This window comes from Callithrix jacchus, chromosome 3 (genome assembly GCF_049354715.1).
Source record: "Callithrix jacchus isolate 240 chromosome 3, calJac240_pri, whole genome shotgun sequence".
NCBI classification, from domain to species: domain Eukaryota; kingdom Metazoa; phylum Chordata; class Mammalia; order Primates; family Cebidae; genus Callithrix; species Callithrix jacchus.
Genome location: NC_133504.1, coordinates 115357383 through 115477500, shown reverse-complemented (window position 1 = coordinate 115477500; position 120118 = coordinate 115357383). Strand labels below are relative to the sequence as shown.

Below are 120118 nucleotides of genomic sequence, written 5' to 3'. Positions count from 1 at the left end.
GTTTTGACTGGGGCCTGCAGCACATTAATAGGTTCACTAAAGTCAGAAGATCAGCAAAGATCTTTACTTCAGGATAATTAAAAAGCAGAAAAGCTTAAGACAGAGTAAACTTAGGCTCTAGCTTACCACCACCTCTTCCACGAGCTCTTCCTGCAAATCCTCCTCTAGATCCCCACTGTTGCTGTTGCTGATACTGTTCCTTCGACATGGCTACTTTTATTTCACACTAAAAGAGAAAAATTACATTATTAAATTGACTCAAGAAAATAAAAGTTGCTCAACAAGTTTCTAATAACCAGGATAGCCAATGTGTTTAAATAGAGTACGCTAATTTGAAACTTTTCCTCAGTTTATTAATTAAATCGATCTTTACTACCTAAGAGTAATCACTTATGAGTACTTGGCTAGAGATGTTACTTTATTCTACTTGTTAAGTCCTAAAAAATATTTTTGTAAAAGCCCAGACAAAAACACTAAAAATAACAAATGTACCCGTCCTGCTCCCCACAAAAAGCTGCTCAATGATAAGTAACCAAAGAGAAGTTTTTAAAGCATGCAAAGAACTTAAGCCTTTATAGAGAAAGATAAATTATTAAATTCTTTATAACAGCTAGTTTTCTCTACAAGTAAAGATGCTTAACTTACTTTACTAAGACCAACATTGTGGTATTTCTTTTCCATTATCTTCTTCACTGGTTCTTCTTCCTTAAAGGTAATAAAGCAGAAGCCACGCCTCTTATTGGTCTTGTTGTCCATGGGGAGCTCTATGGATTCCACCTGATATTAAAAAGCAAATTTTAACATGCTAGCTCGCATTTTATTGATCTTAAAACACACACACACATTTAGAGGGGGGGAAATGCACATAGAAAACATGTATTTCGCACTGAAGCTATTCATCTCCTGTTTCTTCCTGTTTATTCTAATCCTTTTAAGGAATTCTTTAAATTAGAAGATCCATTCCATCTAAGGTCTTCACAACTATTTACCAACACCAGGTTACTGACATTTCCTACCTAAACTCAAGGGTCACAAACTCAAATGGTGACAACGAACAAGAAGAAAACAGTCAAATTTAAGAAAAACGAAATAAAAATGTATTTGAGAGAAAACAGAAAGTAGTAGAGTGGTGAGGACTACTAAAAACTGGAGAGTTACATCCCCAAACCAATGTGGAAGCTACTACTCAGTTTTAGAGATGCTACTGTGTAGAAGGGCAGTGTTAGTTCCAATGCTGCATGCTCTTGCAAATATTTAAGAAAAGCTGGATACTGCATTTTGTGTGCAATATCTCAAATCCTCAGTAATAAAAAAACATGTATTGTTTGAACCAAGCAATAAATATCTGCAGGTTGTATCTGGAGCCCAAGCCCACAAATTTCTCAACTTGGCTTTAAATCATTAATTCATTTAAAAAAACCTCTATTATCTATTTCACTAATGAGTCTAAGTTTGTTTTAATTGAGACGGTTCTCACTATGTTGCCCAGGATGGTCTTCAACTCCTGGTCTCCTCAGCCTCCCAAGTGCTGGGATTATTACAGACATGAGCCATCGCGTCCAGTCTTACTAATGAGTCTATAGTTACTACTCTCATTAAATGGGCACTTATAAATGTGTTTCAATTAATAAGGCGCTACACCCTATTCTTAATTCCTTTCCTATTCTGAACAAGTGAATTTCTTCCTCTTGTGTCTGTTTTTACTTCTTCTAATCTGATAAATTTCTCAAGAAAATTTATTTCTTCTATTTCATCTTTGTATACTCTACCCCAGAAATACTTTCCACAGAATAGGTGCTCAATGGAAATAAAAAACCACATCATCCAACCTTCAAAGACCTGCTAATAAAGTATTTACAACATACTCATTCAAAAACAAATCACACAATCTGCCCTAACAGCTTTGAAAAGCCCAGTGACTTTGAGTCCACTTAATGGGACAATCACATTCACACTAATTTTGACATAAACTGGGTCAAAACAGTTATAACATACCTCACCAAAACCACCAAAGTACTCCCTTATTTTCTCTTCAGGTGTATCTGGAGAAAGGCCACCAACAAAAATTTTTTTAACCGGCTCTTTTGTTTTCATGGCTTTGGCCCTTTTAGGATCAATCACCTTCCCATTCAATTTATGTTCTTTCTGATCCATAACCTAAGGAAATTGAAGTTTTCATTTAAAAAAAATGTATCTTAACTAAAGTTCAGAGAATATTAACTTACTTAAAAGTAGCTATAGTTAAATACAGGTAATGCCAGGTATATGTTGACTTGCTCAAGATTAAACTGTCAAGTCATGGTGGTGATGTCATATCAACCAACACATATTAGTGTTTACATCTTAAGGATGGTAGGAAATACACAAATGTAACCAATTACTAAATAACCATTACCTTTTAACTGTCAGCAATATATACAAACATGACTGCTACGTCCCTTTAGCCAGGATCAAAATAATGATTCAGTTAAAAGTTGCTGGCCTAACAAAATTTCAAAATACGTATTTCTGTGAACTGTTAAAACACATCCTTTTAATCAGGCATCTATAAGTCTATGGTATCTTTAAAGTTAATTTTAAAAGTTAGTAGCGCCTGCAACACAAATTATTCAGAAAACAATTCCTAAACCTGCCTCTATCTGCATAAAATGTATTAGCAAGAACTATTATCTTCCTTCCTATACTATCAAAAGGGGAAACCAAAAATAGGCAAACTCATTGTATCAAACTATCCATGTTAATATTTTATATTATTAACTGATCAGAACACATAACACACTACCTTATCTACACTCTCCGATTCTTTAAATAGCACAAAGCCAAAACCCCTTGATCGCCCTGTGATAGGATCTAACTTCAGAGTGCAGTCTACAACTTCACCAAATTTGGAAAAGTAGTCCTTCAGATCTTTCTTTGTAGTGTCCCAGCTAAGGCCTCCTATAAACATTTTCCTGTAAAGACAAAAAGCAGTATTAAAATGCTAAAAAAAAAAAATTGCCTTAAATATTATCCACATAAATAACACACCTTTTCCAAACTGCACCAGTTTACTGGGCAGTATATTAAAACATCATTGCTCCTACGTAACCACACATCAGGAACATCCTATTCCAAAAAGCTAGCTTATTACTGCTGCTCCTGAATAGTTACAAAATAGTGAGCAAGCAGCAAATTAAGTCTTCCAACTTCCTAAAAGATAAATGTATACCCAAAGTAAAAATACTGTACTTAAAAATTTTTCTTAGATTAAATTAAATAGATAACAGCAAGACAGAACCTTAGCTTCTTTGCTTCAAGTTTCTCTTCCAAATGTTCATTAAAACTTGTCAAAAGGCTATGCAGTTCCCCACTGATCTCAGCAACCAGCATTGGTGTCTATGCTGAAGCTCCTTTTCTAACAGTTCTCTTCATTAACAAAACTCTCAGCACATAAAATGGAAAATTCTACATCTCACAATTAAGTTGTGAACCAATTATTTTGATGTGCTAAGAGTCCTTAAGACAAAAGTAATGTGCAGTGTAAACAATTTAGTGAAAATTATCCATTGAAGTACAATCCACTAATTAACTTAGATCATTCATTTACAGTAGAACCTCAGTTAACCAGCAATAAAGTATTTAAGCCTTTAAAACGCAAAAAGTGACGGGTGGTAATCAAAAACCACCAAGACCCTCTAAGACCAAAGGTATATATACTCAAAATGAAAGATTTTAAGATGAAATATTACTAAACATTACAGCAAAACACCAGAAAGTTCAGATCTGGCAGTTTTACATATGCTCCCTTTGTGCAAATAAGTAAATAAATAAAGGCTACCCTATACCTACCTTCTACCCTTTAAAAAGACAGGACTGGAGATTTTTAATTTTAAGGGTAAACTGTCAGAATTTGTTATGTTATGGCTAAAAATTTTACCATGGGAATCAAATCAGACTTGCTCAACATTTTCTCATGTTTTTTTACTGGGGAGGGGTCATGCGTGGGGCCAGGATGTGACACTAACTCAGCTCCATAAAGAAATTAAAGGCCTTTCATAAGGAAACATCTCCATCTTGTGGGCTTTCAAGATATTGCCAGCTAAGGCCCATTCTTGGAATAAAAGGCCAATTATCCTTTGAGAAGCAGGGTTTTTCTTCACTTCCTTGAAGACACCTGATTAACTGAGGTGTTACTGATCTTACAATCTTACCACAGACTTTTTTTTTTAATACAAACGAAGTTTTGCTCTTGTTGCCCAGGCTGGAGCGCAATGGCGCAATCTCGGCTCACTGCAACCTCCACCTCCTGCCTCCTGCCTCAGCCTCCGAGGCTGATTTTTTTATTTTTACTAGAGGTGGGGTTTCTCCATGTTGGTCAGTCCTGACCTCAGGTGATCCCCCCACCTCAGCCTCCCAAAGTGCTGGGATTACAGGCGTGTGCCACCGCGCCAGACAGACTTGTTTTACTTCTACTGACAAAGCAAACTTTTAGTGCAAAAGAAGTGTGATGTATATACTGCACTTCCCACTTCAGGTTAGTTTTTCAAAATTTATTCTAGAACTGGACCATTTATATGCTTAATATTTAGGACTTCCTCAAAGTTTCCAGGTTTGAAGTAGCATGTATAAAACAACTCTGGTATTTTATAATCAAATGAACATAACAAAGACAACCATCATGTTTTGTGTATTTGAAATGTTTACTTCTTGCCAATTCCATGGAAGAAATTTGAGTTATTTTCTCAATATATATTTTAATTTGAATAGTGTACCTTCTAATGTACAATCTTTATTTATATAATTTGCTAAAAACACCGTATTTTTAAGTTACAGGTCCAGAATACTTCCTTTAGACATAAGTTATTAACCCACATTCACCCATAAAGGTGAGGATACTATCTTTGTAATGAGAAAAAGAAATGACTATAAAGCAATGATCTCTTGCTAAGATGTCCAATGCAAGTTCCACAACAGAAACAACTTCGATTAAGTTGAGATTTAACTATTAAATTACCCTTTCAGTGATTACAGAAAGTTCTCAATAATAACAAAGTTTGAAAGTATTTCAGCCTGAACACAACAGTTTTAAGAAAAACATTTTTTAAGCTAAAGTTGAAAGGCAAGAAAATTCTCTAGTCTATTCAGATATGGAGACAGAACTAGTTTTGATTTTATTTAACCAAAAAGCAATGTTTATATCGGGAAAATATCCTTAATTTAAAATTATTAAGAAACAGAAAACAATTACAAATGAATAAATTAAAATACCATGAGGCATGTTGTACTATTATTCTGAAGCCCCAAATGTTTTTCAGACAATAAGCAGATTTTCTTAAATATTACATAAGCATATCATCAGCTGGCCCAGCAAAGTGCTTTCCAAATGTACTCCCCACATTTAGTATGGTAGTTGTTTAAACATGCCTACCTTAGAGCTACAAGGTTCACTGAAGATACTAATCCCTCCTAAATAATCAAGTATCACTTATCCAGAATATTTAAAACCACTTATCCAGCACTTTTGGAGAATAAGGAGCCAAGTATTCCACCTTCCTTAAAGCAGTGCCTGCCCTCTCTAATCCTTTCCCAATTGTTTTTAACCTTCAACCATTTGAAATGAAATTTTCTTCTAACACCATCACACTTTTCTGCCTTCTTATACTTCAAATAATCATGATTTAACACTTTACGGCTCAGTCACCACTATTACACTGATTTAGACTACCCACAAGGTCTTCTAAAGTTAGGTATTCATACACCAAGTGCATCTCATTTTTTCACAAGTTCTACTTTTCATTTTTGCCAGATCAATCACCAGCTGCTATTCTAAAATGTTTCCCTTTCATTTTGCAAAGTAGCCAGCTCTCAAACTTTACAAATTCTGTATAAAGTCAGAAGTCTCTAAGCAACAAGTGGCTCTTCTTCGAGATAAATTAATATTTTGGCAGTCCAAAAGCACTCTGGCTTTTTCTTCTGCTCTAATTAAGAAAGGCTGTTCTCAAGTTACGCTTAGCCTTTAAAAAAAAAAATGTTGCTCAAAAGGTGAGTATGCTACGATGAACATAAATTGTACCAAATCCATCCCATCTTTACTAAATGGAACATATTCCATTCCATCTTTTTTTTTTTTTTTTTTTTTTTTTGAGACAGAGTCTCACTTTGTCACCTAGGCTGGAGTGTAATGGCTCGTTCTCAGCTCACTGAGTTCAAGCGATTCTCCTGCCTCAGCCACCCAAGTAGCTGGGACTACAGGCGTGTGTCACCACACCCAGCTAATTTTTTTTTTTTTTTTTTTAGTAGAGATAGGGGTTCACTGTGTTAGCCAGGAGGATGGTCTCGATCTCCTGACCTCGTGATCTGCCCGCCTTGGCCTCCCAAAGTGCTGGGATTACAGGCATGAGCCACCACACCCAGCTATTTTTATTTTTTATTTTATTTTTGGAACAGTCTCACTCTTTGGCCCAGGCTGGAGTACAGTGGCACGATCTTGGCTCACTGCAACTTCTACCTCCCAGATTCAAATGATTCTCGTTCCTCAGCCTCCCTGGGAGGGATTACAGGCTGCGTCACCACGCCTGACTAATTATTGTATTTTAGTAGAGACGGGGTTTCCCCACGTTCAGCTAGCCTTTAACTCCTGGCCTCAAGTGATCTGCCCACCTCAGCCTCCCAAAGGGTTGGGATTAAAGGTGTAAGGTTACCACCCCAGCCCCAAATTCTAACTTTATAGTACAGTGGGGAAGCTTGCTTATCTTAATTATGGATAAATGAGCACTTAGTCTCCACAATGTTGGGATACATGCTCTCCCTCAAACTGATGGCATGAGGTAATAATTTAAATTATCTATATATATTGTATAACTGTATCTTGCTTTTCCACATATATTATCCATCCAGCTTACCTCTGCTGCCTTGAATACAAACAAAGAGTTTCATATTGCTGTCACTCTTGTGTACATGCAAACACTTTCCAATGAAGTAGAACCTCAGAAAAAACCCTAAGCAGCCACATTAAAAACGACTAAGACTTGTTCAACCAGCAACAAGGATAGCCCCTAATGCTGCAATGTAAGTTTAAACTTTGATCCTTAGCTGTAAGTGAATTGATCTCAATTAAAACGCAGGACTTCATCCACAGTATTTTATTAACATAGGTGAATTTCTTAATCCTAGCTATGAACTAAATATTCAGCACCCCAAGGCTGAATATGGTGTTCAGTTTACAACACCTACTCAACAATAGTCTCCTTACTTTCACATTGGCTTATACCAAATTGTAAAATTAAATGACAAGCATAAAGTTACACAATTCAACATAGATGACTATCCAAATGTTACGTAGTATCATTCAAGAATTTAGGCTGCTTACTGGGACATTTTATCATCTTTTAATGCAAGCAAGTTTAGAGGCAATAAAGAAAAACTGCCTGGGTTTTAACCCTATCCCTGCCTTTTTTTTAAGACAGGGTCTCGCTCTCCCCCAGGCTGGAGTACAGTGGCTCCATGACAGCTCACTGCAGCCATGACCTCCTGGGTTCAGTCAGTCCTCCCACCTCGGCCTCCCCAGTAGCTCAGACTTACTGGCACCCACCACCGTGCCCGGCTAATATTTTTGCATTTTTTTTGGAGAGATCAGGTTTTACTATGTTGCCCAGACTGGTCTTGAACTCCTGGGCTCAAGCTGCCCACCTCGGCCTCCCAAAGTGCTGGAGTTACAGGCATCAACCACTGCACCTGGCCCCCTGCCTCTTACTGTGTAACATTAAGAAAAAATATAAAAGTCCAAGATTGTTTCCCCATCTGTAAAAAGAGCCTACCTCAGATATTTGCAGAGGGTTAAACTAGTTAACACTTAAAGGAGATAGAACAGTCTGACACAGATTGCAAGTGATAGATAAAAGTTACTATTTTGAAGGGGTACAGCACTATAAGCACTATCTAAACATAATGTAATGAAGCAAACTTTATTTACTCAATGGCTTTTTTTAACTGCATATGCTTTGTAAACTTTCCAATACTAAAAGGAAAAGGCCACAATGAGTTTTCTAATATTTTCAATGCTGCTGACTTGAAGTAACCCAGACATTTTTAAATGGTCCATATAAAAAATATATAAACTAAAAATTAGGTGGTATTTCAAAAATCACCTTGATGACTGTCTACATTTATGCCAGTAATTTTAGTAAAGAATAATTTAAAATATAAAAGACTAAATATGGAGCAATCCTGGCTGGTGGAAAATGTTCCAATTAAATAATCCTGGCTTTCCCCCGTCAATAAACTTATTCTCTGGACGATTTAGGCCACTAGGTTTTTAACACTCCCAAGTCAATACTAAGTATTTTATTCCAAGATACCTCCCCCTAACAAGTCTTTATTGTGAAACACCTTATTCAAGGTAAAATGTTAGCCATTATACTCACTCCCAATTTTGGAACAGTATTCTTTTTGTGTGTTCTCTAACTTCACTTTTTTTTTTTTTAAGAGACGAAGTATTGCTGTGTTGCCCAAGCTAGTCTTGACTTACTGGACATAAGTGACCGGCCTCTCAAAGTGCAGGGATTACAAGCATGAGCCACCACACCCAGCCAACCCTTTAACTTTTAATCACTTCCTAACAACGTATGATCTTACATATGTGGCTTTATAACAAGTTCTGACAGTTTAAAAAAATACAACAGAATGTCAACCTGATAGGCATTTCAGGTATATAATATAACTGACCAATCACTGTCACCTTTTAAAGTAATGTTACTCAAGCGCACCATTAATCCTTACTGAATTTTTCCAGTATTTTATCCATCATAATTATTCTTCTAAAACCCTAAAATGACAAACTAAAGCTAAGTCACTAGTTATCTAAGGGGAAGGGAGGAGGTTACAATGCAGCTAGATAATATTGGTAGTTATTTTAGAAGCTGTATAAAAACTACCCTGGGAGAGAGCTTGACAAGCTTTAAGTGAGTTCAAATACTAACCAGGCTTTTTAGATCTGATTTGATATATAATTCATGAAAACCACTTTTTTGAGATAGTCTCTGGCTCTACTGCTGGGCTGTGGTGCAGTGGTGCAATCCTGGCTCACTTCAACCTCTGCCTCCCAGGTTTAGGCAATCCTCCCACCTCAGGCTCCTGGGTAGCTGAGACAACAGGTGCACACCACCAGGCCTGGCTAATTTTTTATTTATTTATTTATTTTTGTAGAGACAGGGTCTCACCATGTTGCCCAGGTTGGTCCAGAACTCCTAGGCTCAAGCAATCTGCCCACCCCAGCCTCCCAAAGTGCTATATTAAAAGCCTGAGCCACCACACTTACCCTTTTTTTTTTTTTAACTATTTAAAACTAATGAGACATTAAGGTCAATAAACAAATTTTCCCCCAAAAAACACTTTAGTCAATAAAAATATAAATTTTGGTATTATTTCCCCATTATTAAAGAATAGGTATTCCTCTTCCCCAGCTTTTTCTACATGACATTTTCAAGGTAAGATGAAAAGGAATCTTATTTTTATTCAAGACTAATATACAATGGACCAAACATTTTCAAAGCAAGATTAATTTCTCTGTATTAAATCTCATTCCTTCAGATTTTAGAATGAACTAAATGACTATTAAAAAATGAAGTTGAAAACATAAATATCTAATAAATGAAATATGACAGTTTTTGGGGGGGAGGATGGAGTCCAGGCTGCTGCCCAGGCTGGCGTGCAATGGCGCAATTTCAGCTCACTGCAACCTCTGCTTCCCAGGTTCAAGCTATTCTCCTGCCTCAGCCTCCCAAGGAGCTGGATTATAGATGCCCACGACACGCCCAGCTAATTTTCACATTTTTAATAGAGATGGGATTTTGCCATGTTGGCCAGGTTAGTCTCAAACTCTTGACCTAAGGTGATCCATCTCAGCCTCCCAAAGTGCTGGGATTAAGGCGTGAGCCACCATGCCCAGTCAACATTACAGTTTTTTAAATAAACTTTTTTTTTTTTGGAGACAGAGTCTTGCTGTGCCACCCAGGCAGGAATGCAGTCGCACAATCTTGTCTCACTGCAACCTCTGCCTTCAGGGTTCAAGCGATTCTCCCATCTCAGCCTCCTGAGTAATGGGAACTACAGAATGTGCCACCACGTTCGGCTAACTTTTGTATTTTTAGTAGAGATGGTTTCGCCATGTTGGCCAGGCTGGTCTCTAACTCCTGACCTCAGGTGATCCACCCACCTTGGCCTCCCAAAGGGCTGAGATTACAGGCGCAAGCCACCACAGCTGGCCTAAAAATAGTAAACATTTGTTTTAACAGAACAGGTCTCACTATCAGAGCACCCTGGCTCCATCATAGCTTCCTGCATCCCTGAGCTCCTTCCTGGGCTCAACAGATTCTCCCACCTCCACTTCCTGAGTAGCTACTAAAACTACAGGCACACCCCGCCCCCAGAACACGCTCAGCTAATTTTTCTTTTTAAGAGACAGGGGTCTTATTATGTTGCCTAGCGGGTCTAGAAATCCTGGCCTGAAATGATCCTCACACCTCCGACTTCTAATAGTGATTAAAGGCATGAGCCACTATGTTTTTTAATGACCTTTAAATGCTTAATCCAACATCTCCCTTTTTTCATTTCATTACAAGGAACAAATGACATCTTGTATGTTTATGTTTTAAGTAAGCTCTCAATCAGCTTTGTAAGGTAAACTCCCATTTACCTAGAGATTAAGGAATAAGTATTTTCCTTAACCTAAAGGTTAAAGTTCTGGTTAACTGAGATTACTACATATTCACAATTCTATAAAATCTATTGGAAATCAATTTAGGTATCAATGCTCAAGTCAGAAAATAACTTTTCCCTTGATGAATTTTTAGAATTTTCCAATGTTTTAAAATCACGTTACTTTTCAAAAGTTTAAGGAAAAATCTGGAGGAGATTCATTCCATGACATTGTCTGTTGGTTGCTTTTTAAATGTATTTTCTCACGGCTTCATCCATCTTTCTCGTAAGACTAAATGGGGAGACAGAATTCCTGGCTGTGTGGGCTCTGTAGTAGTCTGAAGTCTAGATAAGCAGGAGTTTACAGTGCACGACCCAATACTTAAACACCTTGATTACTGGCCAAATAGCACCAGTAAATAGGAGTCTTCCCTCCCCACCCCCAAATAGTCTTAAATACCTAGCTCCAAAGTACAATAAAATACTCCAGAAACTAAAACATGCTTACCTTTACTCCACAGGAGTAAATCACTGGCAGTATCAACTATTAGGGCACTGGATAAATACACACAAGCTATGAAAGCAGGCTATGTAGTCAATCTTCCTGTGGTGAACATTGTTTCCAACACACAGATCAGCAAACCAAATAACAAACATGTTGTATTACCTGAAACCACACTGTTGAAAATGAAGCAACAGAAAGAGATCCCAGGCTTTCAGCATCCAGTTCAGTGCCCCTATCTACTAAAACGTTGAAGCAGAACTGAAGTCAAATCAAGCTTGGACTAACAGAAGTTATGTTTCACTCCATTTTAAATGTGCACACATTTGAAGTGCACAGCTTCAAGCGGAATGGGAAAAAAGTTATTACTCTATTCCTTTTTAAATGCTTTCAAGCATGGTACGTATTATCACTTGAAGGCTAAAACTAATCACATCCTTCATGTTTGCCATAAATCACACACCGAACAGTAGCCTCAAATGTTCTTGTATTAGAGCAGCCTTACCCTAATATTATGTTTTAGGACAGATGGCAGAGTACCCAGGAATATTAAAAAGATACACTGAGTTTCTGGAAGGGGTCACATGGAAAAGCCCCAGATAAGCAAAGTACGTGTATCTCAAAAACAAGCACTGAAAAACTTCAATGACATTCTCCAATTCCAAACTTAAAAGTTACCAGATTTTTAGTATCTTTCATAAAAAAATTTACAATAAAAAGTATTTAACTCTTCTCCCTTAATGTTCATCTCAAGATCTGGGGGCATCAATTTTTGGAATTTTTAACTGAGAAAATTTGTCAAAGGCTTCCAAGAATGCTAACGCTGAGTGAGACCAATCTACTCAGGGTCTCAACTTTACTACATACAGTAAACCCAACTGTACTGAATCAAGGCTAGTAAATTTGGCATGAGACTACTCTAAAAGTAATTATTTTACAAACGACATTCAGATCGCCCCAGAAACACTAAGGTATAAAACCATAATCTCAAACATTTAAAGCAAAAACATGAGCCTAGTCTTTTATCATTAGACAGGAGGCGAAGTACAGCAGGATTCACAAATTCCCAAATAGGAAGAATCACACTTGAGCTCATTTTACATTAACCATTAAAAGGACCAGATCTACTGTCCTGCTATTAAAGAAGTATTGCTAGACTTAGGCGTAGTGAATGGGGGACTATTTTGCTTCCTACCCAATCCAATGCAGGAAAGTCATTGTACCTACCTTATAAAACTATCTCAAAGTTAACGCAACACTGCAGTTTCCACTAATTTTTAGATTTTAAAAACTCTGCCCCCAGATAGCTTGCTACACGGTATGTATATTTTGCCAGACACTAAGCAATTTTAAAGTACCTACCCCAAATGAACTGCAGCACTGCAGAGAAGGGAATGTGTCCACACCACAAAGTAAAATGAGAAATTCCAATGCTTTTAAGTAAAAACTACGGATGTTAATGTTGGAAAGAGTAACTCAAGAAGTCATACTATGGAAATAATTACTTATTCTATTAAGTCCCATAGTAAACTATAGAAACAGCCACTAGAGGTATAACAGGCATGCCTTCCTAAAATCAGCTGTCCATTCTTACATGCAAAAGGAAAAATATCGATTCTAAAACCAATTGATTTTTTAAGTATTTTAGGATGAAATCATAATCACTTTATTCTCAGATTTGTAGAAGAAAATGCACACAAAACTGTGTTTAAGAAATTCAATTTAGATACTGTATCTATTGACCAGTCTTATACCCACTACTAAGACTATAAATCTGTCACCATATATTATCCCTCAAAATGGGACAAAGAAAGGGACAGATAGAGTGGCAAGTAGAGAGAGAGAGAGAGAGACACACACACACACACACACACACACACACACACACACACATTTAGGTCTGGAGGTTTTTCATTCAAAAAGAAAGGCTTTCTGTCTAGAACAGGATGGGGCTGCATGATTAGACAGTTAAGTCAAATGTTAGACCCCTAAAAATGAGACTTACATTATTTTAATGTGTAATTTTAAAGTCAACCTGGGTAAAATTTTATTTTCAGTAAATGACAACTGGTGACTATCTAAAATGTTTACTATTAATATATTGTCCATTTTTCCTAATCATTCAAAAAAGTTGTAATATTTTACATCGTTTTAGGTAACAGGGCAAGAGCAATTATCTTTAAAGAGTGAAAACACTGATCTTCAAATCTGTTTATCATCATTTCAGATTACTGGAAACAATTACATACATGAGATTCAAAATATTTAATGGAGTAATATCAAAAAAATACAGTTATAGTTTAATTTGCCATTATTAGCTAGCAGTGAAATTGAGCTGTTAAGTGCTCACCGCTCACCAAATATGGGAATAACGTTCATCTAAACTGTGACTCCAGTGTCTTTTTTTTTCCTTTTTGCTTTTCCCCTTGCCTACTGTTTCCAGTCTGCTTTTTCTCCAACATAAAGCTGGACTGATTTCAGTGGATAAGAATACAGTAATAAGCAAATCTTTAGATATTACCCTAAGTGGACTCTTAGAATGTAGCTTATAAAGATATAAGACAACTGCCTGCAAGTTAGTGACCCTCTCATCTCCAGTGGTGGTGTTTAAACCCCTGAAAATTCAAATATAATCCTAAAGGCAGAAAGACTGACATTTAGGGAAGGGGGAAGGGGGAAGGGTGGATAAAAAGAACAATACTCAACCTACCAGCCTCCAAAGAGAAGTCATGCAATTGTGAATACATGTCAACCAACTGTAATTAATATTCCAGCCAAATCACACTGAAAATAAAAAATCTGGTAAGAGCTGTAGTGGAAAGCCACATTAGCCCACCTTTGAATGGTGTGTGTGTATACACACACACACACACACACAATTTTTATTAAAGGTCTACTTACAAATATGGTAGGTAATAAAAGACAAGCATTTTTGCATAATACACAGTGCTGCTTAAAGAACTGCTTAAAGAACTGCTTCAGACATCTCCAGAATATTTCAGTATAACATGCATGACATTTTAAACACAACATTTTATATCAAGTAGTCTTCACATTTAGCATTAAACTTAGAATTCCAACAAAAATATTTTTCATCTTAAAATAAATCAAATGTGGAGATTACAGTAATATTTTTTCTTGCTCAGATATAAAAATATCGTTACTAATTATGTTTAGCTTAAATTGCCAAACTGCAACTACATGCATTACCACAGACCAAATACCATGTAACGGCATCAATTTTGCCCAAAGATTACATATGATGCCTAAAAAGATATATATCCCAGGTACAAGCCTACTGTACTATCATCTAGAATTTCCTGGGGATCAGTGGGCAACTAACCAATACACAACCTCTGCATGTTATGATTACTGAAACCTTTATAATACAGAAATAAAATTTAAAAGTTTTACCATTCTTCCCGCTGTGCCGTCGCTGCTTCAGTGTGTCGTGGGGAGGAGTTTGAATGGCTAGGGAATTAACAACCGGTACAGCAACCAATCAAAATTCTAGTTTTAGTTTTCGACACTGTTAGGGTTAAAAACTTTAATTCATTTACACTTCAACAGTAGGTAAACTACAATGTCAGCTGCTTTGTGATTTATCAGGGCTAACACAAAGCCTGCCCCAAACAGCAAGTTATACATTTAATCATTTTGGTGCCTCTGTCCAAAGAACAGTTCAGCAAACGAAAACCAAAATGTTAAAGGCTTTAAATTTACAAGTATCTAACATCTTCCTTTCCCAAATAAGCTATATACAATTCAAGTCAGTTCTATTTAATTTTAAAAGTCTGTTTCCCTTCCCACCACCACTCCCCCAAAACCAGCACTATCATCAGCCTGACAAGAATCTGCCTAGGCTGGGTTTAATAAATCTTATATTCCAAAGTGCTTCTCCCCTCCCCACTCTCCCTCCAAACCTTGTGCTCTTTCTCAGTAAAGGAAATCGTGTTTACTAATACTGGGTTAAAGCGACATCTTACTGTTATATCCACCAACAACTTTCTCCTTACAGTTAAAAAAAAAAAAATTCACACACACACACACCCCTCCCCATTACAAAAAGGAATGGAAGCATGAACCCACGATCATCAGTCAGTAATCGGAGCTAAGAAAACCCAACCAAGAACCCCGATTTAGCCCCTCCTACTAACTCCCATATTATGTTCCCAATCCCAAATGCAGCATTTTAATGCACTAAATGCAGATTTAGGTCGGATACACAACTGTTACTCCACTTAAAAGAACCAAGTTAATACTAAGAAATCTGCACCAAAAAGGAAAAAAAACAGTATCCTACAACACAAAACAGGATTTGTTTCTCTTAAGAGGACTATAGGCCTCCCTTAGTGGGCGGGAAACAGAAATTAAGACACCAAAATAGGATCCTGGGCACCGAAAAAAAAGGGGGCTGTAAAAAATTCAGTTGCACATAAAAAGTAAAGTACAATCTGCACTAACAGTTCGGGAACCCAATAACTGAGGGCGCGAAAGGGTGCGCGGTTAGAATAACTCAGGGGGGTGGGGGAAGGGTAGACACTAGGCCGGAGATAGGAACGGCTCCAGTCAAGTGCAGGCCCCATCGACTAGGAACTTAAGCGGGGCCCGCGGAGCAAAACCAACGTACCAACAAGAAACTCGGAGCATTTCACCAGACCCAATTTGGTCTGCATGTCAAATTGTAGGGCCTATATAAGAATGCCATTGTACGACAGCGTACGGTGGAGAAAATGAGGAGAGTCATAAGGCGAAACTTATTCAAAATCCCAAGAAAACATTCGGCCTGAAGCCGACACAGGAGAGGCAGAGGTAGATAGCCTACGCGTTCCCCAAAACATGTGCTTATAAACAATCGCATCGTCTCTGGATGGCGGAGAAGCACCAAATAAACCTTAGTAATACAAACAGGGAAGCTTTTTGTCTCTACCTGCGTTTTCATGCCCAAGACTTTAGAAAAAGGAAAAAAGAGGGGACAGCGCGAAAAGAAAAAAGGTACCCCTCGACAGGCGGGAAAAAAATCCTGGCGGCTAAGTCAGTGGGAGGAGACCCATGGCGAGGAAGGGAGGGCGGGCCAAGGAGCAGCATGGTGACGGCTAAAGGTGGAAACGTGTGTGATGGGGGAGGGGGCGATAAGCAGGCAGAGGAAGGAGGAAATGAAGGTCCGGGGAACCCAACATAGACAAGGGGAGACCGGTGCAAGGAAGCTGCATGGGGGCCCAGAGGATGGGCTGAGAGCGGGAACCAGGCCTAATGGCGGGGGAATAAGGAGGGGGAGGGGACTAGTTGGGCCTGACTATCCCGGGCTGCCCCTTACTCACCCTTCATCTTCCTCGTTCTTACTGGCGTCGATCTTCGCCCCCTCCGACTCAGCGCTGCCCCCTTCGGTGCCCCCAGACGCGGTTCCGCCTCCGGTCCCGGCTCCGCTTCCCGCCGCCGCCGCTGCCCCCTGTGCCGGCGCCACCATGGCTCCCTCCTGCTCGCCCGCCGAGCCGCCTACCGCCGCCGTTGCTGCCGCCGCCGCCCCGTCCCCGCCGAACTGCTCCTCCGACATAGTGCTAGTGTCTCCGCCGCTGCCGCCGAGACTACACCCGCCGCTGCCGCGAACCGAAACTAGCAGCAAAGTAATCCCCGCCGCTGCCGCGCGCCCGCTCTACCTCGCGAAACACACAAGACAGGGAAGGCGCGCGCGTGGCTGCAAAGGCTCCTGCGCCTCTCCCTGGCCTGCCCCCTTCGCCTCCCACTCTCGCACGGCGCACACTCTCGCTCACTCCCGCTGCACTGAAAAAGAATAAGCACCAGCGGCGGCCGCTCTTGCCTCCTCCTCGCTTTAATGGCGCCGCCGCGGACCACCTAAAATGGCCGACGGAAGAACGGCGCGTCCCGGTCACGTGACGCGAGAGCGCGCCCTTCGCGCCTCCCCCCCGCCCCCTTCCACTTGGTTTTTTTCCCTTCCTCCTCGGTCCGGCCCTCTCGCTCCCCTTTATACCTTCCTCTCAAGCTCCGCTTCGTGCAGCGGGGGGCCTTTAAAAGGAACCGGAAGTGTCGTGCTCTAAGACGGTCGCGCGGGGACCATCGAGAACAAGGAGTGCTGTTTCGAAGTCTCGGCTAGAGGGGCTCGGTGCCTCCGCCTCCGCCCCCGCCCTTCCGAGGATTCCTGGAGTCCACTCACCCCTCCCCACCACTCCAGTAGCGGGCGAGAGCCGCCGCGTCAGGCTGGGGTGTGGCTGCACGTCCCCAAAGGCGGCGGTGCCCCGTGCTTCTGCGGCGTTCGGACAGGGGAGGGGACGCTCACACCCTGCGGCAGCTTAAGCCTGGATGTTTGCGCTCGAGGAGGGAATTAGCTCTGAGGTGTCAGCCCTGTGCCCCTGGCTCTGTCCACCCGGACGCCCGCGGAGCTAGGAGCCAGGCGCCGCAGCTGGCCGCGCGCTCAGTGATAGCCGCAACTCCTCTCCCTGCCGTCGCCACCCGGGACCGGGTGACATTGAGGTTTTCGCCTTTCGTCGCTGCGCCGATAGGGCTTCTTTTTAAGATGTGGCTTTCCAAGTAAGATTTTTGTTTGCCTGCTTTTCTCCTGAAAAAAAATTTTTTTTTGGTCGAAAGAAGCAGGTAATTTGCATATCTTAATGAAAACATTGTTTTTGCTTTGATTTTGTTGTTTAAAGATTCTAAAATGTACCGTGATTCGTTTACTAATAGTTGGGGTGTTCTCCAGTCCTTGCACATAGAACATACAAATGCCGTGAGTCGTCTTGACGAGGTTTATGAGTTTGGGGTTTTGTTGGTTTGTTTTTTGTTGTGGTTGTTTGTAACACCGTTAGGCGTTTCATTCAGGGTAACAGTAAAATTACTTTTTATAAACTTGTTAAATATTCCCTATGCCTTGGCTGCAGACTGGATTATTCGGACTTTGGGATTTACTGCTTCCAGCAGTATCTTTAGAAGAAATTGAAGCTTCTAGGTACCTCTGTAGTCAACAAATAATTATTTGCCTGTTGACTAAGTGTTCGGGCACGGGGAAAACAAAGACGAGTTTGCAGAATCCAGCAAAAACCTTAAGAGTTTAAGTATTTGTTTTCCACTGTAGTTAAACGAATTTGTATTAATTGAACACTATCCAAAAATCTCAAAGGAAGATTATAAATTAGTTTTATGAATCAAGTTAGTAGAATTTACATTACAGAATAATTAAGAATACAGGTCAAATTCTGAAAACGTCCTAAAAATATAATCTTACCAAACTCCTGTTATAAGCAACTGACATAAAGGTGATACCAAGAATGTTTATCTTAAAGTGGTAGTGATTGCACATTTGTCTCCACAATATTAGCAAAGCAAAAGTGGGTATGGTGCTCAAACCATATATTCCTGGTTAGAAACAACTAGAATGATTGACTAAAGGGAAGTCTATTTAATCATTTCTGGTTTCAAGCGAGGGTAATTATCATTTATTTTTGTCTTAAGATATCCTTAGACATGCCCACCTTTTGGTAATAGTGACTTTTCCAAAAGGTTCATTTTTATTCTCATGGAGCTCAGGAGCTCCTGGAATTCTTAGAATTTATGTCAAAAATTCCAGACAACCTAAGACTGATTTTTTTTTTTTTTTATCTAAACATGCTAATCTTCTCTGTATTGTTCCAGTTTTAGTATATGTGCTGCGGAAGCGAGCACAAGACTGATTTTAAAGCTAGCATCTTTACAATATGCTTTATGAGTATATGTGATGTCCATATCACGAGTAGCCCTTCATATTATGGTCAAGATCTCTGCGTCCAGAATGTGCTCCTGTATCCGCGAAATATTACTTAAGCTTAGAGCTTATAATTTCAGGCAGGCGCGGTGACTCACGCCTGTAATCCCAGCGCTTTGAGAGGCCAAGCAGGGAGGATTCCTTGCCTCAAGGAGTTAGAGATCAGCCTGGTCAACACAGTGAGACCTTGCCTCTACAAAAAATTAGCCTGGTGTGGTGGTGGTTCCTGTTGTTCAGGTACTCCTGAGGCTGAAGTGGGAGGATCACTTGAGGCTGGGAGGTGGAGACTGCAGTGAGAAAGGCAGAGTGAGACCCTGTATCAGAAACATACAAACGTTACTATTTATTTGAAGTCTTCTCAGGCTTCCTGAGGCAGAATTACCGCTTTTCACCGTCCTTTATCTTTTCCTCTGTTACTCATAGTTTTCTACTAAACCATGAGTTCTTGGAAAATAAACAGTATCTTCTAGGTATCCCTCCCTCCCTAACACACACACATACGCGTACACACAGTATATATCCACACTATAGAATTGCCAGTTGAATTACAGAATGACAAAGAAAATGGTATGTCCAACTTCCTAGGTTAAGGGGCTTTCAAGCAAACTAGGTATTCTTCCAGGGACTTTAAAGTCTATTCTCCACACCATCTCATTTCATCTCTGGCATTTTTGTTTAACCCATTTCTTTTGCCAGGTGCAGTGGCTCATGCCTGTAATCCCAACACTGAGAGACCACGGTGGGTGGATCACTTCAGGCTGGGAGTTTGAGAGCAGCCTGGGCAACATGGTGGAACCCCATCTCTACTAAAAATACAAAAAAGAGCTGGAGGTGATGCCGCGCCCCTGTAATTCTGGCTACTCAGGAGGCTGAGGCAGGAGAATTGCATGAAGCCAGGAGGCAGAGGTTGCAGTGAACCAAGATTGCACCACTGCACTCCAGCTGGGCAACAGAGTGAGACTTTGTCTCAAAAAAAAAAACCAAAAAAAAAATTAGCCAGGTGTGGTAGCATGAGCCTCTGGTCCCAGCTACCCAGGATGCTGAGGTAGGAAGATTGCTCGAGTCCAAAAGGTCAAGGCTAAAGTGAGCAGTGATCATGCCACCGACTGCACTCCAGCCTGGACAACAGAGCAAGAGTTTGTCTCAAAAACAGAAAAACAAAAAACCACTTCTTCAAATAACCTCCTGATTGATGTATGAAATTTCTTGAAGAGGATGAAACAAAACTTTTTGTTGCACATTCATAGGTAATGATTAATTAAGTGGCTGGAGATGCTGTATTGGACTTGCCCCCAAACACTAGAAGGAAGCAATATCCCCTGTCAATGTATAGGACATGAACTATTCCATTGCTTTAGGAGATTCCCAGTGTGTTTCAGATAACATGCTAAAATGCTAGATTGTCATTGAATTTAGCCTTTAAAAGCAATAATTCTCTGCGGCAAAAACTAGAGCACTTGTAAAAGGCCAAAAATGAAGCCCATTTGAGAGTTAAATGGAATCACTTTTACCTAGAACAAGATGCATACACCTAAGCCAAGGAAGTCACAGTGTTAATCTGCTGGATGCATTCTACAAATGCACATGGAGGTTCCCTGTGTTCAAATTTTTAAAGAATTAATAGGATATGTATGCCAGTTGGCAACCTAGAATAAACTGTGGAAGAAACAGCCAGAAGAACCCTTTTTTGTCTTGCTCTGTCATCTAGGCTGGAGTGCAGTGGCAGGATTTCAGCTCACTGCAACCTCCACCTCCTGGGTTCAAGTGATTCTTCTGCCTCAGCCTCCTGAGTAGCTGCAACTACAGGCGCATGCCAGCACACCCAGCTAATTTTTGTATTTTTAGTACAGACAGGGTTTCACCATACTAGCCAGGCTGGTCTTAAACTCCTGACTTTGTGATCTGCCTGCCTCAGCCTCCCAAAGTGCTGGGATTACAGGTATGAGCCACCATGCCCAGCCAAGAACCCATTTTTTTATACAAGGTACACATACCTGACCTGCTTCTACAACCATGTTAAACAGCCTATAACCTATCTGGACCTATTTGCAGAACACCATCAGTAGGAATTAAGCATTTTGTTAGAGAGTTAACTTGTGATTTTATGTGAAGTGACCAATTGCCCATGCAGTGAACATTCTCTGTCATTTCCTTTGGTTATAAGGAAGCTTCACTTTACTCAAAAAAAAGAAAAAAAGCCCTATCAAGTCTGAAAAGTCAGATTTTACTTCAGCAACAAAGTCTAATACTGTAGAGTCAGTTCTACTTACTCATGAGGTTGTCAATAGTCTGCTTTTAGATACAGTTTTTTAAAACCTAGCCCAAAAAAGAATTCAGACAAAGCTGATCACATGCCTGTAGTCCCAGCTACTCAGAAGGCTGAGGGAGGAGATTCCTTTGATCTCAGTAGTTCAAGCTCAGCCTGGGCAATATAGTGAAATCTTCCCCCCCGCCACCACCAACCACCTCTTTAAAAAAGAAAAAGAAATAATAAGGAAATATACTTCTCTCATTCCAGACCTACATATCCAGCTGCCTATTTGACATCCCCACTTGAATGTTCACAGGCATCTCAAGCATAAAATGTCCAAAACTAAACTCTACCTTTCCTATAAATCTGCTTCTTTGGTTTTCCTCTTCTCAGCAAATGACACCTCCACCCACCCATTTGTTCCTGTCAAAAACCAGGGAATCATCTTTGATATCACCCCTCGTTCACCCTCTGTTAGAATGCTTGTTCCTAGGTACCACAAGGAAAACTTAGTATTCAGACAAAAAGTTTTCTCAGCAAGGCAATTTTACTTTCTGTAGAAAGGGTACTGCTCATCAGCCATCTTGCACAAGAGTACAATGAACAAAGGAAAGGCAGGCATATTTATTCCTTATGCATTGGGTCCTTACTGCTGTGTCCGATCTTTGTTGGTTGGAGCCAGACTTCACAATATAAACTGAACCCGATTGGCTAACAACTTAAAAACTTTTCTAAATAGGTAAAGGCAATGGAGAACAAAAGGAAAAGAGGAAGTCCAAATAAGGAAGGCAGAGGAAGTTACTTTTGAAAGGACTTAGAAAAGTAATAACATAAATATCTTGATTAAAGTACAAGGACACTGAATGTATTATGTACTTAAATATCTTGGTTAAAGTACAAGGACATAGAGTGTACTTACTCCCTTATATCTAACAGCTGTATAGGATAGGGCTTAACAAAGTTATTCGCAAAAATCAAGAAGGCTTTGAAGAAAGTTAGTCTGACATATATTATTAGTATTCTTTAACAAGAAGGGAAACTTTGAAGAACTTTTTACTTTGTACAGTTTCCTCCTCTTAACTTTATACTTTTTCCTCTTCAGACTTTCTTAACATGTCTTGGCTTAGTTGTTCTGCCTGAGTCTCGAAAAGAAAAAGCTTCTCTTGTTTTATGATGTCATGTTTTTTATTTTTCCGTTTGATGAAATGTCAGGGTAAAAGGGATAGCCAGTTGAATTAGAGCACAAGTACCACTCCAATTATTTGGCAGAGTGTCCAGGAACGGTTTTCCACAATATCACCATACATCTGCTCAGGGATGAATAAGGGTGGACTGATGAGTCAGCTCATGGAAGTGACTGACCTCATTACATCCTGTTAAGTTTCCAAGGAACACCACATTTTCCCCTTGTCATTGGATAAAATTGTTCTTGGAAGATGGAGGGTAGATGGCCCTTGGGGCTGACCTGCAGGGTGCTACATTTCCGGAAATAGTAGAGAGAGAGTTTGGTACAGTTCATTATTGTAGGCTATAGGATTTTGCAAAAGAGCTACCACACAGTCCATGTCCTGTCGATTAGAGGACCATGTGAGTGGAAAGGGAACAGCCTGGGCCTCTGGCCTGCCATGCACACAAACGTTAACAATTGCTTTTATTAAGCATGGAGGCTAGATGGAAAAAACAATTGCTTTTATTTAGAGTGCAGATGGAATATTTAATCCATTATGGCTAGGCATTTATATCCTGATACCCTGTCTCATTTGCTATGGTTTGCCTTAGGTCTTTTACTTTTACTACAGAGACTTTGATTTTATCATTATATCTGGGAGGAGTGATTGATAAGAGTGGATTTTAAAAATTCCTTTAGGATCCTTTCCTGAAATGTTGGCTCCTATACCATAAATACAACTTAATGAAAGGGAAGAGTTTTTAGATGTTGCAATAGTAATAGCTGTATAGAATTATATTGACAGTTAGAAGGAGTAATTCCTTTGGTGAAATGGATATATGATTATAAGGACTGAGACAAAGACCTGTGGAAGCAGTCCATCTTAAACCATTAGTGTTCTATAATACATTAAACTAAGCAGAACATAGAGATTTTGTTTTACAGGGACAAGAGTCTGATTCCTACAGCTACTATTATCTGGATTACTAGTATCTTTACAGGAACTCATGTCTTCCTAATCTGAGGAAATCCAAGAGGGACAGAGATATTTTTCTGAAGTAGCAAGCTGTGTTTGGTTATGTAAATCTCCACAAGGTATAGCTAAACAGGCATCAAAAGGAATAACTTGAAGTGAGTTAGACCTAATTACATTAATAATAAGATAGGGAGTAGTTAAAGGAAAGAAAAGATAGCGTAAGGAAAAATTAGCGTTCAAAAAGTTTTCTCAGCAAGGCAATTTTACTTTCTGTAGAAAGGGTATTGCTCATCAGCCATCTTGCCACAAGAGTACAATGAACAAAGGAAAGGCAGGCATATTTATTCCTTATGCATTGGGTCCTTACTGCTGTGTCCGATCTTTGTTGGTTGGAGCCAGACCTCACAATCTAAACTGAACCTGACTAGCTAATAACTTAAAAACTTTTCTAAATAGGTAAAGACAGTGGAGAACAAAAGGAAAAGACGAAGTGCAAACAAGGAAATCAGAGAAAGTTACTTTTGAAAGAATTTAGAAAAGTAATAACATAAATGTCTTGGTTAATGTACAAGGACATAGAATGTACTATGTGCCTATGAGCAGGTCCAGCACAAATATCTTGGTTAAAGTACAAGGACATAAAATGTACTTACTCCCTTATATCTAAAAGCTATATAGGATAGGGCTTAACAAGGAGTTATTAGCAAAAAGCAAGAAGGCTTTGAAGAAAATCTTTTTTTTTTTTTTTGGGAGGAAGGAAGGCAGGAAGGGAGGGGGAGAGGGAGGGAGGGAGGGAGGGAAGGAAGGAAGGAAGGGAAAGAAGGAAATCAGGCAATGAGAAAGACATTGATGACCTGGATCTAGAGGTCTACAAGTTGATTGCTTTTTTTCTTTTTTTGAGAGAAGGAAAGAAAAAAAAGGAGTGAAAGAGAGGAAGAAGAAGAGGGAGAGAGAACGGAAATATTGCTTTATTCTAAAAAAAAATGGGTATTAATAATGGCCAATCAATATTTCATTTAAACGTATGAGTAGGTGTGATGTGGTATTGACAAGAATGTATATTTTGTGCATTTAAAGTGGAGAGCTCTATAAATGTTTATTAAGTTTACTTGTTCCAGATCTGAGTTTGAGACCTTGATATCCTTATTACTTTTCTGTCTCATTGAGTCTAAGTCTCTATGTATCTGGGTGTTAGGATCATTAGCTCTTGTTGTTGCATTGATCCTTTTACCACTATATCTTTGTTGCTTTAAAATCTATTTTATCAGATACGTGAATTGCAACTCCTGCTTTTTATTTATTTATTTATTTTTGCTCTCCATTTGGTTGGTAAATCTTTCTCCATCCCTTTGTTTTGAGTCTTTGTGTATCCTTGCATGTTAAATGGGTCTGGATGTAGCATACCGTTGGGTTTTGGCTGTATCTTTTGATTGGGAGATTTAGTAGATTTAAATTTAGGATTACTGCTGTTTGATGTTAACTGGCTGTTTTCTCCATTTGTTGATGTAAATTCTTCTTTATGTTGATGCTCTTTACTTTTGGGTATATTTTTAGAAAGGCTAATACTGGTTGTTTCTTTCTACGTGTAATGCTTCTTTCAGAAGCTCTTGTAAAGCAGGCCTGGTGGTAATAAAATCTCTGAGTACTTGCTTGTTCATAAAAGATTTTATTTTTCCTTCAGTTGTGAAGCTTAGTTTGGCTGGATATGAAATTCTGGGCTGAAAGTTCTGTTCTTTAAGGATGTTGATTATTGGCCCCCACTCTCTTCTGGCTTGTAGAGTTTCTGCTGAGAGATCTGCTGTAAGTCTGATAGGCTTGCCTTTGTGGGTAACCTGACCTTTCTCTCTGGCTGCCCTTAGTATTTTCTCCTTCATTTCAACCCTGGTGAATCTCACGATTATGTGCCTTGGGGTTGCTCTTCTTGAGGAATATCTTTGTGGTGTTCTCTGTATTACCTGGGGTTGAATATTGTCCTGCTTTGCTAGTTTAAGAAAATTTTCCTGGATAATATCCTGAAGAATATTTTGCAGCTTGGATTCATTCTCTCTGTCGCATTCAGGTACACCTATCAAACGTAAATTTGGTCTTTTCACATAGTCCCACATTTCTTGGAGACTATGCTCATTCCTTTTTATCCTTTTTTCTCTAATCTAGTCTTCTCGTTTTATTTCATTAAGTTGGAATTTGACCTCTGATATCTTTTCTTCTGCTTGAACAATTCGAGTGTTTAAACCTGTGTGAAGAAAATCTTTTAAACAAACTACTGTTTCTAACATTATCATTATTCTTTAACAAGAAGGGAAACTTTGAAGAGGAACTTTTTACTTTCTACACCCCCGACATCCAATCAATCACCAACTCCTCTTGCCTCCAAAATATATCTTGATTTATCTAAATGCTTCTTAGAACATAAATACTGGGGTACTTTCTAGGTAGATTTATTCACATTCAGCCAGGCAACATGTTAATGGCACATGTACATTTCTAGTGCTGGGAAATACAACCGTGATCAAAATAGGCAAAATCAGCCAGGCATGGTGATTCATGCCTGTAATTCCAGCACTTTGGGAGGCTGAGGTGGGTGGATCACCTGAGGTCAGGAGTTCAAGACCATCCTGACCAACATGGTGAAACCCCATCTCTACTAAATACAAAAAAAAATTAGCCAGGTGTGGTGGTGCACGCCAGTAGTCCCAGCTATTTGGGAGGCTGAGACAGGAGAATTGCTTGAATACATGAGGCAGCGGTTGCAGTGAGCCAAGATCACTCCATTGCACTCCAGCCTGGGCAGCAAGAGCAAAACTCTTTCTCAAAAAACAAACTAACAAAAATAGGCAAGGTCTCTGTTCTCTTAGAGCTGACATTCTAGTGGCAGAGACAAAGGACAGATGAAATAAATAGATATGCAATATATTGTTACGAAGTGATAGGAAGAAAAAAATAAAAGTGCTAGGCATAAAATATGTGCTATAAGGCAGTCAGAGAAAACTCTTCAAGAAAATAACTTTCTGAGTAGCATCCTGAAGAAAGTAAGGGAGAAAGCCGTATACTTAGCTTAGGGAAGACTTTACAAGGCAAAGGGTACACCTGAGGCAGGAGTTTGATTTGTGCTTACAATGAACAATGAAGTCAAATGTGGCTAGATAAAGTGAAGGAAAGCAAATATAATAGATCATACCTGAGAGGTATCCAGTAATGAGGTTACTCAGGGCCTTGTAAACTGTAGTTAGCTTTTATTATCACTCTGCTTTTATTATCAAAGTCATGAGAAACCATGGAAAGGTTTTGAGCAGAGGAAGAACGTGACGTGACTTTAAGTGGAACATTATGGATACTGTGTGGACAGTGGACTGTGGGAGGACATCAGGGAGATGAGTTAAAAGGCCACTGTCATGAATGGCTTTTTTTTTTTTTTTGAGACGGAGTTTTGCTCTTGTTACCCAGGCTGGAGTGCAATGGCGCGATCTCAGTTCACCACAACCTCCGCCTCCTGGGTTCAAGCAATTCTCCTGCCTCAGCCTCCTGAGTAGCTGGGATACAGGTGCTTGCCACCATGCCCAGCTAATTTTTGTATTTTTAGTAGAGACGATGTTTCACCTTGTTGACCAGGATGGTCTCAATCTCTTGACCTTGTGATCCACCCGCCTCAGCCTCCCAAAATGCTGGGATTATAGGTGTGAGCCACCATGCCCAGCCAAATGGACTTTTTTTTTTTTGAGATAGGATCTTGTTCTCTTGTCCAGGCTACATAGAGTACAGTGGTGCAGTCATGACTGACTGCAGCCTTAATCTCCTAGGCTCAAGTGATCCTCCAACCTTCAGCCTCCCAAGTAGTTGGGACCACAGGTGTGCACCACCACACCTGGCTAATTTCTGTATTTTTTGTAGAGGTGGGGTTTCACCATGTTGCCCAAGCTGGTCTTGAACTCCTGAGCTCAAGTAATCTGCCTGCCTCGGCCTCCCAAAGTGCTGGGATTGCAGGCATGAACCACTGAGCCAGGCCATAAATTGACTATTTTTTAGCCTTTTTTCATTAATTTCTTCTGACGAGGCAAATCTACAAAGAGGGTATTATTTAAATATGGTCGTGTGACTTTGCTTATTTTTCCTAGAAGGGTATTTTCTCCAAAGAAAAAAACATGTTCTAAAGACAATAAGGGATCATTCAAAATTAAGATTTGAATTAATATTAGTGATAATATTTCCAATAAAGTCTCAGACTAGCATTTTCATCCAATGCAATATTTTTTTTTCTTATTTTTCTACCCCTTTTTGAAGTTCTGCAATGAGATTTTGATTACCTACTGCAGGTAGGGTTTGTCCATAATGTCACAGGATTACCAGCCGGAAACCTCTGCGGTTGGTGGCACCTCTGCTTGAGTTTTGCTTATGCCCTCTGGGCTTGTTCCACCCACTTGGCCCATCAGGCTGCACTCCATTTGATTTATCAGCTGAGATCTCATATCTGCCAAGGGTGAGCCAGGAGCAGAGCAGCGAGGGCTGTGTGAGTGAGTGAGCATGGAGTCCGGCCACTGTGTATAGCTGGGCATGCTGGCTGCTGCAGCAGGGTGGGCAGCTCCAGCCACCAGCATAGGCACCGGCTACATGCAAGGCTGCACCTGGACAAGACATACTGCCCGTGGCTTCCACTGCAGGCACCAGCTTCTGGACAAGGGAAACACAGTGGCGCCTGAATGCTCAGAGATGCCAGGAATTGCTGATCCCCAAGAGGGCGTTACAGCATGTCATGGCCCCGGCTCAAAACCCTGAAGTCTGGGCTCCTAGAAGGGCAACAGCAGTTCTCTCCTTCTTGTCACCCACAGCACGGGGAGTGAGGGGACATGTTTTGGGGGACATGTTTCAGCCCATTTGTATTACAGCTCTTTCAGTCCTGCCACCCTGCTCAGGCCCACAGCTCCTGGGCTGGCCCAGCCCAGCCCGGCTGGCCACTGCTTCCCCTTGTGTGGGGCAGCCACCCAGTTCCAGCAGAAGGCAGGAAGGCTATAGGGTTACAGCTCTGGCATGGGGAATCCTGAGGTCTGGGCTCACAGAGGGGTTGTCACTTTTCACTCCTACAGTCTGGGAGAGTGTCACTGCCCACAGCTTGGTGAGCCAACCAAGAAAGTGTTACAACCCCTTTACCTTCCACCCACAGCAACAGCTCCTTTTGCTCCCAGCATTTGGCGATCCCAAGATCTTGTCCCACGTGCAGGAAGAATGAGGCTATGTGGACAGCTGGAAGGTGAGCAAGGTGAAGAGCTTTACTGAGTGACCAAACTGCTCTCAGTGGAGCTGGAGACCTGAAGTGGGTATCTCTTACCCGCAGGCAGGCAGTCCTGACCTGAGTCTGAGTCTTGCTAAGTCCAGGGCTCAGAATGGAGTAAGTGCATGCTGATTGGTCCATGGGCAGGAGGAAGTACATGCTGATTGATCAATGGGCAGGCCTGGAAAAAGGCCCCTGGCCTATCCCAGCCACTTCTAAGGTTCTTTTAGCTGCTAAGTTTATAATTGTCCTACTTAGTTTCTAGGAGTTGCAGTTCAAGAGAATAATTACTGTAAGAGAATACAGAAGAGTCAGGGGTTTCAGACTAAGGTTCAATTTACAAATATTGAAAACCTGAAAAAAAAGTTTAGGAAAGTGTAACTGTCTTGTGGCTCTTTGGGGCCTTTTCCTTTGTTGAAGTGGCTCTCAGTTATTTGATATTCCTTACCTCATAAGAGCTGCCTCAGAATAATCATTTTCTCATGCCAGGGCTGAGAGTTCTCAAGCTCTCAGACTCAGTACAATTGCTTAGAAGTCATACTTCAAAAATAGCAACATAATTAGATAGTACCTCTGTAGGAGGGATTTTTCTGTTTAATTTATATCCCTGATGTTTTGGCTACTGTAATAGACTGGCTATTTGGGGCTCCCCAACAACAATATTTTGCCTTCTCTCTTTTTTTTTTTTTGAAACTTAGTTTTGCTGTTGTTACCCAGACTGGAGTGCAATGGCACGATCTCAGCTCACCACAACCTCCGCCTCCTGGGTTCAAGCAATTCTCCTGCCTCAGCCTCCCGAGTAGCTGGGACTACAGGCACGCACCACCATGCCCAGCTAATTTTTGTATTTTTAGTAGAGACGGGGTTTCACCATGTTGACCAGAATGGTCTCGATCTCTTGACCTCGTGATCCACCCGCCTCGGCTTCCCAAAGTGCTGGGATTATAGGTGTGAGCCACTGTGCCGGGCCTGCCTTCTCTTAGTAATAAATAGCATAGGAGAAACATGGAACCGGAGGAGGGAATAAAAAACAGCAAGCCAGCTCATCAGAATGAACTCATCACCACTGGTAACATTATTTCTGGCAATGCACAGCCCCTAAGTCAGCCAAGCCAGTCACATTTGAAGAACTTCCCTTTGATTTTTTTTCTTTTTTTTTTCTTTTATTTGGACAGAGTATAGTTTTGTCCCCTAGGCTGGAGTGCAGTGGTGTGATTTTGGCTTATGCAGCCTTCACCTTCTGGTTTCAAGCAATTTTCATACCCCTACCTCCCGAGTAGCTGGAATTACAGATGTGCACCACCACACCTGGCTACTTTTTGTATTTTTAGTAGAGGCAGGGTTTTGCCATGTTGACCAGGCAGATCTTGAACTCCTGGCCTCAAGTGATCCACCCACCTTGGCCTCCCAAAGTGTTGGGGTTACAGACGTGAGCCACTACACCCAGCCTCTTTGTTTTTTGTTTGTTTGTTTGTTTGTTTATTTGTTTGTTTTTGAGATGGAGTCTCACTCTGTCACCCAGGCTGGAGTGCAATGGCCCGATCTCGGCACACTGCAACCTCCATATCCCAGGTGATTCTCCTGACTCAGCCTTCTGAATAGCTGGGATTACAGGTGTATGCCACCACAGCTGGCTAATTTTTGTATTTTTAGTAGAGACAGGGTTTCACCATGTTGGCCAGGCTGGTCTCAAACTCCTGACCTCAAGTGATCTGTCAGCCTTGGCCTCCCAAAGTGGTGGGATTACAGATGTGGGCCACTGCACCTGGCCCGCCTTTGATATTTGAGTGAAGAAATATTCTCCTACCTATTGGTCATAAAGCATGTAGCTAAGGGAACCACTGTCAGTCATTTCGCAACAGAAAGATCCCTATGAAGACAGGAATCAAACAGCAAAGAAGAGTTACTGCGATGTGGTAGACAGGATACCAGGTCATTGTCACGTTCTTTGAACTACTAGATCAACTTATGCCTTTAGACTTAGTCACATGACTCAATAAATTCCCTTTATCATTTAAGCTAGTTTGACTTGCCAGTTTATTTCTCTAAATCAAAGGAATTCTAACTGATTTGTTGGTTGTCAACTTTGCATTATACTACCCACTTGTAACATCTCTGCCTTGAAGAGGAGAAACCAGGAACATTTTCTGGAATCCCCTTCCCTTTATAGTTCCAAGTTAGGATGTGCCAGTGAGAGGTGCTATGTTAGTCTTTTGCCTGCTATAACAAAATGGCACAGATTGAGTAGCTTATAAACAACAGAAATTTATTTCTCACACTTCTAGAGGCTGGGAAGTCCAAGGTCAAGGTACTGGTAGATTCTTTGTCTGGTGAGGGCTCATTTTTCTGATTCAGAAAGCCTGGCCAAGGTTTTTTTGTTTTTGTTTTTAGAGATGAAGTTTCACTCTTGTTGCCTAGGCTGGAGTGCGTGCAATGGCACGATCTCAGCTCACTGCAACCTCCGCCTCCTGGGTTCAAGCAATTCTCCTGCTTCAGCCTCCCAATTAGCTGGGATTACAGGCATTTGCCACCACTCCCGGCTAATATTGTATTTTTAGTAGAGATGGGGTTTCTCCATGTTGCTCGGTCTGGTCCCGAACTCCTGACCTCAGGTGATCCGCCTGCCTTAGAGTACCAAAGTGCTGGGATTACAGGTGTGAGCTACCACACCCAGCCTGGGATCTCTTTTATAAGGGCACTAACCCCATTCATGAGGGTTCTGCCTTCATAATCTAATCCCTTATCAAAGGGCCCAATTCCTAATACCATTACCTTAGGGGTTAGATTTCAATATATGACTTCTGGGGAGACACATTCAGTCCGTAGTAGGTACGCACAACAGAATAAAAAGGCAAAGCAAGGAAGCTTTTATTCTCAGGCTGTGGAATACCCATGGACTTCTCCCAGTAAGTTGTGGCCATTTTCAGTTTCTCAGTTTTTCCACCAGCTCCCACTTTGCAGTTGTGTCAGCCAGTCACAACTTCTCAGACTTCCGTGCAAGCTCCTGCTTTGAGGCCAAGGTGGCCATAAATGGCAGCTTCTCAGGCTCCTCCACAATCTCTGGTTTCTTATATTTCTCCATAAGTTCAACTTTTTCATCAATTCCAATGCTTCAAGCCAAAGTCATTAGTGAATGTTCCATAATCTTTCAGCTGCAGCTCCAGACCTTCACTCCTCCAGCTTCTCCTACACCCATCTAACCCTCAATTCCTACATTAAATCTCTTTATTCCCGAATACGTGCCATGACTTTGTTTTCTCATTATACCCAGTTATTAGTAAGAGAAGCAGTTTCCAGGAAGCTCAAATTACAGGATAAAAATTTTCATTGGATTTAAAGGTATTAATGACCTCATTGCCAGTGATAACAGCATTGGTGGTCCATGGCATACAGTGGTAAAATAGTCATTACCTTGGATGACAGAGAAGTTGCTGCAATAAGATTATATAGTGGAAATAAAAGGTACAAGGATTTGTGCAGTGGGATGACAATTTCAATGTACGCTGGAGAACTTAAAAAGGTAAGCTCAAGGCTTTAAATTCCTATTTCAAGGCCTGGATAAGAAACCAGAATTGTTTCTTATCTGCCTGGAAAAAAAAACCTTGGCCAGGCACAGTGTCTCACACTTGTAATCCCAGAACTTGGGGGCCAAGTTGGGCAGATCACAAAGTCAAGAGATCGAGACCATCCTGCCCAACATGGTGAAACCCCATCTCTACTCAAAATACCGAAATTAGCTGGGTGTGGTGGCGCGTGCCTGTAGTCCCAGCTACTTGGGAGGCTGAGGCAGGAGAATCGCTTGAACCCGGGAGGTTGCAGTGAGCTGAGATTGTACCACTATACTCCAGCCTAGTGACAGCAAGACTTCATCTCAAAAAAAAGAAAAAAAAAAAATAGAAAAAAATATATTGCCTTATGTAGCTACATGGTCAAGATTTTTGAAAACTGAACCTAAATTCTGATCATACAAATGGCCGAATTACAAAGCAAATGGAATTAACTTGCATAATCTCCTAGGTTAAAGTCAAGATATTGATCAGGAAAGAATGAAACTTTGGAAATTAGAGTTTGAACAAATTCTAGTGAAGCAGAGGACCTTCGACCCCAAAATTCTGCCAAGCCTTCTTTGTAAACAAACATTCTTCCTCTACTGTAATAGACGGAATAATGGCTTCCGAAGATGTTCATGTTCAAATCCATAGTCTGTGAATATGTTTCTTTACATGGGATGAAGGACATTGTAGGTTGTTCAGATGGAAAGATTATCCTAGATTATCCAAGTGAACCCAAGGTAATCATAAGGGTTCTTGTAAGAGGGAGACAGGAGGGTCAGGGTCAGATTACTTAGAGAAATTGAAGGTGCTGCACTACTGGCTTTGAAGATGAAGGGAGGAGGCCACGTGCCAAGGAATGAGGGTGACCTCTGGAAGCTGGAGAAAGCAAGGAAAGAAATTCTCCCTAAAATCTCCAGAAGAACACAGCCCTGTTGATACCTTAATTTAGTCCAGTGAGACCTTCAGAGTTGCAAAATAATAAGTGGGTTATTAGCCACTAAATTTGTGGTTACTTGTTATAGCAGCAGTAGAAATCTGGTCCATGTATTGCTGTAGAGATTAGTCTTACCTTGCCTAAATAACCTGTAATGACCACTCCTGAAGTAGTTGCTTTGCAGAGAAGCACTGATGCTCCTTAAGACCCACACCTATCACCTTTCATGTCATTGCTTCTAGATGAATAACTAGACTCGAGACTACACTCAAATTCTTTATGACCCCAGCAGAACAAGAAATTACATAATATTCTACAATGTTGACCACAGGTGAACACATTCAGAAAACTATTTGTAAAGATTGCTGAAATATATTTTTTTCAATGGGGACACAGTATTCACGTGGACTAGAACATGAGAAGTAGCTTTTGGGTCTGCTGGTAGCTTCACTTTATGGCTAACTGGCAGTCTAGGTGACATATAGCTCTATTTGTGGGGGCTGATATTTTTTTCTTCATATTACACCATCGTTGTAAGATGATGATAATGTTCCAGTAGAAAGAGAAAAACTGGTGATGTAGAGGCGGAAATAGGGGGATAATTGCAGAAGCCACATTTTTAAAAAGCTGAGAGGAGATGGAATCCAGTACACAATGTGAAAGTAGAGACAGTTCCTGTGTTCTATAGGAAAGAAGGAAGCTTATGTGAACTGATGTAACTCTGTTAGTAGGTTTGGTGTTAAACATAATCAGTCTTGATTCCTTTCATTTTTCTCAGTCAGTTAAGAAATCTGTCATTAGCTAAGGGTTTAGGCGGTAGGAGATTTAAGGATATTAGAGAAAGTGGAAGAGCAAATTCACTAGCTCCAAGGAGTTTAAGTCTAATAAAAATGAAAGAAAAAGGACAGAACCTACACAGAGTCTTGCTGAATACTATTAGAGATCTATCTCTAAGATCTGAGAACCACTCCCTCCAGAAACCTCCAGGAGGGTATCATTGATTTATCTTTTTAGGGTGTGGTCACTTAAGCAGTTAGATCTATCTTCTGGTCTCTTCAGCCCACTCTTATTTCTCCACCTTGAGAAATAAGAGTCCTCTCAGGAGGACTCCTGAGAAACCAAGGAAGTCAAATCTCTTGCGTTGTGTACCAAAGCATGACTCCCTTCTCTGAACTCTTCGAACCAGATGTGGTCCCTTGCAGCCAATTTTACATGATCCCACCCCCACCTTCCTTGCCATCGCCAAGTCCAGCAGTGGAAACCTGACTCAAACTGGTCAATTGTATTTTATGTTCTGGAGTTGAAATTGGGATACTGGGTTTCTAAGCAGTTGGCCAGAGGTGCTGGAGGTAGGAAGAAATTTTACTATAGGACTGAGCAGCATTTTTGCACCATGTGGATGAAAGACACTGAGAACATAGATTTGAGGGTGAAGGGGAGAGACAGAAAGAGTGAAGCGGATGTGTAGAAGAACCAGGGACAAGAGGCCACATGATCCTGACAAGATGCAGATGGTATCTGCCTTGATTCTCGATGACATTTCAGTCACTGATTTCTGTCCTCAGCTGAACTTCCTCCTTTGGATTATATGCAGTGCTCTTAGTTTTCTTGAATTCACTTTTATACATGAGCAAATCTGAGTACATTTCTGTAACTTGTAATCCAAAGAACCTGATGAAGACATTTATTAAATGCTGTGCTAAAATCAGGATATACTCTGTCTACAGCATTTTGTTAATCTACTAGTCTAATAACCAGTTCTGTCAGAAAAAAAAAAGGAAGTGACATGAGGCTGGACAATTATTTAGTGACTCAATGAATACTCTTGGGAGACTTGAAAAGAAAAAAAATAGCCACTACATTCTTACAATACAGCTTATTTTTTTAAATCATTGAAAATCTTATTTAATTTGAAAAACATAAAAATATGGCTAGGCATGGTGGCTCATGCTGTAATCTCAGCACTTTGGGAGGCTGAAGTGGGCAGGTTGCCTGAGCTCAGGAGTTTGAGACCAGTCTAGCCAACATGGTGAAATTCTGTCTCTACTAAAAATATAAAAAATTACGTGGGCTTGACGGCACATGCCTGTAGTCCCAGCTACTTGGGAGACTGAGGCACGAGAACTGCTTGAACCAAGGAGGCAACACAGTGAGACTCTGTCTCCAAAAGAAAGAAAAAGGAAAAACATTAAAATATAAACAAATCACTCATAAGATCATAAGACTAGCTTCTGAATATAACTACTCTGAGCAGTTTTATGTATTTCACACCAGTTTTTTTCCTTATGTGTTTGGTTTAAACAATGAAATTAGAGTACAAAATACAATTGCATTTCCTGCTTTTCTCATTAGATAGTATGCCATATGTATTTCCTATATTCCTTGCTTCATAGTCTTCATAGCTAAAATTATAATGGATGCCTAAAATTCTATTGAATATGCTATAAAAATAACACTGCAGTGGTTATCTAGCACTCACCAGTTTGAAATTCTAAACTTAAGGAATATGTCTATTTTTGTCACTAGAGAAGTTCTCTTTGGTAGGGTTAGAAATAGTTAATCATATTACCATTTCATGCTTCCTTCAAGATTGATGTTCATCATCTTTGTGTGTGTGTGTGTGTGTGTGTGTATCACTCTTTGATGAACAATTCAACCTCCTATTTACTCTCATACAAGGAAGGCATCACCCTTTATGGCAGCTATAAAGGTCAGGCCATTGGAAAGAAAGCCTTCTTTTGTCCTTACAATTGTACATTACTAAATGAATGGATTGGCGTTTTGGATTTTGTAGTGGTGCCTTATGAGTTTGATTGTGTGGTCACACGGTCTGAAAATTAGACTTTGGTCTATAAGTATACTAAGATATTGCCACCCTGTGGCCCTTCTGGGGAGGCTGGCCAGCCCCCTTCATTCCCACTGCTGTCTTCTGATCTTTGTCCTTGCTGACTATGGAAGACCTCAAAACTGAAACCGACAGAAGACAGCCAAACAATTGAAGAACAATTTGCAGAATGTAGCAGAGAAGAGGATAGAGTAACCTCATCTGTACTCAGAGCTTCAAATATTTTCTTATAATAATAACTTTTAAGGTGTCAGATTTCTGTTCATTGTTACTCTCTGTCATTTCAGGTGTCTTCTAAACATACATATTTGGCATTATCCTGATTTTCCTCCTCTCCTTCAACATTTTACTTAAAACCCTCTTGATCAGTTTGGCATGCATAGTCCTTTAGGGATGCACTCTGTTCCTAGCCAAGATTATCCAAAGATGTGATTCAGGAAACCAAACTCTATGCAGCTATACATCTACATGTCATACCCCTCTTCTTCCCTCCCATTGCCAATCTTCTACAGAAAACAGTTGAGAATGTTGTTTGTATTTCCCAGTACATCATATTCTGGCCCAGCACCTCAAAATCTTTAATATACATCCTAGATTTCTTCCCTCAAAATCAGTGAAAGCAGATAGTGAACATCGCATTTGATAAGACTGTAGACCAGGGGTCCCCAACCCGTGGGCCACAAACTGGTACTGATCCGTGCCTGTTAGGAACGGGGCCACACAGCAGGAGGTGGGCAGCGGGCGAGTGAGCACTACAGCCTGAGCTCCACCTCCTGTCAGATCAGCAGTGGCATTAGATTCTCAGAGGAGCTCAGACCCTACTGTGAACTGCTTAGGTGAAGGATCTAGGTTGGGCACTATTTATACGAATCTAATGCCTGATGATCTGAGGTGGAGCTGAGGCAGTGATGCTAGCGCTGGAGAGTGGCTTCAAATACAGATTAACATTAGCATAGAGGGTTGACTGCACAGAAATAATAAGTCAGTTGCTTGCAGATTCATATCAAAACCTTATCAGCAAGTGACAATTAAGCTGCATCTGGTAGCAGGCTTTAAAGTGGCTGGCGAGTCAACGTACTTCAGTTGTACAGCTGCCTCTGGTGGCAGGCTTTAAGTCAGAATCTGACATTTTATTTTAGTCCATATGTGGCCTGCCCTTTATTTGATTTACCACTCTGTCTGTGCCTCTTTCCATCACTGTGCACTTGTCTCAGTCACAGTTTTGGTAAGCCCACAAGCTAGCCCTAGCCAAAACGAGAAAAAGCAAATGTCACTGAAGAGAGTTTCTTTAAAAAGGGGGAAAGACCCAGGCTGGAAGTAGTGACTCACGCCTGTAATCCCAGCACTTTGGGAGGCTGAGGCAGGCGCTCACAAGGTCAAGAGATCGTGACCATCCTTGCCAACATGGTGAAACCCCATCTCTACTAAAAATACAAAAATTAGCTGGGCGTGGTGGTGCACACCTGTAGTCCCAGCTACTCAGCAGGCTGAGGCAGGAGAATTGCTTGAACCTGGGAGGTGGAGGTTTCATTGAGCCAAGATCACACCACTACACTCCAGCCTGGCAACAAAGTGAAACTCCATCTCAAAAAAAAAAGCATGGGGTAAGACCCAATAATGAGATAGTAGAAGACTCCAAGACTGCCAAAAAAAAAAAAAAAGGTACATTTAAAAGAAAATGCCGGCCAGGCGCGGTGGCTCGCGCCTGTAATCCCAGCACTTTGGGAGGCCGAGGCGGGTGGATCGCGAGGTCGGGAGATCGAGACCATCCTGGTCAGCATGGTGAAACCCCGTCTCTACTAAAAATACAAAAAATTAGCTGGGCATGGTGGCGCGTGCCTGTAATCCCAGCTACTCAGGAGGCTGAGGCAGGAGAATTGCCTGAACCCAGGAGGTGGAGGTTGCGGTGAGCCGAGATCTCGCCATTGCGCTCCAGCCTGGGTAACAAGAGCGAAACTCCATCTCAAAAAAATAAATAAATAAAAGAAAATGCCAAGAGTCCTACTTAAATTATGGGCTCATTGCAACAGGTGATTCACATTCTCCAAGCCTGCCTTGTATAATATGTGGCAACCGGCTAACCAACAAAGCCTCAAAACTTCTTTGCCACATGGAGACCAAGCACCCTGTGCTAAAAGACAAGCTTTGGAGTTTTCCAAAAGAAAAAAACGTGAACACAAAGAACAAAAGCAATTGTTGAAGGCTGCCACTTCATCAAATGTGTCTGCACTGAGAGCATCATTCTTAGTGGCTAACCACATTGCAAAAGCTAAGAAGCCCTTTACAATTGGTAAGGAGGTGACCCTGCCTCTGGCTAAAGACATTTGCCATGAGCTCTTAGGAGAGGCTGCAGTTCAAAAGGTGGCACCATAACTAGATTAACTGATGAAAGAGCAGAGGATATTGAGGCACGATTAGTAAGTCACCATGGTATGCCAACCAGGTTGATGAGTCTACTGATGTTGACAGCAAGGCACAATGCTTGTTTTTGTGTGATATATTTTTTCTGGAGGATGTGCATGAGGATATGCAGTTTTGTTGCCAGCCAACGCCACAGCTGCAGAACTATTCAAGTATTTGAATAATTACATATAAGAAAAAGTGAATCAGTCATCTTGTGTTGGCATATTCATGGACAGAGTAGCTGCCATGACTGGACAGCTTTCTGGTTTCACTGCTTGGGTGAAAGAGGTCAATTCTTTTTATTTATTTTTATTTTTGAGATGGAGTTTGTTGTTGCCCAGGCTGGAGTACAATGGCACAATCTCGGCTCACCACGAACTCTGCCTCCCAGGTTCAAGCTATTCTCCTGCCTCAGCCTCCTGAGTAGCTGGGATTACAGGCTTCTGCCACCATGCCTGGCTAATTTTGTATTTTTAGTAGTGACAGGGTTTCTCCATGTTGGTCAGGCTGGTCTTGAACTCGTGACCTTAGGTGATCCACTCACCTCAGCCTCCCAAAAAAATGTCACCTGAACTTAACAACATTTTGCAGGTTGTGATTAAAATTATCAACCACATTAAAGCACATGCCCTTAACTTACCTCTTCACACAGCTCCGCGAGGAGATGGACGTAGAGCACACATGTCTTCTCTTATGCCCAGAAATGAGATGGCTTTCTTTTTTTTTTGAGACGGAGTTTCGCTCTTGTTACCCAGGCTGGAGTGCAATGGCGCAATCTCGGCTCACCGCAACCTCCGCCTCCTGGGTTCAGGCAATTCTGCCTCAGCCTCCTGAGTAGCTGGGATTACAGGCACGCGCCACCACGCCCAGCTAATTTTTTTGTATTTTTAGTAGAGATGGTGTTTCACCATGTTGACCAGGATGGTCTCAATCTCTTGACCTCGTGATCCACCCGCCTCGGCCTCCCAAAGTGCTGGGATTACAGGCTTGAGCCACCGTGCCTGGCCAACATGGCTTTCTAAAGGTAGGTCACTGACCAGAGTTTCTGGGTTATGAGAGCCGCTTCAGAGATTTCTTTCAGAAAAATGATCACCACTGATGGCACATTTCAGTGACACAGAATGGCTCACAAAACTTGCTTACTTGTGTGACATATTTAACCTGGTCAATGAACTCAATCTGTCATTTCAGCAGAGAACAACAACTGTGTTCAAGACAGCAGATAAGGTGGCTGCATTCAAAGCCAGACTGGAATTATGGGGCCAACAAGTGAACATTGGGATTTCTGACGTGTTTCCAATATTAGTGGAGATGTTGAAAGAGACTGAGCTAGGGCTTTCTTTCTCCCAACTGGTGCATGATCACCTCTCTCGGCTTTCAAAAGAGTTTGAGGCCAGGTGCGGTGGCTAACACCTATAATGCCTGTACTTTGGGAGGCCGAGGCATCCGGATCACTTGTGGTCAGGAGTTCGAGGCCAGCCTGGCCAACATGGTGAAACCTTGTCTCTACTAAAAATACAAAAATTAGCCAGGCATGGTGGCATGCACCTGTAATCCCAGATACTCAGGAGGCTGAGGCAGGAGAATCACTTGAACCAGGGGAGGCAGAGATTGCAGTGAGCTGAGATCATACCACTGCACTGCAGCCTGGGCAACAGAGCAAGACTCCATCTCAATCAATCAAAGAGTTCGGGCACTACTTCCCAACCTTAGAAGATCCCCCAAACTGGGAAGGAATGGATTCTCAACCCATTTGTGTAGCCAGATGAATCGGCTTTGTCCATGCTTGAAGAGAATTAACTGCTTGAGATGGCAAGTGATAGTGGCCTTAAAAGTATATTCGAAGTTGGGCACAGTGGCTCACACCTGTAATCCCAACACTTTTGGAGGCTGAGGCAGTCGGATCACTTGAGGTCAGGAGTTTGAGACCAACTTGACCAACATGGTGAAATCCTATCTCTACTAAAAATACAAAAATTGGCATGTGCCTGTAGGCCCAGCTATTCAGGAGGCTGAGGCAGGAGAATCACTTGAACACAGGAGGCAGAAGTTGCAGTGAGCTGAGATCACGCCACTGCACTCCAGCCTGGGTGACAGAATGAGATTCTATCTCAAAAAACAAACAAACAAAAAACGGTTGGCTGCCTGTAATCCCAGCACTTTGGGAGGCCAAGATGGGCAGATCATGAGGTCAAGAGATCAAGACCATCCTGGCCAACATGGTGAAACCCCATCTCTACTAAAAATACAAAAATTAACTGGGCATGGTGGTACACGCCTGTAGTCCCAGATTCTCAGGAGGCTGAATCAGAAGAATCGCTTGAACACAGAGGCAGAGGTTGCAGTGAGCCAAGATTGTGCCACTGCCCTCCAGCCTGGTGAGAGAGTGAGACTCTATTGAAAGGAAAAAAAGGTATGTTTGAGTCAACTTCGAATTGCCATACATTCTGGGTTAAAGTCAAGGTGAATGTCCTGAGTTTGCCACAAACACACTGAAAAGCCTGCTTCCATTTCCAACATCCTCTTTGTGAAGCAGGGTTTTCTTCAGTGACAGCAACGAAAACCAGATTACGGAGTAAACTGGACGTATGCAACACACTTCCAGTGTCACTGTCCCTGATGCCAAAAAGGTTGGGGATCAATACTTTAGAGCATAGATCACCTTCTAGCCAATGCTCAGGAAGTTAGTTAGTGGGCCACAGCAGAGACCAGCGCTGCCTTCATGCTCTTCCTCAGGAAGTTGCCAACATCATTACATTATTCAGTCACAAACAGTTCATTGTGGCCTCTTGTGTGTGGCAAACAGCATGATAGGCCTAGCACATAGTATAGCCCACCTCTTCTTCCTGGGTCTAAGTCAGTCTCCTTCTACTGTCTACCACTGTGCTATTTTATTTTGTACTATATATATATATATTTGAGACTGAATCTTGTTATGTTACCCAGGCTTGTCTTGAACTCTTGGGCTCAAGGAGTCCTCCTGCTTTCGGTCCCAAGTACCTCAGATAAGACGACCCTGCCCAGTTTATATATTCTCATTTTCACTTTAAATTAATTTTGTTTATATTTTATTTTATTTTTGATACAGAGCCACTCTTATCGCCCAGGCTGGAGTGCAGTGGCTGAATCACATTTCACTGAAGCTTCAACTTCCCAGGCTCAGGTAACCCTCCCACCTCAGCCTACTGAGTAGCTGGGGTTACAGGTGTGCGCCACCATGCCAGGATAATTTTTGTAGAAGCAGAGTCCCACTATGTTGCCCAGGCTGGTCTTGAATTCCTAGGCTCAAGCAGTCCTCCCACCTTGGCCTCCCAAAGTGTTGGGATATAGGTGTCAGCCACCACACCCAACCTAAAATAATTTTAAAGCACACAAGTACAATATGAACACAGTTTAATTCTAAAAATCTGACACATAGAAGTACATAGAGTAAAAAAACAGAGGCCTCTTCACTCCAACCCCAACCCACTTTTACTCTGAAAATAAGCATATAAAGAGTGGTACCACCATTCCTGATTCTTCTGGTCATCTTTCTTTGTTATCTCTCTCTCTCTCTCAGAGACAGTCTCACTCCCTAGCCTCAGCTGTGGTGCAATCATGGCTCATGTAGTCTTGACCTTCATGGGCTCCAGCAATCCTCCCACCTCAGCCTCCTGAGTAGTTGAGATTACAGATGTGTACTGTCACAACCAGATAACTTTCTTTTTTTTTGGTAGAGACAGGTTCCCTACCTTGGCTGGTCTTGAACTCCTGGCCTCAGGCAATCCTCCTGTCTCAGCCTCACAAAATGTTGGAATTACAACTGTAAACCACCACACCTGGCCACATGTTTTGGTTTTTAAGAAACTGCCAAACTGTTTTCCAAAGTGGTTATACTATTCTACACTCTCACCAGCAATGTGTGATTGATGTGGTTTCTCTACATCCTCACCAGCAACTGATTGTTTGTTGTTTTTGAAGATAGGGTCTCCCTCTGTCACCCAGTCTGGAGTGCAGTTCAGTGTTATCATGGCTCACAGCAGCCTTGAACTCCTGGGCTCAAGTACTGTCTGGTGTAATTGATCTCTTACTGTGCAGCAGGCGTATGAACCTGTTGGTCTTATAACAAGCTTAAGAAAGAAGAAAATTGGATCCAGAAAGAAGAAATGGGGTATAAGAAGCAAAGAGCTATCTGAAGCAAAAATTTAAAACTTAAGAAAATAAAGTAGAAAGTCTTCAATGCACAAATGTGCTAGAGGTCCTGCAACATAAAGCAGCAAAAACTGTGAGAGTGGAAGAAATATTAGAGATCATCTAATCTGAACCACAGATTTTGCAGATGCAAGAAATGAGGGTGGGAAGCTAAATGCCTTGTTCAGGATTATTCACCACGTATCAGAGCTTGGACTACAACCCATAGCTCCTAATATCTAATACAGTGCTCTTTGTAGAACATTTGTCACTCATTTGGTGATCATGAATTGGATGTGTTTTATACATACCCAAAGATTTACCTCATCACCACTTTGGTCATAGACAACACTTTTGGAAACTAATGGCTAGACTGGGCGCAGTGGCTCACGCCTGTAATCCTAGCAATTTGGGAGGCCAAGGCCAGTGGATCACTTGAGTCCAGGAGTTTGAGACCAGCCTGGGCAACATGGCAAAACTTTGCCTCTATAAAAAAAAAAAAAAATACCAAAAAAATTAGCCAGGTATGGTGGCACATGCCTGTAGTTCCAGCTACTTCGGAGGCTGAGGTGGGAGGATCACTTGAACCTGGGAGGCAGAGGTTGCAGTGAACCAAGATCATACCACTGCACTCCAGCCTGGGTATCAGTGTCAGACCCCATCTCAAGGAAGGAGGAAGGAGGGGGAGGGAGGGAAAGGAAGAAAAGAAAGAGAGTAATGGCTTTGTCTGAGTGTTTTCATTAGGAAGGAGACCCCCATCTCAGAAAGAAAACTAATGGCTTTGTGTGAATGTATTCACTATGAGTTAAGAACAGACGAAGCCCATTATGTTGAGTTTCACAGTTGGTAGCGGGTACAGAAGGTTCAGGTAGCAAAAGACTGTTTTTGCATTCTGGATATATGCTATTTCTGAAGATCAAAGAAATCTCTGACACTCTGTAATCACAGGTTTCGTGTGTTCGTGACCAGCCCATCTCACACACACCCTTCTCCCCACATACATACCCAACACTTTAAACAACTCTCTTTTTATATTTTTTATTATTTAATTAATGTACTTTCCATAAAGTTTTGTAACTGTAGACCCAGGTGTGAGACAGGTGCAGTGACTCCCGCCTGTAAGCCCAGCACTTTGGGATGCCAAGGTGGGCAGATTGCCTGAGCCCAGAAGTTGGAGAATAGCCTGGACAATATAGTGAGACCCTGTCTCTACCAAAATAATAATAATAATAATAAAATATGTAGACCCAAGTTTATCCCTGGAAATTTGTCACTTTATTTCTCTATGCCCTGTTTTTATTTTTTTCATCTGTCAAGTAAGAAGTAGGAATAGCTGGCCCAAATTTTTTAATATGCATATTTCTTACTACATTTATTTAAGTTCCATTGTTGCTTGGAAAATAGTAATAAAACTTAGTGAGAACTCTGTTTTTTTTTTTTTTTGGTAGATATGGGGTTTTGACATGTATTTCAAGCTGATCTGGAATTCCTGGACTCAAGGGATCCACCTACCTCGGCCCCCCAAAATGCTGGAATTACAGCAGGAGCCACCTTGCCCACCATGAGAACACTTCTTACCTGCCAATCAGAAGCACAGCTTTGCTTTCATACATTTAAATGTTCCTGGATCTTGTTTCTCTCATCTGCCTTGTTTCTCTCATCTGAAAAAGTGAGGGTCGGAATTGTTTTTATCTGGAGTCTCTAAAGAGAAGGAAAAAAAAATGTTTAAAGTATATTCCAGGAGGAACGATTCAAGATGGCTGATCGCTAACATCTTGGGATTGCAGCTCCCAGTCAAAGCGCAGAGAATGAGAGGACGCCACACTTTCAGACAAATTTTGGTCTCACGGAGCAGAAGATTCTAAGTGGAGGAGCCGCAGGGGTCGCCTGTGCGACTCTTGTGGCCGGTGCAGCGGTTTTGCCGGCACCTCGGCACGGCAGCTCTTGGTGCAGAGTAAACAGGACTGGTTCCCCTTCTGACCGAGGTTTGGAGGAGCCGCACGGGTCGTCAGCACGGCTCTTGTGGCCGGCGCAGCGGTTTTGCCAGCACCTCGGCACAGCAGCTCTTGGTGCAGAGTAAATGGGATTGGTTCCCCTTCTGACCAAGGTCTGGAGCTCCGGGAAGGCAGAGTCGTCTATTACGGACTCAAGAAGGAAGCCAGATTGGAGATTCCCGGACAGAAAAGCACCATCAGTCTTAATGCTGCTGTTTTGGCCAGTGCAGTGAGTTGCTCATATTTCGGCCCTGGAAATTAACAACTTGGACGTCCACCCAGAGACCTAATCTGAAAGTTGGTAATTACAAAGACGACAGGTGGATAAATTTACAATGATGGGAAAAAATCAGCTTAAAAAGGCTGAGAATACTTGAAACCAGAATGTCTCTCCCTCTAAAGAGGATCACAGTTCCTCATCAACAAGGGAACAAGGCTTGATGGAGAACGAGCACATCTCATGAACAGAATCAGGCTTCAGAACGTGGATAATAAGAAACTTCTGTGAGTTAGAAGAACATGTTGTAGCCCAATGTAAAGAAACTAAGAACTTCGAAAAAAGGTTTGACAAAACCCTAATGAGAATAGACAACTTAGAGAGGAATATAAGTGAATTAATGGAACTGAAGAATACAATACAGGAACTCTGAGAAGTATGCACAGGTTTAAACACTCGAATTGTTCAAGCAGAAGAAAGGATATCAGAGGTCGAAGTCCAACTTAATGAAATAAAACAAGAAGATAAGATTAGAGAAAAAAGGATAAAAAGGAATGAGGAAAGTCTCCAAGAAATGTGGGACTATGTGAAAAGACCAAATTTACGTTTGATAGGTGTACCTGAATGCGACGGAGAGAATGAATCCAAGCTGCAAAATATTCTTCAGGATATTATCCAGGAAAATTTTCTTAAACTAGCAAAGCAGGACAATATTCAACCCCAGGTAATACAGAGAACACCACAAAGATATTCCTCAAGAAGAGCAACCCCAAGGCACATAATCGTGAGATTCACCAGGGTTGAAACAAAGGAGAAAATACTAAGGGCAGCCAGAGAGAAAGGTCAGGTTACCCACAAAGGCAAGCCTATCAGACTTACAGCAGATCTCTCAGCAGAAACTCTACAAGCCAGAAGAGAGTGGGGGCCAATAATCAACATCCTTAAAGAACAGAACTTTCAGCCCAGAATTTCATATCCAGCCAAACTAAGCTTCACAACTGAAGGAAAAATAAAATCTTTTATGAACAATCTCTAAAACTCAGAGATTTTATTACCACCAGGCCTGCTTAACAAGAGCTTCTGAAAGAAGCGTTACACATAGAAAGAAACAACCAGTATTAGCCTTTCTAAAAATATACCCAAAAGTAAAGAGCATCAACATAAAGAAGAATTTACATCAACAAATGGAGAAAACAGCCAGTTAACATCAAATGGCAGTAATCCTAAATTTAAATCTACTAAATCTCCCAATCAAAAGATACAGCCAAAACCCAACGGTATGCTACATCCAGACCCATTTCACATGCAAGGATACACAAAGACTCAAAACAAAGGGATGGAGAAAGATTTACCAACCAAATGGAGAGCAAAAATAAATAAATAAACAAAAAGCAGGCATTGCAATTCTCGTATCTGATAAATTAGCTATTAAAGCAACGAAGATACAGTGGTAAAAGGATCAATGCAACAACAAGAGCTAACGATCCTAACACGCAGGTACATAGAGACTTAGACTCAATGAGACAGAAAATTAATAAGGATATCAAGGACTCGAACTTAGATCCGGAACAAGTAAACTTAATAAATATTTACAGAGCTCTCCACTTTAAATACACAAAATATACATTCTTGTCAATACCACATCACACCTACTCATACGTTTAAATGAAATATTGATTGACCATTATTAATACCCGTTTTTTTTAGAATAAAGCAATATTTTCATTCTCTCCCTCTTTTTCTTCCTCTCCTTCACTCCTTTTTTTTCTTTCCTTCTCTCAAAAAAAGAAGAAAAGAAATCAACTTGTAGACTTCTAGATCCAGGTCAACAATGTCTCTCTCATTGCCTGATTTCCTTCCTTCCCTTCTCTCCCTCCCACCCTCCCTCCCTCCCTCTCTTCCTCCTTTCCTCCCTTCCTGCCTTCCTCCCTTCCTCCCTTCAAATAAAAAAGTATATTCCAAAAAGTAACATTCAAAATTGATTTTTGAATATTAAAATCAATTTGATTTGAAAAGTAACATATCAAAATACTTTTGGCTGGGAAAAAATAAATACAAAATGAATAGAAATCATATGACCCAGTAATTTCACTGTTTGGTATCTACCTCATGTACTACAATACAATATCATGCTAGAGTTGGCATTATCCTCTACACAATAAAGACACGGCCCACAACAAGACTGTCCTTACTTCAGACACCAGCAAGTTTGGGGTCCTTAGGCCACCTACACTTCTGACCTACTGGCTATAAGTTTGGTAGTTCCCACATCCTCTTAAGGTTTGATTATTCACTAGAGTGACACAGAACTCAGGAAAGCTCTATATTTGTGACTATAATTTTATTATAAAGAATATATATCAGAAGCAGCCAGATGAAGAGACACATTGGCAGAGGTCTGGGAGGGTCCCAAACACAGAGCTGCTATACTGTCTCTGGGTGTGTCACCCTCCTGACACACTGATGTGTTCACAAACCAGTAAACTCCACTGAGTTTGAGTATTAGGTATTGGGGTTCCATTATGCAGCCATGATTAATTGAATCAACAGCCACAGAAATGGACTCAGACTCTAGCTCTCCTCCCCTCTCTTCCCTTCCCAGGACACTGGGTGATTATCATATGCCTCAAAGCCCCACATCTCTAGTCACATGATCAGTCCCCATCCTGAAGCTTTCTAAGGTGCCCACCATGATTCACCTCATTAGTATAAACTCAGGTGTGATCTGAGAGTCTCATGAAAAACAAAGAAACTCCTATTACTTTGGAAATTACAAGGATTTAGAGTCTCTCTCTGGGAACCAGGGACAGGGCCAAATTCTCTATTATACAACAATAACCAAGAATGAAAGTCTACACAAAAGTCTGTGCATGAATGTTCATAGTAGCATTATTCATAATAGCCGAGAAGTGGAAATAACACACATGTCCATCAACTAATGAATGGATAAGTAAAATGAGCTATATTCATATGTCTCAGAGGCCTCCAAGCTCACCCCTACATTTGATGAGAGGACCCACAGGATGTAGTCATACTCATGGTTAAGATTTATTACAGCAAAAGGATACAAAGCAAAATCAACTAAGGGCAAAGTCAAGAGGAAACCAGGCACAGGCTTCCAAGAGTCCTCTCCCAGTGGAGTCACACAGGATGAGATTAAATCTCCCAGCAATGAATTGTGATAATGTGTGAAATGATATCTGCCAGGGAAACTCATTAGTGACTCAATATGCCTAAGGTTTTTATTGGGAGTTGATCACGTGGGCACCCTCTGCCTAGCATGTACCAAGATTGCAGACTCCAGGAGGAAAACAGGTGAATTGCATAAACCACAGAGTTCATACAACTAGTTAAGGCAGAGTAAACCATATCAGTTAGGGATTGGTGGAAATCTCCCCAAATTCAAAGTCCCAGACACCAGTCAAGGGCCGATCTTGTAAGCAGGCTTTTCTAAGGATAGCAGTCTCCAGCTTGCTGCATTCATGCTTTTTTTTTTTTCACACCATAGGATAGAATATTATGTGCTCCAACATGGATGAAGCTGAGAACATCATGCTAAGTGAAAAAGCCAGTAATACAAGGCCACATACCGTATGATTCCATGTATATGAAATGCCCAGAAGCAAATCTATAAAGACAGAACAGAGTAATGGTTGCCTAGAGCTAGGAAGCCAGAGGAAAATAAGAAGCAATTGCTAATGGGTAAAGAATTTCTTTTTGGGGCGATACAAATGTTTTGAAGTTGATTGTAGTAATGGGTACACAGCTTTGTGAATATACTAAAAGTCATAGAATTGTACTCTTTAAATAAAAGATTGTATGAAATGTGAATTATAGCTCAAAAGAGCTGTTAAAAATAAAGAATGGGGCCAGGTGTAGTGGTTCATCCCAGCACTTAGGGAGGGAGTGTTATCCTAGCACTTAGGGAGGCTGAGGCAGGTGGATTACCTGAGGTCAGGAGTTTGGGACTAGCCTGGACAACATGGCAAAAAGCTGTCTCTATCAGAAAATACAAAAATTAGCTGGGCATGATGGCATGTGCCTGTGGCCCCAGCTACTTGGGAGGTTGAGGCAAGAGAATCGCTTGAACCCAGGAGGCAGAGGTTCAAGCGAGATCATACCACTGCACTGCAGCCTGGGCAACAGAGCAAGACACTGCCCCCTGCCAAAAAAAAATTAAAGAAAGAAGAGGGCTGGGCGCGGTGGCTCACGCCTGTAATCCCAGCACTTTGGGAGGCCGAGGTGGGTGGATCACGAGGTCAAGAGATCGAGACCATCCTGGTCAACAAGGTGAAACCCCGTCTCTACTAAAAATACAAAAATTAGCTGGGCATGGTGGTGCGTGCCTGTAGTCCCAGCTACTTGGGAGGCTGAGGCAGGAGAATTGCTTGAATCCAGGAGGCGGAGGTTGTGGTGAGCCGAGATCGTGTCATTGCACTCCAGTCTGGGTAACAACAGCGAAACTCTGTCTCAAAAAAAAAAAAAAAGAAAGAAAGAAAGAAGAGAAACAGTTGCTTATTTTAGTATAAGTTCCCTTTTTTTTTTTTTTTTTTTTTGCCTTTAGGAATATAAATTCAAAAATATTTGTGAGCAAAAAGAAAGAATAAAATCCCAAAGGAGAAACAAAAAATACCAAAGGAGAATATAGTTAGCTGAAGTATCCTTCCTAAATGAGCTTATAGAAATCAATTTATTTTATAATTTTTATCTATAAAGTTCATATTTCCAATTATTGAATCAGCTGTTGATTTTAAGCAATGTGTGTCACAACTGCTAATTGACAGGAGTCATATCTGTGCTAGAAGAGAAAAATTTGTGCTAATAGTTGTTATGCATGCCTCTATCCTTTTTTCTGTACAATATACTGTACTACTAGCTAATATCAAAGGTCCTCCTTTAGAATAAAATATAGTAAATTAAGAAGTCCTCAGAGGCCGGGCATGGTAACTCACATCTGTAATCCTAGCACTTTGGGAGGCTGAGGCGGGCGGATCACTTTAGCTCAGGATTCAAGACCAGCCTGGCCAACATAGCAAACCCCCATCTCTGCTAAAAATATAAAAATTAGACAGGCATGGTTGTGGACACCTGTAATCCCAACTACTTGGGAGGCCGAGGTGGGAGAATCGCTTGAACCAGAAAAGCAGAGGTTATATTGAGCTGAGATCACGCCACTGCACTTCAGCCTGGACAACAGAGCAAGACTCTGTCTCAAGAAAAAAAAAAAAAGGTCCCCAGACACTTCAGCCGTCTTAGCAGATCACCCTTCTGAACTCAAAAGGACAGTGGAAATGTGAGTTCTGAGTAGGTAAATTGATCTGCTGACATTACCAGCCCAGAATTCTCCCGACTCTTCATTTCATGAAGAAAGACCTGGCCTTCCCTCTCGATATTCACAGCAGAACTGCTGGGAAAGTTCTCCTATACACAAACTTCTGGCCATTCCTTTCTTGCCTTTTGTTTCAGAAGTACTATTATGTATCCTTCACTGGCTCTGTACTGTATCCAAAGCAGTTTTTTCAGTTTAATTTTCCTGTGAAAAAAATTAAATTTCCTGTTTTTTATTCTTTCTAACATCCCCCTTCTACAACATCTCTTTATGACTCCAGAATCCCACAGCCCTTATTAAAATCCCAGCTATTTCTCCACATATCCAAAAATTATTTCTACCAACAGCTGCCCATTTTTTTAGTGCATGTCTCTGAACTGTTGGCTTACTATCAGGTTTAGACAGAGTAATTTACATTAAGTGTGCATAAGATTGATATGTTCTTTAACTTTTTAATTGAAAAAGGCATATCTGTTTTTAAGTTACTTATTTTTTGAAATAAAAATGTGTCCACATGGTAGAAAATTCATAAAATATGGGTTTTTTTCCTTTTCCTTTTTCATGTTTTTTTTTAAAGTCCTCGCAATTGTTTAAGTTTGAAAAATGTCCACATTTATTTATTTATTTGTTTGTTTGTTTGAGTTGGGGTCACCCAGGCTGGTGTGCAGTGGCATGATCTCTGCTCACTGTAACCTCTGCTTCCTGGGCTCAAGCAATTCTCCAACCTCAGCCTTTGGAGTAGCTGGGACCAGAGGCGCACACGCCATGCCCAGCTAATTTTTTGTATTTTTTGATTTTTCGCAGAGATGGTTTCACTGTGTTGCCCAGGCTGGCCTTGAACTCCTGGGCTCAAGTGATCTGCCTGCCTTGGCCTCCCAAAGTGCTGGGATTATAGGCATGAGCCACCACTCAAGGCCATTTATTTCAATTATCCTTCTCATAGAAGATGAAGGAGCAAATATTTTAAGTATAAAAGACATCTTAACATTTTTATTATTCTGAATTTAGGGCCTAATATAAAGGCAGAGTCAAGAAGAATTGTCAGAAGATACAAGGTATGAACAGAAATTATAATTTTTTTTTTATATACGGAATTTCGCTCATTAACCAGGCTGGAGCACAATGGCGCAATCTCGGCTCACCGCAACCTCAGCCTCCTGGGTTCAGGCAATTCTCCTGCCTCAGCCTCCTAAGTAGCTGGGATTACAGGCATGCACCACTATGCCCAGCTAATTTTTTGTATTTTTGGTAGAGACAGGGTTTCACTATGTTGACCAGGATGGTCTCGATCTCTTGACCTCGTGATCCACCCGCCTCGGCCTCCCAAAGTGCTGGGATTACAGGCTTGAGCCACCTGGCCCGGCTCAGAAATTATAATTTTCAAAACCCAAGACCTCCATGCATGGTGGCTAACACCTGTAATCCCAGCACTTTGGGAGGCCAAGGCAGGCACATCAGTTGAGGTCAGGAGTTGGAGACCAGCCTGCCAACATGGTGAAACCCCATCTCTACTTAAAATACAAAACTTAGCTGGGCTTGGTGGCACACACCTGTAATCCCAGCTACTCGGGAGGCTGAGGCAGGAGAATCGCTTGAACCTGGGAGGAACAGGTTGCAATGAATCCAGATTGCGCCACTGCACTCCAGCTTGGGCAAGATTCTGTCTCAAAAAAACAAATCAAAACAAAAAAACAATTATCTGGGCATGGTGTCACATGCCTGTAGCCTCAGCTACTGGGGAGGCTGAGGTGGGAGGATGGCTTGAGCATAGGAGGTCAAGGCTGCAGTGAGTGGAGACTGTACCACTGCACTCCAGCCTGGGTGACAGAGTGAGACTCTATCAAAACAAACAAAAACTCCAAACCATAGTTATAGTTATTATACATATTTAAAAACCACATCAGTAGGGAACAGTTATTACTAGAAACTTAACTGAAAAGTGAGGAATTTTTGGTCAGAATTGTTCTAGAGTGTGCCAAGTAGTCTAGAGAATACATAGACTATTTTGGTGATTAAAAAGAATAGCTATAATGTAGTCACAGACTAACTTGGTCATTTTCCAAAAAGAAAATCCAAATTCTAATTTGACTTTTGTTATTTTAGAATATCATACAGCTAACAATTTTTAGTCAATGATTTATCTGTTTTTAATGAATAAATCTATTAACATTGGATTTCACCTTAATTTTTTTTATTATTTACAGATGATTCTTCAATCGGTCTTAATATCTATTTATGTGTGTGTGTTTAGACATACGTATGTAAGTACATGGTTATGTAAAAGTTACAAAATTAAAGCTTTTAAGATAAAATTAATCTGATCAATATATTAAATAAATCAATTGTATTGATACTTGAAATTACAATGTAAATATATAAACTAGTAAATAAACTATCTATTATCTTATGTATATATTCATGTTTCTCTGTAATGATTATGAGTATAGTATTTATTATTTTATTATCACCTTTAACCAAAGCAACCAACTTTTGTTTTTTGCACAGAAGTCTAGAAGACAGTAAACCAAGAAATATCTACCTAATTTTTTGGGTACACATTTTAAACTATCTTCATAAATGTTAACCTGACAAAACAAACCCATATATGATATCATTCAAAGCATTTGCGCAGTTTATTTTTGCTTGTTTGCTTATTTTACTTTTTGTCAAATCCCCTATTCTGAAAAGAACATTTGCACATCCGGTTTATAGTCATTTTATAACCTTCTAAGAATAGAAAAACATCTGTATTTAGTGACCAGAAGTTTTTTGTTTTTTGTTTTTTTTTACTTTTTTTTCCTTTAAATTATAAAATTTCCACACATACATCAGTGGCTTCTTTGAAAACATGGCTCCTTTGAAAACATCACAAGTCTCAGGAGATTAAGATTTTTCTTTTTTTTTTTTTTTCTTTTTCTTTTTTCTTTTATTTTGAGACGGAGTTTCGCAGTTGTTACCCAGACTGGAGTGCAATGACGCAATCTCGGCTCACCACAACCTCCGCCTCCTGGGTTCAGGCAATTCTCCTGCCTCAGCCTCCCGAGTAACTGGAACTACAGGTGCGCACCACCATGCCCAGCTAATTTTTGTATTTTTAGTAGAGACTGGGTTTCACCTTGTTGACCAGGATGGTCTCGATCTCTTGATCTCGTGATCCACCCACCTCGGCCTCCCAAAGTGCTGGGATTATAGGCGTGAGCTACCGCTCCCGGCCAAGATTTTTCTATCATATACTATGACCAGAGTTTTGTATCATTTTTTAACTTAAAATTGTTCAAGTATCCAAAGATCTTATATCAATTAATTTGTTTAATAAGTTCTTAAAAATTTAAGAACTTGGAAATTATAATGTTAATTAACACATTTGATAGTATTACAGGAATTTCACATAATCAAAACCTTTTAAAAGACATCTGTAATTATATTTTTATTTAATTAAACACCATATTATATTTTCAATGTTAAACAATTTTTGGAAATAAGAAGTTATTTCACTCATAAGTCCAACATAAAAATTTAGAAAGTTTAAAGCATTAGGAATTTAGCTTTGGGTATTATGAAAATTAAAATATAGTGTTAGCATTTTTATATAATAAAATACCATTTTTAACTTTTTCTTTTTAGAATTTTTTTATTATTTATGTGGACTAGATATTTCTAGAGTGCACATCTGACAACAAAATGATTTTTTAGTCAATTTACCTTTAAAATTTCTTGAGAGAGGATAGGAGGGAGAAAACAGAAGAAGAAAGTGAGAAGAAGCCAGGCACAGTGGTATGCACCCATAGTCCCAGCTACTCAGGAGACTGAGGCAGGAGGATCCCTTAAGCCCAGGGGTTCATGGCTGGAGTGTACCGTAATCACATCTGTGGATAGCCACTGTACTCCAGTCTAGGTAACATAGTGCAACTCTGTTGCTTTAAAAGAAAGAAATAAGGCCGGGTACGGTGGCTCAAGCCTGTAATCCCAGCAGTTTGAGAGGCTGAGGCAGGTGGATCACGAGGTCAGGAGTTCAAGACCGGCCTGACCAACATAGTGAAACCCCGTCTCTACTAAAAATACAAAAAAAAAATAGCGCGGTGTGGTGGTGCATGCCTGTAATCCCAGCTACTCGGGAGGCTGAGGCAGAAGAATTGCTTGAACCCAGGAGGCGGAGGTTGCAGTGAGCCAAGATTGCGCCATTGCACTCCTGCCTGGGCAACAAGAGCAAAACTTCGTCTCAAAAAATAAAAAAGAAAATAAAAAGCAGGAGCCAGCTATAGATACATATACAATCACTGGAGAAAAGCCAATAATCTTTCTGCTCTAAGGAGAGGGAAAAAGTTTAGATATAGAAAAACCCATTTCAGGATACACATGCACACATGAGTTGTTACACCTGGTTTAAACAGTAACTGGGGCCCTTTACAATTTTACCAGCTCATAGAATAAAACAGCCAATATTTATTAAACCCCTAAGAATGGAAATGAAGGATGTTTGGAGAGGGAGGGAGTCATTCATTAAACTAAATGATCTCTCTTTTAGAAAGACAAGACAAAAAAGAAAAAAAACATTTTAAAAGGAGAAAAAACAATTTAATAAAAAAGAAAAAGAATAGAGAAGATAGTCCCCTCACGAGAGCTGGGTTTTTTTCCTTTTTCATTCTAAGATATGCCTAAAATGAACAATCTGTTTGAGCCAAAGTTCTCCAGAGTAGCCTCTACAATTCACTGTCCTCTGTGAAGTTATGCCAGGAAGTAGTGCAAGTATCTTGGAGGCGAACCACAAGAGGTTGGGTGGTGGTCAAAAATAAAAATATTACTTTTATAAGTAATACAAAAGAAACTGTTTTTAAATAAATTATCTCTCTTTTTAAAATACAAAATAGAAAAGAAACACTCATGAATTTAGGCCCTAACCCAAAGGATACATTGCTCTGCCTGCTGATTCAAGAAATCAGCATGACTCTGAAGGGTCAAAGAGATAATAAAAGTCCAGATTCAATGCAAAACCCATGTAATCAAGGACAGAGAGGCTAATGCTGGAGAGACTCAAGAAGTCTCAGATGTGTATATTATTACCGAGGGTTCTGTTCTCTGGTTCATGGCAGCGAGGATCTTGGCCATACCTCCATGGTATTGTTCCAGCTCAATCAGCCTCAGATCATCAGGGACAAACCTGTAGCTGAAAGAAGTGAGGTTTACTGACTGGCTGCAACAAAAGAGACTGCACATCAGAGAAACTATGAGATGTCTCACCAAACAAAAGAAAAGGTAAAATGGGGGCTGGGTACAGTGGCGCAAGCCTGTAATCTCAGCATTTGGGAGGCCAAGGAGGGCTGATCACTTGAGCCCAGGAGTTTTGAGACCCGCCTAAGAAACGTGGTGAAACCTTGTCTCTACAGAAAATACAAAAATATTAGCCTGGCATGGTGGCAAGCGCCTGTGGTCCCAGCTACCCTGGAGGCTGAGGTGGGATCACTTGAGCCCAGGAGGTAGAGGCTACAGTGAGTTGTGATTGAGCTACTGCACTCCAGCTTGGGCAACAGTGAGACCCTATGTCAAAAAAAAAAAAAAAAAAAAAGATAATTTGGGGAAGAGAGACATTAGGCCTTTTTTTTTTTTTTTGAGAAAGGATCTTGCTCTGTCACTCAGGCTGGAGTGCAGTGGCATGATCATGGCTCACACTACAGCCTCGACCTCCTGAGCTCAAGTGATCCTCCCATCTCAGCCTCCAAAGTAGCTGGGGAGGATCCACCTTGCCCTGAAATTTTTATTTTTATTTATTTATTTATTTGAGATGGAGTCTCGCTCTGTCACCAGGCTGGAGTGCAGTGGCAAGATCTCCACTCACTGCAGCCTCCGCCTCCCGGGTTCACGCAATTCTCCTGCCCCAGTCTCCCGAGTAGTTGGGACTATAGGCATGCACCACCATACCCAGCTAACTTTTTGTATTTTTAGTAGAGATGGGGTTTTACCATGTTGGCCAGGATGGTTTTAATCTCTTGACCTCGTGATCTGCCCACCTTGACCTCTCAAAGCACTGGGATTACAGGCGTGAGCCACTGCACCCAGCCTTTTTTTTTTTTTTTTTTTTAAGTAGAGATGAGGTCTCCCTATGTTGCCCAGGCTGATATTGAACTCCTGGGCTCAAGCAATCCTCCCACTTTGGCCTCCCAAAGTGCTGAGAGCCACTGCACCCAGCCAGTTGTGGGGCTTTTTTAGATAGTTTTTATCAGATTGGGGAAGTTCCTTCTGCATTAGTCTGCTTGGGCTACCATAAGAAAATACCAGAAACTGGGTGACCTAAACAGACATTTATTTCCCATAGTTCTAGAAACTAAATTTCCAAGATCAAAATCCCATTGATTAGGTTCTGTTGAAGCCGCTTTTCCTGGATTGTAGATGGCTGCATTCTCACTTTGTCCTCGAATGCCTTTTGTGTTTGTGTTGGTGGAGGAGAGCTGATGTCTCTTCCTTTTCTTATAAGGACAGTAGTCCCCCTCAGATTAGGGACACACCCAAATGACCTCATTTAACCTTTTTTTTTTTTAAAGATGGAGTCTCACTGTGTCGCTCAGGCTGGACTGCAGTGGTGCGATCTCGGCTCACTGCAACCTCTGCCTCCTGGGTTCAAGTGATTCTCCTGCCTCAGCCTTGCAAGTAGCTGGGATTACAGGCATGCACCACCACATCCAGATACTTTTTGTATTTTTAGTAGAGATTAAGCTTCACCATGTTAGCCAGGCTGATCTCGAATTCCTTACCTCAAGTGATCCGCCCACTTTGGCCTCCCAAACTGCTGGGATTACAGGCGTGAGCCACTATGCCTGGACTCATTTAACCTTAATTACCTCCTTAAAGGTCCTGCCTCCAAATACAACCTCATTGGAGGTTAGGGGTCCAACATAAGAATTTGAAGGGGGAACACAATTCACTTCCTAACACCTTCTATTTCTAGTTCGTTGCGTGTATTTGTTTTTATCATGGAAGAGTATTGTATTTTGTCAAGTGCTTTTTTCTGTATCTGTAAAGGTTAGCATGTGTTTTTTCTTTATATTAATATGATGTGATATATTGGTTTTCAGACATTAAACAAATTTTGCATTCCTGGGATTAATACCATCTGGTCATGGTGTGTAATCCTTTTCATATATTGCTGGATTCAGTTTCCTAAGTTTTAGGGTTTTTTGCTTTTGTTTTTGTTGAGACAGAGTCTCACTCTGTCACCTAGACTGGAGGGCAGTGGCACGATTTTGACTCACTGCAACCTCCACTTCCCGGGTTTAAGCAATTCTGTCTCAGCCTCCGGAGTAGCTGGGATTACAGGCATGCACCAACATGCCTGGCTAACTTTTGTATATTTAGTAAAGACGGGGGTTTCATCATTGCTGGCCAGGCTGGTCTTGAACTCCTGACCTCAAGTAATCCACCTGCCTCAGCCTCCCAAAGTGCCCAGGATTACAAGCATAAGCCACAGTGCCCAGGCCTAAGGTTTGTTTTGAGAATTTTTATATACATATTCATAAGAGATATTGGTCTGTAGTTTTCTTGTTATGTCTATGTCATTCTTTAATATCAGAGTAATACTAGCCTTATAGAAAGAACTGCAAAGTGTTCCCTCTTGTTTTTTGGAAGAATTTGTGAAAAATTGGTGTTAATTCTTCATTTTGGTAAAATTCACCTGGGAAGCATCTAGTTCTGGGCTTTTCTTCATGGAAAGTTTTTCTTTTTAAATTATTATTTTTTAATTATTAATTCAATCTCATTACTTGTTATATATCCATTCAGATTTTCTTTTCATTTTAGTTTTTATTTTACTTTATTTTTTTTAGACCAGGGTCTTGCTCTGTCACCCAGACTGGAGTTATTTAGGTTTTCTATTTCTTCTTGAGTCAATTTCAATAGTTTTTGCTTTCTAGGAATTTACCTGTTTCATTTTGGTTATCCAATTTGTTGATGTACAATTGTTCATCGTATTTTCTTACATTCCTTTTTATTTCTGTAAGGTCTGTATCAGTGTCTCCTCTCTTATTCCTGATTTTAGTTAAGTCTTCTCTATTGTTATTGGTCAATATAACTACTGGTTTGTCAATTTTGTTGATTTTTTCCAAAACCAATTTTTGGTTTTGTTGATTTTTCTCTATTGTTTTTATACCCTCTATTTCATTAATTTTTACTTAAATTCTTGTTAGTTCATTTATCCTGCTGGCTTTGCATTTAATTTTTCTTTTCCTGGTTTCTTACAGTAGAAAATTAGTTATTGATCTGACATCTTACTTTTTATTTTATTATTATTATTTTGAGACAGGGTCTCACTCTGTTGCCCAGGCCAGAGTGCAGTGGTGCTACCTTGTCTCACTGCAACCTTTGCTTCCCTGGTTAAGGTGATCCTCCCACCTCAGCCTCCTGAATAGCTGGGACTATAGGCACAAGCCACTAAGGCTCTGCTAATTTTTGGTATTTTTTGTAGAGACCAGATTTCACCATGTTGCCCAGGCTGGTCTCGAACTCCTGGCCTCAAGCAATCCACTTGCCTTGGCCTCCCAAAATGTTGGGATTACTGGGATTACAGGTGTGAGCCACTGTGCCCAGTCCCAATATTTTATTTAAAAAGCAAGATGTCAGGCAGGTGCAAATAAATTAATTTAATTAAATACAAGCATTTACACCTATAAATTTTTCTCCATAAACTAACTTAGCTGGATCTCATAGTTTCATATGCTCTTTTAATTTTTATCCATCTCATGGCCAGGCGAGGTGGCTTATGCCTGTAATCCAAGCACTTTGGAGGCCAAGGCGGGTGGATCACCTGAGGTCAGGAGTTCAAGACCAGCCTGACCAACATGGTGAAACCCCATCTTTATATTAAAAAAATTTTTATCCATCTCAAATTACTTCTTAGTTTCTGCTGTATTTTTTACTCGACTTATTGGCTATTTTGGAGTTTGTTGTTTAATTTCTACATACTTGTGAATTTCTCAAATTTCCTTTTGTTAAGTCCTGATTTGATTTCATCGTGGTCACAGAAAATACTTTGTATGACTTCAATCTTTCTAAATTTTTTGAGGTGTTTTAAAATGAGGTAGCATACAGCTTATGCTGGAGAATATTCCATGTGCATTTGAAAAGGATGTGTGTTCTGCTATTAATGGAGAAGTGTTCTATATGTCTATTAGGTTTGATCATTTTGATTTTGTTTTCTTTTTGCTTTTGAGGCAGAGTCTTGCTCTGTTGCCCAGGCTGTAGTGCTGTGGCACAATCTCAGCTCACTGAAACCTCTGTCTCCTGGGTTCAAGCAATTCTCCTGCTTCAGCCTCCTGAGTTGCTGGGATTACAGGAGTCTGCCACCATGCCTGGCTAATTTTTGTATTTTTAGTAGAGATGGGGGTTTCACCATGTTGGTCAGGCTAGTGTCGAACTCCTGACCTCGTGATCCACCCACCTTGGCCTCCCAAAGTGCTGGGATTACAGGTGTGAGCCACCATGCCCAGCCAGGTATGGTCGTTTTATAGAGTTGTTTGAGTCTTCCGTTTTCTTGCTGACTTTCTGCCTGGTCGTTCTATCCCTTATTGAAAATGAAGTTTCGGGCCGGGTGCGGTGGCTCACGCCTGTAATCCCAGCACTTTGGGAGGCCGAGGCGGGTGGATCACGAGGTCAAGAGATCGAGACCATCCTGGTCAACATGGTGAAACCCCATCTCTACTAAAAATACAAAAAATTAGCTGGGCATGGTGGCGCGTGCCTGTAATCCCAGCGACTCAGGAGGCTGAGGCGGGAGAATTGCCTGAACCCAGGAGGTGGAGGTTGCGGTGAGCCGAGATCGCGCCACTGCACTCCAGCCTGGGTAACAAGAGCGAAACTCCATCTCAAAAAAAAAAAAAGAAAATGAAGTTTCATTTTTTACAACTGTTGTTCTTGAATTCTGTCCATTTCACTTAATGTGTTTTCCTTAAGTGCTTTGAAACAATAAAACTCCAAGTCTTTGCTTAGGGTCTCTCTGAGTGTATTGGGGCATGACTTTGATATTCCAGCAGTCTGGTAATGATGCTGCCTTAGCTTTCCCTTCCAGCTTGTGTAGACAGACCCTCAAGGTCAGGCAGCAGTGAGAGACTAGCCTGTTCTCAGCTGTTTCCTGGCCATGTGCCCAGCTCTGCCCATGAGTGTGGCCTACTAGAGTCCCAGGAATGTGTTGGAGATTTTTAAAGCCCTCAATGGATAGTGTATTCCCCAGTTTGATTGATTGATTGATTGATGTCAGTCTCTAATTTAGCCCTAACTTGTACTGCCACCTCAGATGGGTGTGATGTTAAACAGCTGCCACCAAATGTTTTTGAGAATCAATCTAGGGCTACGGCTTTTTGCAGAGTGAGCTCTGAGTCAGGTGAGATAAGGACAAATTTGAGCATACAGCTTGTTTCACGGAATTACCAGATAAGTCAAATTGCTGCAATACTACAGAAACTGATTATTGTGGAGTGCTCTAAATCTGTTGTGTCCCAATGGTTCCTAAGCATCTGGTTTTTGTACTCACTGTAGTTGTAGAGATACTGGTTTTCAAGACTACCGTGGAGTTGGAGAGAGGAGTATGAGAATACACCAAGTTCCCTATTCTTATTGAAATAAAACCCTTTGTGAGGGGTGGTGGTGGTGGATAGTCTCACTCCGTAGTCAAGGCAGGCTGGAGTGCAATGACACAATCATTGCTCACTGCAGCCTCTAACTTCTGGTCTTAAGCGATCCTCCCACCTCAGCCTCCTGAGTAGCTGAGACTACAGGCATGTGCCACCATGCCCAGCTAATTTTCTTTTTTTAGACAGAGTCTCACTGTGTTGCCCAGGCTGGAGTGCAGTGGCATGATCTCAGCTCACTGCAACCTCTGCCTCCCAGGTTCAAGTGATTCTCCTGCCTCAGCCTCCCAAATAGCTGGGACTACAGGCATGTGCCACCATGCTTGGCTAATTTGTTGTATTCTTAGTAGAGACGGGGTTTCACTGTGTTAGCCAGGATGGTCTCCATCTCCTTACGTAATCTGCCCGCCTTGGCCTCCCAAAGTGCTGGAATTACCACCCAGCGTGAGCCACCGTGCATGGCCAATTTTCTTTTTTTTTAATTTGTTGTAGAGACAGAGTCTCCCTATGTTGCCCAGGCTACTCTCAAACTCCTGGCTTCAAGCAATCCTCCTGCCTCAGCCTCCCAAAATGCTGAGACTGAAAGGCATGAGCTATGATACCTGGCCTTGAAATAAGTACTCCTTGGATTGTTGCAAGACTATTATCCAGAGTTCTGAAAATGTTGATTTTGACCTTTTTCGCCACTTGTCTTCATTGCTTTCACAGAGCATATTTTTGGATGTTTTTACTTTGCTATTGTGGAAATGCTTCTGATTAATATGTTTGTTAAATATCCATTCTTTTTTTTTTTTTTTTTTTTTTTTGTTTTTTGAGACGGAGTTTCGCTGTTGTTACCCAGGCTGGAGTGCAATGGCGCGATCTCGGCTCACCGCAACCTCCACCTCCTGGGTTCAGGCAATTCTCCTGCCTCAGCCTCCTGAGTCGCTGGGATTACAGGCATGCGCCACCGTGCCCAGCTAATTTTTTGTATTTTTAGTAGAGACAGCTTTCACCATGTTGACCAGGATGGTCTCGATCTCTTGACCTCGTGATCCACCCGCCTCGGCCTCCCAAAGTGCTGGGATTACAGACGTGAGCCACTGCGCCCGGCCTAAATATTCATTCTTAATTCCCCTGGATTTTTTTGTCTTTGTTTGAGCCAAGAGTAATTTTAATAATGACTATTTTGTTATCTCAGGCTCTGCAGTGTGGTTGGAAAAACACACTTGGAAACTCTCATCCACAAAATAGTTCCAAAATCACACCAGAACTGGATTTACAAAGACACCTGTTTCTGCTGCTGCTGCTCTTGCTACACGCAGATGCTGCTGCTTTCAACAGTACCAATGCTAGATACTGGATGTTGTTGGTAGAACCACTGCTCCTTCTGAAAAGTTACTGCCACCATGGCTGCCCCCTGTCCCAGCACTGATTCCACAAAATTCCTATTTCTTTTGATTCACCAGCTTCAGGCTCAACGTCCAATGCAGGAGAACTCTAATCGATAGAGCTGAGGTAACATGTCTATGCTCTGGGAAAGTGATTTTTAAATTTCTGTATTGGGCGGTACTCTTGGTGCACAACTCATAGGATGGGAATTCTTCAAACATGGCAAATAACTCTATTTTCCTTAAAACCTGTATAATATCATAATAAAAATGATTTGTACTTAATTTAAAAAATTATTTAATTGGCACACAATAATTGTACATATTTATTGGATACACTACAATGTTTCAATACCTGTATACATTGTGTAGGGATCAAATCAAGGTAATTAGCATATCCATCACCTCAAACATTTATCATTTCTTTGTGGTGGGAACATATGAAATCTTTTCTTCTAGCTATTTTGAGATATACCTTGTTGTTGACTGTGGTCACCCTACTGTAAAATAGGATACGGGCACTTATTCTTCCTTTCTAATTGCAACTTTGTACCCATTGTCCATCCTCTCCCCATCCTCCTCTCCTTCCTACCCTCCCCAGTCTCTGGTAACTGCTGTTCCATTAACTATTTCTGTGAAATCAACTTTTTTAGATTCTACATGTAAATGAGAACATGTGATATTCATCTTTCTGTGTCTGGTTTATTTCACTTAACATAATATCTTTCAGGTTCATCCACGTTGTCACAGATTTCAGGATTTTCTTCTTTTTATCTTTTGTTTATTTTTTTTGAGATGGAGTTTCACTCTTGTTGCCCAGGCTGGAATACAGTGGCATGATCTTGGCTCACTGCAACCTGTGCCTCCTGGTTCAAGTGATTCTCCTGCCTCAGCCTCCCGAGTAGCTGGGACTACAGGCACGCACCACTGCACCGGGCTAATTCGGGGTTTCACCATGTTGGCCAGACTGGTCTCAAACTTCTGACCTCAGGTGATCCACTCCCCTTAGCCTCCAAAGTGCTGGGATTATGGTTGTGAGCCACCACCCAGCCCTACCAAATTTTCTTTATCCATTCTTCTGACTATGGACACTTAGGTTGATTCTGTATCTTGACTATTGGGAATAACGTTGCAATAAACATGAGAGTGCAGATAATCTGTTCAACATATTGATTTCATTTCCTTTGGATATAAACTCAATAATGGGATTGCTGGATCATATGGTAGCTCTGTTTTTAATTTTTTGAAGAGCCTCTATACTGTTTTCCATATGGTTATACTAATTAACATTATCTCCAACAATGTGAAAAGATTCCCTTTTCTCCACATCCTTGCCCACACTTATCCTTTGTCTTTTTTTTTTTGTTTTTAAATACAAAGTCTGGCTCTATTGCCCAGGCTGGATCCTTTGCCTTTCTGATCGTTAATCTGCACTTTATATTCTTGCTTACTATAATAAATGTTGCTTACCATAAGTCTCTTTTAATCTTAGATCCGCCTACATGTCCCACTTCTTTTCATGTCAATTACTTGTTGAAGAAATGGGACAGTCTTATGAATTTTCCACATTTTAGATTTGGATGGTTGTGTCTTCATGGTAGTTTAACATGTACCTTTATTTCTTTCCTGATTACTGATATTTGTTTATTGGTTGTTTTTTTTGGTTTTACCATAGTGCATCTTCATGGAGATTTTTCTTAGTTTTCCTAATTGCAGTTTGTAGGGTATATTTGATTTGTAAATTGTCTTTTGTCACTTCTGGAAATTTTTATCTATCTATTTATCTATCTATCTATCTATCTATTTATTTATTTGAGACAGAGTTTCGCTCTTGTTACCCAAGCTGGAGTGCAATGGTGCGATCTTGCCTCACGGCAACCTCCACCTCCTGGGTTCAGGCAATTCTCCTGCCTCAGCCTCCTGAGTCGCTGGGATTACAGGCATGCACCACCATGCCCAGCTAATTTTTTGTATTTTTAGTAGAGATGGGGTTTCACCATGTTGAACGGGATGGTCTCAATCTCTCGACCTCGTGATCCACCCGCCTCAGCCTCCCAAAGTGCTGGGATTACAGGCGTGAGCCATTGCGCCCGGCCGCAAATTTTATTTATTTATTATTTATTTATTTATTTTTGGAGATGAAGTTTCGCTCTTGTTACCCAGGCTGGAGTGCAATGGCGCAATCTCGGCTCACCGCAACCTCCGCCTCCTGGGTTCAAGCAATTCTCCTGCCTCAGTCTCCTGAGTAGCTGGGATTACAGGCCCGCACCACCATGCCCAGCTAATTTTTTGTATTTTTAGTAGAGATGGGGTTTCACCATGTTGACCAGGATGGGCTCAATTTCTTGACCTCGTGATCCATTCACCTCGGCCTCCCAAAGTGCTGGGATTACAGGCGTGAGCCACCGCGCCCGGCACTTCTGGAAAATTTTAAGCCTCTTGAAATGTTGCTGCTTATTCTCACTCTGTTGTGTGTGTGTGTGTGTGTTTTTTGAGATGGAGTCTTGCTCTGTCGCCCAGGATGGAGTGCAGTGGCACAATCTTGGCTCACTGCAACCTCTGCTTCCCACTGCAACCTTCGTTCAAGCGATTCTCTTGACTCAGCCTCCCGACTAGCTGGGATTACAGGTGTGCACTATCATGCCTGACTAATTTTTGTATTTTTAGTAGAGACAGGGTTTCACCATGATGGCCAGGCTGATCTTGAACTCCTGGCCTCAAATAATCTGCCTGCCTTGGCCTCCCAAAGTACTGGAATTACAGGCGTGAGCCACCATGCCCAGCCAGCATTTTTGATATTTTAAAAGCCCATTAGACATTACATATCACTTAAAAAATGTATACAATAAAAATATTCTTGATTTGGCTGCCACTACATCAACTTGGTATGATGTTGATTATACCTTTGATTAATAGAAATGTTATTATTATATAATGAGAGCAATATATTTGACAAGTAAAGCCATTCAAAACGCATTGTCTATGGGGAGAAGATATTTAAAGGGTTTCCTGGTGATGAAATATTGAAATTTCTATGATACGTCTTAACCCGCACTAATCACATCCTCCTTTCATTCCTCTGCTTCCAGTGTCTAAGAAAAACATTTATGCCCCCCAGATGTTTCATGGTTCAAGGGCCATCTAAATAATGTGTCAATTTCATAGGCCATGTCTTTTATGGGAAGAGCAGTTGCTCCAGATTATCCAGGCTCAAATTCCTTTAGAGGAACAAGAATGGATCAACTGTAATACAATCTTACTTTGCTACAATTAATCTCAACACTGAGAAACCAAGCATATTAATGAATTTGAGACCAGTCTGACGATGTGGCGAAACCCTATCTCTACTAAAATACAAAATACAAAATTAATTAATCACTCAATTAGCTGACTTCCCCAATTTAACATTAGGGGATTAAAACTGGGCAAGGTGACTCATGCTGGTAATCCCAGCATGGTCCTTTGGGTGGTGTAAGCAGGAAGATCACTGGTGCCCGAGGGGTTCAAGACCAGCCTAGGCAACATAGTGAGACCCTGTCTCTAAGACAAACAAATAAATAAATAAATAACCTTTAGCTTGGGCAATATAGCAAGACCTCATCTCTACTAAAAATAAAAAAAAAATTAGCTAGGTGTGGAGGCGTGTGCCTGTGGCCCCCATGGGAGGCTGAGGTGGGAGGGTTGGTTGAGCCCAGGAGGTTGAGGCTGTAGTAAGCCATGATGGCACCACTGCACTCCAGCCTGGGTGACAAAGTGAGACCCTGTCATCAATAAAACAATCTTCTATGAGTGTTCACCAGCCAAGACAAATACCCAGGTGGTAGGTGGAGAACATATGAAGAAACTCCCATTGTGAAACCTCATCAATTACAACAAATTCAATCAATTTTAGTCAGTTTGTTACCATAAAAGCCAACAACTACAAGAGCCTTTTAAAACAGATAGTTTTCTAAGTTTCTAATTTTCCTGAAACTACACTGAAAGTATTTACAGACATGCAATTTTTGGGTCTGAAGAGAATTCACTTTTGGTCAGATTCCCAAAAGGAGATTACCATTGGAACAGTATGAGAAAAACTTGCCTGTAAAGTTTCTCGAATTTTCTAGCTTGTGCTGGTCTTTGAGAAATCAAAATCAGCCTTTTTGGTTATTTGGATTTTAAGTGACAAGATTATGTTGAATATGCTTTTTTCTTTTTTTTTTTTTCTGAGACAGAGTCTCACTCTGTGGCCTCGGCTGGAGAGATCAGTGGCACTGTCTCAGCTCACTGCAACCTCTGCCTCCCAGGTTCAAGTGATTCTCCTGCCTCAGCCTCCCAAATAGCTGGGATTATGGTCGCCTGCCACCATACCTGACTAATTTTTGTATTTTTAGTAGAGACAGGGTTTCACCATGTTGCCCAGGCTGGTCTCAAACTCTTGACCTTAGGTTGCCTACCCACCTCAGCCTCCCCAAAGTTCTGGGATTGCAGGCATGAGCCACCGTGTCTGGCCAAATATACTTTTTCAAACTACCCTTTAGCTTCACTACCCTCCAAGATTATGATACAGCTCCCCAAATGGGTACATTTCTTTGAGTACTGATAGAAGGGTAACACCAGAGATTAAACTGACACTTAGGAATAGCACAATTCTGGCAGAGAGGAGCGGCTCATGCCTGTAATCCCAGGACTTTGGGAGGCTGAGGCTGGTGGAAAACCCAAGGTCAGGAGTTTGAGACCAGTCTGACGATGTGGCGAAACCCTATCTCTACTAAAAATACAAAAATTAGCCAGGCATGGTGACAGACTCCTGTAATCCCAGCTACTCAGGAGGCTGAGACAGAACTGCTTGAACCCAGGAGGTGAAGGTTTTGGTGAGCTGAGATTGCACAGCTGCACTCCAGCCTGGGCAACAAGAGCAAAACTCCATCTCAGGGGGAAAAAAAAAGAATAGCACAATTCCAAGCTCATGCTTGTTGAGGGGCGGGGGAAAAAAGAGGAGCAGCAGGAGTTAAGCTCTTCAGAATGTTCAGCATTACTCTGTAATACCCAGAACATCACTATATCCTTTCCTACTGTTTTATAAAAAGAAGTCAAAGGTTGTATTTTTATTTTTTCCTATTAACTAAATCTTGCTGAAATTCCACATCGAACCTATTTCAAGGCAAATGTTAAGACCCCAACCAATCCCAAAAGAACAGCCTATATTTTTATAAGCAATATTTTCTAGTGACCATTTAAAAAGATATAGAATTTGCATTGTTTTTGCTTAAAAGTTGAAAACAAAGATTAGATGCCAACTCCAATTACGCTTAAAGTTTAAGGAAAGTGGTGTTTCTTCTAGAATGACACTTTCTAACTACTCAACACTGAATCAATTCAAATGGTATACACAGACGTCTATAACACAGGATCTCACTCTGTCTCTGCAATGGAGCGATCATAGCTCAACTGCAGCTGAAGCCATTTTTTTTTTTTTTTTTTTTTTGAGTTCTCACTTTTTTGCCCAGGCTGGAGTACAGAGCTCACTGCAACCTCCGTCTCCTGGACTCCAGTGATCCTCCCACCTCAATGTACCACCATGACCAGCTAATTTTTGTATTTTTAGCAGAGTTGGGGTTTTGTCATATTGGCCAGGTTGGTCTTCAACTCCTGGACTCAAGCCATCCACCTGCCTCGGCCTCCCAAAGTGCTAGGATTACACGCATGAGCCACTGTGCTCGGCCAGCTTAACTTTTTAATTGGTGAAGTTCAGTGTCCTGTAATTTTTTGAGTCTCACTTTGTTTCCCAAGGTGGAGTGCAGTGGCATGAACATGACTCATTGCACCCTTCACCTCCCTGGCACTAGCAATTATCCTGATTCAACCCAAGTAGCTGGGACTACAGGCATGCACCACAACATTGCGCTAATTTTTGTATTTTTTGTAGACAGGGTTTTGCCATGTTGTCCAGGCTGAGCTCAAGTGATCCACCTGCCTTGGCCTCCGAAAGTGCTGGGATTACAGGCATGAGCTATAGCACGCAGCATAGCATCCTGATTGACACTAAATCAAATCTTGGTAATGGAAGGTGGCTGAATTGTTCAGATGTCCTTGTATTAAATTTTGTGAAGATTAAAAATCTCTGCCATTATGAAAATAGATACACTGAAGAGTAATGGAATAAGCTCTGCTTATCCATGCTAGCATTCCCACAGATATCTCATTTTAATAGTCCTCATCTTATAAAAGTGGCTCAGATTACAGATTAATATGTCAACCAATGGAAACACTAAGGCCTTTTGTTAGGAAAACACACAGAATTTGGGTCTAAACAATACAAAAAGCAAATGTTGTATAAAATCATATTCAAACTGAATTGTTATAGGTACTTTAGAATTCATTTCTATCCACCCTCCCCAAGGATAGCATCACACAGAATTTGTTCTAAACAATGCAAAAGGCAAATACGATGTATAAAAACATACAAACTGAGTGGTATAGGTACAGAATTCATTTCTGTCCCCTCTCCCCAATAAACGTGTCCAACTACTTAATTCTACATTAATTCTTAGGAATGAGATCTTGATACTAGCTTCACAGTTCCATCCAATCAGAAGTGCCTAGGACACTTACAGTCTTCATAGTCTCTATTTCAAATTTTCATCAGTTGGTGAACTGATTGTCCCTAAAAACTGAATTAAACCTAGAGTTCAAAGTCCCTCCAAGAAAAACCAAGTGCATTCTCACCCCGCTTCCAATTCTTTATAAAAGCACCTCAATCACCTCTAGATGTTTTCTCACTCATACATATCAAGACTTAAAAAAAAAAGTTTGGATTTTGTTTAAAAAGCCTTTATTTTTTTGATCAGGGAAAAGGACAATCTCAATGTCAACTTGTCACCTAATCATAAATTTGAACTTACAGGATTCACTACCTGTAGACACTGCACCTACTAACACAACTTAAAAGTAAACTTCCTTCCATTCCCTAAAGTTGCATGTTCAATGAACAGAATCCCTTCCAACAGCTAACACTGGTACTTGGCCTAGGTGTGAAGACAAATAGCAAAACAGCAGCAAAAAAAGGCCAAGAACATTATAACTTGATAGCCCAGCAAATACAATCATCGTATCAAAGTTGTAGGCACCAAATTAAAAAGGGGGATTCACCAGCGTAAGAAACACCAGTTGAGATCACCCATTGTGTGGGATCAACTACTCTGCCTGTGAACATGTATGCCAATCCCAGTGAGGCAAAGGTCCCCAAATCCAAGAAACCACACTGAATGCAAAATTCAAAGCATTTATCCAGGTCCTCTGAAATCTGGATGTTTCTTCTCAATGCACCAGGAGGGTCCACTGTAATTACTCAGTGACATTTGGACTGACACACCTAAGATACTTTTTCCACTATTTCTATTTCTGAATATGGAAATGTTTAACTACTCATGCAGTTAAAAATTAGATTTACTATAATGGCTTTTCCTAAACTCACAAAGCATTAACAGTTAACTGTAATACAACTTCCTCAGAATGTCCAAACAGAAAATGTTTTGTTCAGTCTTGTGGTAGCTGTGGGAAGAGTACAATTCAATCTTACTTTGCCACTATTTCAAATCTGAATCTAATTTTTGCCCAGTCATACCTTTCTGCCAAAATCCTTGACTTGTAACTACTCACTACTTTCAATGGTCTTAAATCATAGCTCCTACCAGTTTTACAGTGCTCCTTCCTGTGTGCATGCAAATTTTTATCAAGAAATAGTCATGGTGTCATGATTACAAAGCTTTTTCTAAGTGACCACTGATGAAAGCCAAAGTAATTAGCAACTCAAAAATGGCTTTCCAGAGACAGGAACAAAGCAAAAGGAGCCACTAACAGTTTTATTACAATCGAGAAGAAACATGGTCTACTAGAAAGCTTCTCCTAATCACAACACTTAGGTCTTCCTCCCAGGACAGTCTTCAGATAACCAGAGGGGAAGGAACATTATTCAAAGGTGTGGTAGAAACCTCATTTACCAGGGAGAAGATGAAGGCTTAAGATCATAGAATATATCTAACAAATTGGGGAAGAGAATGATGTTGGCTATTTATAAAGGACCACAGTTTCTCCCTATGGACCAATACTCCCTACAAAACCAATTGTGCCTTAATTATTGCTTATTTTAAATTACATTTTTACAGAGCTATGTAGTACCAGACACAGAAAAGCAATCACATAAGGAAGCATTTATTTGAAGTTTAACATGAAATCATACAAATAAAATGTGTATAAACAAATCCACATTGAGTCATAACACAAATAGCAAAGGACAAAGTAAAAACAAAGAAAACTAATTGGCAGCTATATACAGTTGGACACAATTGTGTCTTGTACACTAGAAAGTCTTTACAAAATAATCATCTTAGATCAACAGAAGACCAATCTTCAATGTCGTCCTGCAAGATGGGTTACTTTAACAACTCCTCCTAAAAACAAAAACAAAATAACGATTAGATGTGTGCAACTCTGACAAGCTTTTAAAGGTCCACTTTCATGAACTGTTTTAAGTCCTCACTTTATTCTTTTCTTCAATAATTAAAGATCATATGCATATTTATTAGGAAAATACAGTCTGGGTAGTTAAGAAACTCACCCTGGAGTTCCCAAATGATATTAAATTCAAATATATTCAAGAAAGAATCTGGGAATACAATCTTCCCATATTCAAATGTTCAACTATGCTAGATTAAGGTCTACTAGAAGCATCTCTAGTAACCCAAGCAAAATGCTATTATAAACACCAATTTCTAATAAGCTTATTACAAGCACATAAATTGATTTGTGCATATGATCTTTAATTTATATCCCAGATTTAAAAGTTCTTGTTTTGGTTTGTAGATTTCACTATTAGCTATAAAAAGAAAAAGCAAGCATTAAATCTTAAAAGAATGAACACTTAAAATGAGGCTCCACAATTGAAATACAACACTAAACAGAAGACCAAAATGATTAAGCTGTAAAAAGGCATTTATGTACTTTAACTCCTGTAAAAAACCATTTAAGTTAAGTTTAGACACTTAATCTCCAAAAAGATTAAAAAAGAAGCCAAAGTCTGAAGTTTTCCACTTTAATCTTTACGCTGGTACATGAAGTTGGAAGAGACCATACCACAGGACAGCGTTTTCTGGTGTATGCCTTGCGCTCTGCCCGCAACGTGCGACCCCCAGAGATAGACGTGGTCAGGGTGACACACGGCCTGCAATGAAGTTCCCGCTGGCGGGTACAAACAAGGTATAATGTCAGAGTTAGAAGACAACATTCTTGTTTTCCTTAAGTTGTACCCATTTCAGTACTTTACCTGTTAATAGTTCTAAAATGTTTAATTATTCCTCTAGACCACCTGGTACACAAAAGCAAACAGAAAAACTCTTAAGTTTTTCTGCAGTACTAAAGAAAGTGAGATAAGACTTTAAAGTTAAAGATCTATAGACACTTTAGGCAAAACAGGCTTATAAAGCAATTAAAAAAAATCAACAATTTAGTAAAAACAGGCTACATTATATTTTGTTTTTACGTTTCATTTGTCTATTGATCTTTAAATTAAATTAGACATTTCTACTGTTTTCCTGTACTCTTATACACACCTGTTTTTTTCAATGGTCTCCTTTAGTATGGCTGGTAATTATTTTGGTGATTGCCACCCCCTCGAGATGCCTTGCCATAAGTGCTCTGTTGGCCTATTTTGAGAAGACAAATTTCATTAAGGTAGTTTTCTACAAAATCGTTTCTTTACAAACGCATTAAGAAACTATTAAATCTACAAATCTTTGCATGCTAAATAAAAATATTAAAATATATTTTAGTACCCATTATAACCTACTCATAAGCCATACATCCTAGTACATTTATAACCACCACAATGTTAGTACAATCACTCTATGATTGTAACATGATTCAAATGCTTAACTCCAAACACTTTAATTAGTGGAAAGCCTATACACACAATTTCAGAATGGAATTGTATGTTAACACTGAATTGTAATGCCATTGGTTGATAAAATTAAGTTAAATGTTCTTACCACTGTAGTCTGCATATCCCTGTCCATATCCATAGTTCCCATAGTTATACCCAGTATAATCATATCCGCCATAGCCACTATAGTTTTGATCACCACCATAGGCACTATTGTAATTTCCATATCCTTGATCATAATAGTTATTAAATCCTTGGTTCCAGTTTTGGCCCTGACCTGAAACAATGCACAATGATTGTTAGGAAACAACTTCTGACCCCCAATTCTAACATAAAATGATGCGTTCTTGTCCCTCACTCTGCAAATCTTAAAGGGCAGAATGGACACATTTATTGCTATCTGCTTGAAAAAGTATTTTTCCAGCTGTTATAAAAAAGGGGGCAGAAAGTCCAATTGTGCCAGTATCAAGCTTCCTAAATTTAATGGCAAATCATTAAATTTTTCATTAAAGCTGAAGAGAGGTACACTGTTCTGTTTAAAACAAGGACTCCTGCCCAAGGAAACCTATCATGCCATGGTGTATAACATGTAATGGTACACGTCTCCTATCAGTGATGACACTAATTCTCAAAGTGGCCATACTTTTAAGTTTTTTTGAAACCAGTGAGCTCACAAGAAAAAACCACCACACACAACCCCCACTAAGCTGAACATTTTCCCTCGCAAGTTTTACTTTCTTACAGGATTACTCATATTTAGCAGTATACAGCTTAAATAAACCATGGAGTCATATTTCAAGAATTAAGTCTCACCTCGGCCACGACCCCTTGTACCACCTCGTCCACCAGCTGCAGCACCTCTTCCACCTTTTTGTTGTTGCTGTTGCTGCCTATATACCTCTTTGGGTTGTGCAACTTTTATTTCACACTATAAACAAATTAAAAAACATAAAAATAGAATTTTTACTTAAGTTCTAAAAAGTCAAATCATTATTCTCAAACACACTGAGAAATTCTCTCTCTCACACACACACACACACAAAACCACCCCTTAAAATTTTCATTTAAAGTACTTAAATGGCTTTACCTTCCCAGAACCAATCTGATGATATCTGCTTTCTAACAATTTTTTTACTGGCTCTTCATCGGTATATGTGATAAAACAAAATCCTCTTCTCTCATTTGTTTTTGTATCCATGGGAAGTTCAATGTTTTCAATCTGAAATCGAGATGCACACTCAAGGTCATTCCATAATTGTAAAATGCTACCAGAGTGTCCGAATGCCACAGGTCCTTTTCAAGCTTCAACTTAAAGATTTTAATCTTATAAGATGACTTCTATACAGACAGCACTGCTTTATGATCAACATCAGCCTACAGTGGTTTGTTGTACATGTGAAGCACTGAGAGAAAAGTAAAACATCCTTTAGGATTATTTTATACAGCAAAGATGCCACTAGTTAACCAGTCCAAAAACTGACCACATTTAAGTACCCACGTTTTGGTTAAATTAATTAGATAGTTGGACTTCTATGAGAGCAGCCATCAAATCAAGGTACAGTCTGGAAGCGACGTGAGCAGTCATTTAATCCTACCCTCACATGAAACATGAATCTGCCCTATATGAAACAGACCAGGAATTAACATTTTATAAACACATTAAGCTTAACATGTGTAAACATAATCACACACCTCTCCAAAGGCTCCAAAATATTCTTTAATTTGTTCTTCAGAAGTATCCGGGCTCAATCCACCCACAAAAACCTTTTTGGGAGGTTCTTTCCCTTTTAAAGCTTTGGCCCTTTTGGGATCTATCAATTTGCCATCCAGTTTGTGTTCTTTCAGTTCCAAAACCTGTAAGACAGATTTATTTAATCTGACGGCAGCATATAACCCCCAGAAAAATTTGCAAAATACCACAAAAGCAGCACATTGCACAACAGTTCCTACCTTATCAACACTAGCAGCATCTTTGAAAAGCACAAATCCAAATCCTCTTGATCTCCCAGTGACTGGATCTGTTTTAATTGTGCAGTCTACAACTTCCCCAAATCGAGACAAATATTCAGTCAGATCTTTTTTGCTTGTATCCCAGCTCAAGCCTCCAATAAACATTTTACTAGAAATAAAAGTTTAAAAAAAAAAGTTTAGCAATAACTCAAGTGACTCCTTCAGTTCTGGAATTAATTAAATCGTGAAAACATGGACATTTATCTCGTGTTAGCAACTTAAATCTGTTTACACTTAACCTATGTCACACAAGTCAACAGACCACAAACATCCCAATATCCCAACCGAATTACTCAAACCAGCGGACAGATCGCTCTCTGCACCGTATAAAGCAAAGCTCAAAGGAGACCAATAGGATATGGTAAAGGTTCTGCCCAGATTCCTTTGAGTGGAAGGCCCAACTTCCAGGACGAATTCCTCACATCTTAGGTCCACCCTCGTCCTCAGCTGTCAAGCCAACGTTCCACCGAGAGAACTCATCAATCATAACACGTTCTGGGAATCTGGGTACCAGTCGCCTGCTTGTGCCCGAACTCACAGTCCTCTAAACTCTTCCCAGGAAAACCGCGCCGAGTGTTAAGAGAGACACAATGAAGAGGCGGCCGCAGCTGCAGCGTGCGGCGCAGAGAAGCCGGCCCCTCCCCCCGGGTCCCACGCGGCGCCTGCGCACTCGGGACACAGACGCCACCGCCCTCCTCCTTCAACCCCTCCGCCCTTCCCCCACTCTTCCCGGCCTCTCCAGTCACCTCCTTGATCTCTTACTTTCCTCTTCCCTCCAAGCTAGTGGGGCCCAGCGGGCACGCGGAGAATCGACTCCGAGAAAGAATGGGGGCGGCGCGAGGATCCCGAGAGACGAAGGGCGGGTGCGGCGCGCTGGGGTAGGGAGAGTGGGGGAAGAAGCGTGCGGTACCCGTCATCCTGCTGATTCTTGCTCGCATTGATCTTGGATCCCTCTGCGAATTCCTCTATGTTGCTGTACTCGTTCATGTCCTCCATAGCGGCGGAGCTGTCGGCAGGGGGGTGCTGGCGCGCAGTCCGGGTCGCGGCAGCAGCAGCGGCGGAGCGTTGTATGGAGCCGGATTTAAAATGGCGGCGGAAGAGATCCGGGCGCCGCCTGCGCCCTCCCTTTATAGCTGCCCCGCCCGCCAATCGGGAGGGCTGCTGGGCGGTGACGTGGCGCTGGGCCCGGCGCGCCCCCTGCCGGGCGGAGCTGGCAGCGAGCGAAGGGAGGAGCGGGGCAAGCTGTCGCGGCGCCCGCGGCCGCCAATGGGAGAGGTTGCGGGAGGCTAAAGTAGCGGGAGCGGAGGGGAACAATGGCGGCGGCACATGGGAAAGCCGAGGCGGGACCTCCATCGCGGCCCTCCCGGCGAGGAGCGAGGCCACGCGTGAGGGGACGTAGGCTTGGGATGAGAGAGGAATCAGAAGAGAAAAACGAAGGGGCGTAAAGTCCTGGGGTCAGCAGTCCCGAGCAGCGCCGACGCAGGGCCACAGTCCCTCTTGCCTTGGGAGCCTTTGTCTCTGGCGTCCGGTCCAGCCTACTCCTACCAAAGAGCCGTCAACCCCGCCTTTTTCTGCCCTTGGTTCGCTAGTGAGGAGCCGCTGCGGCGGCCGCTGCTACCGACTAGCACCGCGGCCGGGCTGCTCCGGAAAAAGGCGGATTGCGCCCGGCGCTGGGGGCTGAGGCGGCGAGCGCGTTCGCCCGCCGCGCGCACGCGTGTTTTGTTCCCGAGCTGGCTGGAACCAGCCGAACAGGAAGCGGGCGCGCGACGGCCCCTCCGGGCAGCGCTGCGCGGGCGCCTCTTCCGCTGTGGCCCCGGGCTAGCGGGCCAAGGGGGCGCGGCGGGCCTCCCCAGCAGATCGGCCAAAGCCCGGGCCCAGCGCGACCTCTTTGGCGGGCGGACGCCGGGAGGAGGGGCGGGGGCTGGCCAGATGACTGTATCTATGCAAAGTAGGATGCGGTGGGTGGGGAGGGGGCCGGGTGCAGTAGAAGGCAAGGGGCACTCACATCCCCGGCGCGCCACTCGCGTGGCTCCCGTCTGCACGTGCCCCGAGCCTCTCCAGCTCGTTCAACCAGTCTGCGGAAGGCGCGCTCGCGTAGCGAGCTCCCGCGTTCACTTCTTTGTTCCCGCCCACGCGAGGCCCATTTTGACGGATCGCGTTTGAGGTCCGACGGCGGCCAATCGGCGCTGGCGCTTTCAGCCTCCCAGCCCCGCCGAACCCAGCGAGGGCCGCCCCTTTTCCTGCCCACGTGGTCTCGGGCTCCTTCCCAGTACTGCTCACGAGTTCAGGGCTCCTGGGCGGCTTCCTTTTCCAGTTCCAGTTCCAGGTCCAGGTGTGCAGAGGTGTCCTCTCCCCACGCGTGGCAGGCTGCACTTGGTCGTTGGCTCCGAGATCGCACTGGGCCATTGGAAGCCCAGGACTGTACCGGGGGCCGCAGCCGCAGCTGGCGCCGCCGCCCTCCGCCCTCCCCAACAGTAGGCCGAGTCCGGTAGTAGCATCCGGAAGGGAAATGGTCGTGCTTTCGGTGCCCGCTGAAGTCACCGTGATTCTGTTAGATATCGAAGGTACCACAACCCCGATTGCTTTCGTGAAGGTGAGGGGCGGAAGTGAGCAGGGATGTTACTTTTACTTAAAAAGTCATTTTTTTTCTAAGTATTGCAGGCCTTGCGTTAGAGACAAGGGTTAGGAGAGGTGGCGTGGCTTTGCCTCTTCCGTGGAATCGGGAGGAAGGACAGAAAGCCTGCGGAGGCTTGAAGGAATGCTTTTCCTCGCGGCACTAGCTTCTCCCTCCCCCGCCCTTGCTCTTGGTTGGATCCAGATGGGTGGGAAGGGATGGAAGATGACGCTAAAAATCGCCGAGGAGCAGGTCAACCCGGGCGGGGTGTGACGATGCAGGCCTCCTGGCCCGGCAGGTGAGCACCCGGTCGCTTCTGCAGGTGAGAGCGGCCTTTCTGGTCCTTCGTTCCTGGCGTGGCAGCGGCAGCGATTTAATGGTCCTTGAAGCTTCCAGTCTTAAAATGGAAAGACGAAGTGTTAAGATGACTTTTCAGGTGGCCCTGGTGTCGGGCGATTGAGGTTCCTCTTCACCCCTTCCCGAACTGCACACTGTATTATTTTACTCTGTCAGGCTCTGTGGGCCACAGCACTGATTTTTTGAGGTATAGGACACGTCTAGATTCTGTTCACTTTCCTCAGAAAACCATAGAAGCTTGAAGCTCTTATCCAGAGCATTCCTTCTAGGATGTCACTGTGAACCAGCACTTGTCTGCATCTAAGCTCACAACTCTGCGTTATAGCGGATTACTTCTTTATTCTTTGCCTCTTAGAATAAATAAATAGGAAATGTTACTTTAATTTTTGAAAGAATTCCTTGGGCCTGGCCTTTTTATTTGGCTTCCTGAGGTTTAAGAATTCATTGCAGATACAAGTACTTCTTAGAGGTGCTTGCATATACAGTAATAGTCGAGATATACAAAGTATATTACAAAGTAGAAAACATCCATCTTCCAGGAAACCGAGCACCTTGGGTTTTAAATTCTATTTTGGTTTTCATTTTTTAAAAAATTACCTGTGAATGTTTTTTGTTTGTTTGTTTTTTGAAACAGTCTCACTCTGTTGCCCTGGCTGCAGTGGAGTGCAGTGGTACGATCACAGCTCACTACAGCCTCGACTTCCCTGGGCTTAAGGCATCCTCCTGCCTCAGCCTCTGGAGTAGTTGGGACTGAAGGGTGAGCCACCATGCCTGTCTGATTTTTGTATTTTTTTTTTTTTTTAATAGAAACAGGGTTTCACCATGTTTCTCAGGCTGGTCTGAAATTCCTGGGCTCAAGTGATCTGCCCATCTTTGCCTCCCAAAGGTGAGCCAAGGTGCCTGGCCTGAATGAGTTTCTTGATGTAGGTTATAATATAAAATCCATGTACACTTTTAGGACTCTAAACATAACAGCCACTTAAAGCTTTTCTAGAAGAATCATAGTACCTTGACATCTTAGCATAGGTTCAGAAGAAATCGAGTTTAGCATTTTCTCCACTTTTTTGTTTTTGTTTTTGAGGCAGAGTCTCGCTCTGTTGCCCAGGCTGGAATGCAGTGGGATGAACTCACTTCCGCCTCCCAGGTTCAAGCGATTCTTATATCTCAGCCTCTTGAGTAACTGGGATTACAGGCATGTGCCACCATGCCTGGCTAATTTTTGTATTTTTAGTAGAAAGAGAGTTTCACCAGGCTGGTCTTGAACTCCTGACCTCACACGATTCACCCACCTCAGCCTCCCAAAGTGCTGGGATTACAGGTGTCAGCCACTGCACGGGGCCTTTTCTCCACCTTTTGTTTTGTTTTGTTTTGTTTTGTTTGAGACAGAGTCTTGTTCTGTCTCCCAGGCTGGAGTACAGTGGCGCAACCTCCACCTCCTGGGTTCAGGGAATTCTGGTGCCTCAGCCTATGCTAATTTTTGTATTTGTAGTAGAGACAGGGTTTTGCCATGTTGACCAGGCTGGTCTGACCTTAGATGATCCACCCTTTTCGGCCTCCCAAACTCCTGGGATTACAGGAGTGAGCCACCACGCCTGGCCTTGCCCACATTTTTAATCACACCAGAGACCTCTGTGGAAAATTTCAGGACAAATACTGATGATTGTATTAATTTCCTTTTTTTTTTTTTTTCCCTTGGTGGCAGAGTAACCACTTTGTTGGTTTTCAAAGATAAAAGGAGTCCTCATTTTTGTAGTTTATAGTTAACAGCTCACTTGTTCCATTCTGGCTCTCTCTTGCTTTCTACTGTCATCAGGAGACCAGGGGTAAGGACAGGAGAGGTAGTGATGTGGCGTTAGATTATTAGATTCTACCATTTTTGAATGTAAATTTGAGAAATAAGTTACAGCATACATCAATTTTGCAACAAAACATAATACTCCTCCCCCACCTTTTTCCCCAAGTGTCCCTTCTGCTGGATGACATTATGAGCCACTTCTTGGAATCTTTGTGTCTGTGGCAGACTTATTCTGAGATCTGAAAATAAAAATGTCTTAGTTGCCTAAACAATTTTTTCCAAGTTTGACGTCAGGCAATGTGCAAATTCAGTACTGGCTGCAGAAGAATGATTCAGGGATCTCGTTTAAAGGATAATTTCTTGTGCCCTGTCCTATGATAATATCTGTTACTAGTTATTAATATTGTTAACCTATTATCTATTATAATTTGTTAGACATGAATTTATCAAAACCATTGTTCCTAAAAGCATGGTTAAAAGAAAGGTCTGTGTGGATGTTTATGGTAATTATGTAAAAAAGGATTCTGTTAAATGCTCTTTTGGGAAATGCTAATCAGAATGAGTTCAATAGATTTCTTTCTTGCATGATTTCTCAACACCTTTGGTATACATATATACACGCATACATACTTTGTGAGATTTCAGGAGAGTGACATTTCACAAATCTACTTGAACAAAAAATTTCTAGTAGAGCATCTCAGTGACAATCTTTTAAACACCTTCTAAAGAGATGCTGAGTTACATTCTTGAATCTGAACACGGAGAGGTTGAGCATGGGAGTTGAAAGATAATCTCCTTGGAGCTTTACATTCAGAGTAGGTGTGTGAACTTGTAGCCCTTATTCCTGTGGAATGACGAAAGGAAACATTAATTACTATATACAGGCAGTACTCAATCTTTGACTCATTCTAAAAGACTATGAGGTGTATGTACTGTCTACGTTTTACTTGGTATGAAACTAAGGCTCTGAAAAGTTGAACAAGATTCCTGGATTTGAACTCAGATTGTCTTATTCATAAAAACTCTTATTTTTTCCATTACTGCACTCAGCCTCAGAAATGGGACCCTAGTGTTTGTCCTGTCTCCTTTGCTTGGCTGCTGTGTATGTTAAATGACACAGTTAGTATGAGGGCCCTTTAATCAATGTGAAGTACTATGCTATAAAAGTATATGGTAACAGGCCAGGTGCTGTGGCTCAGACCTGTAATTCCGGCACTTTGGGAAGCTGAAGCAGGTGGATTGCTTGCCATTAGGAGTTTGAGGCCAGCCTGGCTAACATGGTGAAAGCCAGTCTCTACTAAACATACAAAAATTAGGCCAGGCACAGTGGCTCATAATCCCATCACTTTGGGAGGCCGATGTGAGTGGATCACTTGAGGTCAGGAGTTCGAGACTAGCCTGGCCAAAATGGTGAAACCCCGTTTCTACTAAAAGTACAAAAACTAGCTGGGCATGGTGGTACACACCTGTAATCCCAGCTATTTGGGAGGCTGAGGCAGGAGAATTGCTTGAACCCAGGAGGTGGAGGTTGCAATGAGCCGAGATTGCACCACTGCCTTCCAGCCTGGGCAACACAGTGAGACTGTCTCAAAAAAAAAAATCAAAAACTAGCTGGGCATGGTGGTGCACGCCTGTAATCCCAGCTACTGGGGAGGCTGAGGTGGGAGAATCGCTTGAACCCGGGAGGCAGAGGTTGCAGTGAGCCAAGATCATGCCACTGCACTCCAGCCTGGATGACAGAGTGAGATTCCATCTTAAAAAAAATTTTTTTTTAAGTATACAGAACAAATTTCAGTTTAAACTACGTCTTTGTGTCTTGCCTGAGGACATGGCAACTTACTGGGAGTAGAGCCGCAGCAGAGCCAAGTTTTCCTTAGATGTTCCCAGTGCATCTAACCCCACCGCCACCATCCCTGCCGTTTACCGCAGGACACATGCCTCAGGTGTTTGTCCTTTTTCGTTTTTGTTTTTCTGAGACAGGGTCTGTCTCTGTCACCTAGCTTGGAGTGCAGTGGCACAATCACAGCTCATCGCAGCCTCGACCTACCAGGCTCAAGCAATCCTCCTACCTCAGTCTAGCTAGCTTATTTTTATTTTTTATAACAATGAGGTTTCGCAGTGTTGCACAGCTGGTCTCAAACTCCTGGGCTCAAACAATCCTCCTGTCATAGACTCCCAAAGTGCTGGGATTATAGGCATGTGCCACTGTGCTCAGCTAATTTTTTTTTTTGAGATGGAGTCTCGCTCTGTCACCTTGGCTGGAGTGCAGTGGCACTCTCTCAGCCCACTGCAACCTCTGCCTCCCAGGTTCAAGCAATTCTCCTGCCTCAGCCTCCCAAGTAGCTGGGAGTACAGGTGCCCACCACCACATCCAGCTAATTTTTTTGTATTTTTAGTAGAGACGGGGTTTCATGGTATTGGCCAAGCTGGTTTCAAACTCCTGACCTTGTGATCCGCCCACCTCAGCCTCCCAAAGTGCTGCGATTACAAGCCTGAGCCACTGTACCCGGCCTAATTTTAAAATTTTTTTGCAGAGATGGAGTCTTACTGGGTTGGTCAGGCTGGTAAAGCATTTTTAGAAATAGTGAATTCATTTTTGATTATTTAACAGTGCTTATAATAATTTACGTTTTCTTACATTCTAATGTATTTTAGAAAATAATAATGGGGGAATGTTGCAGTTGACATCTTTCTTATGAAAACTGCTATATTATGGTCTTTGTAGAAAGAGAGCTTGAAGTCTGATAGTTATATCCCAACTTTGGTTAAACATCCATTTGATAAGTATCATTACTTCTACTGTTGCCAGCATGGAGAAGTGTATGATGCGCACTCTGCCTCCACTGTGAAACGGCTAGACGACAGCCTACAAGGAACAGCAAACTGGAAGCTTTTTTCTACCTATACTATTTATTACTGACACCAGTAACTATAATAGTATCACTTTCCCTGTCTTCATTCATTCAATCTGTAGAGCTAGGCTTTTTCATCTGCAAGGATGGGGTACTATGCCTTGTTTATAAAGATGGTGATGAAGGTTAAATGAGATGGAATGCAAAGGCCTTTGAAAATTATGAAGTCCTATAGAAACACCGATTATAATGCAGGAAGCATCAGACTGGAGGAAATAGGAAGTGCTTATGAATGAAGGATTAGTAGGGAAAGAGGGCACTTAAATTTACTGAAACCCACCATGCTCCCAGTTACTTCTTCTGCTCCTTATTGCCCTAGCCAGAAATACATTAAAATTAAGACGCAGAATATTGTTGATGTCTAAGAATTTGTGAAAGCACTGGAATGGCAGATAAGTACTTGTTGATAGGTTGGTAAACAACTACCCCCTCTCCCCAAGCTTTTCTGTTGCTTAGGGCAGCATTTGCTAACTATATTCATGGTAGTATGTGAGAGGATTTTTGTTGACTCTGCTTGAAACAAGGGGAGGGGTCTTTGGAGAATCACTGTCTTGCATATATCAAGAGGTGCATAGAGGCTAGCCTTAGCCTTGGTGGCTCATGCATGTAATCCCAGCACTTTGGATGGCCAAGGCAAGAGGATTGCTTGAGGCCAGGTGTTCAAGGCCAACCTGGGCAATGTCCTCATCTTTACTAAAAATCAAAAAGTTAGCCAGGTGTGGTGGCATGTGCCTGTGATTCCAGCTACTCAGGAGGCTGAGGTGGAAGGATCACTTGAGCCCAGGGGGTCAAGCTGCAGTAAGCCATGATCATGTCACGGTACTCCAACTTGGATGACAAAGCAAGATCCTGTCTTAAAAAAAAAAAAAGGTGAATAGAGAGCACCTTTGGCCTCTACTGGGAGGAAACGGTCCCACCTAGCTGGGAGGGGCCTCACCTAGGATTCAGGAGACCTGGGCTGGCGACCACTTGAGCCCTAGACAATCTGCTCATCCAGCCACCTGTTAGTTCCCTAAAGCTGGGACTGCCTTGTTCATCTTGCTGTCACACAGAACATGTCATCTTCATCATTGGAACCCAAAGAATCTGCATTAAGTAAATAATTTAGGCTGGGCATGGTGGCTTACGCCTATAATCCCAACACTTTGGGAGGGAAAGTTTAGAGGATCACTTGAGGCTTGGAGTTTGAGACTGCCTGAGCAACATAGCAAGACCCTGTCTTAAAATTTTTTTTTTTAAAAAAAGAAAGCACCTCTGGCTTTAATTTCTGGTTCCTTATTCCTCTAGAACCTTCAGTTTTATGGCACCTGTCTTAAAAAATTTTTTTTTAAAAAAAGAAATCACCTCTGGCTTTAATTTCTGGTTCCTTATTCCTCTAGAACCTTCAGTTTTATGGCACTAGCATAATCTTTCCAGCCTAATCCTTCTTTCCTTTCTCTCACATTTAATTGAATACCTGTCATGTTCCAGGATATGCTCGGGATCCAGAGTCCTTATGACCCAGCTGCCAACCTCAGGGAGCCTAGAAAGGAAGACAGTTACATAAATAAGTTGCCTCTGCACAGTCAAAGTCCTCTCTAGTTTCCCATTGGCTATGAGATAAGATTTCAACTCCCAAACTCTTAACAGATTGGGTTTTCCAAGTTTCTATCCCTCTGTTCCTTTACACTTCCCATAGCTAAACATGCACATTCCAATCATGCCCTTTCTTGCTGCCATGATTCTCCCAGCTTGGAATGTTATAACTTTCTCTCTCCCAAGTGTGGGGCCCATGCACTCATTAACTTTAAAAAAAAGTATTGTGCTAAGCTGTGGGAATATAGAAGTAAGACCTACCTCTGCTTGCAAAGGACCTATTTAAGCAGAAATTTCAAAGTCCTTTCTCTTCCTCCTCTGCCCTCATTGTCAGTGTCATGTGTAGTATTTGCTCCTAGAGCCAATAGCTGACTTGTGATGTTGGACGTGTGTCCTCTTTTCCAAGCTGTGTGGAAGGGACCAGAGCCTTACACGGTGCTTATACATCAGGCATTCTGCACATGCTGGGTGTTGGTGATATGATGCATTCCAGAATGGGTGTGGGAGGGACCGGGATTCAGTTTCTTCCATACTCTGCAATCCTTGCTATTTCAGATTTCCTCAGGGTGGGACTTTATTATAGTCGAACAATTTAACTGAGAGTGTGTCCAGAGCGGCATTAGAATTTTCGTTGACTCAACATTTCCAAAACTTACAAGTTTTAGAGGATGAAACCAGCTGATAATGGAAATTAAATGTCATAAAAGAGCAAATTGTATTAATGAAATTAAGATAAATAATGAAATATGTTTTTCTATAGAAACTTGCATCAGTTAATGTAAGACTAGAGGAAAGGTTTTCCTACCTTATACCCCAAATACTTTTCCTAGAAAATTAGTTCTCCCTGATTATAAAATTGCAGACCAAGTAGAGTATGATATAGAGAGTGAAAGCCCTTTTTGCCCCTACCACCCAGAGGTGACCATTAAGAGTTTGATGAATATTCCTTCTGATTTTTTCCCTAGGTACACAGTAAGTTCAAACAGATCTTTGAGAGATATGTAGTCAGACTGATTGAGTAAAAGGGGTTGGGCATGGTGGCTTACACCTGTAATCCCAGCACTTTGGAAGGCTGAGGCAAGGAGATTACTTGAGTCTAGGAGTTCAAGACCAGCCTGGGCAACATAGAAAGATCCCATCTCTCCAAAAAATAAAAAATTGGATGGGCATGGTGGCATGGTGGTGTGTACCTGTAGTCCCAGCTACTCAGGAGGCTGAGGTGGGAGGGTTACTTGAGCCCAGGAGGTAGAGGCTGTGGTGAGCTGTGATTGTGCCACTGCATTCCAGCCTGGGTGACAGAGCTAGAATGCAGTGGCACAATAAAAAATAAAAATAAATTTTTAAAGGGGCACTGCTTTTAAGATATAACCCCTATTTTTTAAATACATAGGCTGGACTTTATCTTGCTCATACAAACTTTTAAAATGATAACCCTGTGATTAGCCTGAAAAGCACTTATTCTTCTTTGTCTGATGGGTCTTAAAATTTTCTGTCCTTATAACTTACCCTATGTCACCACTCCACTAAGGACAAAAGAGTATTCTTTTTTACAATAAAAGATTTTTGTATGAAACTTTTGGATTTCACATTTATCAATTCATTTGATTTTCAAAATTGGTTTTGGTGGAGGTGCAGGTCAGAAGCAGAGTGGAAACCAACCTGCCCTAGTCCTGTTGTACCCATTTTCCCATCAGCTTACTCAAGAATTGTGTGGAAAGTTGGTAGCTTTATCCTCAGAGGCCCTCCTGGATCATCTCGGGACCTTTCCCAGGTGACACAATTTCAGGAAAATGGGTTTCTTTTCAAAGACAAAATGTCTTTAGGAAAGGAAGGGATTGCCTTCTAAGTATGTGCATGAAGGGTTCATTTCTTAGCTTGATTTTCTTTCCAATGATTAATGTGACCTTCTAACAAGTTTCTTAAGTCTAAAAAGTGTGGATCTGATACCCTTTTACTGAGTAAAGAGAAACTGAGACATGCAGTTTGGAAACTAACGGTAATTTCAGCATTGAGACTTTGATGGGACTTTGGAGCTCACTACCAGACTGGTATTTGACAGTTAAGCGGGTGTATACTTACTCTAAGAGTCTTGCTAATTCCCTGGGCTGGCCTCATATGGGGCCAAGTCATTAAGTTCAGGAAGCTAATTAGATTCCTTTGATGGGGGTGATCAGATTCCAGGGATCTGACTCTACAAACTCAAAAAAAAAAAAAAAAAACAAAGACCTGATTGATAAACTACAATCCCAGGTAGTTTGTACTTAACCTTTATGTGCCTCTGAAAAGTGTAGGAAGTAGTAGCACCTATAATAGGGTTATTATGAAGATTAAAATGACATTATTCAGGCCATTTATTATCAAGAAGCTGAGTAAATTTTGAGTGCTTGGCAATGGCAGTGGTGAGAAGTGATTGAATCTGAATATCTTTTGAAGGTAGAGCTGATGGGATTTGCTGATGGTTTGGTTGGATGTGGAGTATGAGAGAAAGAGGAGTCAAAGATGACCCTAAGGTTTTTGGCCTGAGCATCTAGAAGGATGGTGTTGTCATTTACTGTGATGTGGAGATGTAGGAGGTGGGGAGGAGGATTAAGGGATGGAATCAAGAATTTGGTTTCAGATGTATTTGGTTTGAGATGCTTAATAGACATCCAAGTGGGGATATTGGGTAGGCTTTTGGAAAAGGTCCAGGAAAAATGGAAAGAATTTGGGGATCATCAGCATAAATGGTAAAGTTATGGGATTAGATAAGATCATGAAGGAATGATTATAGACAGAAAAGATGTGCTTGTCATAGTAAATGCTCAGTAAATGTTGGCAGTTACTCCCATTACTGCTATAACTACTTGAATTATTACTGCTGTTACTTTATAGGAAATGTTACAGAACTGCTGGGTGAACCATAATCTCTCATTTTCTTATGAAACCTCTTTGAGGAATCAAAGCTATATTAGAAATTTCCATAGAGGGTATGCTGTCAAGATCCAGGGAGTTAGATGATCCTAGTGAGTGGTGCTCCTTGAAGTCATTCAGCGTCAGAGCTGGATGGCTTCAGGTGTTGGGATTTGATAGACCTGGGTTTGAGTCCTGGCTTTACTCTGCACCAGCAGTGAAACCTCTTTGAACCTGTTTCTTCATCTTTGAAAAAGGGTTTACCTTGCAGGGATGTTAGGCAGATTCAAGGAGATGAATATGAATGCCTTCCTTTCTCCTCCACTGTTAAGGACTAGGACTCTGGGCCAGTCGAGTTTCCTTTCTGTAATTCATTGGAGATAAGGGAGATACTCTGTCTCTTTTGTGCTGGTTCTTAAAACCTTACTCCAATTACTAGCCCTTTTGTGATGATAACCATCCTTTGTTCAGTGTGATTCATTGCACTTAATTAGATAACAGTGTATCTTTTGTTAATTATAATTTAATCTGTTTAATAGGATTATCTTTTGTCTTACCAGCACCACATTGATTAATTCATTTTGAAGGCACATGTGAAATCTGATGTTCATTCCTAAAGTTTCAGTTTTCAACCTTGTATTCAACCTACATCCCTAGTATGGGTCCAGCCTTGATTACCCCCGTGAAGACAGGGACAGTAGGATTATAACTCCTGAGACCATGTGGCCCCATGTGGCATCCAAAACACAGAAACTTCCTGATACCTCCTACTGTGGTCTTCAGGAAGCCTATCTGAGGAGCAATTCTAATACCACAGCTGCTGAAACTATCTGGCAGATGGCGTGGACCACTCCAAGAGGTAGTAATTCTCATTGTTAGAAGTATTTAACCAAAGCTTGGTATATTAGTCTGTTCTCATGCTGCTAATAAAGACATACCTGAGACTGGGTAGTTGATAAAGGAAAGAGGTATAATGGACTTAAAAAAGTTCCACCCGGTTGGGGAGGCCTCACAGTCGTGGTAGAAGACGAAGGAAGAGCAAAGGGATGTTTTACATGGCAGCAGGCAAGAGGTCATATTCAGGGGAGCTCCCCTTTATAAAACCATCAGATCTTGTGATAGTTATTTACTCCCAGCACTTTGAGAGGTTGAGACCAACCTGGGCAACATAGCGAGACTTTGTCTCTACAAAAAGGAAAAAAAAAAATCAAAACAATAAATTTTAAAACAAAAAAAGCCCTAGTGTATTAAATTCCCCTAATAGTATTACCACAGACATCTGACAGTAAATATATATGGGAAAACTACACAGGAAGGCTGACTTTAACAGAGAGAGAGGCTGGGGGCAAGATCATCAAAGTAAGTGACTTTGAGCCAGGAAAGAAAAGTGGTTCAGCACAAATACGGTCTTTCTTCAGTTTGATCAGAGTTTAGCTGATTCACTCCGTGTACTGATATAGCTCTATTCTCTTGAAGTCAGTCTAGTCATTCTGATTGGAATTTGGATTTTGATCAACTGGCTATTCTTGTCCGTTGCACTTAGTTTCCCCTAATTTTATTCTCTGGATAAACAGCCTTTAATTATTTGTTTTTGTAGAGGGTGGTTTTATTTAAAATGCTGTCAGCCGGCCAGCGTGGTGGTGGCTCATGTCTGTAATCCCAGCAACTCTGGGAGGCCAAGATAGGCAGATCACCTAAGGTTAGGAGTTCGAGACCAGCCTGGCCAACATGGTGAAACCCTGTCTCTACTTAAAATACAAAAATCAGCTGGGCGTGGTGACTACACCTGTAATCCTAGCTACTCTAGAGGCTGAGGCAGGAGAATCACTTGAACCCAGGAGGTGGAGGTTGCAGTGAGCTGAGATCGTACCATTGCATTCCAGCATGGGCAACAGAGCGAGACTCTGTCTCAAAAAAAAAAAAACACTGTCTACAAATCTATGATTTTTTTTTTTTTTTTGGAAAAACAATAAAACACTTATTTCTGTCAAGTGAGTGCAGAGATGTTCTTCATAACCCCAACACAGTACAGATTTCTTCCCCAAAATGAAATGAGCAAGGAAAAAAAGAAAAAGAGCTATATCAAATGTGCTCATGAAGAACCAAGCCAATTTCACTTTCTTTAAAAACAAAACACAATGATCCTTTTGAGTGTGTGTTGCGGGCATAAGATTGAAGCCGAAGGCTTTTGGGGCACCGTGACCAAGACTTTGCTCAGCTCCCAGCTCGGTGGAGCAGTCCTGAGGCCTGAGCCATCCTCGCAGCTTGCACAGAAGCTTCCTGAACCTAAAGGATCCATTCCCAGCAATCCTTAAATTCCCAATCCCCACCCTGGGCCTCTCTCCCTAGCGTCCTTGTTGCTTTGGGAGCCCCTGAAGTGAACCCTGAAATACTCCGTCAACTCTGGGCTCAGACCTTTGCCCTTCTCTGTCACAAGGAAATTTCTGTCAAGAGGGTGGGAACAGGTGATTTCAGACGGTGCAGTAAAGCCACTGCCAGGCAAGTTTTAAGGCAAATTTTCTCTCTTCTTATTCGGTCTGAGCCAGACCTGACTTCACCCCTGAACAATCCTGCCTCTGCCAGACATGCAATTTAGGCAACTCTGGATGGAGGTGGGAATGAGGGAGGCTGGGACAGGTTCCAGGAGATCTGGGTCTGACTAGGGAATGGACATGTGTGCTTATGAAGGCTGCAGGCACCGGGCACAGCTCCTGGTCCCGGTGCCCGAGTGGTATGCAGGAACGGAGGTCCAAGAAAACCAAGATGGCAAAACAGGCCCGGGCTCTGGAAGCAACATGAGGTCATGCAGATCCCACTAGGCGGAACTCGTCACATGTAACAAACTCCGGGAAAAGGGGCCACTGCAGGAGGCACCTCGGATCTGATGGCAGGCAGGACCTTGCATCAAATGATTTTTCTTTAGAACAAAAAAGGGGGAGGAAAGAAAAAGAAGATCAAAGAAAGAGGTTCCATGAGCGTCATGAGATAGGACACAGCAGGGTTGTAAGGGAAGCAAGAAGGTGGGGGCTGCAGACACAGGGTGGTGGGCGCTGCCTCTCATGGCTTCTTTTCTCCCTGATGGGCTGGTAGCTGAGGCGGCGGCCCCCTCCCCCGGGGAGCAGGCAGATGACTTTGGCAAGGGGCAGGGGCTAGGGTTACTGTGTCTGGGTGTCGTAATTAGCTCCCCCCCACCTTCTTCAGCTTACTCTTGATGAAATCTTCCTCCAGCTCCTACCGATCACTGATCACAAACTCCTTAGCAAAATTCTGTATGACTTACTTGATCAGGGTCTTGTCTGTCCCGGTTTTGGAGCCCTGCAGCCCACTGATGTCCTCACCGATCCACGGGATGAGGGCAAACTTGGACCTCTTGCTCATGGCATCCCCGGTGGTGAAGCTCACGAAGGCAAACAACCGGACGTCATCTGTGCACTGCTGGATGAAGTGCTGGTACTCCGCTCCCTGCTCGCTGGGGACAATGGTGGAGCCGTTATATTTAGAAGTAACCCAGATGACGGCCGAGCTGTCGTCGCGCACCAGGTTGTACGCCGCTGGGCAAGCCTCTTTGTGGATCTTGGTGGTGATCGCAGCGGGGACACAGCCTGGGACGGCAGAGCGTGCCCCTGGCCAGCCAGCGGCAGGGATGGGAGCGCGGCAGGGATGCGCTGAGTGCGTACAGCTGGAGGCTGTGGCGTCAGGGCGATGCAGCACCTGCCAGCTCCGAGCGTGGCGGCGGCTCTCCGATTTTTTTTTTAACACCTAATTTTGTAAACTTTTTACACTATTAAGGTAATACATTTTTATTGTAGAAAGAGATATGCAAAAAAGGGTATTTTAATGTCATAACCCAGAGAGAATCTTTGTAAACATTTAAGTTCATGTTGTCTCATATTTTGTTCAGTGTGAGACTATCTCCCCAAATAGGATTATGCTCTACATACTGTTTGTAACCTGTTTTATTACTTATTTTGCATGATGTGATTTATATTTTAGGAACCATCAAGCCACTTAATTTTTGTTGTTGTTGTTGTTGTTGAAACAGTCTTGCTCTGTCGCCAAGGTTGGCATGCAGTGAGTGGTGTAATCTCCACTCACTGCGACCTCTGTCTCCAGGGTTCAAGCAGTTCTCATGTCTGAGCTTCCGGAGTAGCTGGGATTACAGGCGTGGACCACCACACCCAGCTGAGTTTTTGTTTTTAGTAGAGATGGGGTTTCAACATGTTGGTCAGGCTGATCTTAAACTCCTGACCTCAAGTAATCTGCCTGCCTTGGCTTCCCAAAGTGCTAGGATTACAGGCATGAGCCCCCTCACCCAGCCCCATTTCTCTAATTAGAGAATAAAAAGGGAAAGAAATTTAAGTGTGGTAGGGCATGGTGGCTCACATCTGTAATGCCAGCACTTTGGGAGGCCATGGTGGGATGATTGCTTGAGTCCTGGAGTTTGAGACCAGCCTGGCCAACATGGTGAAACCCCTTGTACTAAAAATTCAAAAAATGAGCTGGGTGTGGTGTCTCATGCCTTTAGTCTTAGCTACTCAGGAGGCTGAGGTGGGAGGATCCCCTGGGCCCAGGGCAGAGGTTGCAGTGAGCCAAGACTCCTGCCTGGGCAACTGGAGTGAGATACCATCTCAAAAAAAAAAAAAAGCCCACTGATACTGTCTTTGTGTTGTTTAAATTTTTTTCAAAAAGAATTTAAGTTTTAAAATACTATAAATCATTTGTGTTGTATAGTTCCCTTGGAAGACTTTTGATGGATTGATGATTGATTGATTGATTGATTGATTTTTGAGATGGAGTTTCGCTCTTTATTGCCCAGGCTGGAGTGCAGTGGCTCGATCTTGGCTCACTGCAACCTCCGCCTCCTGGGTTCAAGTGATTCTCTCACCTCAGTCTCCTGAGTAGCTGGGATTACAGGCTGGTGCCACCATGCCTAGATAATTTTTGTATTTTTAGTAGAAACAGGATTTTGCCATGTTGGCCAGGCTGGTCTTGAATTTCTGACTTCAAGTGATCTGCCTGCCTCAGGCTCCCAAAATGCTGAGATTATAGGCATGAGCTGCCACATCCAGGCTTGGAAAGCTTTTAAAGTAGTTTCTTTGTGTATCTGTACTCTCAGCACTATTTTTTTTTTTTTTTTTTTTTGAGACGGAGTCTCACTGTCACCCAGGCTGGAGTGCAGTGGCGCAATCTCTGCTTACTGCCGCCTCTGCCTCCCAGGTTCGAGCGATTCTCTTGCCTCAGCCTCCCTAGTAGCTGGGACTACAGGCATGTGCCACCACACTCGGCTAATTTTGTATTTTTAGTAGTGATGGAGTTTCAGTATGTTGGCCAGGCTGGTCTCGAACTCCTGACCTCATGATCCACCCATCTTGGGCTCCCAAAGTGCTGGGATTACAGGCGTGAGCCATCGCACCTGACCCCTTGGCACTGTTCTTAGGAGGCACCTTTTATTACCCATTTTCTTCCAAGGAGATGGGTAAATATAACAAGTTGATTTTTATTAATTCTATGAACGTTTCACTAAAACAACCACTTGACCATAAAGCATATCCATATTTGAACTTGTAAACATTTACAAGGCAGCTTCTTTAAATAGATGTTCAAAATGTCATGGCGCTTACAGTGCTCCTTCAGTAAGCTATCACTGAGCTGTGTAGGGTAATAACAATTACTGCTTGCCCAGTATCCCCTCTAACATCTAGTGGAATTTAATTATATTCCCCTGCAAGGCAAATAACTCTAGTTCTATAGCCTTTTGTTGTATGTACTGCTAAATCATAACAACTCAACGCCTGGTAGAGTAAAAATGTTCACACATTTATTTGTAGAATCTTGGGCTTACTGTAGCATATTTGTCATACTGCAGTATTCTGAAATTATCTGCAAGTGGATTATAACTGAAGTTGAAACGTTTATTGTCGATGGGCAGGGTGGTTAATGCCTATAATCCTAGCACTTTGGGAGACTGAGGTGGGATGATTGCTTAAACTCAGGAGTTCAAGACCAGCCTGAGCAACATAGTAAGATCTTGTTTTTACAAAAATTGTTTTTTTTAATTAGGAAGGCATGGTGGTACACGCCTGTAATCCCAGATACTCAGGAGGCTGATGTGGGATGATCACCTGAGTCCAGGAGTTCAAGACAGCAGTGAGCTATGATTGCCACCACTGTACTCCAGCTTGGGCGTCAGAGCAAGAATGTCTAAAAAAAATTCTTACTATGTATGATAGCACATGCCAGGCTATTTTATAAGCAACTTGAAGGCATTGTATTTATCTTACAGATATTCTTAATAAGTATGTTGAAAGAATGGATAAAATTTTCACAATTTGGTTGATTATTCCATGTACGTACTTTTATTCAGTAACACTTTTGCACTAAAATGGTACAGTCTGCTAACATGTTGACTGCAAATAATTTTTTTTTTTTGAGTAGGGATCTCACTCTGTCGCCCAGTCTGGAGTGCAGTGGTACAATCACAGCTCACTGCAGCATCAACCTCCTGGAGTCAAGGAATTCTCCTATCTCAGCCCCAACAAGTAGCTGGGACCACAGGTGTGCATCACCATGCCCAGCTAGCTTTTTAACTTTTTTGTGAAGACAGGGTGGTCTTGAACTCCTGGATTCAAGTATCTTCCTGCCTTGACCTCCCAAAGTGCTGGGATTATAGGCATGAGCCACCATGCCTAGTGGCAAATAATATTTATAGTCCAGATGTTACACTAAATTCTAGCTTCATTGTCTAGCTTTGTATGATGACACAGTACTGTGGGGCATTTTATAGGTGAGGAGAGAGGCACATTGGATGATCAGGAACACTAAAGTAATCTCCAACTTATAACGCTGTTCCCCAAAGTTCAGTATTGTTTGAAAACTTGCACCTTTTATTTCCTTGAGGACTCTGAGAAGAATGGTTGTGGTTAATACTCCCAGTATCCTGTTCTCAGTAGGTCCTCAAGAAAGTTGAATGAATAAGCTGGTTGTGCTTGTGATTTATCTTCTGAGAACTTCACTGCTATTATTTATCATGAAATGTGGGTGATCCTTGCTCAGTTTAACTGCCTGTGCTGGAGAATATATTCAGAATATATTTAAAATACTGGCAAACTGATTGCAACAGCACATCAAAAAGCTTATCCACCATGATCCAGTAGGATTCATCCCGGGGATGCAAGGCTGGTTCAACATACGCAAGTCCATAAATGTAATTCACCACATAATCAGAACCAAAAACAAAAACCACATGATTATCTCAATTGATGCAGAGAATGCCTTTAATAAAATTCAACAGCACTTTATGCTAAAAAACCCTCAATAAACTAGGTATTGATGGAACGGATCTCAAAATAATAAAAGCTGTTTACGACAAACCAACAGACAGTCTCATACTCAATGGGTGAAAACTGGAAGTATTCCCTTTGAAATCTGGCACTAGACAAGGATGCCCTCTCTCACCACTACTATTCAATATAGTATTGGAAGTTCTAGCCAGAGCAATCAGGCAAAAAAAAGAAATAAAAGGTATTCAATTGGAGGAAGTCAGATTGTCTCTGTTTGCAGACGACATGATTGTATATCTAGAAGACCTCATTGTCTCAGCCCAAAATCTCCTCAAACTGATAAGCAACTTCAGCAAAGTCTCAGGATACAAAATCAGTGTGCAAAAATCACAAGCATTTATATACACCAATAACAGACTGAAAGAGAGCCAAATCAAGAACGAACTGCCATTCACAATTGCTAGAAAGAGAATAAAATACCTAGGAATACAACAAGGAACATAAAGGACCTCTTCAAGGAGAACTACAAACCACTGCTCAACAAAATAAGAGAGGACACAAACAGATGGAGAAACATTCCATGTTCATGGTTTGGAAGAATCAATATCATGAAAATGGCCATGGTGCCCAAAGTAATTTACAGATTCAACACTATCTCCATCAAGCTACCAATGATGTTCTTCACAGAACTGGAAAAAAACCACCTTAAACTTCATATGGAACCAAAAGAGAGCCCACATAGCCAAGTCAATTCTAAGCAAAAAGAACAAAGCAGGAGGCATCCCACTACTGGACTTCAAACTATACTACAAGGCTACAGTAATCAAAACAGCATGGTACTGGTACCAAAACAGAGATGTAGACCAATAGAACAGAACAGAGGTCTTGGAGGCAACACAACACATCTATAACCATTCGATCTTTGGCAAACCTGACAAAAACAAGCAATGGGGAAAGGATTCCCTGTTTAATAAATGGTGTTGGGAAAACTGGCTAGCCATGTGCAGAAAGCAGAAACTGGACCCCTTCCTGACACCTTACACTAAAATTAACTCCAGATGGATTAAAGACTTAAACATAAGACCTAACACCATAAAAACCCTAGAAGAAAATCTAGGCAAAACCATTCAGGACATAGGCATAGGCGAGGACTTCATGACCAAAACACCGAAAGCATTGGCAACAAAAGCCAAAATAGACAAATGGGACCTAATCAAACTCCACAGCTTCTGCATGGCAAAAGAAACAGTCATTAGAGTGAATCGGCAACCAACAGGATGGGAAAAACATTTTGCAGTCTACACAACTGATAAAGGGCTGACAACAAGAATCTACAAAGAACTAAAACAGATTTACAAGAAAAAAACAAGCCCATTCAAAAGTGGGCAAAGGATTATGAACAGACACTTTACAAAAGAAGACATACATGAGACCAACAAACATGAAAACATGCTCATCATCACTGGTCATTAGAGAAATGCAACTCAAAACTACATTGAGATACCATCTCACACCAGCTGGAATGGCAATCATTAAAAAGTCTAGAGACAACAGATGCTGGAGAGGATGTGGAGAAATAGGAACACTTCTACACTGCTGGTGGGAGTGTAAATTAGTCCAACCATTGCAGAAGACAATGTGGCGATTCCTCAAGGACCTAGAAATAGAAATTCCATTTGACCCAGCAATCCCATTACTGGGTATATATCCAAAGGATTATAAATCCTTCTACTATAAGGACACATGCACACAAATGTTCATTGCATCACAGTTTACAATAGCAAAGACCTGGAACCAACCCAAATACCTATCAATGATAGACTGGACAGGGAAATGTGACACATATACACCATGGAATATTATGCAGCCATCAAAAATGATGAGTTTGTGTCCTTTGTAGGGACGTGGATGAACCTAGAAACCATCATTCTCAGCAAACTGACACAAGGACAGAAAATGAAATACCCCATGTTTTCATAGGTGGGTGTTGAACAGTGAGAACACATGGACACTGGGAGGGGGGCATCACACACTGGGGTCTGTTGGGGGGAAATGGGAGGGACAGCAGGGGCTGGGGAGTTGGGGAGAGATAGCATGGGGAGAAATGCCAGATACAGGTGAAGGGGAGGAAGGCAGCAAATCACACTGCCATGTGTGTACCTATGCAACAATCTTGCATGTTCTTCACATGTACCCCAAAACCTAAAATGCAATTAAAAAAAGAATATATTGCCAGGCACGGTGACTTAAGCCTGTAATCCCAGCATTTTGGGAGGCTGAGGCCAGTGGATCATTTGAGGTCAGGAGTTTGAGACCAGCCTGGCCAACATGGTGAAACCCTGTCTCTACGAAAGGTACAAAAATTAGCCAGATATGGTGGTGGGCGCCTGTAATCCCAGCTAGTTGGAAGTCTGAGGCAGGAGAAGCTCTTGTATCTGGGTGGCAGAGAGAGGTTGCAGTGAGCCGAGATCACACCACTGTACTCCAGCCTCGGCAACAAGGCAAGACTCCATCTCAAAAAAAAAAAAAAAAACATATTAAGTGGTAAGATGACAGGTGCCTTCCATTAGATAGTTTAATACACCAGTGACTTTCTCTCATATTTTTCCTATGTAGCAAATGAGAAAACTGTGGCTCAGGAGCATAAACTATTTGAACACAGCTAGTAAAAAGCAGAGGTAGAGCCCTGATTGAGAAAGAGAAATCATTCTCGATGCATAGACTCCTGACAGGTTATTTATTACTGAATTATTCTGCATATCACCTTTTTTTTTTTTTTTTTTTTTTTTTTAAGACAGAGTCTTGTTCTGTTGTCCAGGCTGGAGAACAATGGTGTGATCTTGGCTCACTGCAACCTCCGCCTCCTGGGTTCAAGGGATTCTCCTGCCTCAGTCTCCTAAGTACCTAGGTGCCTGCCACCACACCCAGCTAATTTTTGTGTTTTTAGTAGAGACAGGGTTTCACCATGTTGACCAGGCTGGTCTTGAACTCCAGACCTCAGGTGATCCACCCGCCTCAGCCTCCCAGAGTGCTAGAATTAGAGGTGTGAGCCACCGTGCCCAGCTGCATATCACTTTCTTATCGGATACTCCATAGGTAGTCTGGTTACCAAGAAAGAGTCATGGTGTTCAAGTTTTTTTGAAAAAAATACTTGTCATGCGTGGACACCAAACCATTCTTTTCAGCAGATTATTGGAGTGATATATATAATAATGTGGTATGCACTGGGGATATAGCTGTGAGTAAGACATGCTTGATCCATGCCCTCAAGGACCTTCAGTCTAGCCATCTAGTTCAGCAGTTGGCAGACGTTTTCTGTAAAGGACCGGACAGTTAATGTTTTAGGGTTTGTAGGCCCTATGGTCTTGGTTGCAAATACTGAATTCTGCCATTGTGGTGCAAAAGTAGCCACAGACACTATGTAAATAAGTGAGTGTGGCTATGTTCCAATAAAACTTCCTTACAAAAACAGTCAGTGGACCGATCTGGCCTGCAGGTTGTAATTTGCCGACTCTTGGTCTGGTTCATTTGTTTCTTGGTCTCTGTCTCTCTTTCTTGCTCTTATATTCACAGCAGCAGTTTTCATAAAGAGTCCCATTGATTGATTCGTTACAGTTATATAAGGTAAGATAGTGGAAAAACTGAATCTTGTACTTCTGATAAAAGCTAGCTCTTGTATTTTCTTTTGCTCTTTTATCCAGGACATTTTATTTCCTTACATCGAAAAAAATGTTAAAGAGTATCTGCAGACACATTGGGAAGAAGAGGAGTGCCAGCAGGATGTCAGTCTTTTGAGGAAACAGGTTGGGACATTTCTATCTTACATTCCCAAGTGTCTTAGAAATGAGGGTACCTGGAGATGTAGAATATGCTCTGAGCATATTGTAAACAAGTGCCCTGGTTTGATAGGGGATGGAGGCTGCGGTGACTTAGTGAGTTGCCTGCTTAGGAATTGACAGTACAATTAAAGGCTGGATCATGTTTGTTGTTTCTAGAGCTGCTCTTTTTTTTTTTTTTTGAGATGGAGTCTCACTTTGTCGCCCAGGCCGGAGTGTGGTAGTGTGGTCTTACCTCACTGCAACCTCTGCTTCCCAGGTTCACAAGATTCTCCTGCCTCAGCTTCCTGAGTAGCTGGGACTACAGGTGCCCACCACCATGCTCAGCTAATTTTTTGTATTTTTAGTAGAGATTGGGTTTCACCATATTGGACAGGTTGGTCTAGAACGCCTGACCTCAAGTGATCCACCCTCCTCAGCCTTCCAAAGTGCTGGGATTACACCATGCCCAGCACACCCAGAAAGGACTTAAGTTTGCAAATACATGATATTTTTATGCAGTTTAAATAGCTCTAGAAAAAAGTAACTCTAGGCCGGGCACGGTGGTTCACTCCTGTAATCCCAGCACTTTGGGAGGCCAAGGTGGGTGGATCACTCAAGGTCAGGAGTTCAAGGCCAGCCTGGCCAAAATGGTGAAACCCTGCCTCTACTAAAAATACAAAAAATTAGCTGGACGTGGTGGTGGGCACCTGTATCCCAGCTCCTTAGGAGGCTGAGGCAGAATTGCTTGAACCTGGGAGGTGAAGGTTGTAGTGAGCCTTGGTGGCCACTGCACTCCAGCCTGGACTACAGAGCAAGACTCTGTCTCAAAGAAAAAAGTCTGTTCTAGGTAGAGTGCAAATGGTTTTGAGCCGTCTCTATATTTTTCATTAATATCTCTGTATTAGTCTGTTTTCACGTTGCTGTAAAGAAATACCTGAGACAGGGTAATTTTTAACAAAAGAGGTTTAATTGGCTCACAAGTCTATATGCTATACAGAAAACACATCAGCATCTGCTTCTGGGGAGGCCTAAGGAAGCTTCCAATCATGATGGAAGGCATAGGGGGAGCAGGTGTATCATGTTGTCAAAGTCAGGAATAAGAGAGTGAGCGGGGGAGGCGCTACACACTTTAAAACAACCAGAACTCATTATCTCGAGGACAGCATCAAGGGGGATGGTACTAAATAAACCATTCACGAGAAATCCACCCCCCCATCCCCACCCCCACCCCCGTGATCAGTCACGTCACACTAGGCCTCACCTCCAACACTGAAGATTACATTTCAATGTGCAGTTTGGGTGGGGACACATCCAAGCTGTGTCATTCTCCAAATGACAATACCTCATCATTTTGCACTCCCTCCTGCCTCACTGCAAGCCCCTGCTACCCCTTCTACAGTGCTCCCCACACCTACATTCCCCCTCCAGACTCCTCACCCCAGCTCACTCTGGCCCAGCCCTCATACCTGCTTTGGTCTCCTGTGCCTTGTTCTGCTCTCTTCTCCCAAGTCATTAGGCCGTCTTTTCCTTCCACATTGTGTGCTATAGAACTCTTGCTCTGTTGTTTTTCTTTAAAATTGCTTTGGTGGCAAAGATCTTACATGGTCTACAGAGCTAACTCACTGGCAGTTAGTTTCTATATTGAATACTGTGGAACGCTCTCTGTAGATGTTTTACTGTTAGGAATTAGGATTGGAAATATAGTTATGTCCTTTGGGCATGGAATATTTGGGTTTGTTGAATTTTCTGGATAACTCAGTGTTAATCTGAAATACAGTAAGTCTTTCCATAATGTTTTTAGGTTCTTGGAAACTGACTTTAAGTGAAATGACACTTAAATTTCAATATTCAATTTTAAACCAACTATAACAAAACCAATTTTTTTTTCACATAAATGTTATAACAAAATGATGTTGAAGGAAATGACATTATTTGAAAAGGTCATGTCACTTGAAGTCACAGGTTCCAAGACCCTATGATGATGTTAAATGAGGACTTACTGTACTGTCCCTCCTTACCTTTTTTTTGTTGTTGAAACACACATAGATAGTCCCCCATTATTGTGTGTGTGTGTGTGTGTGTATATGTATCTTTAGAAATTGGATTCCATTGTCACAAAGTCATTGTTCTAAATTGCTATTAGGATTTTTGCAAGATATGAGGGTTTACAGGAGACTGAATGTGAACCAACCTTATTACTTCACTAGCTTCTTTTCACTGAATCCCAGGCATAAACTAATTTATGAGATTTTCCTTGTTTCTTTCTCAGTTAGTTAAAATGCAGAGAAAATGATCAGATTGAGTTAAAGTTCTGGTTTGTTGATCCCAGTAGTGAATCAACAAATGAAGTCTTATTCTATCGTTCTGTGCTCTCTCCTCTCACATACAACATGGCTCTCAGTTTACATTTCAGCTTTTAGCACAAGGAAAGGCGATGTAAATTTATTAATCCAGGTTCTTTTAGGAATCATTTTTATCAGTTCCAAAGTATATGATGTTTCCATTTGCAGCCATACTAGGGCTAATGATGGAGAAAGTTGTTCTGCTGGGGTTTTGGGTCTTGTTTTAAATGATCCTTTTTTGAATAAGCAAAAAACAAACATCATGTTGTTTCTGACTTAAAGGCTGAAGAGGACGCCCACCTGGATGGGGCCGTTCCTATCCCTGCAGCATCTGGGAGTGGAGTGGATGATCTGCAACAGATGATCCAGGCCGTGGTAGATAATGTGTGCTGGCAGATGTCCCTGGATCGAAAGACCACTGCACTCAAACAGCTGCAGGGCCACATGTGGAGGACGGCATTCACAGCTGGGCTCATGAAAGCAGAGTATGTGTGCAAGTCAGCCTAAACGTTTCACCAGTCCCAAATCCAAACATGTTTTTCACTAGTCCTCTCTTCCCAGTGTAAGTCACATGATTTGTAAAATAGATAAAAATCCACATTCTTTTTAGGCTAACAAGTGAGTTTTGTTTCATTTTTAAAAACTGGGCTAAAACATTTCAGCTGACTAGATTACCCGTACCTGCCTGTCTGGTCTTTTTTAGTCTCCATTTAAAACAGCTTCCTAGAAAATGGTGACTTTCTTGAACTAATTCATATTTGATTCTTAGTACACAAGTGACAGCTCTGTTGGGTTGCTTCCCTGGACTGTTAGTTACCTGCTTTTTGCTCTGTGAGACAGGAAATTTTGTGCCCTATGAGTAACGTTGAGGTTACTCAGAGGATGTCTGCACTATCATGTTCTTCTTTGCTTTTTTGAGTAACTTTGACAGATTCTTTGAGTCTTGGTTATGGAGTTCCTGACAGCAATCTGACTGAGGAGACTTTTGAGTATTATACTACTGATAAAGTCTTGATTGATTCACACAGGGTCCCACTCTCTTACCCAGGCTGGAGTGCAGTGACATGATCATGGCTCACTGCAGCCTTGACCTCCCCTAGCTCAGGTGATCCTCCCACTTCCGCCTCCCTAGTAGCTGAGACTAGGCATGTGCCACCACGCCTAGCTAATTTTTGTATTTTTGTAGAGATGGGGTTTTACCATGTTGCCCAGGCTGGTCTCAAACTTTGGGGCTTTAGTGATCTGTCTGCCTTGGCCTCCCAAAGTGCTGGGGTTACAGTCATGAGCCACCATACCTGGCCTAGTTTATTTTTTTAGGAGCTGGGGTTTTGCTCTGTGATCCACACTGGAGTACAGTGGTGCCATCATAGTTCACTGTAGCCTTGAACTCCTGGACTTGAAGTGATCCTCCCACCTCAGCCTACTGATCAACTGGGACTACAGGCAATACCCACCATACCTGGCTAAACAACTTTTTTGTAGAGGTGTGGTCTTGCTATGTTGTCCATACCATATAGCTGAGAAATTCTGTTTTTTTGGTTTTGATTATGCTTTGAGACAGTCTTGCTCTATCACCCGGGCTAGAGTGCAGTGGCACAATCTCAGCTCACTGCAACCTCTGCCTCCTGGGTTTAAGTGATTCTTCTGTCTCAGCATCCAGAGTAGTTGGGATTACAGGGTGCATGCTACCATGCCCGGATAATTTTTGTATTTTTAGTAGAGATGGGGTTTATTGATGAGGCTGGTCTTGAACTCCTGACCTCAAGTGGTCCACCTGCCTCAGCTTCCCAAAGTGCTAGGATTACAGGCATGAGCCACCACTCCCAGCCTATTTTTGTTTTTGGTGACATAGTCTCACTCTGTTGTCCAGGATGGAGTGCATTGCTGCAATCTTAGCTCACTGCAACTTCCGCTTCCCGGGTTCAAGCAATTCTTGTACCTCAGCTTCCTGAGCAGCTGGGAGTACAGGTGCATGCCACCCCACCTGGCTAATTTTTTGTATTTTAGTAGAGACAGGGTTCACCATGTTGCCCAGGGTGGTCTCGAGCTCCTGAGCTCAGGGCAGTCCACCTGCCTTGGCCTCCCAACGTGCTAGGATTACAGGCATGAGCCACCATGCCCAGCCTGCTGAGAAATTCTAATAAGACTTTGCCTCTAAGGATTTTAGGCCACTGCCTGTTACAAACCCTAAGATCCAAGAGTGTTTCCAGCTGCCTATATTTCTTTTATATTTCTGTCAAATGAGATGTCATCTTTACGTATTTTACAAGGAGCTTCTACCTTTTAAAGGATGGACTGGAATTGCAGGATATGCCAGTGATCTGGGAATATTAGCCAGGTTCACTTTGTACAGCACTCAAAAAAGTGGAGACAGGAGACTGTGCACCCAGTAGTTAGCCCTCACTTCTCTTGGTCTTGGCCTTTATTATACAACTAACTGCTGAAGACAGGAAAAATCCCGTCTCTATGAATGCAAACTAGTACTTGGAATAATGTATTTATAATGTGTGCACTGGTTTTGAATACATTGATCTCTTTCCTTCAATTAGTGCATCATATTAAGCATGTTAATACATATAAAGCAGAAGACTCCTCTGACATTTTCCAGGTAATCTTTTAAAGATGACTGCTTCTACAACCCAGGTTCCTTGTGCTTATGTTTTCATCTTTTTCCTGTGATGTTAATTTCCTCCATGAATATGGAAGACACTGTAGAATTGGTAAAAGAGACAGAGTGTCAGGGGTCAGAAAAAGACACCTTTTGCTGACTGATTAATGTGAGATGGTACAAGTCTCTCAACTGATTTGTTATGTACTTTTTTCCTCATATAGTAAAATGTTGTTTTCTTAGTTCTCAAGAAATGCAGGCCAAGTGCAGTGGCTCACGCCTGTAATCCCAGCAGTTTGAGAGGCTGAAGCGGGTGGATCACTTGAGTCCAGCAGTTTGAGACCAGCCTGGGCGACATGACAAAACCCATCTCTACAAAAGATTTTAAAAAATTAGCTGGGCGTGATAGTGCATGGCTGTAGTCCCAGCTACCCAGGAGGCCAAGGTGGCAGAATCACTCAAGCCCAGGAGGTGGAGGTCGCAAACAGCTGAGATCACACCACAGCACTCCAGCCTAGGCAAGAGAGCAAGACCCTGTCGCAGGGAAAAAAAAAAAGTAATTCCATTTTCTAGCTGATCATAAGTTTATAGCTTTGAGCCTTCAGACTTTGTTTTGATTGTTTTGGGCGCAGATCTTTTTAAAAGCATTTCCATGCTTTCTTAAAGCACAGTGGACATGAGTTAACCTTTTCTTGTCATGAAGAACATCAAAGATTATATTGCATTATTGCTGTTTGCTTTTTTCTGTTCCTTGGGAATTTAAAAAACACTTTCCCATTTCATCCTTTTATCTATAATCCCTTTTTACTGTCACTAGTGGCTGTTCAAAACTATCCTTTTTTCCACATAGACGGTTGCTTCTAATCTGCTGTGAGCCTGGGACTCTAGCAGCACATTTATTAGAACTGCAGGAGTTTGTAGTCTCAGGGAGCTGCTTCTCAGGTACCATTTGAGCACAAATAGAGAATCATATGGCATCTATTTTGACAGGTTTTCATCTGGCTAGATGAGGTGTTCCTGTATTTTAACTTGGTGTCTTCCCTCTAGGTTCTTTGCAGATGTAGTTCCAGCAGTCAGGAAATGGAGAGAGGCTGGAATGAAAGTGTACGTCTATTCTTCAGGGAGTGTGGAGGCACAGAAACTATTGTTTGGGCATTCTACAGAGGGGGATATTCTTGAGGTAGGTTACTTAGTTTACTTGGTTTTTTGATGTGATCAAAGCATGAAATAATGACTGTTAAAGGAAAACTAATGGAAACTAATGGAATACTTTTTTGGGGGTTGTTTAAAATTAGGTGAGAATAAAATAATTATTTTTAATTATACTGCATTTACAGTTTCTTCTATATAAGGTTGTTATATAAAGTTTATGCTGTGTTTTGAAAGATAAAATCGGTTAGGATGCAAAATAGGATTGTGCACACTCCTGAGAAATATATAAAGACTTTTTGAATATAGCAGAGGACAAGGTCCACTCATTTGTTTCTGGCTCTTTGAAGAGATACAGATTTTATTTTCAGAAGAAACAGCATTATTATAGGAGAACGAGGCACATTTTAAAATTTAGTGATAAGGTCACCTGTTACATTTCATGGACGTGAGAAAATTCTTAAAGCCTCTGTGTCGGCATCCCTGTGCCCCCCCGGAGGATGGGGTGATCAATGAAAGAAGCCGACTACATTTAGGGTTTTAAAAAGAAGTGCTGATTAGCTGAATATAGACCAGACTTCCAATAGGTAACTTGGAATATAAACCGGACCTACAGATTACTTACAATAGATAACTTGGCCAGATACTTTTTTAAAATAAATATTTATTTTAACTTATAATAGGTAACTTAAATATAGACTGAACTTAACAATAGATTACTTACAATAGGTAACTTGGCCAGATAGTCTTAAAATAAATATTTATTGAGCCCCTACCATGTGCAAAGAACACTTTAGCTTTGGTGGTTGTTGTATTCTAATTTTAGTATTTTCCTACTTTCTCTCTTATTTTTAAATCAAATGTTAAATAATGAATCCCTTAAATCCTTGGTGACTGTTCTTTTAATACAGAGACAACTTTTCTCAAAATCATGACAAGACAAAAGCACCTACTGAGTTCACTAATAAAAATTTTACTCTCTAGTTACCCACTGAGGCAAACTGAGAGGAAAAGAAAATATGCAAAATCAATCTTAACTTAAAAAAAAAAGCAACCTTAAAATTACTTTGTCTTTTTTTTTTGAGACAGAGTTTTGCTCTTGTTACCCAGGCTGGAGTGCAATGGCACGGTCTCGGCTCACCGCAACGTCCGCCTCCTGGGTTCGGGCAATTCTCCCGCCTCAGCCTCCTGAGTAGCTGGGATTACAGGCACGCGCCACCGTGCCCAGCTAATTTTTTGTATTTTTATTAGAGATGGGGTTTCACCATGTTGACCAGGATGGTCACGATCTCTTGACCTCGTGATCCACCTGCCTTGGCCTCCCAAAGTGCTGGGATTACAGGCTTGAGCCACCGTGCCCGGCCTCCGTCTTTTTTTTTTTAGCTTCCCATTGGCCAACCCCAGTTTGTCTCTGAGTGCTTACTATGCTTGTTTTTAGTTTGTGAAAAGATCACATCTTAGTAACCGACCCTAATTACTGTTGCTTAAATTAGCAAGTTACAAATTTGACTCCAGGTGTCTCCAAGAGGGCAGATGTAGGGGGGAGATCCCATAAGCACCGAGGCAGGAGCAAAAGGCCTCAGCCTATTTCCATGTAAATAATGAAGAAGAAAGTGACTAGAAATATAACCATAGTAGTTATTAGTTATTCATAGGAAATCTTAATTCTTTTAGTAATGCCTCTCAGGTCAGAAGTGTGAACCTGGGGTGACATTGTGAAATGAATGACGCTAAAGCAAGATGCCCTAGGCCCTCTGTCATGCCCACATAAGGGTTACTGGAGGGCACCTCAGCTGTGCGGCAGCACCCACACTGTGAAAGCGCCTGCTGATTAGCCAGCTAGGGAAGGAGACGTCCAAGATGACTGAGATGTCTCCTCCAGAGGAGGAGTTAGGAGAAAGCTCCACTTCTCCAAGCTCTTGTGGTAAGGCCTGATGGCTGTCAGGCAGAGACCCGCAAACATCCATGGTCTTAACTGTCTCTATGTGATGCTATGCATCAGCCGTCACGTTCCATGTCTACTCTCATGTCCTGCTTCTGCACCTGGTTCCTTTTTTCTTAAAAAAGATAATCAGTAGTAGTAATATAAATCTTAATGTTTTAGTTCTTTCTTAATAAGTATGGAAAAAGTGCTGATGCATTATGCTCCTTACCTCACTTCGGGTGTCAAAAATTCCTAAGCCCCTACCTAAATAACACGTGATGTACTTAACCCTATCACTGCCACACCCTATCTACCCTGCCCCCAGTTTCCAAACACCAAGACCATGCCCTATCTACCCTTTCCCCAAATTTGCAACTCAATAAAAGTAAAAGCATCCCAGAATTCAGGGCCACTGCTGGTCTCTGCAATTTGGGTGGCAGTGGACCCCCAGGCCCCAGACTTTCTTTTCTTGATCTCTATGTCTTACGCCTTTTATTTCTACAATTTCTGGTCTCCGCACCAGCAGGGAGGGGATCACAAAACCCTGTAGGGCTGGGCCCTACAGGCAGAGATGTAGACGAGCCCTTGGATAGAATTTCAAATGGTTTAATTAGAAAATGAAAATTTCTTGTAAGTAAAATAGTAGCTTACTCCTGAAGGAGGTTAGAGAAATTTTTTCGTCATAAGATTAAAGGGCAGTGTTCAGAATCTTTCATCAGGAGTAAAATTCAATCCAATAAGTAGTTCGAGTACAAATCATGTTTTAAGGGTAGGATGTAGGGCATGTTTATTTTAAATTGTTTCAGATGTAAAATGAATGCTAGTGAAAACCAGGTAGCTTATAAAATGATCTTATGTATATTGAGCTGGTAGTTTTCTTTTTCCAAATGTTTGTTGCTATAAAATCTTTATTTTCACTTTTTGTAGCCTTCATAAAGTTCCCTATTAAGTAGATTTTCAGTAAACACTGAGCAAATGAAGTCACTGTGATTATTGTGTATTCAGAGAAAATGCATGAGGGGCACTGCAAGAGTATTTTTATTGCCAGTCTTTCCCCTTCTCTTTGTTCAGCTTGTCGATGGTCACTTTGATACCAAGATTGGACGCAAAGTGGAGAGTGAAAGTTATAGAAAGATTGCAGACAGCATTGGGTGCTCAACCAACAACATTTTGTTTCTGACAGATGTTACTCGAGGTGAGTAATAGATTTCTAACATTATATATTCCAGGATATGAACTGAACCTGCCACTACAAACACATTGCCTCTTTAAAGAAAGTTTATGTGGGGATCCTTGAAAAATATAATAATTTTACATAAAGAAACAGTTTCTGGTTCAAGTTTGTGTTTGAATTAAAAAAAAAAAAACAGTGAAGCCAGGCATGGTGGCTCATGCCTGTAATCCTAGTGCTTTCGTGGGCTCAGGCAGGAGGATTGCTTGAACCCAGGAGCTTGAGACTAACCTGGGCAACAATGTAAGACCACTGTCTCTACAAAAAATTCAAAAAGTTAACTGGGTGAGGTGGCTCACTCCTGTGGTCCTGGCTGCTTGAGAGGCTGAGGCAGGAGGATCAGTTGAGTCTGGGAAGTCAAGGCTGCAGTGAGCTGTGTTTGCACCATTGCACTCCAGCCTGGATGACAGCACAAGACTGTCTTAAAAAAGAATAAACCAACTGGCCCACCTCCCACTCTGGGAGTTGTGTATGGGGAAGTAGCATTGAAAAGACTAACCCTTGTCATTTAGTTCCTTATCCATGATTTCCCACCTGTCGCTATATACACACACATACACACTATGACACAGGAAATTAACAAAGGAAGACTTAAAGGTGTCATCATGGGAAGGAGCATGCAGGCAGGGGTATGAGGATAAGGGGTGGTTAGTTGACAGTAGAGTCACTGTAGATCTGCATTAAATGCAGCTAACAGTAGTGAGGTCAGTTATATATACACAGCCAAAAGAGAGAGAGAGGAAGAGAACTGTAATTAGTTTAAGCAGTTTTGGCCATCGTTCCAATTGATGCACTTCCCCATGATGAGTAGTTGACTCACCCCTGCCTCCCCTCCAGTGGTCTTCATTCCCCCAGGAACCTCTGAGGTTGTGAATCTTCGGCTTGGTTGTACATGATTCACTTTAGAGACATACATATTTTGTACTCAGCATGACTCTCTTTACTATTTACAGTACAGTATCATATATATAGCTTTATGGGTTGATTTCACAAAACAGTGTATACCGTACTTTATTGGTAATATAAATTATTTCAAGAGTAGGTTTTTTTTTTTTTAATTTTTTATTTGATTATAGGTTTTGGGGTACATGAGCAGAGCATGCGAGACAGTTGCGTAGGTACACACATGGCAGTGTGCTTTGCTTTTCTTCTCCCCTTCACCCACATTTGGCATTTCTCCCCAGGCTATCCCTCCCCACCTCCCCCTCCCACTGGCCCTCCCCTTTTCCCCCCAATAGACCCCAGTGTTTAGTACTCCCCTTTCTGTGTCCATGTGTTCTCATTTTTCATCACCCACCTATGAGTGAGAATATGCGGTGTTTCATTTTCTGTTCTTGTGTCAGTTTGCTGAGGATGATGTTCTCCAGATTCATCCATGTCCCTACAAACAACACGAACTCATCATTTCTGATTGCTGCATAATATTCCATGGTGTATATGTGCCACATTTTTCCAATCCAGTCTATTATCAATGGGCATTTGGGTTGATTCCAGGTCTTTGCTATTGTAAACAGTGCTGCAATGAACATTCGTGTACATGTGTCCTTATAGTAGAACGATTTATAGTCTTTTGGATATATACCCAGTAATGGGATTGCTGGGTCAAATGGAATTTCTGTTTCTAAGGCCTTGAGGAATCGCCACACTGTCTTCCACAATGGTTGAACTAATTTACACTCCCACCAACAGTGTAAAAGTGTTCCTTTTTCTCCACATCCTCTCCAGCATCTGTTGTCTCCAGATTTTTTAATGATCGCCATTCTAACTGGCGTGAGATGGTATCTCAATGTGGTTTTGATTTGCATCTCTCTGATGACCAGTGACGATGAGCATTTTTTCATATGATTGTTGGCCTCATATATGTCTTCTTTCGAAAAGTATCTGTTCATATCCTTTGCCCACTTTTGAATGGGCTTGTTTGTTTTTTTCCTGTAAATCTGCTTGAGTTGTTTGTAAATTCTGGATATCAGCCCTTTGTCAGATGGGTAGACTGCGAAAATTTTTTCCCATTCTGTTGGTTGCCGATCCACTCTAGTGACTGTTTCTTTTGCCGTGCAGAAGCTGTGGAGTTTCATTAGGTCCCATTTGTCTATTTTGGCTTTTGTTGCCAATGCTCTTGGTGTTTTGTTCATGAAGTCCTTGCCTACTCCTATGTCCTGGATAGTTTTGCCTAGATTTCCTTCTAGGGTTTTTATGGTGCCAGGTCTTATGTTTAAGTCTTTAATCCATCTGGAGTTAATTTTAGTGTAAGGTGTCAGGAAGGGGTCCAGTTTCTGCTTTCTGCACATGGCTAGCCAGTTTTCCCAACACCATTTGTTAAACATGGAATCCTTGCCCCATTGCTTGTTTTTGTCAGGTTTATCAAAGATTGTATAGTTGTATGTATGTTGTGTTGCCTCCGGTGCCTCTGTTTTGTTCCATTGGTCTATATCTCTGTTTTGGTACCAGTACCATGCTGTTTTGATTACTGTAGCCTTGTAGTATAGTTTGAAATCCGGTAGTGTGATGCCCCCCGCTGTGTTCTTTTTGCTTAGAATTGACTTGGCTATGCGGGCTCTCTTTTGGTTCCATATGAAGTTCATGGTGGTTTTTTCCAGTTCTGTGAAGAAAGTCAATGGTAGCTTGATGGGGATAGCGTTGATTCTGTAAATTACTTTGGGCAGTATAGCCATTTTCACGATATTAATTCTTCCTAACCATGAACATGGAATGTTTCTCCATCTGTTTGTGTCCTCTCTGATTTCGTTGAGCAGTGGTTTGTAGTTCTCCTTGAAGAGGTCCCTTACGTTCCTTGTGAGTTGTATTCCAAGGTATTTTATTCTTTTTGTAGCAATTGCGAATGGCAGTTCGCTCTTGATTTGGCTTTCTTTAAGTCTGTTATTGGTGTAGACGAATGCTTGTGATTTTTGCACATTGATTTTATATCCTGAGACTTTGCTGAAGTTGTTTATCAGTTTCAGGAGTTTTTGGGCTGAGGCGATGGGGTCTTGTAGGTATACTATCATGTCGTCTGCAAATAGAGACAATTTGGCTTCCACCTTTCCTATTTGAATACCCTTTATTTCTTTTTCTTGCCTGATTGCTCTGGCTAGAACTTCCAGTACTATATTGAATAGGAGTGGTGAGAGAGGGCATCCTTGTCTAGTACCAGATTTCAAAGGGAATGCTTTCAGTTTTTGCCCATTCAGTATGATATTGGCTGTTGGTTTGTCATAAATAGCTTTTATTACTTTGAGATACGTTCCATCGATACCGAGTTTATTGAGGGTTTTTAGCATAAAGGGCTGTTGAATTTTGTCAAATGCCTTCTCTGCATCAATTGAGATAATCATGTGGTTTTTGTTTTTGGTTCTGTTTATGTGGTGAATTACGTTGATAGACTTGCGTATGTTGAACCAGCCTTGCATCCCTGGGATGAATCCTACTTGATCATGATGAATAAGTTTTTTGATTTGCTGTTGCAATCGGCTTGCCAATATTTTATTGAAGATTTTTGCATCTATGTTCATCATGGATATTGGCCTGAAGTTTTCTTTTCTCATTGGGTCTCTGCCGGGTTTTGGTATCAGGATGATGTTGGTCTCATAAAATGATTTGGGAAGTATTCCCTCTTTTTGGATTGTTTGAAATAGTTTTAGAAGGAATGGTACCAGCTCCTCCTTGTGTGTCTGGTAGAATTCGGCTGTGAACCCGTCTGGACCTGAGCTTTTTTTGTGAGGTAGGCTCTTAATTGCTGCCTCGACTTCAGACCTTGTTATTGGTCTATTCATAGTTTCAGCTTCCTCCTGGTTTAGGCTTGGGAGGACACAGGAGTCCAGGAATTTATCCATTTCTTCCAGGTTTACTAGTTTATGCGCATATAGTTGTTTGTAATATTCTCTGATGATGGTTTGAATTTCTGTGGAATCTGTGGTGATTTCCCCTTTATCATTTTTTATTGCATCTATTTGGTTGTTCTCTCTCTTTTTTTTTAATCAATCTGGCTAGGGGTCTGTCTATTTTGTTGATCTTTTCAAAAAACCAGCTCTTGGATTTATTGATTTTTTGAAGGGTTTTTCGTGTCTCAATCTCCTTCAGCTCAGCTCTGATCTTAGTAATTTCTTGTCTTCTGCTGGGTTTTGAGTTTTTTTGATCTTGTTCCTCTAGCTCTTTCAATTTTGATGATAGGGTGTCAATTTTGGATCTCTCCATTCTCCTCATATGGGCACTTATTGCTATATACTTTCCTCTAGAGACTGCTTTAAATGTGTCCCAGAGGTTCTGGCACGTTGTGTCTTCGTTCTCATTGGTTTCGAAGAACTTCTTTATTTCTGCCTTCATTTCGTTGTTTACCCAGTCAACATTCAAGAGCCAGTTGTTCAGTTTCCATGAAGCTGTGCGGTTCTGGGTCGGTTTCTGAATTCTGAGTTCTAACTTGATTGCACTATGGTCTGAGAGGCTGTTTGTTATGATTTCAGTTGTTTTGCATTTGTTGAGCAGTGCTTTACTTCCAATTATGTGGTCAATTTTAGAGTAGGTGTGATGTGGTGCTGAGAAGAATGTGTATTCTGTGGATTTGGGGTGGAGAGTTCTGTAAATGTCCACCAGGTTTGCTTGCTCCAGGTCTGAGTTCAAGCCCTGGATATCCTTGTTGATTTTCTGTCTGGTTGATCTGTCTAGTATTGACAGTGGAGTGTTAAAGTCTCCCACTATTATTGTGTGGGAGTCTAAGTCCTTTTGTAAGTCATTAAGAACTTGCCTTATGTATCTGGGTGCTCCTGTGTTGGGTCCATATATGTTTAGGATCGTTAGCTCTTCTTGTTGTATCGATCCTTTTACCATTATGTAATGGCCTTCTTTGTCTCTTTTGATCTTTGTTGCTTTAAAGTCTATTTTATCACAGATGAGAATTGCAACTCCTGCTTTTTTTTGCTTTCCATTAGCTTGGTAAATCTTCCTCCATCCCTTTATTTTGAGCCTTTGTGTATCCTTGCATGTGAGATGGGTTTCCTGGATACAGCACACTGATGGGTTTTGGATTTTTATCCAATTTGCCAGTCTGTGTCTTTTGATTGGTGCATTTAGTCCATTTACATTTAGGGTTAATATTGTTATGTGTGAATTTGATACTGCCATTTTGATGCTAAGTGGCTGTTTTGCCTGTTAGTTGTTGTAGATTCTTCATTATGTTGAAGCTCTTTAGCATTCAGTGTGATTTTGGAATGGCTGGTACTGATTGATCCTTTCTATGTGTAGTGCCTCTTTTAGGAGCTCTTGTAAAGCAGGCCTGGTGGTGACAAAATCTCTGAGTACTTGCCTGTTCACAAAGGATTTTATTCTTCCTTCACTTCTGAAGCTCAGTTTGGCTGGATATGAAATTCTGGGTTGAAAGTTCTTTTCTTTAAGAATGTTGAATATTGGCCCCCACTCTCTTCTGGCTTGTAGTGTTTCTGCCGAGAGATCTGCTGTGAGTCTGATGGGCTTCCCTTTGTGGGTGACCCGACCTTTCTCTCTGGCTGCCCTTAGTATTCTCTCCTTTATTTCAACCCTGTTGAATCTGACGATTATGTGCCTTGGGGTTGCTCTTCTTGTGGAATATCTTTGTGGTGTTCTCTGTATTTCCTGCAATTGAGTGTTGGCTTGTCTTGCTAGGTGGGGGAAATTTTCCTGGATGATGTCCTGAAGAGTATTTTCCAGCTTAGATTCATTCTCTTCGTCCCCTTCTGGTACACCTATCAAACGTAGGTTAGGTCTTTTCACATAGTCCCACATTTCTTGGAGACTTTGTTCATTCCTTTTTGCACTTTTTTCTCTGATCTTGGTTTCTCGTTTTATTTCATTGAGTTGGTCTTCGACTTCAGATATTCTTTCTTCTGCTTGGTCAATTCGGCTATTGAAACTTGTGTTTGCTTCGCGAAGTTCTCGTATTGTGTTTTTCAGCTCCTTTAATTCATTCATATTCCTCTCTAAGGTATCCATTCTTGTTATCATTTCCTCGAATCTTTTTTCAAATCTTTTTTCAAGGTTCTTAGTTTCTTTGCATTGATTTAATACATGATCTTTTAGCTCACAAAAGTTTCTCATTATCCATCTTCTGAAGTCTAATTCCGTCATTTCGTCACAGTCATTCTCCGTCCAGCTTTGCTCCCTTGCTGGTGAGGAGTTTTGGTCCTTTCTAGGAGGCGAGGTGTTCTCGTTTCGGGTGTTTTCCTCCTTTTTGCGCTGGTTTCTTCCCATCTTTGTGGATTTGTCCGCTGGTCGTCTGCGTAGTTGCTGACTTTTCGTTTGGGTCTCTGAGTGGACACCCAGAATGTTGATGATGAAGTATTTCTTTTGCTTGGTTTTCCTTCTACCAGTCTAGCCCCTTCGCTGTACGACTGCTGAGGTCCGCTCCAGACCCTGCTTGTCTGGGGTGCACCTCTAGCAGCCGTGGCACAGCGAGGGATGCTACCAGTTTCTTTTTCTGCTCTCTTTGTCCCAGGATGATGCCTGCCTAATGACAGTCTTTTGGATATAGAGGGGTCAGGGAGCTGCTTGAGGAGACAGTTTGTACTTTATAGGGGTTTAATTGCTGAGCTGTGCACTCTGTTGTTCATTCAGGGCTGTTAGGCTGCTATGTTTGATTCTGCTGCAACACAGCTCATTAAACAACCCTTTTTTTTTCTCAAATGCTCTGTGTTGAGGGGTTTGGGCTTTATTTTTGGATGTCCGATCAGGTGTCCTGCCCAGCTCAAAGGCAGACTAGCCACTGTTTGGCTGCCGAGGCTCCGCCCTGCTGTTGTGTGATTCGCGCTGTTCCTGCCGGCTCTGCTGTGGTCTCTGCCATGCCCTGCGGCGGAGTCTCTTCGTTGTAGCGTGTTGCCTCAGCAACAGCAGGCTGCGTCAGCAGTGGGCGTGTATCTCAGTAGGGACGGGTTGCCTCGGCAACGGCTGGCTGTGTCAGCAGTGGGCGTGTATCTCAGTTGGGGCGGGTTGCCTCGGCAACGGCTGGCTGCGTCAGCAGTGGGCGTGTATCTCAGTTGGGGCGGGTTGCCTCGGTAGTGGTGGACGCCCCTCCCCCACAGAGCGTCTCGGACCGTCTGCTCGGGATAGTTTGAAATCGCGGTTTTGTTTGTCCCACTGGGTATCCCAATCCCTGCAATCCCCTGGGCTGGCCTATTGTCCAAGTCTCGTTCAGTCTCAAGTCCAGCCCTCTCAAGTCTCAGGTTGCCGGTTCAACAGGGCACCCGGACAAGCGCGCCCTGTGGGGATTGCTGGGTAGGGTCGGCCGCCGCCGCCCTGGCTGCCGGCTTCGCCAGGCAGACCTACTGCCTGGCGTCCCGTGTCTTTTTTATACTTGGGAGTTTCCCCGTTCTGTGGGCAACAAAGATCAGTCTGGAAATCCGCTCTGACTCACCGTTTGCAGATTCAACTAGAAGAGCTCCAATCCTGGGTTGTTCTCACAGCGCCATCTTGAGTCCTCCCCAAGAGTAGGTTTTTTTGTTTGTTTTTTGTAGACAGGCTTTTGCTCTGTCGCCCAGGCTGGAGTACAGTGGGACGATGTCAGCTCACTGTAGCCTCTGCCTCCCGGGTTCAAGCAATTACAGGTGTGCACCACCACCCCTGGCTCCTTTTGTTTTTATTTTTTGTTAGAGATGGGGTTTTGCCATGTTGGCCAGGCTGGTCTTGAACTCCTAACCTCAAGTGATCTGCCTGCCTCCGCTTCCCAAAGTGCTAGGATCACAGGTGTGAGCCACCGTGCCTGGCCTTCAAGAGTAGTTTTGATCAAATGGAAAACACATACTCCAGCATCTGCCTAAGAATGTGTGTCCTCTAGAGAATTACAGAAGGAGAAAGTAGTGAATGAGGAAAGAGGAAGCAGGTGAAAGGTAAAGGGTGCTGGAGGAAGGTGGCCTCTGCAGTTCTTACTGAAAAGCCCCTGGTTGGTAAGGCCTTCCCCTGGCTGCATAGAGTTTGTGCATCACCCACTGAGCCTGCTTTTAGTGTGTTTATAATTTTGCTTGTATTTGAGGGCAATTCTACATACTTGTGTTTTTTCCATTCTGCCTTGGATTGCAAGTTTCTCTGGGATTGCATTCATATCTTCTGTTTACCTCTTGAACAGGGCTTTGTGTACTGTGCAGATGCTCTTGACAAACTGTGTCTGTGACAGCAGGTTGGGGAAGGGGATTAAGGAAAAGGGGCAGAGGGGACAGATGCTCCTTTGCTTAGTCAGCTCCACCTGACTCCTGGGCCTCTTGGTGGCAGCCTCAGCAGTCTGTAGGAAAGAGTCCTCTCTCCAGCCCTGCCTATCTGTTATAGAACTAAAGTTACTCCTGAGATTTTCAGAGATAGGGCCCAAAGGAAAATCCAGGCTTCTGGTAAAGGTACCTTATCAGGTGCCTATAAAAGACTGTGTGTTTGAGCTGTTCTTTCTCTTCTGCTGACCCTTGAGCTTTTGCTTTATTGAGATAGGCAAGAGTGGTAGGTATGTAAGCAGATACTAATTTGCTAAGCTGCTTTAAAAAGTTAATCAGCATAGGTCATCTAATACCTAAAAAGTTTTAATAACTTTTTCCTAAGAAATAGAGGTAGAATAGGCTTAATTTTACCTGACATACAATAGACATTTAGTAATTATTAATATCTTTTAAAATTTTCAGCCCTTGGTTAATCTAGACTGGAATTTTTTTATTTTTATTTTTATTTTTTGAGACAGATTCTTGCTCTGTCACCTAGGCTGGAGTGCAGTGGCATGCTCAGCTCACTACGACCTCTGCTTCCTGGATTCAAGCAATTCTCCTGCCTCAGCCTCCCAAGTAGCTGGGATTACAGGCACATACCACCACAGCTGACTCATCTTTATATTTTTAGTAGAGACGAGGTTTCGCCATGTTGGCCAGGCTGGTCTCAAACTCCTGACCTCAGATGATCTGCCCACCTTGGCCTCTCAAAGTGCTGGGATTACAGGTGTGAGCCACCGCGCCTGACCTGGAGTTTTAGATATTAATTGACGAAATTTGAAAACTTAGCAGATTTTGTTTTTGATTATGCTTGTGTCCAAGCATTTCTACAAACTGTGAGCTCATTTTTTTTCTACTTTCTAGAAAGCTTTATGTTTACATATCTGATTGTACTGGAAGAAAGACCGACAGTTGCACAGATACAGTGCTTCAAGGTTCACTGTGTAACAAGTAGGAGCCAGGTCATGTGAAATGTACTGTCAAGGAGCATTAGCATCAGCAACAACCATTTCACCTGGCCTCTACTTTGAACTTACTGTCAATGTTTGCCTGTCATTTTTCTGTATAGAAGCATTTTCCTGATTTGAAGCTTCAGTATACCCTTAAGTGATTTTGGAGGGCTTAGAGTGGTAGGGTGGGGAGTTTATTTTACTGTCAATGAAGGGTAGATATATGTCATGATTTTCTGTGAAGAATGATAATTTCAAAACCTTTTACTATGTTTCAGTTCTTACGGAAAGGAGATAGGCCTTGTTCTGGTGAGTTTAGCTGGCTTAATCCGTGAATTGTTTTTCTTTAATCATTCAGGTGGTTGCAGATGAAAGTCTGTAGTTTGCCTTATATTTAATTTCCCTCAAACTTTGGATGGTAAATTTCTACAGTCTTAGAATTAAGGGTCTGCTTTGTGGCTAGTGCTCCGCTCAAAGCCAGCCAGTTCTGGGATTAAATGCACAGTTCAATTTGTGATGCCTGACCTTTGCTCTGTCTCCACGTTAAGAACTACAGCCCCTGCCCTACGACCACTTAGTTTCTTCATATTCATGTCTTTAGCCACTTAGTTTTTGTATTTGGCTTCACATAGTACATCTATAATTTTGAATCTTTATCTTTTCACTTAAGCCTTTTTCTCAGTTGCAGTTGTAGAAATTACTCCTGATTTTGGAGAATAGAAATAATCCCTAAATTGGCTTCAAAATGAAATTGGCTCCTTTTGATTCTCCGTAAGGCAGTTTTATTCATGCCCTTCATCTTCTGCTGGCCCCACACATGCTTAGGCAGTGGGGCAAGAACGTGGGTCATGGGCAGCTGGGATGAGGCAGGGAGCTACCTGCCTGCTTGCTCTTTTCTCTCTCTCTGGTCCTGTTTTGGTACCATGTGCCCAGACTTCCACTGATGAGGCAAAATGAAAAACTAAGTTAATATCCCAAATACTGGCCAGGCACAGTGGCTCACACCTGTAATCCAAGCACTTTGGGAGGCCAAGGCAGGTGGATCATTTGAGGTCAGGAGTTCAAGACCAGCCTGGCCAACATGGTGAAACCCTGTGTCTACTAAAAATATGAAAATTAGCCAGGCAGTAGTGGTGCATGCCTGTAGTCCTAGCTACTCTCAGGGGGCTGATGCAGGAGAATTGCTTGAGCTGGGGAGGCAGAGGTTGTGGGGAGCTGAGATCATGCCATTGTACTCCAGCCTGAGTGACAGAGAGACCCTGTCTCAAAAAATAAAATAAAATCCCAAAATAATACCCAAGTATGAAAGAGAGCTGACCTTTTCCCCTTGGAAGAAAGGAAAAGAAAAGGATCCAGGGGTTTCAGTCAATAAATATTGAAGTGTCTCAGTATTATGCCAATAGAGCAGATTGATGCTTAGGGACAAAACTTGCCCTGCGGTGAATTAGATAAAAAGCCTGAATAGGAACGGCCACTTACAGTGTCAAGTCCTATGTGGATTGTGATGGCTCAACTTAGTCAAATTCCTGGGTTGCCAGTCACAATGAAAACTTTGCTCAGGGCAGTCAGGCTAGGAAGTAGGCGTGAGTGGAAGGTAGCTGCCTTTCTCCAGTGGCATCCGCAGAGGTGATCTGAAGAAGGCAATCCCACACAGAGGGAAGAGTCGTGAGTACTGTTGGTTCTGGGAAGGTGACAGGCTCTTTCACAGACAGAACAGAAAATAGGCACTTGAGGAGATGGGTGGGTGGAAGAAATAGTTCAACCCCAGTGTGTCTCCTGGGAACTTAACTCTCTCAGCATTACTGCCCTTCAGTTAATCTATTTAGGTGCTGTGACTCTTTTCCAAAGGTTGAGAAACTACTGGGGATTACTTTTATACCAAACCTAAATTCCACAGGATGTATTTCAGATTTCTTACCTGTTTCATTCTAGGTAAGCCCAATATTTGGGCTGATTAGACCATGGGATTCCTTTTGTCCTTTATCTTCTTTTTCTTTTTCTTTTTCGATACAGTGTCTCACTCTGTCACCTAGGCTGGAGTGCAGTTGCGCGATCTCGGCTCACTGCAGCCTTGACCTCCTGGGCTCAAGCAATCCTCCCACCTAAGCACTCCTGAGTAGCAGGGACTATAGACACACACCACCACGCCCAGCTAATTTTTGTATTTTTTGTAGAGATAGAGTTTTGCTGTGTTGCCCAGGCTGGTCTCAAACTTCTGGACTCAGCCTGGAGTTCAAGTGAACTCCCAGATCCACCTGCCTCAGCCTCCCAAAGTGCTGAGATTTTAGTGTGAGCCACCATGCCCAGCTCCATATTGTCTTAACTGGTATTACCACCAGCCTGCCCTTTGGGAAGCAGCTCAGTTCTCGGTAGGGCTGATGGGAGGAAGTAGAGGGAATTTGTAGGACAGAACATGGCTCCATCGTTCTGCATTCACAAGTACTTAATAAAGCTCAGAAGTGCAGGCTACACTGCTGTTTTCTTCTGCCAAGTACCGTTATTTATTTTTTAAAATTTTTTTTTTTTTTTTTTTTTTGCCAATCAGTTTGAGCTTATGAGGTTAGCCTTGAACTGATGACCTCGCCTTCGCGAGCGCCATGACCTCCGGCGGGAGCCACTTTGGACCCCTATTTTTTAAAATTTTTATGGAAAAATTAAAACATATAAAAAATAATAATCTAGTCAACCCCAGGGTGCCATCTTCTAGTTTCAACAGTTATCAAGTCGGGTCCAAATTCATTTCTTCCAACCCCACATCCCCCTGCTGACTTTGATGCAAATCTCAGACATCATTTTTTAGTGTTTCTGACGCACACATCCTTTGATTTTCACAGAGGCCAGTGCTGCCGAGGAAGCGGATGTGCACGTAGCTGTGGTGGTGAGACCGGGCAACGCAGGACTGACAGATGATGAGAAGACTTACTACAGCCTCATCACATCCTTCAGCGAACTATACCTGCCTTCCTCAACCTAGAGGAGGGTTGCCAAGGCAGACCACACTTCCCCACAGAGTTGTCCCTATAGTGGCTAGGTTTATTCTAATGGTAAAAGTAACTTACTTAAAAAAAAAAAATATATATATATATATATATATACACATATGTATGCAAGTATATATATATGTGTATGCTCAAATTAACTTCCACAGGTACGTAAGTGAAAGAAGTCTCAGTTCAGTGAACACAAAACTTACATAAAGATGCTTTATGTGTAGAAATTGTTTGAAATCATACTCTAACCCTTACTGAGGGCAAAGTGTAGTTGATAGAAGAAACTGCTAAATACCTATCTAATGTGCTATGTTTATCAAGTCGTGTACTAAAATGGAAAGCTAGTTTTCAGAAATTATTCAGAAGCCCTATTTTAAGAAGGAAATATTTCAAAGACTTATTTCTAATAATAATTAATTGCCCCTGTTTGTGTTTAGAAGATTATAGCAGCTGTATTTCATATTTTCCTCCTTATATCTATCAAAGATAAAAGTGTTTCTACTCCAAAAGAGCAAAATCGGGAAAGAAAACTTACTTGAGTCTTGGTCAAACAAGTGTGTTTTACTTAAGAAGCTTGGGTAATCACCGTGACACCCACAGCAAGCAGCTGCCTTACCAGTGAAAAAGGTGCACTGATGTAACAGCTAAGACAGAGATGCGGTTCATAATGTTCAGCAGAACAGTTCTCATCCCGCCAGGTGTTACATTATAGATTGTATAGTTGCCTTTCTAACTATTTAGCAAAGTTTGAGGATATGTTAATTGCTATTTACTATTTAAAAAGTTTTACTGAAATCATTTCGTAAGATATAAGATGAGCCCTAATATGTAAGATTTTCCTCTGGAATGGATGTGAAAAATGTAAATTTTATAACAGCAGTATTTATCCTGGTTTAATTCTAATAGAATGTCTTGTTAATTTCATGTTGTAATTAATAAAAGCATTTTCTTCACTCAGTTTTATATAGTTCTTGAACTCTAGCCACATGCAAAAGAGAAACCATAACAAAAGAGAAACTGAAAAACAGAGACATTTAGCTTTTGCCTTAATTATATATGACGTGTGTGTTTAATGGCATGCCAGTGGCAATTCATTGGTTATCATTTGAGTAATGTATACATATAAGGTTACTATTCCATTTGGATAGTAAGCATTCAGGATATGAATGAGATCGTTACATTTTTGAGAATCTTAAGTTTGAGGTCTGTAAGGTAGTGAAGGAGGGAGTTATTCTCCTAACTAATCAAGAAAAACTAATGAATCTTGGAGGAGTAATTTCAGAAATGCTTTGAATAAGGAAAAAGAAGTCTCAGAACTATGAGAGGACAGGGGATATAAAAGATTTTATGTTGATAATTTTGATCTAGTAGCTAATTAAGAAATCTAAGGACTATGAAAATATATGAGTAAAAAAGGAAATGAGTTTAGGTAAATCTTAGAAATGGGAATGATTTGTAAATGATAAAACCACAAATGATAATAAAAGGATGAACTTTAATACATTTTTGGGAAAGCTCATAGGCGGACAACAGAATGGGGT

The 120118-nt window shown here is 41.7% G+C and overlaps 3 protein-coding genes, 1 long non-coding RNA gene, 1 other non-coding gene and 2 pseudogenes across 20 annotated transcripts in view; 1 reads left to right on the top strand and 6 right to left on the bottom strand.

The window, feature by feature from the left end:
• The window catches only part of HNRNPD (heterogeneous nuclear ribonucleoprotein D), a 28726-nt gene extending 11683 nt beyond the window's left edge, over positions 1-17043 (bottom strand). For 2 of the 6 annotated variants that reach the window (XR_008480168.2, XM_035293433.3), the window contains exons 1-7: positions 16498-17043; positions 14591-14647; positions 2783-2951; positions 1996-2157; positions 646-777; positions 127-226; positions 1-14 (exon numbers count right to left, since the gene is read on the bottom strand). The exon at positions 1-14 is cut by the window's left edge and continues 133 nt beyond it. Coding sequence is in view for 4 of the 6 variants with exons in the window: in XM_035293433.3 (XP_035149324.1) it covers positions 1-14; positions 127-226; positions 646-777; positions 1996-2157; positions 2783-2951; positions 14591-14647; positions 16498-16730 (867 nt within the window). In the remaining 2 variants the exon portion in view is untranslated. The remainder of the gene's footprint in view (positions 15-126; positions 227-645; positions 778-1995; positions 2158-2782; positions 2952-14590; positions 14648-16497) is intronic. The other 4 variants (XR_008480169.2, XM_035293436.3, XM_035293435.3 and 1 more) reach the window with 3 other exon arrangements.
• Positions 17044-18755: 1712 nt separating this feature from the next.
• Positions 18756-18850, bottom strand: LOC144581978 (U6 spliceosomal RNA; annotated as a pseudogene).
• A 34027-nt stretch (positions 18851-52877) lies between these two features.
• On the bottom strand, positions 52878-52940 carry LOC118152587 (small nucleolar RNA SNORD42). The gene has a single exon (XR_004741332.1). It is a non-coding gene; the product is annotated as a small nucleolar RNA SNORD42 (small nucleolar RNA).
• A 17250-nt stretch (positions 52941-70190) lies between these two features.
• On the bottom strand, positions 70191-76028 carry HNRNPDL (heterogeneous nuclear ribonucleoprotein D like). 7 transcript variants are annotated; one of them, XR_618543.5, is made up of 9 exons: positions 74853-76028; positions 73883-74051; positions 73625-73786; positions 73020-73151; positions 72746-72860; positions 72039-72209; positions 71604-71696; positions 71128-71232; positions 70191-70445 (listed from the first exon to the last, which is right to left on the bottom strand). XR_618543.5 is itself a non-coding variant. In XM_035293430.3 (8 exons), exons 1-7 carry the CDS (start codon positions 75293-75295, stop codon positions 71626-71628), a joined length of 1263 nt encoding a protein of 420 aa, XP_035149321.1. In that variant the 5' UTR covers positions 75296-76028; the 3' UTR covers positions 70191-71232; positions 71604-71625. The 7 variants fall into 7 exon arrangements, 4 of the variants coding, with proteins under 4 accessions (XP_035149321.1, XP_002745712.1, XP_035149323.1 ...); XR_004740819.3 differs by having other exon boundaries at positions 71128-71696; XR_618545.5 differs by lacking the exon at positions 72039-72209.
• A 164-nt stretch (positions 76029-76192) lies between these two features.
• Positions 76193-119534, top strand: ENOPH1 (enolase-phosphatase 1). Of its 5 annotated transcripts, XM_078366976.1 has the most exons (7): positions 76193-76506; positions 76596-76854; positions 97066-97167; positions 99807-100009; positions 103180-103312; positions 106277-106400; positions 118422-118611. In XM_078366976.1, exons 4-7 carry the CDS (start codon positions 99885-99887, stop codon positions 118559-118561), a joined length of 522 nt encoding a protein of 173 aa, XP_078223102.1. In that variant the 5' UTR covers positions 76193-76506; positions 76596-76854; positions 97066-97167; positions 99807-99884; the 3' UTR covers positions 118562-118611. The 5 variants fall into 5 exon arrangements, with proteins under 5 accessions (XP_078223102.1, XP_078223101.1, XP_002745713.2 ...); XM_078366975.1 differs by lacking the exon at positions 76596-76854 and having other exon boundaries at positions 118422-119534; XM_002745667.5 differs by lacking the exon at positions 76596-76854 and having other exon boundaries at positions 76193-76535; positions 118422-119534.
• Positions 79454-83542, bottom strand: LOC118152253 (uncharacterized). Its single transcript, XR_004740820.3, has 3 exons — positions 83457-83542; positions 83077-83142; positions 79454-79552 (listed from the first exon to the last, which is right to left on the bottom strand). It is a non-coding gene; the product is annotated as an uncharacterized LOC118152253 (long non-coding RNA).
• Positions 89240-96962, bottom strand: LOC103791988 (coactosin-like protein pseudogene; annotated as a pseudogene).
• Positions 119535-120118: the final 584 nt, after the last annotated feature.

Coding starts and splice junctions, on each gene's coding strand:
- ENOPH1 (XM_002745667.5), top strand. CDS start 76,452: ATGGTCGTGCTTTCGGTGCCCGCTGAAGTCACCGTGATTCTGTTAGAT. Junction 100,010..103,179: donor GCTGGGCTCATGAAAGCAGA/GTATGTGTGCAA, acceptor TCTTCCCTCTAG/GTTCTTTGCAGATGTAGTTC. Junction 103,313..106,276: donor CAGAGGGGGATATTCTTGAG/GTAGGTTACTTA, acceptor CTCTTTGTTCAG/CTTGTCGATGGTCACTTTGA.
- HNRNPDL (XM_035293430.3), bottom strand. CDS start 75,295: ATGGAGGTCCCGCCTCGGCTTTCCCATGTGCCGCCGCCATTGTTCCCC. Junction 73,152..73,624: donor ATTTTGGAGCCTTTGGAGAG/GTGTGTGATTAT, acceptor TCTCGATTTCAG/ATTGAAAACATTGAACTTCC. Junction 71,697..72,038: donor GGGATATGCAGACTACAGTG/GTAAGAACATTT, acceptor TTCTCAAAATAG/GCCAACAGAGCACTTATGGC.